Source organism: Rissa tridactyla, chromosome 2 (genome assembly GCF_028500815.1).
Source record: "Rissa tridactyla isolate bRisTri1 chromosome 2, bRisTri1.patW.cur.20221130, whole genome shotgun sequence".
NCBI lineage: Eukaryota > Metazoa > Chordata > Aves > Charadriiformes > Laridae > Rissa > Rissa tridactyla.
Window position 1 is genome coordinate 34395675 of NC_071467.1, and position 144179 is coordinate 34539853.

Sequence of the window (144179 nt, forward strand, 5' to 3'; positions counted from 1 at the left end):
CTCAAAGTATTTAAAATTTCCATGGTAGTGGAGAGAGTTTTAGGGTTCTTTTATAGTAACATAAGGAAGCCATAAGGCTAAAATTCTTATCTACTTAATATTTTTTTTCTATAATAGTAACTGTATCCTTTCTAAAACAGCACTCAGAAACGACATATAAACAAGAATTGTTCTTGCGGTTAGGGACTCCCAGTCTTTTTCCCCACTCACACGGTTTCACCCTATGACATTTTTTAACCATTTCCCCGCTGCTAGAAGGTTACCTCTCAAAACAGTTAGCTATCACGGCCAAGCAAAGTACGAAGCTAACATCAGAAAGTGTTTCAAAAGCAACTAAATTGAAATAAATAGCTACACATCTATTTTTATCTTTTCTGGTTTATTCCTTATTTCTACACGCTCAACTCCAATAATAATACAAGATTCTTGCACCGATGCAAAGCTGAAAAAAACCTGAAGTTTGTTCTCTCTTTTTTTAGCTCTTTAAATGAAATGAATATTCAACACCTAAAAATGTTATGCATTAAAGGAAAAAGTTGGATATTTTTCAGATTTCATTAAATGTTAATGTATCTAAAACAATTTGGCACCAGAGTATTCAACCTTAAATTTGCTCAAGTTAGTACAGTAGAATGAATTATTAATGACCTAATTGGTAAACATTGATTTGTAACGTAATTACTTGTTTAATGCACCATTTTATGTAAATATCAGACCAAGACCTAAAAGTCTGGTACTTTTAATAAATTTTCTTTGATGAAATACACCACTTGTTGTATATATTCACATAAGAAAATATCTCCTAGTTTGCTCCTTTAACAAACTTTCTTTTGGAAACTATAATATGTTTCCTAAACAAATGGTTTGTGACATCAAAAGTTTGCAGGTATATTTTCCCCATCTCTTTTACTACCTAAATTCTGACGTACCTAGACACAAAGGTTATAAGAAAGAAATGTAATAACTTAAAAGAATATTCAAAATGGGTAAAGAGAACAAACAAACAAACAAAAAGGAATATATTAACTCAAGTTTATGAAACCAAAAACCAGCAGGGAATACAATGTAATGTCTAAAATCCAAAAGAGACGGAAGCCACTGATGAATAATTTGTTAGTTTTGTCTCCAAAATACAATTCACACTTGCATTAAATCAGTATTTCCCATAGATAGCCTAAAAATCAGTATAATGTTGGTCTATCCTATATAGGGAGATTAACAGCTAGGCACGTGCATACTGAAGTGGTTGTGCAAATGGTAGTATGCCTCGCATGTTAACATTCGTGTGCTAAAATACACTTTAGTTCAAACAAAGGTACAACTTAAAGCAAGGAATCAATACAGCACAGGTGAAAACCAGTATCCTCCTTAGTTACCTGCTGTAATTGACTACACACCCCATGTTAGAATGTATGTTAAAATGCAAAGATAAGATGGTTATACTTCAACAGCTAACATCATCATTACTTTTATATCTTGGCTTTACTAGATCATTGCTTTAAATGAGCATCACAAAACCAATGGAGCTTTAGTCTCTACATTACATCTTCTTCATAATCATTTTCAATTTATTTTTTTCTTGCATGTCATCATTTTAATGTAAATCTTTCTTTTTCTTTTCAATAAAATGAAATGATTAAGTAATCCTGCTTTTTGCATGATTAAAGATGACGGATAAGCTTGGGTGGATAAAAATCAAGGCTCCTAACAGAATCTGTGCACCTCGCACGTCAGAATCCTTCCAGCTTGTTCTGTGCTAATGACAGGAAAAATTAGCATGCCTGTGAGTTGCCTAAAAAGAATAACAAGCTACCTTTAAGGACCTAACCATATCTCTACACTAAATTTTAAACAGTTGTTTTCCATAATTTTCTGTAATAAGCCCTGATTAATTGTTTTGAAACAGATTAATAGAAAAATCTTTGTTTAGAGCAATAATAAATGTTCATTAAATCTATCAGTGGCTACTGCTGTGCTGTTTAATCACCACCTTTGTATCATCAGTTATATATGGCACATTTAGAAAATAAAATACAAGGAGTACAAGGACTGCTGAATATAGTACAAATCTGGTGAAAAACAATGACATATTTTTAATAGCCAGTCAAATATGACTCGATTTTAAAGAACAGGAAAAACCCTCCAAAGTACTGATATTTACCAGTGTCTCTTTCCTTTCAAGAGCCCTATGCAATATGTGTTCATCCTTTTCTGACTGAGACAAGAAAACTAGAAAGGGGATATTACAATACAGCACATACATACTGCCATCGCCTCTAGACATATGACCCAAAATGATGCTAAGAAGTCTCTCTCTGACCTCCTGCTAACCAGCCTCTTGTGATTAATTCAGCATGTCCTTGAAAGTATCTGCTAGAGATCCTTGTTTTTTTAATTTGAGTTTCTGAAGCCCACCTATAGTTTCACTGATGGATTTTTATTTATTTCCTTTTCTTTTTTTTTTGTGAGAGGAAAAGCACTAATCTATAAGCAGAGGTCTGCAGTAACAGAAAAGCACCACCTGCCTAAGCATTCGCCAAATAGGACCATAAATACCACAACATTTCCTGACCTAAGTTTCGTAGACATCTGTATCATGGTAACACTGCATTTCCCTTCTTTGACAGATGAAATTACTATTCTTTGATTTTTTTTCCCCCCTCTCTCTCTTTTTTCTGATTATGTTCTGGATGGCAAAATTTGGGCCACAAAATGCTAATTTCTAACCTAACACCATGACAGCAATCACAGCCATCACAAGGATGGAATAAAGAGAGCAATCTAACATCCAGGGATATGAATTTCTGATCAGTGGCTGGCAGACTGCCGTGAAAGCTTACAGTAATCCCATTGGACAGCTAGGGTTGATGAAGCCTGGGAACAGGCAGCCACAATGTAGGTAGTTCACAATTGCAAGCATTTGTCCATAATTTAAAGCTATATGAGAAGTGGAGAGTATTCATCTGAACAACAAGCTGTAATTTAACTAGAGTAACATTTACACAGTTTTTAACCCATTAAGTCCACCTCTTCTTACACTGACATTCCCTCTCTTTAATGCCCATTGTAAACAAAAATCCAGCACATTAAATGAACATATATTTTTAGCATTTGCAGAGCTCAGAATAATTTGGTAACATTAACTCTTATTGTATATTTGTCAGAAAATAAAGTATTTATTCTTAAATCTAAAGTCCTGGCCACGTAAAACCTGACTGAAACGAGTGGTCCCCGTGAAGTCAAGGGGGACAGTCATGCCAGCCCAGCTCGCACTGGGTAAAATCTAATTTATAGACTGATCATGCGATTAAGGTCTTTTTCAAAGCGATAATGCCTCAATCATGCAGTGACGTTCCCGTCAGATGAAAACTAGCCCCTGCCGAAGTCGAGAGGCTCTGCAAATGGCAGATATTAACACAGGCTTTGAGCTCTGCCGGACGAAGGGGTTTCTCTAGCGGGCTTTAAACCTGTAGCCTGAATTGTAAAACGTTGCCTCGTGCTCGAAAGCCTCAAAATGCATCTTTCCACGCAACGCAACCATCTTCCTCCTCCCCCTCCCAAATTCAGCCGTCGTTAATTGTCATTCTTCTGTTTTGTCACAAAGCCTTGGCTGTGCGCGTAGCGCTGCTGCCAGGATTTACAAGGCCCAGACACGACGCCGAAGCTGCTCCCGGTGAAGACGTGTCTACCCAGACACGGGAGCACAGTGACAACTAATGACGCGTAAAAGTGGGCAGGTGAAACTGCCACCGCCGCACACAGAGCGCAGCGCAACCACGGGCAAAGATTACCAGAGAAATGATAGAAATACGCGAGAGATGCACTTGCGAAGCTTTTCTGATTTCCTACGGAAGCTCCGCAGCAAAAGAGAAAGAGACTCACGGCTGCAATGCCCCCAGCAGCCACAGAAAGAGGGAAGCTGGACCCTCCTGCAAGCACGGAGAGTCGTGCCAGTGACTGAAATGGGGCAAGTTTCCAGAAACATTTCACACTTGTAAATTACTATTAATATGCACGGAAATAGAAAACCCCCAACCGTGCTAAGAAAACGCCAAGTACAACCGCAAATGTTAACACACAAAGAGCAACAAGCGGAGGATCTGGCGATGAAGGTCAAAGAAAAAGTTATATTCGTTTTGTTTGTTTGCTAAAGAAACACTCTGCTTCAAGTTTAGTGCAGTACAAGGATGGGCCAGTTCCATGTGCCTTGCAGCACTCCGAAAAAGAGGAAAACATCGTTGCAGTGATGTGGATGTTGTGGGACGACTGCGGTGGGTTTAGACACAGAGCTCACTTTTTAAGAGTTTCATCTGTTTTGGAGATTCTACTGATTTGTGAGCTGGTTCTAAAAGGCAAAAGGGGAGGAGAAGTGGGGAAATTACTACTGTAACCACCTGCAAATATTTACAGCCAAAATACAATAACTGCAGAGTGAGCTGGGTTTTGTTCTTTTCTTTGTTCTTTCTTTTGTTCTTCCCTCAGTCCTTTCTCCTGCTCTCCTCCTCCATCCTCCTTCCCTACTAGTTTCATCTTCCTAGCCCCTTTGGCGTTTTTTCCTTCCAAATTAATTTTTCACTCCCATTTGTAAATACTGAATGTCCCTCCATCTGTTCCCATTTTTGCAGTCTTTAAGTATATTCCCTCCTTTCTTATTCCAATTCTTTTTCTTTTATTTTTTAAGCTCTCCTCAGCCTTCCTTGTGACCTTTTCTTTCCCCATTCTTTCATGATTGTCTCCATTTCATGTGTCTGAGACAGACTTTCACCAGTTTTCTTTCCTTTCAGCACAACTCAACAAAATATATGTGCAGTAGCTCTCTGATCTGAAGCTGGGTCCTCTTAGCTTGTTAACAGGAGCACTTAACTGTAATGCAGATATATTAGTCATGAAAGTAGGGGTGGGAGGGAGCGGGAGATGGATGCTAGCAGCAGCCCATGCCTTCTCAGGGTTACCCTATTTAGGAGAAGGGAGAGACTATCTCTCTTGATGGGTGCCATTTGGGTACACATCTGACTATCAAACCTGCTGTGGGCAAAACTCCTTATTGACCCTCTCAAGGTGTGTTCAGAGTCATAAGGCATCGGTTTACATTAGAAACATCCACACACATTTGCACACCCACCCCACCACTTCCTCTACTCGTAATCTACTACTAAACTGGTCCTCAACAAGTTCACAAGGAGAGATGTTTACCAGAAGCCCCTTTGCCAGGACACTGGACTCTTAAGAGGTTAGCTAAGCTACAGGCTATTTTATCCTCGGTACGCTGAGCAGACCTCAGGGGACTAAGGAGGTACAGTCTTGCCATGCAATAACCAGTTGTATTTATAACTATTTTCTATGTTTCTCATTACTTCTAAGAATCAGTTTTGCATGTGATTGTCCAACAGGCTTAACCATGCACTTGCAGGAATGTACCTTGGAAAGCATAAGACATCAAAAGGAAATGTATGAAGGTGTGCTGGATAAATGCATCAATCAGAATGACACTACCTGTTCCAAATAGTCTATCAATGACTCTGCATTGTCCCTTACAGAACATGATCGAAGATTTGAAAATTACTATCAACAAAGTTGCATTTATTTTTTCCCCTCTACTGCACAACTTAGAAACAGTCAAGCTTTGGAGAAGCACTGTAGGCATGAGGGAAAGGGGTAGCTATAGATACTAAGCCCAAGAGTGGACTGCTAAGAGCAGACTCAAAGAATGGTTCAGAGGTTTCTTTTTTTCTCCAAGCTGCTTATCAGTTCCTGAAAGAGTATTTCCATTTTATGTTATCTGCATAATGTTTTAGATTTCTCTAGGTGCAGTTCACCTGCCTTGGGGCATGGCTTCACAAGCTCCTTCCCAATCCCATTGTGACTGGAAGATGTATCTATTAGCTGTTTAAGGAGAAAAAACCCAGACATTTGTTCGAACAGCTTCCACAGTATAACTACAAGTAGCTCCTCAAGTAGCTGGACTATCATCAAATAGAATAGGCAATTTATCACAAAAATGTTTGTATACACATACCTGATAACAATGAATATTTAATGATCACAAGAATAACAAATATGCACATACAGACACACATATGTATAGCTAAAAATCTGAATTACACTATGCACAAAACTGTTGTAATAAAGCTAGGAATCCCAAAACTTTTTCCAAGAGCCAACCTATCATCCCTGGTAACAATCCAAAGGAGCCGCTGGCACAGAAGACTCAGGCATGTTTCTGCACAGACACAAGAAAAAAGGAAAAAAGCCGATAAAGGCTCAGACAGTTCAGCAGCAATATCCAGCAGTGATACCTATTTTCTTTGAAACTTTCAGTAAGTCTTAAAATCTTAGTTCTCTTGTTCTGTTAAATGAGGAAGATAATACTCCCTCTCCATTCCTCGCAGCTATGTTGTCAGCCAAGATTCATTCACACTTGTGTAATGTGGTGATGGAAGAAATATAAATGTTTAGATAAATACATACAGAAGAGACTGCTAGACACACATGTAAAATGTCATCCCCCAAAACAATCTGCATGGCTAGCTTTTGGAATTAATGAGTGGGGACAAGTGGGGTTGAATGGCTGTTTGAACCCAACCTGAGTCACAAGGGTTGCTATTGGCAACCACTGTAACATATGTCTGCTATTAACCTTCCAGATGCCTACAAATCTGAAGAAAGTGTAACATTCAAAGTCCACGCTTGTCCATCAATTACCCAAAGTCCTAACATGAAAAGCAAGTTTTGATCTGATACTTTTCCACTTTTCACCAGCTATTTTTTTTTTTCTATTGATTCCAACTCTAAAAGATTCTGTAAAAGTACATATGCAGAATCGGAAATGAAAAAAAAAGCCATTTCAGAAACAACTGAGCAAGAATATTTAAGTTCCTTGCCATATTTTGGGTTCTCCTATCACTCCATTAAAGGTAAATTTCCCACGTGTTCACAAAAGGCTTCCTCTTGAAAACATTCCCATGAAATAGGGAAGGTAAAAATCAAAGGTATCTTGCCTCACATTACACAACCTCCTTTCTTCTAGCCTGATGGCAAATCAACTCATTGGGAAAAAAAATCAGTTTCATAACATTCTTTTTAATCAGAGTTTCAGATTATCATACAGTCTTCAGGCACATAATGAGACGTTCATTTTGCCTATTTTATTGGAAGAACCACTGCCACAATCTTGTCTGTCTTTTACAACTTCCATTTTCAGTGCTGATATTGTACTTTGCTTCCAATTATTTTAAGCCTGACAAGATTTCTAGCAAACATTATCAAAAGGCAAAAATGCAGGAAATAAAGAACTGTGAACACTCTCGATGCGATTCCCAGGCAGCTTCAGTGGATACAGTTAAACTGAAACGAACAGTGGGCGCTAAGTCAAGCCCACAGTGACTTCCAACATATATTTCTAAGTACAAAATGATCAGTTTCCCTAAGTACACATTTTAGCCTCTTTCCCATATAGGAAGTTTAATTCTTTCACGTGTATTTTTGGTCTGCAATTCAAATGCCACAGCTGCAGACCTTTTTGTCAAAGGCATACTTCTTTAATAAATACAGAGTTGAATTACCAAATAAATGTATACAAGGATACACGACTGCATGTATCCTCATGATGTGTGTACACATATTGTTTATTAAAACATCAGGAAAAAAAAAATCACCTACACACCCACAGCATGAACCCAATTTTTATGATGTCCAAACTCTGTTTTCAAACGCTGCTTTTCTAAGGACCCTAGAAGAGCAGTATATATGCATCCTTTTTAAAAAATTAATTAAACAAATAGTTTCCTTCACATTACTTGTATTTCTTTTAAAATGGTATCTGGCTTGCAAATTCACATAATCATTTAATGCAAATTAACTATCCGTAAGTGACACCCTTACACGTTCATAAAGCCCTACAAACCACAAACATCACACGGAGAAACAGAGGCAGAGAAGAGGAAGCAAGAGGTTTAAACACATCTTAGGAACGGAACATTTTGTTGCACAGCAGAAAATTTGCTGAAGCCCCTGCTAAACCCGAAATGTTAAATCCTTGTGCAGCATGCTTTACATTATAGTTTTTCCAACTACGGTCAAAAAATCTACATAGAAAATTCTGTTATGAACTGTGCTAATATGCAATATCCCACAATCTTACCACCTGTTTTCTCCTTCTGTGCCATTTCTTTGACATCTGGGAAAGTAACATAAGGTTGATAATATTAGCAGAATCAGTTGCATAATTATGCAGTTATCACCCACGTTAGGAAAACACATTTTGTTCCTATTCTAGGTCAAGTCATTATGAAAATTTGTACGCATGACTAGCAGAATAATTTGTAGAATGTTGTTTGCCCTGACATTTTGCTATCATAGTGCCTCTAAAAGGCAGGGTGCTTAAGCCTGTTAAACTTCACAATTACATTTCAGCTCCTGGGTGCCACCGGACAGGTCATGAGAAGCAGAGAGGCGAGTGGTGAGTTTGTATTTCAACACTCGCAAAGGAAGTGTTCCTGAAGCTGTTGTCTCCTTGGTAGGTGTTCAAATGACCTTTCAACAGTGGATTGGCACAAAGTAATGGTCAATAACAGCGGTTTGCTGTAGGGAAGGCTTCCACTCTGTCACCATGGTTTCCAGAGCTGAGAGCCCCTTAAAAGTAATTTTCAGCAAATGGGACAAAATCAGGAATTGGATGTAAATATTCTTTGTCCAGTATGTTAAATCTGTGCGAGACATTCCACAGCTCTACTTTACAGCTGAGACCAACGTGGATATCCTGCCTCGTACTTTAAGTTTAAATAAGCACCATGAAAATGCACATGTTTTTACACTATTAAACGGTATCTAGAATGTTATTGTACATTATTATAAACAAAATACAGGAATGTCACAGTTGACTAAATTTCTATCAATTATGAACTTAATTTTTACACACATTTAATACTTATCTCATTTCAGACTTTTCTATACTGAGAAATTTTCTTTTAAAGAAAAATGGTTTATACAGTTCACTTCCTGCCATAATCAAGGTCTTTCTAACCTGATATCTGAAGGTTATGCTTCAGTGAATAATTCAGTAGGTTAGTGAAACTGTGGCAGCAAAGAAAGTGCTAATCTTAGATGGAAGCTGTGAGGGATATTAAGAAACAATTGCAAAAAGTGACATATTTAATAGAGAAAGATTACTCTGTGCTACATCTATTTAATTTGAATTGAATAAATTTTGCCAGTATTTTATGAGATGCAGTCTGCAAATTATGTGAAACTTCATAGTGTCACTGAAGTCTAGAGGAAAGAATAAAGGGTTTTTTTCCCCCTCAACCATTTTATGAGTATTGTGATTTTTGAGGACTTCTCACTCTTTCAAAAGAAATTTCAAAGGAACTGAAGAATCATTCACTGCGGGACTTTATTAATTTGAATTAAGAAAGAAGAAAGGGTAGTAAAAGGTGATAGTACTGAAAGATAAATAACAAGAGGCAATAGAAGGATCTTGTGTAATGAGACTTCTTGAAATAACTGAATTCCTTCTGGACTGTGACTGAGTGAGGCCGGATATGTTCTCAATCTTTCAGGGAAAATTTAGTTGATCTAGCTGAGACAAGTCTGAAAGTATGAGTAAATGCAAGTGTGAAAAATGATAGGGGGCAGATTTTGCCCTTAATCACTAAACAGATCCTTAATGCAAACCCAGTCCTGACAAAAATAATTTAAGTCTATGTTCATATGATACCTTATATGACTAAGTGGAATAGGAATATGATGCTACTGCTGAAAATATTAACCTAATCCTATGTTATCGTAGAGATAGAGATTATTTTTTAAAAAATCAACAAACTCAAACGTTTATACTTTTTCCTTTATATTACTGATTTTGTACTATAACCTACCACAGTATTAACAAATTATACAACTGGGCTATCCTCTTGTCATATTCCTTGAAAAAATAGAATAATTTGCAACATCTGGTAAAAGACAACTGAAGACTTAATTACATAGCACATTTCTGTGTTTCTGTACACTAAGAAACACACTGAGAAGACAAAAAAGAATCAAAGTACTTTGAAAAAAAAAAGCTTATGAAGCTATATATTTCTGCAGTTTATAAATGGAATAACATATTGGGTCTATATTTTACTAATTATGGTATAAAAATATCTAAGTAGAGACATTGACCAAAATTGTGGTCAAAAAACTCCCTTTCCAGGAATTTTGAATTTTATCCCTGCACCACCACCCTACCCCAAGTTATTCTGCTGCTCAATGCAAATAGCCTGAAAGCTATAGATTTATTATGTTTGTGTTTGGTTTTTTTTTTAATTTGATCATCGCAACTTTTTATTTTTTTGAGTTCTTAAATGATTTTATTTTTAAGTACATCATAGACGAATATCAAATAACTCTTGAATATTCTGGGAAGGTGACAACCACAGAAACTAGCTACACATTTTGTAGTTAAATTTTGCAAGCTGTTTGTCCTGAATGTGGATTGTTTCATATTTTCTTTTTCTCTAAGTGAGCACATTATTCAAAACTGAAAGAAGACAATAACTCCATCCCCCACAGCCCTCTCCCCTTCAAGTGAAAAAATGGTAAAACCATTAGAAGTCCATACTACGGGCAGAATTGTTCTCTCTGATCTGCATGGTGGATCCAATATTCCCAATGGGAATTCTGTGCTATGTGAATAAAGAGACAAATTTCACTAATATTATGAAACACAATAATTTTACTATGCATTCACTGGTACTGTTAACACTATGATTTCTACTTTACCCATTCATAATCCCCTTTGTCTGCTCCAAACAGAGAGAAATGACAAAAACACAGATCTACTGTGCACTTCAGAGAAAAAAACAATTCTCTTGTATGCATGATTAACCTTGTACTGAACAAATTCATATATGAGCAGGAATGGAAATAGGATATGGAGCATTTCACCTCTGCTACAGGTTACCAGATCAAGTCTGGTTCAGGTCACTGGTAACCTAAAGATATTACAGCCTAATGGCCGGTTTGTGACCCACATGAAATGAGCTGGAATTATTTAAATTCATGGAAATACAGTTCTGTATCACAAAAAAAAAAAAAAAGCCCACAAAAACCACAGAGGACAAGCAGCCTTCTTGGTAACATTAACAGCAAATAGTAACTACTGAATCACAGCAGAGATCATACTATCTTCTCACTTCAAATGGTGGTCATATGAGAAAGCCGCAGCAAGAAAGCAGTGGAAGTGTAGGAAAGACAGAGAAAGAGGCAGAGAAGGGATGCTGTGTTTGTCTATGTATCGTCTGATATGTGTACAAAGAGAAGACTTCAGTCTCAAGGCCTGTCAGTTCAGCACCTTTCACAAGTACAAAATGTCATGTACTACATACTGATGAAATAAAAGACAAAGGTGTCAAAGGAACGATTACACTATATTCTAGCAATGATCAGAGGATCAACAGCTTCCCTTCTAGATTGACACTATGTTAAACTATGCCAGCATATTTGGCCTGAACCTCTTCTTACCTGCCCCAGTTTTATAGCATGGGTGGATATCACAGTAGCCTCACACTCTTGTCAAGCGGAACAGAAATTAAATACATATGTATTTCTCTTCTAAGTTATCTTTTGGTTATTTTTCAATAGACAATATGGCTGTATACATTCACATGTATTGGGAAATTTGCTGTTTCTTCTGTTGCCAGAAAGAAAGAGTGTGTATTTACTCACTGTATGGATGCAGTGGGTAATCACAGTAGGTAGAATAACACCTTGCACCGAGGGGGCTGCTCATAGCTGGGAAAGCAATGTGTGAAAATACCACTCTCTCAACTTCTCGTTGTCCTGCATATTTGGCTTACAATGTATTTCTTGCATCAACAAACTCTTCTGTAAGTACAGATAATTATGGAAGAGCTCCACATCTCAGCTATCATGAATTGTGATGGCCTCAGAGATACCAGAATGTATTATCCTCTGGTATATTCCACCCACACGCGCCAATACATTTTGAGAATTCTCTGAAAGACCAAACATTTGAAAGATGCTCCTAGCAGTGCTTCTGATTTGAAATGTCAGAAATGACTTGAAATGACTTTCCAAAATTATATTCCAATTAAAAAACTCTGGTTTGGTTACTGAACTTGAATAATCAGTATGGAAGAAAAAATCTCTTTACAACCATAACCACTGCAGCAGCAGTGTCCATTTTTTGAGTTAGGTTACCGCATCCTGTCAGAATTAAATTAAATGGCTCTAAAAAGTTTAGATACTTGCTTTGCTCACAAATGTTTTTACTAGTTCGCAAACCTGCAACAGCTTTGATTATTCAATGAATGTAGGCTAATTGCCTACAGGTCTCCCTGTACTACACCACTTACATAAATACAGTTACTAGTCTTCAAAGAGTAGCGAGTTAGCTTTTACAGGACCTAAAGTGAAATAATGTGTAGCTTACTCTTTCCCAGACGCACCTTTTTCCTGGCAGGAGATTTCCCCAATCCATTCCAGAAGCACAGCTATAATGCACAGCTATAATGATGGTCGACCGCTGTGTGGAGCCTCCCGCTGCTGACCAGCACACGTTCCTGGTGGAACGGCAGCTTCCCACCCTCCCAAGGGGTTCCTGCTCTTAGGCTTGTGTCTTAAGAAAGACTCCCTAAAAGATTGTTCAATTTTAATTACATCATGTAATGCAAACCTTCTAACAACATGGACAGATGCAATTCCAAGCGCTCTGTAGCCCAAACGGCAGCCTAAAAGAAAAAGAAAGGGAGAAAGAGGGAAAGAGGGAAAGAAAGAAAGAAAGAGGGAAAGAAAGAGGGAAAGAAAGAGGGAAAGAAAGAAAGAAAGAGGGAAAGAAAGAAGGAAAGAAGGAAAGAAGGAAAGAAGGAAAGAAGGAAAGAAGGAAAGAAGGAAAGAAAGAAAGAAAGAAAGAAAGAAAGAAAGAAAGAAAGAAAGAGAGAAAGAAAGAAAGAAAGAAAGAAAGAAAGAAAGAAAGAAAGAAAGAAAGAAAGAAAGAGAAAAAAGAAAGAAAGAAAGAGAGAAAGAGAGAAAGAAAGAAAGAAAGAGAGAAAGAAAAAGAAAGAAAAAGAAAGAGAGAAAGAGAGAAAGAGAGAAAGAGAGAAAGAGAGAAAGAGAGAAAGAAAGAAAGAAAGAAAGAAAGAAAGAAAGAAAGAAAGAAAGAAAGAAAGGAAAATAGAAAAAGAAAGAAAGAAAGAGAGAGAAAGTAAAGGAGCAAGAAAGCAAGAAAGCAAGAAAGAACAAGTTACGTTACAGCTAATCTTTTCCTACCATGTTCATCACCATTACACACTGTAGGAACATCTTGCCCTTCCTACTGTATTGCCTCACCGTGAGGTACATGTCACCGATAACTTTTCACCCTTTATTATGTTTGCATACAGAACATACCTACTGCTTTATCTAAAATTAATAGTCAAATTCAGCATGCACTGTGGAATGAGGGCACAATATCAGGGACAGGCACATCCGAAACCACTCACATGGCCTACTCTAGTCTTTTTAGCAATTTTCTTAGTCACACCATGAGAGTCTCAGTTTCACAGATCTCTTCATGACTGGTCATTTTTGTGGGGGCTCAGGTAGCATTTCCGAAGTTTTTTTCCCATTTTCTGCAGTTCTTTCAGCCATTATCCTGCAGGCAAAAGGCTCTAAAACCCTCTTTCCTTTTCTTAAGCTTACAGGACAGTTTAAAGTAAAAGAAGAAAAGGACGGAGACAGGCACTCTCCTGTTGATAAAATGTCATTTCAGAAGTCCTTCTGTGCTTCCTACTTTAGTCTGACCTACAGCAGTTCAGCAACTTTGCCTGGAGTTTCAAAAAAGTCTAAAAAGAAACATGGAGGTTGAAAAGAATCACTCCGCATTCTTGGAGCCGATCAGCACAAAAATTAAGTGTATTTATTCCATCATAAAATCCACCTGTATAAAAAGGTGACAGCCCAACATCATTTCCCCCCCTGTCCGCCTCCACACCTCTCTGCATCCATAAGACTTAACGAAGTCTAAGATAATAAAAACTTTGGCTTGTACAATGAAAATCAGATTTTAATTACCTCAGACTGAGACCATGCTGTATTGCAGGCTGGAACCACCCATTGATACGCCCTCACCACACATGCACACTGTCATTACCTAAAAGGTGCTACTGGGTCAACAACCCTTCAGTTCTTGATGCTAAAGTACAAAGAAGAGGCAATCCCCGGTATAGAAGAACCTCTGATACCTGACCAGGATTCTTAAAACAGGTTACAGGACTTAAGTACTTTTTCCAATTACTTGTCAAAAATCACCCAGACTCTTCTGGGAATGTCAGATTACCAGTCTCATGCTGGATCCAGCATCAAAAGTGGAATAATCTGATTTACACAGGGTCTAAACTACAGAAGACTTTATTAGTTAGAGATACATCTCACATTTAATCAAGAAACAAATGGGAAGCCAGTGCGATGTCTGGGGAATAGATATCAACCTGCTTCCCCTAACCAGGTACATTACTACTTGCTGAACCCTGAGACACCTTTAGGGGCACATTGCAGCCAAGCAAACCAGAGGTAGCAAAGGTCTAGATGGTGGCAAGAGCTCTTGCACCTGAACGAAGATTTTGCCACAGCTGGGCCTAATAGGGAAGGGAAAGGATATGCTTGGCCAGTTCAAGTGTCCCACCCTCCACAAACAGCCAAGGTCTAAAGGTGCATCCATGGTTGCGATTCTGAGTGACAAAACACAGGGATTTCCCTTCAAATAATGGTAGCCCAGAATCTACAGTCAACCCTAAGGGCAAGCACACTTGTACATCTGCCACACCTGACTTTTCCTTTTTTTTTTCCCTCACCTTTCATTGTTTAGAGGTGTCTGCCATTGGGGGTCTTGACCCTTTAAAAAGAGGATGTGATAACTAGATGCTAAAGACTGGTACAAGGTTGTTGAGCTCCCCCTTGAATATTCTGTCCAAAAGGAACACAAACAGAAAAGGAGCTTTCTGAAAGCTAAGCACTGTCCTGTTCCAGTTTCAGGTACTGAACACTGGACCCACTGAGCTTTGCACCGAAGACAATCAAATCCTTAATCTCTGCTTCTCTCTGAATAATGTATTGGCATTGTGTACATACTAGGCATCGCTCTGTGCTTTACCATTTCATTCATAACAACGGTGAAAACATAGCTTTTTCTTCCTGCCTTTTATATACACACACCCCTACAAATGCAGAAATACACACACAGGCACATGTATAAACAAATAAGCGCAGGTACACAGTCACATAAAAATTCACAGTAAGGCTCACAATCAAACAGAAAATTTGCAAATGCTCTAAATGTAACATGCAGGCTAACTAGACATACAACAAAAGACTTCTGAACCTTTATCAAATACAAATTAACAGGAATACATTTGAATTGTTAAGACGAGCATTGCCTTTCAAATAGGTTCAGAACTAGTTCCTCCTTAGCATAAAGACGGGAAAAATATTGTTGCAGCTCCACCTAGTGGAAATGGGGAGGAAATACAGGGACCGGAGCACGGTCCGCGGGGACGGGGTTGGGGGGGGCGGGACGCGACCCCTCGGGGACCGCGTACCCGGCAGCGAGGGGGGGCAGCGGGACGGCGGCACGCCTTGGTCCATACCGGCAGGGTCAGCCATCAAAAGCAAAGGTAAAGCTGCCAGGAGTGATGTATGTTGCTAAGCAAAAGGAGTCCGAATTTTCCTATACCCTCAGAATTTTCCTATGACCCCTGCCAAATTACAGGTAAGGGGGATTTGCTGTGTACACACTTTGCTGCAGTATTAATTTGTGCTTCTGCAATACATTTAATTGCTTCAAAGTTCTTTCCAAATGTTAACGTGTCAGTACTGTACATGTAGCTAGACATGAGTGAATCCAGGAGATAGTTACTGATATATCTCTGTGCCTCAGTATCTATACCTTTCTCTGACATTCCCAAATTGACAAAATGTGGGAATCATGACGCCACACAAACCCCTCACCTCTTCACGGCAGACACAGACAGTGAGAACTGTAGAAGAACTGTAGGCAGGAAAGAAAAAACAGAACAGAACAAAATCCCCAAACACTTTCAATGTGTTTAGGTGTTATGCTCTATAGCAGTTTTCCTTTCTAAATGGCAGTGGATACAATTGAATGTTCTCAGCTGAAACCCTTGATAATTTTATTTTTATTATTCACTTTTCGAACATTTTCTCATTGTTTCTTTCGCGAGCAGCCTGTGTTTCATTGTGGCCCATTAAAAAGCATCCATCTTTTTAAAAGTCAGAGCGCTCTGTTAAGGCCTACTGGCCTACTGTGTAAGCAACATCTTTTGCTTCTGTATTTTTACCGACTCAGTTTCTCTGCTCGGCGTGTGACAGCCAGAGCTGACCTTACGTTTTGCAGGGCTCTACACCGCTGGCACTAAAGACCAGGGCTTGAATAGCCAGCGCTCCAGCCCTGCTGCCAGCGGGGTGATCTGACACTGAGCTGTTTCCTCCTGCTGGAGGAGGCGATATAAAAGAGAGACCTGCGAACACAAGAGATATTAATGGACAACAGACCGCAGATGAGTCGGGCTATACAGCTTCTGCTGAAGTGTAGCGTACCCAGAGATTAACTTTAATTTAAAGCAGCAGTATAAATAATTTCATCGTAAAAATAATTTCATTCATTCCAAAATATGTAGAATGTGTTCTGCACAGCGAAGAGAATAATTGCAATTTTGTGCACATTCTTACAGAAATGCTTGGTACTGTCTGGGGTAAAAAAAAAAAAAAAAGAAAAGAAAAAAACTTACTGTATGTGGTTTAAATAGTGAAAATATTTAGTCAGATGTTGAAATTGAAGCTTGCAAGTATTCCTGTTGCAGCTAATTTGACAGTTCACAGACCTTAATTCAGCACGTGAATATATATTTGCAGAAGTGTGGCTCCACATAAGCAACAGAAGAAAGAGATCCATCCACAAGAATTATTTACTTCAATATTTGTATCTATTCTGGCTTGATTCTCCTGAGAATGTAAATATTTTTTTCCCAAAGAAGAAACCTGAAAGGTGCATAATGATTTCACTAAATTCACGTTAACTATACAGGGTAAATTAAGCAGAAAACATAAAGGCCAAACACTGTACACAGTAATTAAACTCAATATTACAGGGCTGTACTGTAATAATTACAGCCAGCATTGCATGCACACTCTGATAATTCACTTAAATTGCCTTCAGAACATGCCAAGAAAATCTCCTTTACACAGACAGCAAAAAAAGATTAAAAAAAAAAAAAAAAAGGACAGAAAGAAAGCACGACAAATTTGTACTTTTCATTTTGAAAACTATCATTTTTCCTTTCCCTATCTTGTCTTTTCTGGAAAAAAAAGACCTAAATATAAATAGAGCATTTGCTGTTGTCTTTCTACTAAAGCTTTTAAATTTAAGGAATAATAGATGCCTGTCTAGACAACCCTAAAATTGTTTTAGTTACTGATGTATGGATGACTGATAAATGTCATCTTTTCTGCCTGCAGTGCATTTTGCATCCAGTCTAGTGACATTTGTCTATAGCTGACCTGAGTCTGCATTTTTCATTTGCATTAAGCATTTAAATTTTACAACTCTGGAGCTTCAGGATTCACTGTTTACCGGAAAATACAATACCATTCCCTCCTCCCCCCTCCACCCCAAAGGAGGGATGCTTTCTTTGCTTGTCACATGGCCATTTTTAATTAAACCAGCAGGGAAGATTCTAATCAGACAAAGGCAATGGAATTTGCTTCATACCTTTCCAAGTGAAATAATTATTAATTCCCTAGTTTCACATTTCTCATACAGATAAAATGAAATATGTAGCATGGGCAGTGAAAGGAGGTTTTTATTTAAATATGGACAGGTTTTTTGAAACAATGCAAAAAAACCTTTAAGTATTTCATGGTAAATTACAAATACATAGAGATGTAAGAAATTAATAGTTTTACCACTTGCTTTTAAAATCTGCTTTATGCTATTAACATCTTTAGGCGTGTGATTGCAAGATGGTAGAATTACCTCATATAGGGATTTCCATTGCAAAACAGATCATTGTATTTTTACACACTTCTACCGAGAACTGTTTGTTGCTGCCTACTTTGTAATACAGATGGTTCCAATATTTTACTGTGTGTGAACCATATTCTCCAAGCCGCCATTGCTCAAACAAGGCATGATTTTTGCAGTACGTCACCTCAGAGGACTGAACTCAATCTTCAGGTCTTTGCAACCTATAAGCAGTCCCCCTGATTTTGAGCACAGCTTGTTTTGAAAGACCATGCAAATCAGAGATTGCAGCAAGCTTTTGCTTTCCACAGTTATTGCAGGCTTTTAAGCTTTGAGCTTTTCAAAAAGTCACCAAAAAAAAAGAATTCCACAGAAATTACTGTTTTCTATTAACATTTTTTTGTGACAAAACTAGAACCCTTTTCATTGTAAACATTCAAAAGCATTTTTTCATTGCAGGTTTTTCCTACCAGTACTTTCACAAATGTTACCAAGGTAAAAGCTGGAGGAACTGCTTTGCATTTTTGTTGAACTAACAGAATGGCTTGGGTGGAAGTAACGGAGACCTAAAGCACGTGTCCAACTTTACATACATGAATAGTGCCATTGAGGCCAACGGATTTGCATACTCTCCATTAAGGGTGCACATAAGTAGTCCACAATAGACTTTTTGTTCTACTAATAAAGCTACATCAGGGTATCTGCCCTACTACAAAACCCTTGGGCAAACATTTTGCCCCATTGAGTGGCACCAGCACAGCTCCTCCCAGCTTTGGGAAGGTCTCACTGCTACGTACCATTTTCTTCGGCAGAATTATGAAAAGGTTTCTCTTTGGTGTGAGCCTATCAGGACTGTTCAGCTGTTACAAGGAAAGGCAATTATTTCTCCTATGCCTTCCCTACCTTTGGCAGAAGTGCATCAATGTAAGACAGAAGCAGGGGTTTATACCAACACTCATGTTAGCCAAATCTCACCCTAGCTGGTAGGAGACTCCCTGGAGTTCCCTTGGCCTACCAAATTTTCTCTTGGCAGTTTTTTGTCAAGCTATACCCTATTTGCTCTCCACTCTACAGAGCTGGCTTTAATGTTTTCACCTTTGCAGCACAAACCAGCACAGAAAACCATCAACCATCAAACACCCCCAGCAGTCACAGCTACAGTGGGAACAAAGAGTTTGGGCCATGTATTTTCTCTACTAAACACTGCTGCTAAAAACACAGCTAGATCCTAGCAAACAGAGCAAAGTGGAAATGATTTCTGTACATTTTTAACAAGCACAGAGGGTAGAATTTTAAAATGGGACTTTTCGCCAGGTCTAATCAAACAGCACCCCCTCTAAAAAAGGTTCTTTCGAAATAGTATCATGAAAGCATATGCTGTGAGTGCAGAGTAAGCTGTAGCAAAAGGAAAACAGAAAACAGTTAACCTCCACCTTGTATATAAATCAGTGCAACAGATGTAAAAGCAAGTGTACATTTGGAACCTACTGACCCAGAACACCAGCGCTGAACCTTTGTTTTCTCTCCTCTCCAATACGACTCCATCCTGTGATTTTTGCTCAGAAGGCACAGAAGACAGAGTAGTTTTGTTCTTTCGGAAGATTCACTCAGAGAAACGTTTCTGCCTTGTCTTCTAATGCGTCTCCTTTCCTCAGGAGAGGTGAGGAAAGGTGTCATCGCAGGACAACATCCAGTGTTCAGGCAATCTAAGCCACCTGGTATTCTTAAAAGCAGGGATCAGGTATTGCCAGACCCGAAGAAAAAAAACCACAACAATAACACAAAATCACTGTAGGATTGGCCTAAGTAGTCTCTCATCAACATTCAGCAGTAGTGTGATAGAAAAGAGGAGAAAAAAAACACCCCACAGACACATGAGAAGGAGAAAAGATAAAAGGAGTCCTGAATGAAGAAAAATGTGTTATTTCTTAACTGATCTGTGGATTAGGAGGAGGAAAGGGGCTCTGACATGGCCTGCAGCTCTTTGTTTATAAGAACATCCTTCCAGTGATCTGAACCAACATCAGATGGGAGCACAGAGCTACTCTTCATCTGCTTTCAGCACTCTGGCTCCTGTGCAAACTTAGGGAGATACTAAGTGCAAATTTGTGTGAAAAGTCTTGTTATCAAAGGCTAAGAACAGGTTTTAGTTCAACGCTTCATGCAGAATCTTTAAATCCAATGCTAGGAAACACACTAGGGTTTTGCAGGTTTTCTCAGGAGTGAAACTCTCTTGCGAGAGTTCATATGTACTAAACATCAAGGTCCCAATCCTGCAGTTAAGGGCTATGAGGCAACTTAGAAGGACTCTGTGAGCAGCCCTTCGCCATCCATCCCAACTTCAGGAATGCCGAGACCTATGAAAAGAGGAACAGCACAGCAAGAACAGTTCAGATCTGGTTTCTAAAGCAGGAGGCTAACAGAAAAAATAAAAAGTTGTAAAATTATTTATTTGTTATTATTTATTTGTTATTATTATTTATTATTAAATATTTATATATACATATATTATTTATTTTTATACAGAAGTACTTACAAATACATATACATTGTAGTCAATGGAAAATTGGAAAAGCTCTTACAAGACCTCATTTACTTCCATTCATAAGGAAGGTCCTCTCAAAATCTTATTTCCTTTTTAAAGGACTATGTAGGCATTTTTCTTTGAGAGTCTGATCCACTCTACGTTGCAAACTAAAACTCTTTAATTTGCAAAAAAACATGAAAATTGTCTTCCTGTGACATAAAAATTCTGTCTTCATAAAAGCAGGCCCTTATCAGAAGGCTTAGGTTTTAGGACCCAGCTTGTACATGATGGAGAAAATTTCTTAAAGAACAGTTGTGTAAAAATGAAAGTGAAAGCACCTGTGTTGCTTTAAGGATCTGGATTCATATCACTGACACAGGCTGAAAATCACCCTTCTGAAACAGCTTGTGTTACATCAGTACAAAATGATCCAAATTTGACCATTCACGCTTTTTCAGGAGAAATGGAATGAATGTGTGTCCTCCTACAGAGAGGCAGGTTATTCTTTTTCCTTGGGCTGTTTTCTACTGTTCTGACTGCTGAAGGAGCCAATTATTAGGACTGTCCTCTATAAATCTCTCTCTTTATCATTTTTATTTGTTTATTCATCTATTTTTAAGCCATCCTTCTATCTCATTCGCCTTCATAATAGCAATAGGGTTTACTTGACATCTACAGGGAGATTCTTCATGATTTTCTGCACACCATGCATCCATTTATGTATATAATATGGCATTTAAATACAGAAATAATGCCACGCTGTATTGGAGAAGATTGCATCCACCAAATATTTGCCTGGGAGAGACAGGAGGCTAGAGAGCTGGAAGTTTGGAAATGACATTAAAGGAAGGACAGGTTGCAAATTGTTTGATCAATACAGTGGAGCAATGGAGAGAAGAACTGAAAAAGTCTATATCCTATAGGGATAAGGAGGAATATGGGTCAGTGATGAGAATTCAATTGCCATAATAAAAGAGATGGAAATGAAAAAGCACAACTTTCATGCAGGGGCAATAATTGCCTTTGCATCCAATGGCTAGTGCTCAAAATAAAAAACAAAGCCATAAAAGCAGAAAAATAACATGAAAAATAATAATGAACACTTGGGTCCCACTGTGTGTGACTGCTCTCTCTGTGCCCATTCTGCCTCTGCAAATCTCTGCCTGTGCCCAAACACATTTCTGGAGCCGGTCCACACAGTTTTTATAACCTGCTCCTAACAGCGCTAATATTTGGTAGACACCTGCACTCAACTGTTGGTTATATTCAGGGGTCTCCAAGGGCTGTGGAAATGGCATGGATTAGATGTTCTTCGTTTGCGAATGGGGAAACTGAGACCTACAGAAGGCAGAATTTGCATATGGTCCCATGGGGACTCGGTGGCAGGGATGACAAGCTGCTGCGGGAACCTCCTTAACAGTGACCAATCTCCAAGCCCTCTCTCTAGTGACCAGCCAAGTCCCTACCACCAAGTGTGAAGCCTGTAGAAGGATTTTCTGCCATAAGGCAGAAAGTAGCGTGCAACAGCACTTCCCGGGCGAGGAGCCACAGCGCCCCTTGGCTCCCGTGGGCGAAGGGCTGCCCCTGCAAGCTGCAAGGTTTCGCGCAATCCCTATGTACAGCTGAGTCTCCTCACCCTTCCCTGCCATTTGACCCCACCATTACCTGTGTCCTGTAACATAGGCTCTCACTTCTCTACACCCAAAGCACGAGAGTTCTAGCTAGAAACACGACTTCTCTATATATATTTTAACTCCTAGCTCCAGACACTGTTCTTTTCTCCTAGAGACATTCCTGTTCATCCCCCACACTCAGCTGCATGACTGTAACGCGTCTCTGTCTTCAACAGGGTGTCTTTCCTGCCATCGTGTGAATCAGATGTATAAAACATGAGTCTTCCTTCTCAGCATGGGAGACTGTTGGTACAGACTCCATTACAATACAGCATGTTACAACCTTTTTCATGTTAATCATATCAAATTCAGGCCTTCATAACTTCCTGACATACCTGTTTTGTGGTCTGAAATTACCTGGGTGTAGGTTCTTCCTAAAATGAAATTATTTAAGCTGTAAAAGTCTCCCATCTATTTCCAAGTGTTAGCAGAAAGACATATAAACATTAAAAAAAAAAAAAAGTCCTTTAAATCTAAATGTTGAAGAGGTTCAGAAACAAAATAGTTCTCGATAAAAGCTGAATTTTGGCCTAAGTAAGGAAGAGCAAATAGATTAGTGCCCAAATGGCATATTTAAAAAAAAATTTATTTCAGTTAGCCTTTTAAAATTGTATATTGGTTGTATTTGGCAGAGGGGTAGGTGCATTTGAAAAAAGCCTACAATGCCTAAAATGTTCACACTAATGAATCTTTCATGTTACCTATAACAGATGATAAAGGATGCTTTACCATATAAAAGATGATAAAGATGCTATACTGAATGAGATTCATCAGTATCATGTAAGAGCAATATAGTCATTTTTTTCTTACTATAAGTCTCCTCCTTTCCAAAGGATGCAGTTAAGGTCTTCCACAAAGTTTTAAGACATAATTTTTATGTAAAACTAGTGACTTTGGAGTTCCCAATTTCAAAAATCTTGGAGAGATGAAAGAGGTTAAAGAAATTAAAAGTTTTAAAGATTGTTTGGAAGTTTTGTGCAGGTCGGTCACAGAAAAGATACTAAGTTGCTGTTTTGGGCTAATTCCTATGACTTTATTCTCTGTTGTCTTTCACCTCTTATTGTCAAATGCGCTTCATCATAAAAAGCAAGAGGCTTATAAAGTCCCATCAAGTTGACTTGGAAAATATTTACAGGTAGACCACCTAGAAAGGTGTACATTGAATGAAACTTCCATTTATTTTGGACACACTGTAAAAAGCAAGAACACAGGTCAAGTGTCTCTAGTCAGCCAGAAAATGTGTCTGCCTGTTAAAACTATACTTTTTTGCATTATTGCTGCCACACTCCTTTGTTTCCTATTTGAAACAAGTCAGTAGCATCTGCCTATGGCTTTAATTTGTGCTTGAACTGGTTCTGCCTGCTAGTAGCACATTCCAGTTTGTAGCAGCCCAGAAAACCTAAAAGCCTAATTACAGGTGACTCCACAATCCCTCATGTATTACTTTCATCACCGATACATGCTTAGTTCTGTTGTGTTGGGGAGGCTTCATTTCTGACAGGTTTTTATGGGGTAATATCAGCCTTGTTTCTCTCCCCTCAGTTAAATAGGGTGGTTAAGGAGCTCTACTTTCACCTCCCCAGGACACGGGAAAATCAAGCTGCTTGCTCCCAGCAAAAGAAGATGCGTTAATGCCATGGCAGAAAAGTCAATGGGAAGCTTTACACCGGCTCCAGCGGGGTCTGGATCCCACATCTTAACCAATTTGCATTTTACCTCTGTCTAGATTCTTAAATATCCTTGACAGCATTGCATGGTAACTAGCAAAGCCCTCGGATAGCATTTAAAAGAAGTAAGATTTGATTATATTTTGTTCAGCGAGAACTATGCAGCCTTCTTACAACTCAAATACGAGTTAATGTCACTTCACGGAAAAAGAAGGAAACCAGATCATTCGAATTACAAGATTGTTGATGGATTAATTTGTGACAGAAGAAAGTGAAAGTGAGGTGGTGACAAGGGGATTAGTTAACAAGATGCAGTAAGAATGCTAGGAGAGCTGCTCTTGCTTTACAAATACACTAGACTTTTTGAAGATATTGCTAGCATGACAGATAAAGGGAATGTTGCTGCATTATATATTTAAATTTTCCAAAGGCATTTGAAAAGATACTGCACAAATCGCTTATTTTGAAAATAAAAGCTCATGTGATGAAGAGGAAGCTGCAAAATGAATTAAAATGTAAGAAGAAAGGAGGGGGAGGAAAGGAATAATGAATATAATATACTTAAAATGGAAGGTATTCTCATGAGAAGTATCACAGAGCTCTGCAGGCTTAAACCAGGGCACCCGCACCTTGTTATTTAATCTGTGTAATGCTTTGCTTATCGACTCTTATTTGACTGAATTGATGAAAATACTTTATGGGAATGCTGATGTAAAAATATTTATAATATTTATAGTATATTTAAAGCATGGAGCTTCTTCCTTGGTACCACAGACATGGAAGATGAGATTAGCAATAGCCTTATCATTACAAAGCTCATGTTATGGGCTTAATTGTTACAGAAATCCTTTCCTCCATCAGACATGGAAATTACCTTTCTGTAGTACCTCTGTTATGGCTCATCTTATGCTGAACACCTGGAACCTCCAGAAAAGAAATGCCTACTGAAGTTTGTAATCCAGAGGTGTTTCTTCTTAATTAGTTTCTCATTTTCGCCTTTGTGAATCACCGGCTTACTATCTTCATGCGCTATTGTTATTAGATATCCGTGCACAGAACTTACATGGTCCCATTAACCTTGTTCCTGCAATTTTATAATTACACTTGTAGGATGTGAGAAGCACCGATATCCCATTTTGTGGACAAGGAAAAAGACACAGGGAGAAACTTAAAGGATTACTGGGTCCAGTCCTGTTCAATATATTCATCAATGACCTGGATGAGGGGATAGAGTGCACCCTCAGCAAGTTCGATGATGACACAAAGCTGCAGGGGTGGCTGACACACTGGAAGGCTGTGCCGCCATACAGAGAGACACCTGGACAGGTTGGAGAGCTGGGCAAAGAGGAACCTTATGAAATTCAACAAGGGCAAGTGTAGGGTTCTGCACCTGGGGAGGAATAACCCCATGCACCAGTACAGGTTGGGGGCTGACCTGCTGGAGAGCAGCTCCATGAAAGAGACCTCGGAGTCCTGGTGGACAACAGGATGACCATGAGCCAGTGATGTGCCCTTGTGGCCAAGAAGGCCAATGGCATCCTGGGCTGCATCAAGAAGAGTGTGGCCAGCAGGTTGAGGGAGGTCATCCCCCCCCTCTACTCTGCCTTGGCGAGGCCGCACCTGGAGTACTGTGTCCAGTTCTGGGCTCCCCGGTTCAAGAAGGACGGGGAACTGCTGGAGAGGGTGCAGCAAAAGGCTACCAAGATGATTAGGGGATTGGAACACCTCTCTTATGAAGAAAGGCTGAGGGATTTGGGTCTCTTCAGTCTGGAAAAAAGACGACTGAGGGGGGACCTTATCAACGCTTCTAAATACTTAAAGGGTGGGTGTCAGGAGGATGGGGCCAGGCTCTTTTCAGTGGTGCCCAGCGACAGGACAAGAGGTAATGGGCACAAACTTGAGCATAGGAAGTTCCACCTAAACATGAGGAGGAACTTCTTTACTTTGAGGGTGGCAGAGCACTGGAACAGGCTGCCCAGAGAGGTGGTGGAGTCTCCAACTCTGGAGACATTCAAAACCCGCCTGGAGGCGTTCCTGTGCAACCTGCTCTAAGTGACACCGCTCTGGCAGGGGGGTTGGACTAGATGATCTCCAGAGGTCCCTTTCAACCCTACGATTCTGTGATTCTGTGATTGGCCTCTTAAAAGTAGCAAGATGCAGTATTCAAAATTTAAGCCATCACCTAGTGGAACCCTCAGTTATTAAACCTCTGTGAGACACATGAACCTAAACCTGGTTTGCGCTTTTGCAAAGGAAATGACAGAAAGAGCATAGAGTAAACTCAAATTTAAAGCACTGACACAGAGGTAGGAGATCTGCCTTCAAGTTCTGCCGCTGCTGGAGCTAGACCAAGAATTGTCAGCATAGCTCTGCTGGTTTCCATGTGAGTAGCTTAATTGTAAAATACTTGGCTTTCCAGCGTAGATTTATCTTATTGGAGTTACTCTGTCCTTTATAAACGATTTAGTAAGGAAAAAGGGAGTGTCTCCTTAATCCAGCAATTTTCATCTATCATGTGGAAGGTCTTGTATTAGCTCACTGCCATAAAAAAGCAGAATGGGGATCTGAATCCAGTTTTCCCCGCACCCAAGGGAAGTGATCTTAACAGTTATTCACTGTTGTGTTGGACGGACAAGTCAAAAATATTGTTAAAGAAATATCTATTTCAAATGTGTGCTTCATGAGCTCTTATTCTAATGTGTTTGTTCTGAGGAAGTGTTAGCTCTTGTGCAGCTCTGTCCATATTCTCCTGCACAGCCTTGGGCATTGATATTGAGGATGGTACCTAAGAACTATTTAAAGCCTATTTTGAGGAATCTAAGAACTACCTGGGCCAGGAGATTTGCCAGAAGACACACAAGGGAAAAACATGGAGAAACTGAACCCATCGCTCCTATGTCCATAGCCTAGGTATGAGACCTTCTAAAATGGAAAAAGGGAGAGCATCTTATGGCATCTCCTGTGATTGGTCACAACACAATTTGTCTCATGCCACTTCACAGTCTTGGTGTTCTACCATCTTCTCACTTTTGCTAGGTAAAAGCAAAATCACTTTTGCTTTTGATCTCCTTTGTAGCCATAGTTTTGAAGAAAATACTGTAATTGAGCAACATAGTGAAGTTGTTTTAGCAGTGGTATTTGTAAAGAAGGAGAGTTCAGAGGCCATTGAATCAGGTTCAGCACAGTTTCCTAAGCGGGCTACAGCTTTCTACTTGAAAGCCATACTCTCATTCCAAGCCATGTTACTGCAAGTGGGATCAGCACAGGTGATTAGATTCTCTGGGGTCTGATCCAATAGAAAAACTCCATTGACTTGAACAAAGCTGGGGCAGACATTGCATAAATAAGAAAAACTCCTAGTTCGAGATAAATCATTTTACACATGCTCAAATTTAAACTCATATTTAATTCTTCTCAAGTCAAATATTGCATGCAGATACAAAGAAATTTCTTGCAAGGAAGGTTGTGCCTACAGTAAGTTTTGAATATGTCCGATATTAAGATTTTTGCTTGCTTAGGGCATCTGGACTTCAGTTCTTCTCTAATATGACTCATGTAACCTCTTTTTTGTTGAAATATGTAACCTCTTTTCTGTTGATATGCAGACATCTGCAAAATCCTTTGGAGGACACAAAATTATGGAAGCACTTTGTCTCAGAAATTACAAAGAAAGAATTTGGTATGAAATATTGTGATTTCTAATACATTTTGTATTTGTTTGTATTGTATAATTGGGACAGGATATGCTGTTACTTTGGATTCTTAAAAGTTTCTGAGGGTTAGCTTGAAAATTCAGGAATCAAAGTTCATAGGCCCCATGTAGACATGCTTAAATTCATATTCTACCTCCAAACAAATGTGTCTGTACGTGAGAGAAAGAAAAAACATACATATGGTCCACAGCGAGCAGTTAACATGTCTTCAGATGGCTGTTTACTGTGACTTTTAGTGGTTGGAAGACATGGTTCTAGTCTGCTGCTGACAATTATATGACAACTATATTAAAACCAATAATACTCATTTGGCCTTGAATTAAATAGCAAATTAAACTGTGCAAAACCCCAACAGCAGTTGGAAGGAAAAAAAAAATACATGAGGAAATTAACAGATGTGAAGTCAATTCTAGGGAAAACAGAATCATTCAGGAGACATTTCTGATGTGTTCTGCTCCCCTTGAATTTCCTGATGTGTCTTCCAGGCCACTTAGGTGTAATGTCAAAAGAATTGCGGCTGGCTTAATGAAGTCTATCATGCTCATCAGCATGGTTTGAAGAAGAGTCACAGCCTCACTGCAAACTAAAGATGTAAAACATTGCTGACTATTACTTTTGCTTGGAAATTCTGAAGGAACAAAAACTCCAACAAGACTCAGAATCTAACTAGCAGAAAAAACAAACCTCAAGCTGCGTATCTGCTGGATAGCACAAGTTGTGTTTTAAATCTTTCCTTGACTCCCTCCCCTTTCCAACTCAAGAAAGCCTCAAGGTGGCATGATTTCCGTGAACCTGCTCTACTGTGCACTGAGGTTCAATGTAATGTAGCATGGACTTTGCATAGATCTCCAAAAATCCACCGGGAGAAGACTGAAAATTTATAGGAAGGCAGAGCAAACCCTCAGTGGAAGAACTGGCAGGAAACTACCCACCCTAGGCTTTCCCATTAAAGCTTCATTAATGAAAGAATAAAACAAAAAGCTGGCATTGATTGTGGGGTTTTTTTCCCATTCTGGGCTGCTAGCTCTGCATTTGATGCTCTTGGCTATGGCATGCATTTTAATTGCCTGTTTTAGTCCACTGGCATCTTAGGAAAGAGAACCCAAACATCAGGCGTATCAAAACTCTTTTGTAACAAACTGCAAATGTGACTACAAGACAGAAGGTATAACAGTTTCATCAGCTTTTATTTTGGAAGGTGGGGAGTACACTAGGTACGGAATGGCTTTATTGTTAGGTAGAATGTTAATTACTGAATAACGATAAAATAGGATTGGCTAATTTTCACATCAGTGTGGATGCAAAATTGTTTATGCTGGCTTATCGCTACAGGGAGGTGTTAGCTGTCAGATCCTATTGATTTCAGCTTAGATGTCTTAATTAGTCAATCCTATTGATTTTGATGAGGATGTCATGAAAAGTAATTACTCTACATTCAGCATAGTCATTTTTCTATTTTAACATCTCTTCTCTTTCAAAAAGCAGACTTTTTAAATTGCTAACGGCACTAATGCCAGGAAGGCAGCCAGATTATTTGGTTTAAGAGTCAAACTAGACTCCTAAGACCACTTATCATTGTTTTGACAGTTTTTGAAACAGACCACCAGAGCTACACTCAAAACTGTCAAAAAAAGTTGTGTTTCAATACTGCTTCTTCCCCAAGGCCTGATTACGGTTTGGTATTCTTAACTTACTTATTGAATTTTCCCTCAAGTAGTCTTTGTGCCTGAAAATTGTTGAGCTGTTCCATCATATTAGCAAGAAGTGCTTGTTCTAGTATAGTACAGCAAGGACAACAAAGCTCAACCAGTGTTATGTCACTTCATTCATTTTTCACCTCTTTTCGCTTCTGTATTTCATCTTTGACAAGATCTTCTCTATGTCTTTGTATGATCAAAGTCAAGAAAGTTAGTTTTTGGTGTACTGAATATGGATCAAAGAGTCTTTTTATCTAAAAAGCTTGCGTTTGGTTAAAATCAATATACATATTTTATAAAACATTTCAGTTTAGTCTCAAGTGCTGTTTGGGTCATTCTTTAATTTAAAATTAATCACATTTTACAGACAGAAGAGCCCAAGTAAAAGTATTAATTCATGGAAAAATGCTAACCACACTGGAATGTGGGTATATTTATCCAAACTGTAAGAAAAGTTCTCCAGAACTAGGACAGAAGAAAATATTTCTTCTGCTGGTCTTATTTAAATAATAGGAAAAGGAAGAAATAATAATAATAAAAAAAAGAATAAAGCCAGCAGCTCTTCATGACAGGTATCAAAGATTGCTAGGAAGCCTTTTTAATGTACAGAAGTAGGGCATAAAATTTTGACCACGCAATGGCCCTATCTGTGTGACTCTGACTGCCTTTGCAAGTAAGGTTAACACACCCTTTCAGTTTCTCTCTTTTACTGAGCCTGCCCAAAAGTATTCCAGTTAAGGACAGCTGTCTATCAGTGGCTTTCTGATGTGAATACCAAAAGCAGGCCTGGAGTTTTAGAAGCTGGGTAGATTATTTTAGAGGATAGTTTTGGAAGAAGAAATGCACAGAGATTATGAATATATATTAGACATAAAAAGCAGCAGCCTGATGTCATGAAGTTTGATGACCAAAAATGCAGTCCAGTTTCAGAGGAAATTTCAGACTTAAAAAGTTCCATACTTCCTTGCCCATTCCTAAATTGTTTTTCCTGTCATAATATTGGGATTGGGGAAAGTAAAAGAGACTGTAAAATGGGCATTCAAGAATCACAGAAGTTTTTTTCTGGACAGGTTGGCTCGTTGCAACAGACTCTTCTCTGTGTAGCCAGGAGGCTCCTTGGTTGTTGTCTGATCAGTCCTTGGAGCCTTATTGAAACAAAACCTCATCCCTTCCTATTAGTCCAGACGTAGCACTGGTGAGCTGCAAGGCTGCTTCACGTACTCTTCTTGCAGTGTTACATGCTTGTTTTGAGAAGTGGTGAAACAATCTAAAGAGATTCCCTGTAGCTTATAACCAGGACATAGTGACTTTGTGCACATGCCCTGCTTTCACAGAAAAATAATACTATTTTTCACATAATTTATACAGAATAAGAATGAGTTGATGGTGGTTCATGGGCTGAGTTCCAACACTAGAAGGAACACTATTAAAACCTTCTTCTAGATTCTGCTCCTTTAAGAGGATATTATTTGGTTCACATAGTGGTACTGAATGCATATCAAAGATTCTGGGAATCATGGAGTCTACAATATCTGCCAAGACAATGAACATCCTGTAAAGCATGTTGGACCTGTTTTACATCAGCAGTAATTGTTTGACTATGTAAATCTGTGCCACATCTATTATAATAAATACTGGCTTATCATAGAAGTGAGACTGATTTTCTAAAGTATAAGCTTTTACAAATTTACCATTCAAGCATCATTCATTTCAGTGTTTGAATACGATGTGTTATATAATTGTATTACTATTTCTTTTTATTTTCTAATCACCAATTTCCTGGCATGGCATATTCTGCTTGCTTCAATATATACGTTTCCATCGTGAAATTAGATGGCTTTGGTTTTTCAGACCTTCTGAGCACCTGCTGCTTTCATTGGGGTGGGCAGGACTGGTACAAACTGGTACAAGAAGTACCAGTACCTCAGTATCTCAGACGATAAGGAAGAAACCAACCAAACAAAAAAAAAACCCACCACCAAACCCTCAGAATACCTTTAGAAATTCAGTTCTGACACAAATCTATAGGAACTGCTGTTGTTTGGGATTTTACATTTTGATAATATGTAGGTTCATTTTGTGGCACTTTTTCTGACGGCCATTTTTGTATCTTGACGTATTTGTACTTTATTTCTATATCAGCTTTTTCTTCCTTGAGGTATCAAATCTTCCCCTTTCTCTTTGTGCCTTAAATGTTCAGATTTCTTCACAAAGCCTAGGTGGTGCAAACTGTCCATGAAGTTAAATGATACAGTAAAGCAATTCTCAGTGAGCTTCATGGCTACCATTTTAATACTCTCTATATCTATTCTTTAGTCAGGTGCACAAGTTAATTGTATTTATAGTGTGCAAGATCTAATAAGCAATAGAGGACTACTTGCATTTTAATATAAACCCCCTGAATACCAAGAGTATGTTTTATATCTGTGTTTACAATGAACAGTGTTACAGAAAGGGAAGATCTCTTATTGCAAAATAACTAGGCCAGAAACAGCTTTCTGTGTATTACTTCCTGAGTTGCTTTAGGATCATCCTTATAAATTTGAGTCTAGTTCACTGTGTAAATTAAGGTGATAGTCTATAATGTGATAAACTTTTATGATTATGAGGGAAAATAACAGTGTCTTCAGGTGGTACAGTAAGCTGGAGTTTCCATGGAAGAAAGAAGACAAATTTATCTTATTCTGGATATCAAAATTTGGGTATAGAATCATAGAATGGTTTGGGTTGGAAGGGACCTTAAAGACCATCTAGTTCCAGCCCCCCTGCCACGGGCAGGGACACCTCCCTCTAGATCAGGTTACTCAAAGTCCCATCCAGCCTGGCCTTGAAAGCTTCCAGGGATGGGGCATCCACAACTTCTTTGGGCAACTTGTTCCAGTGTCTCACCACCCTTACAGGAAAGAATTTCTTCTTAATATCTAATCTAAATCTATACATAAGATGTGAAATAATACTACTGGTCCATGCAGTGACCAGTTGCTTCCTGAAGCTGCTGAAACAGTTGCAATAATTTCATGTTCATTGTATAATTGACAGGCAACCAAGAAGTTGAATCTGCTAAGAATTCCTAAAACATTGTTCCAGTCTTTAAGTGCGTATGACAGTTGATCAATGTGATATAAAAATATAGACAAATATAATTCATACGTGTATGCACCATAATACACATACTTTATTTAAATAAACTCACAAATATACACATTTAAAATAAATAAATGTCTAAAAATGTTGCAACAGAACCTTTTCTATCAAAAAATATAATTCTGAAGGGTCCGAACATCAATATACATCACAGTTCAATTCTTTCTAGTAATATGAAGTTGTTTTTATTTCTCTTTTAGATTGCTTTTGTCCCACTAAAATGAATTGGAGCTGTGGGTTATTTTGTGTGCTGATGTGTATGAGGGTTATGTGTTAGAAATATGGCATCTCGATTTCTTATTCATCTCCTATACAAATCTTTGGCCTGTGGAGTTCTTATGAAACATTTGGGTTGTAACCTAAAAAAATTAGGTTATTAATATCCATCTGACATCTTTTCATGAATAAGTCAAAGATCAAAAGCAGCAAATTTAAAAATCTCCAATTTATCTTTGGTCAGAAAGATACTATGAAAAATAGGGACTGTCAAAGTTGTCACTGAGCTAATGAGCAAAGTCAGACAAAATACTGTAGGACTGGAAGCGGGGACTCTAGGTATCCTTCGGGTCCTGGACTTCCCTAATTATTGCAATTGCATGTGATTTTGGGGAATATATTAAGCAAAGTTTCAAGTAGGGAAGACTGTGCCTTACGTTAGGGCTTTCTCTTTCACCAAGAAAAATGAGCAGTGTTTTCTTACTTGTCCTTTTAACTGTGCTGAAATTCACTTGTTCATTCCTATTTCTTTTTTTTTTTTGTCTCTTACTGAGAGAAAGATTGTTTATTACCTTCACCCCTATAACTTTTGAGTCACTTAATAGACTAAAAAAGTTTTTTGGAAGACCAAATATATTTCTACTTTCCTTTTCTTGTATTTTGTTAGTATGCTCAGGAGAACTCTAGTATATAAAGCTCTGATTCGTCAGACCACTTAATCCCAGGTTTCAATCTTTTTGACACACACAATTAGGTGGGTGTTCTACTGAGTCAGTTCTTCAAGATGTGATTTTCTTTTATGAAAGTGATGTGGGTTATAATAAAATGAAGGGACCATCGAACTGGTTCAAAATCGTGCATTTAATTTCTGTGATTTTTTTTTCTTCACTGTGCCTGATAAGATTAATATACCTCTAAGTCTCAATACCATTTTATACAGTTTATTCAGGAGAAAGACATATGTTGTCTCTTTGCCAGTTGTGTAATGCAAAGAACAACAGATTCTCTTGGTTATAGTTCAAGTATCTGCACGGCAGTACGTTAAGCTGATTGACCTCAATGTGTCTGTCTTTCAGTTTGTGTAATAGTTATTTTGCCTTGATCACGTCTCTAAGCAGGACATACAGACTAGGGTTGTGCAGTCTTGTAGCATTTATGGCCAGATGATCTCCTGATCTCTATCCTCTAAAGGAGGCATGAGCGATCTGTGGCCTATGCTGTTCCCAAAGGCATGTCCCGCTCCTGTGGACCCTGGAAGGTCAGATGGACTTTTCCATTGGGAGGGAGAGGGCCAAGATCTGGAGCGCAGTCTCACGTTGAAACCCAGAGGCTCACACTGAAGCTTGTGTTGAAGCTGGCAGAATGCATGAAGCCAAATACGGTATATCACACACATTTAGCTCTGTTGTGCTGGCCCTTCAAGGTCTGGCTGGAAACAAAAATGTTTCTCAGGCATAGAGTAGCTGTCCAAGCCTGTGAGGTTTAGGAGATTAGAGTAAATTAGTTATTGGTACTGAGGTGGTATTGGTTTGTCAGTGTACCAGCCCTGAAGACAAACTGGCTCCAGATAACTCCCTCTCTTGATGCATTTGTATGAACGCACGTGACAGAGTCACAACGATGCTCTGCTCTTGCTCTTTCAGTTTTTTTCACGGACAATTTTGCCTCATATAAGTCTTATTATCTGCCCCAACTACTCTTTATATGATAAATTAAGGAATTAAAAAAACAAAACAAAACAAATCAAAACCCTCATCCAACTCAAAGCTAAATACAGAATTCCTCAGTGTTCATGAAGTCAGGTCTTGAATAGAGTTTCACACATCCAATCAGTCCTTTCTTTAAGGCTAAAATTGACCTTTTCTGAAGAAGGAGTAGGGGGAAATGCCCGACCATTATGGAAATGCATTTCTACTTCTAGTTAGTTCCTTGAGGTCTTCTGTCTAGTTACTTCAACAAGTGTCCCCTTAGTTCTTCTGGACGCCCACTGGATGACACTGTGGCCATCTCCCTGCAATCTGAGGTTTTACAGAAAGCTACTTTAGTTGTACCACACCGTTTGGGGCACCAATGCAAACCTATCTTCTGGGAAAAGATAAATAAGTACTGGAAAGGTAGGGATCTGTGCCAAACATTTTGTGGCACAGATGAATGCTTGTAAAGATGCAGTGACCAAATCTAAAGAAGTGTTTCAAGATGCATTAACTACTACAAACAAAAACAAATGGAAGGCAAGAAAGGATTCTTTCAGTTAATATATACTTATTAGAATCACAGGCCCACCAGTCAACTGAATATTTGTCAGACTGATTCTGGCAGGTACTCTTTAAATCACATTCCTTTTCCTTTGTTACCTCATCTTTAAAGTATCCTGGGATTTAGTAAATAATTATGAAGAAGACCATATACTGTTGTCCGCTATTTTTTCTATTACTAGCATGAGTTAGGGCATTTGAATAAGTAATTCACTGGGGACTCTTGTTCCCAGATTGTCCTACGTTCTGGTTTTTGCCTATGTCATTGGTACCCTGAAGCATTTCATAGTTTTGTTGCTTGAAAAAATCAGCTGTAACACTGTATGTACTTGATCACTCTCACACAGCAAATTCAATCAGCGGAATTCATTCTGCAACCACTTGTTTATTTTTTGGTGGTGGTGGTGAATTACACAATGGCAATTGTCAGGACACTGAAACAAGACCGTGTGTGCGATCAAATGATATTTCAGCTGGTGAGTAGTAGAAGCTCAATTAGTACATGAATCATTTAAAAACAAATTGAACACAGCAGTCAATAACATTCTTCTGGGAGTAATCTTGCACTTGCAGCGGGATCTGTCTACTTAGCAAGGTAGCCTCAGGGCTACTCTAACCTGTGCCTGAGGGCTGGCCCTGCACACAGCAGCCTCAGCATGAGAGGACTTAGGTCAGAGTTCCTTTTCATGTGCATTCCCTCCCTCCCTTTGACACCGTCGCCCACAGCATTCTCCTGGAGAAGCTGGCGAATCATGGCATAGACAAGTGTACTCTTCGCTGGGTTAAAAACTGGCTGGATGGCCGTGCCGAGAGAGTTGTGATTAATGGGGTGAAATCCTCTTGGCAGCTGGTCACCAGTGGTATCCCTCAGGGCTCAGTTTTGGGGCCACTTTTGTTCAATATCTTTATCAATGATCTGGATGAGGGGATTGAGTGCACCCTCAGTAAGTTTGCAGATGACACCAAACTAGGTGGGAGTGTTGATATGCTCGAGGGTAGGAAGGCTCTACAGAGGGACCTGGACAGGCTGGATCGATGGGCCAAGGCCAACTGTATGCGGTTTAATAAGGCCAAGTGCCGGGTCCTGCATTTCGGCCACAACAACCCCAAGCAACGCTACAGGCTTGGGGAAGAGTGGCTGGAAAGCTGCCCAGCAGAAAAGGACCTGGGGGTGCTGGTGGACGGCCAGCTTAACATGAGCCAGCAGCGTGCCCAGGTGGCCAAGACGGCCAACAGCATTCTGGCTTGTATCAGGAATAGCGTGGCCAGCAGGAGCAGGGAAGTGATCGTGCCTCTGTACTGGGCACTGGTGAGGCCTCACCTCGAGTACTGTGCTCAGTTCTGGGCCCCTGTGTACAAGAGGGACATTGAAGTGCTGGAGTGTGTCCAGAGGAGAGCTACCAGGCTGGTGAGGGGTCTGGAGACCAGGTCATATGAGGAGAGGCTGAGGGAGCTGGGCATGTTTAGCTTGGAGAAGAGGAGGCTGAGGGAAGACCTCATTGCCCTCTACAACTACCTGAAAGGAGGTTGGAGAGAGGTGGGTGTTGGCCTCTTCTCCCAGATGAATAACGACAGGACCAGAGGAAATGGTCTGAAGTTGTGGCAGGGGAGGTTTAGATTAGGTATTAGGAAGAATGACTTTACTGAAAGAGTGGTCAGGCACTGGAACAGCCTGCCCAGGGAGGTGGTTGAGTCACCATCCCTAGAGGTATTTAAGAAACATCTAGATGTGGTACTTCAGGGTATGCTCTAGTGGCAGACATAGTAGGGGTTGGGTTTTTTTGGGGTTTTTTTGGTGTGTGTATGGTTGGACTCTATGATCTCAAAGGTCCTTTCCAACCATGAAGATTCTATGAAATTGGACCATGCACTTAGCTACCATACCTGGAGATCTGGCCTAGGTATCAGCACTTTGTTCCTTAGCCACTTCTTCACTATCCAGCTGCTTAAATCGAATGCCAAGGGAACATGAAAATGAAACCATTCATTTTAATGTCATTGCAAAGGTTTCCTTTTTTAGTCTTTCATTCCCCCCACAACTTTTGAACTGGCAGAACAAATGCAATTGAGATGTTAACAGCAAGCTGGGACCAATTGCAGCCATCAGACTTAGGCACCTTCTTCCTACTTCTAAGCATTTAGGATGAAACCCCATCCCCCCTTAAATCTCACAGATTTCACCACACTGTTTCCACGTAAAATTATTGCTGCCATCATGTATTGCATTCTATATCAGCTTGACTATAAGTTTGTATAACAGTTATCACATTCAATTGTATTTAATTTTTAAATTTACTTACTTCCTCTGCTTTGTCTGCATCTGCAGATGTAAACATCTGGATCAATTAAGAAGTCAGACTCAGAGAAGTGGCAAAGAATCCTCTGAAAAAAGCACTGAAAACTAGGTCTACAAAGGGACCTGACAGAAATACAGGTCTGCCCTGCACAGCGCAGCATTGGTGAAGAATATCAAGTTAGCACAAACGTACCTGGGAATGCGAGCTTGGGTCTGAAGGCAGTTTAGCCATATCAGTGCATTATATCTCTGAGCTTAACGTTGTACTGACACAGGTATAATGCTTGCAGTATAACAGCTGGCATGCCAGCTCAGAGGTCGCTCAGAGTGGCTGAGGTCCCAGCTGTCATCCTCAGAATTCTCCTCTGCCTAACTCCAAGGCCCTGTAAAAAAGTTCCAAAGTTTTTACTTGTATACACAGCCAGAAGCATCTTAGCCTCAGTAGCTTTGAACTCGATCAAGTTTCCTCATGGGGATCCACAGCCTGGTCAAGAAAAGGGATGAAGAAGGAGGCAATGACCTGTGCTGCCTTTTAGTTGCTTGCTCAGTGGTTAGCACACATGCGAATTCCCATGTAGAGATATCTGGACTAGGAACATTTAACTTTCCAGCTCACTGCCCACTGGTCAAATTCTCAGTCTTGATTTAGGGGCTCTGTCCTTACCCTGCTTGGAGACATAGTTTAAATGATAACCATGGCAGCTAGTAGCCTAAATGATGACTTCCCTGTGTTATACAGTAGTAAATGAAGACAAGAGGTTTTAGGCTTGTTCCTCAGTGGGTCTTTGCTCAGAGAGACTGAGTGTCTCCACTCAGGATGCACCCCTCCCCAGTACTGGGTGTTTGAGATAGGTCAGCCCCTTGAGCCAGAGAGAGATTTTGTAGATACAAAATTGGGCCAGGGCTTCCACGAGGGAAAATATATCACTGCTACTATAAAGATCTCAGCTTACTCTTTTCAGTGATTTATATACTGCTAGTGTATAAACCTTTTTGTCCCTATATGAACTGTAAATGGTAGCCACATTTTTTTCAGATATGACAGTCTCATGCAGTAGGTTATTTTTTTCCATTAGAGCACATGCCATTAAATCCATTATCCTTTCTAGTTTCTCTGTCAGTGCAATCTATCTCTTTGCTTTGCTACAGTTAATGCCACTATTAATTAATCTTATCCTTAATTCATACCTCGTATATTTTTTAAACTAAATGTAGAGCTTGTAATGAGCTGGACTGACAGATTTTGAGATCAAAGGCACAGATCCTCAGAGATACACGGGCACTTAAATTAGTATTTAGGTACCCAGCTTCCATTGATTTCAGTATTAGTCAGTGCCAAACATCTTTGAAGATTGGTGCCAACGTTTAGATTTACGTATTAGCTATATCACAAAGTTCCCATCACTAGATTCATTTTGAGGGGGACTGTGTCCAAAGGTGTAGAACATAGTGCAGACTCTCATAGTCCACTCAGTCACAGACCTTGCTGCACGGATGTAAGTGTCACTCTACTTGCAAGCATAACTTTGTGGTAGGACAAAAGTTTCTACCCAGCTGATGGCCAAGCAGTCAGTTCCACCAACACTTTGTATGCAGTTGGAAAGAACTACTCGCTCCCTTCAAAATTTAATTAATTGTGTATCCAAACAAATTATTTTTTTTTATTAATTTCGTATCCAAAGTGATGAGGAGCTGGAGGAGCCTTTGCAATTTATACAAGACACTTAGCTCAGTCTGCATCTTCTTACGTTGTTTCCCACAGATAGGAGAGAGCAGCTATTCTCCTGAAAGTGGTTATGATTTTTAAAACACTATGGCTGAAGCAGCAATAACTTGCATGATGGGCTGCAGCACTGCACAATTTTCCATGCCACAGGGTGGCATGCAGCGGCATGCCGCCGGTCCCTGCACAGCACGGCATGCCAGAGTGCGCTCGCCTTTAAGCAGTTGTAAGAAGCTTCAATGAAGTCAGCCATGACTCTGAAGTTAAGCATTGCTTAAGTGCTCTGTTGGACCGGGTCAGAGTGCTAAGCGTTTTCTAAGATTGTATCTCAAATGTCTTAGCAGCCTGAAGAGCTCTACCTCATGCCCAGAGGGCGGCTGCTTACTCCTGTACAGTAGGTTACAACAGGGACGGATAACCAGATACTCCTAATTTCTGTATGAAGAGACGTAATAGGATCCCTGCTATCTTTCCTGAAGTTTTCTTACTTATGCACCAGAGTTTGCTCACACTCCAAGGTAGGCTTGCTACGCTCTTTAGCAAATTTTTTCTTCCAATGATACTGCAATGTTTTGTATTGTGTCATAACATTGCACTATAATATTTTTCGTATAAAAAAGCAAAATGCCTCACGCGCAAATAAAGAATCATTCCAACAGAGCAGCAGCTTTAGTGGAGGCTGAGCTGTCTTTATTCCACCGGAAAAGTAGCAGAAAGTAACTCCCTCCCAGTTACGGGGTGATGCAGCCCTGCAGACGTGCTGGAGCAGGCACTCTGCCGGTCCCTTCTTACATTAGGGGTCATCTGCACCACTTAGCCTCATTACCACCGAGGACACGAGTCACGTGGAACCGACCCAGCACTCTCAGTTGTGTTCCTCATTGTCTGAAATGAAAGAATATTAAAGGAGCTTGACACTCTACTTCAAAGGTCAACAAATAACTCTCAGTGTCTCCATATATAAAGCAAATGACAGTGGACAATGGGCACAGCTTTGTCTCCTGTGCTAGTCGTAGTTTAAAGCGAAGTGACAGGAAATAATGAGCTTTAAATTGGTGAATTGGTCTGTGTGTACTGGGGATTAACCTGTAATACCCATTGCACCCAAATTACAGAACTTCAGAGAAGAGCAGCTTTAAAGCATTGCAGCGCACGCTCTGACTGCAAAGATACCTCATTTACAGAAATACTGGTATTCCTCATTGCCGTCCCACAGTCACATGTCATAAACTTAGATTAAAATTTTAAACTACCTTGCAATAAAATTGAGTGGTATTAGAAAATGAACACTGCTGAAACGTGATTTTAGTATGGTGAGTGGTAGAGAAAGTGAAATGCATCCACTGAGATCTGGTCCAAATGTTACATTTTTACTAATACTTCAGCATCAGTATTTATGAATGAAATAAAGTCCAAAGAGGCAAAGGATGACTCATGCATTTGTGCTTTTCAAACAAAAGAACGGGATGAAATAACTGTGCTGCTTGCATCCTTCCAAACACCCCCCATAACAATCCAGATATGGATTGCACAGAGAAAATGAGTGGCAGCGTATAGACCTTTGTGTCACCATATGTCTCCCTCTGACATGAGGAACTACCGTACAGTTGCTAACATGTTCAGAGGTCATAAGCAGTAGGTAGTGAGTTCAGCAGCAGTGAGTAACAGAAATGACAGGATGCTCTGCATCCTTCTAAATCTGCTGCTGTTTTCTCTTGCCCTTTCTAGTTATTCTAGTGTGTGCTTTTTTTTGCCCCAGGAAACTCAGCCTGAGCTCACGTGAAATGGGGCTAGCAGTGTGACAGCACAAGTGCTGTAAGCTTGATGGGTTCAAGGATTCTCAGGCACAGGATTCAATATAAATTAAACTGTAAATAAATAAGGACTCTCACTCTGGGAAAGATGAGATTCAGGTGAGAGAGAGGACAGAGCAATGCAATTAATAGTTATTACGCTAAAGGACCTTTATCACCAGCAAACAATATTATTAGGGTTGAAGACAGTAATTTGAGCAAATAGTTCCATTCACATGCTTTAGTTGAAGTAGGTCCCATGAGTATATTTAGCATGCTGATGGAGGTGTATTCTTTGGGACTGAGAGTTCCCACTGCTTTGGCTTTTTTTTTTTGGCCTTTTAAGGTCTTCATTCACCGCCCCCACTCCTCCCCACCAGGCAGAACATGAAGATGACATCTGACATAGCATGGTCAATTCTAAGCATTTAAAATCTGAAAAGAACACTCAAAATACCAGAAAGATCGACTTGTATAAAAAATCCATAAGCTGAATTATTTCCATATCAAAATAATATTCCTTCTGATTTTTCTACATGTAAATTTCATTGTTTGAGGAGGTTCTCTGTTGATCATGATGCCTTGAAGCTTGCTCTGACCATGACAAAAGAAAGATTCCTTTTCACATACTCATATAACTCCAGAAGCTGAGGCATTGCAAAATGCAATAGTGCTGTAAAAAAGGCAATACTGCTGTGTGAGTTCCTTGGCTGATTATCCTTCTGTGCTCATCAACCCTTCTTGAATGTAGCCTCTCTAACTGGGTACCCTTGAGACTAACAACACTTTATTTTTTAAGGGATTTTTTCCCACTATTACCCCTATCTTCAAAGTGCAAATTTCTCCTTAAGCAGGTGTTTTCTTCTGTAAGTCAAAAGCTGAAAGCTCCAACAGTGCCTTCCAACCGATCAGGGAGATGTGGATTCCTCTCCTGCCCTCCAGAAGGACTCCATCCCTATTTTCATTTTCAAATTATTTGTTGGTTAATGAGCAGCACCTCAGGCTGTCAATCTCTGAACAGGCACAGTGTCACAGGGATGGAATATCTGCCTCTATGTATTTAATCACACGATGCAATTTTAATCAACCTGGAAAAACCCCCGCATTAAAATAGAGGACAGATCATGCTACAGTTAGATTGTGATTTTGCTGTTGAGATAAAAAATGGATATTAATGCTCATGTTGCAAAAGAAAAGTGTACTTCACAGTACATAAATTAAATATATAAAGTTTGTTATTTTATAATACATCTGTCTGCATATTTTAGAGTATTGTTCCATTTTATTACATTTCTGATCAAGACTAATGCTCATTAAAAAATCTAATATGACAATGAAAAATTTTATACGGAAAATTCTTGTCCTCTATTACAATTGCTATCTGCTCCACTTTTTGGAAACCACAGCAAATTAGTCTTGGGCCATGGTAATCTTAATTATATCTTGGAATAGATGATGTTGGAAACATATTGAATAAACTCTTTTGGTGAGATTGCCTTTGCCTCTTAATGCAAAATCTCTATGTTCATATGCTTGCATTATTTAAATTACAAAAGCCAGGCATCTGAAAAACGGGATGCTTTGTTGGGCAGTCATATTCATGAAAATTCATTCAATTGTGAGGGGGGGGTCAAAAAAACAGGGGGAGGGGGGAAAATGCTTGCTGATCAAAATGTAACATAGCCTGCACCATTTCATTTAGACAGCAAAATGCATAGAGTAAAAAAGGAAGTTTTATATGATCTCAAAACAATGTTTCTATGAATTTGGCATACTTTTAGCTAGATAGCAGTTGTAACCCAATCTATTTTGTTGTTTTATTTCAAAAAGACAGGAAATAGGGGCCATTCTAGTAGGTGACACAAGCACTCTGCAGGTGGAGTGACTGATGTGAAGGTGACAGATGAGAACATCAGCAGTTCCAACATTATTTTATTTTTCTCCAAAGTTGTATCAGTTTGAAATGTTGCCTCTCTACACAACTAAAAACTTGACCAGGTTTTCATCTCATGTCCGGTGGTCTGTGAGAAGTATGAAATAAAGCAGGACTTAGCAAAATGGATCAGCTGCTACCATGATCACTTTGCAAGGCAACTCTTGACTGCTGGCATCGTAGCATCAGCTGGGTGCTCGCTGTCTTGCAGTGTTCCCACAATGGGACTCCAGACCAAGAGAGGTGATTCTCCCCCTTTACTCTGCTCTCGTGAGACCCCACCTGGAGTACTGCATCCAGCCCTGGAACCCTCAGCACAAGAAGGACATGGAGCTCTTGGAGCAGGTCCAGAGGAGGGCCACGAAGATGATCAAAGAGCAGGAGCACCTCTCCTATGAAGACAGGCTGAGAGAGTTGGGGTTGTTCAGCCTGGAGAAGAGAAGGCTCCCAGGAGACCTTATAGTGGCCTCCTAGTACCTGGAGGGGACCTACAGGAAAGCTGGGGAGGGACTGTTTGCAAGGCATGTAGTGATAGGATGAGAGGCAATGGTCTTAAACCAGAGCAGGGTAGGTTTAGATTAGACGTTAGGAAGAAGTTCTTTACAATGAGAATGGTGAGACACTGGCACAGGTTGCCCAGAGAGGTGGTGGAGGCCCCAGCCCTGGAGACATTCAAAGTCAGGCTTGATGAGGCTCTGAGCAACCTGATCTAGTTAAAGATGTCCCTGCTTACTGCAGGGGGGTTGGACTAGGTGACCTTTAAAGATCCCTTCCAACCCAACACATTCTATGATTCTGTGATTCTAACTTGCAGAGCTCATCCAGGAGAAGCGGTCAGGACATGTGCACACGTAGTGCAGGTGATGCAACTGTTCAGCTGTGCCACCTGCAACAAGACACGATGATAAAAGGGGATTGGTGACAGGAAGCACTGCCACAGGCTACATGAAAGGTCGTGTTTAACTCCCATGGTACTACTGCCCATTGATAAGAAATAACATTTAGAGGAATTGTCTTGGCACAATGATGCAGAATGTGCCCAGGCGTCCCTGCACAGCAGCCCAGTGAAGAGCCAACAAGCTGTCTGTGGGGACCTGAGGGCATGCTAAGCTGCTGGGGTACTCTTCATTAACTGCTCTAAAAAACTGCAAATGAATCAGCTGTTTCAACTTGACCTGATGTTTGCATTGTACAGGTGACATACTGGACCATAAACCAAACTATATTGAGCAAAGCTCTTTGATCTTATACCTCCACTGTAGAGGTTCTCATCATCTCTAGTGGAACTGACAGTGTAATCATATTTTTCTGGGTCTTCTTTCCTCCTCCTTTGACTAAATACCCTTGAAAGACTGTAGGACACCTTATTCTATACTCTATTAATTTTTTTTACTAACCAATCACTATCTCCTTTAACTTCTTAAGGTAATTTCGCTCCCAGAGACACATCTCCCTGCACAATCTTTGTTACTACATTTCCTTGAAGACATTCAGGATTCTAAGATTGAAACAGCAACTGCTCTCTGTTTAGTCAACCTACTAACAAACCGGCAGAGGACATTATGTGGGAGGCCAAACCTCATAAAACCACTGAGCCTAATCAGATACAGGAGGTTCTCAACTGTTCAACTCGCTACAATAAGATTCAAAAAGACCTGCCAGTGCTATTCAGATCCAAGTCAAAAAAATTTTAAAAGTGTGGATTTCTAGGCTTTCTTCTCTAATCTCAGGCCACAGTGTCTAAGCTTTAGATGAAACTACCCCTTGATCAAACTGGCTAAAGGAAAATCTTCAACACTTGCTGCTGTTCAGTCAGTGGAGCATACCTTATCATATTAGACATCAGTGACATTCACCCTTTCTGGAGGAAAAAATGGTGGCAGGCCCAAAATCATTGGGTAATTAAGAGCTCTGTGCTGGTGCAAGACCATACCACCACGATGTGACCTGGAGCAGCTGTCACATCAGGCATTGTTAGTGAGGAGGTGACAACCCTCTCAGCCCCACCAGTAAATCTAGTGTTGATGTGGCAACTTGACTGACACTTGACTCAAATGAACTACCAGATAATGTCAGTGGTAATCATAGCTCCACCACAACATTAAGGAATAGAGATCATTATCACAAAAAGATTTTTTAGGCATAAAATTCATGCTCCCCCATCTTGATGAGATTTTACCCATCCTGTTTAGACCCCATTCAGATATGTTGATATTCAAAGAGAATTATTTTCCTCTTTCCATCTTGTGACAAAAAATGGAAGTTCTCTTTCACTGTGTAAGTCTTTGTATTTCATTTCTGTCTTTAAATTTCCTAGCCTTTAATAGAAATATTTATCATTTTTATTAGAACCCAGGCATGCATTTTAATTTTTATGGAAGAAATTTTTGAAAATATATTTCCTGCAGTTCAGCGCCTTTACTCCTTTCTGTAATCAAATTTAGATTTTGACTTTATTTACGAGTAGACTTTCCAATTAATGAAAATATTGGGATTTGCTGCAGAACAATAAGGATCCAGAAGGACGCAGTGATTGATGCCAGCCTTGATGACAACTATGTTCTCTTTCTTTTTATATTACAAAAATTACAGAAGAGAGGGAAACACAATTGCACTGTTAACACAATTACTTTAAATTTGGGGATAAATATTTTTTTTCATATCTTGATTTTTCTTAGGGAGAATGAAAGGAAAGAAGAAAGCTAATGGCTGTACATCAGGGACAATATGAAAAATGTAGACATTTGCAAACCAATACGGAAGATTTATGAAAGACTTACTGTAAGATGTGGTGCTAAACACTGGCTTACTATATACTTTAGCATAAGTAACACAAATATTGGAGGTGCACAACTAGAAATAGTCTGTTGGAAAGACATAAAATATCTAGTCAGTCACAGATTGACAGACATCCTTGAGGTGAAACAGAACTGCCAAATATAGAAATATTAACCAAGAGCTATAATGGATTTTCTTATATTCTGAGAATGTTAAATTTTCTGTCACAGAATGTTCCTGGAACTCAGTAAATACCTTCACTCACATTCAGAATTCCTTAGTTGGAAGGAATTTGGTACAGTGACTAGAACTCAAAGTTAATACATCCATGTCTCTCTGTAAAATATACACTCCTGATTCACCTATTGGAGCTGTTTGTAAAGCTGATTTATGAAAATCCTTAAAGAATTGTCTGTCAGCATGACGCAGAATTGAAGATGTAGGGCTTTTACATGTTTTCTCCATTGTAGGCTGAAAAAATCCTCTTCCCTTCCCCAAAATCATAAACTTCCTTTACCCAAGTCAGCATTTAGAAGTAACAGACAGAGAAATCCTTCATCTAGAGTAATCAGCCACAGACACAGTATCTTCAGAGGGACCTGAAGTTCTCCAGCATTCAGAAGTGGAGCCTCTTCTTCCTCCCATGGCAGCTTTACCCTGCAGCTCCGCGCTCCAGAGCAGAGCATGTGTGAGCAAATGCTAACAGCCCAATTCATTGTGTTATTCCCACCACCCAATCAAAAAAACAAACAACCCACCCCTATTCAAAATCTACTCAAAGGAGGCATACAAATGAACATACTTTCCAAGGTCAAAGAGATACTGGTTATCTAAAAATATATATATATATCTTAAAGAGTCTTTCTAAAGTTTTAAAAGTTTTTATCTACAAAACACATAACTGCTTAGTTGCAATTAAATTAGCCTAAACAACAATGCACTAGAGCAATGAAAGCGAGTGATTTGTTAAGCTATCCCTGTCCAGAAAATAAAAAAGGCTGCTGAACATATGCTTCATTTTAAACACAGATGGAATTAAGCAAGTGCTTCAGTTCTTTTGTGAGTCAGAACTAAAAACTGAAAACCATAGCTATGTAATTCTTTACCATTTTACAGTAGAATCAACTAAAATGTTGCCATCATATTCTTTCATATGATTTCAATATCCTGCTTGAGCAGGTGGGTTGGATAAGATGACCTCCAGAGGTCCCTTCCATCCTCAGCCATTCTGTGATGCTGTGAATACCATAGAGATGAAAGCATGTTTCAGTTTTATACTTATTCATAAGCAATATAAAGCATTGTCATTGTTTATGTAAACAGTAAAAAAATTACCAAAAGGCAAATGTGTCATTTGGATCATTCATTTTTCTTTATTGAGCTTTGATGAAAAACAGTCCATTTGAAATATTTCCAGCAACTATTTCAATTCCATATGCTCAACACAAAAACCTGGTATCAGAGTTCAAACATATAAAGTTACATCTCATTATAATTTAATATTTAACAAAGCTAATCATTTCTGATTTTTCATAATTAAGTTTACAAAAATAATGTTACATTTATAAAATAAATCAGCTTTTCCCAATAAATTACAGTGGTGTTCTTATTCAAAAATGTAATATATCGTACAAAATAGATAACAACTTTTTGTCAGATAAAATACTAAAGTATATTTTTCATCCAGTACATTTTTGGCAGTGTGTGAAAACATTTTATTGTACACTTGATATCTAAAGTACAGTGTGAAAACTAAGCCCATTAAGCTATTATGCACATCACTTACATAAGGCAAGGGTGGCCAACTTGGGGACTACTTTTTATTTCCAGTTAAATGTTTTTAGTCAGACCAATATTGCCATGTTTATGCAACTGACTTATTCAATATTATCCAGTAAATTCATGCAGATCCAACTTGAGTCCAACATTCTTTCTGTGACAAGTATACGAAAGTGACCCACATCAATCAACTTTTGGGCTGCTCAGTATCTCTTATGCATGCATTACTTTTGTGTTTCCCCACAAAGAGTTGGTGGCCAACTTGTAAAAATAGCACCAACTGGATTCCCCTGAAGTTAATGGCAAAATGTCGGTACTTTATTCTGTCATAAAACCTTATACTAAAAGGGACTTGTAAAAAGAGCAATGCATTGACAAAAAAATAAACAGTAACCAGCAAAAAGAAAAACACTCTAAAAAGCAAAAGGTAAACATTAAGAGCTACTGTAAGCAGACTTTACAAAAGCAACTACTTTAAAATAACATAAAGAAACACAGCATCTACCTGGTGGTAAGTGTATTCTCATTGAAGCTCTTTGAATGTTCAGGTCAGCTCAGCATTTACGGTGTTGCATTTCCTGCCTGCAAAGAATGTATCTGAAGAATCCTATCAGTTTGTTTGGGCAACTTTTATAAGCCAGAGATTTAACTACACCATATTTGGATGCTGTGATTAATGCAGGTGTCTGGTTCAGGATGATCAATGTCTCACCTCGCAGAATTTCTCACTCCACTATGTTTTCTCTTTGCAGTAGTTCAGCAAACTGCAGTATTTTACTCTCTCTTTTTTTCTCTGTTTCTCTCTTATATAAATTCTGGGAAAGAAGCCTACTTTAAAGTACCGAAGGAAAATAATTGCTGTCTGGAATAAATAAAATGTGCAAAGTGGTGATTTTCTTATGACGTCACTGTTGTATGAACAACACATCACTTCATATATCGTAATAGATTATTTTCACAAATTGTAACTGAGTGAGTATATGCCCAAGTCAGTATGTGTCACAAGGTCCCCTTTGTGAAAATCCACACAGGGTCCAAATCCAGATGGGTTATTATAAACTCCAGACACAAAACTTAGTCAATGTTGGATTCCCCCAGAATGGAACGGGAGGAAGAGGAGAAGGGGGCTCATCACAATAAACCAATTCATCCCAAGCTTCTGAAACCCCTTTAAAATCCAGAGAATGAGTATTTGGTGTGCTGGCTGTCTTCTGGCTTGGAATATCATGGCTCAGACCAGGAACATCTGGAGCTGAAGTCAGGTATGTTTGCCGCTTCAGTCATCAAGCCATATCTCTTCAGACACAGAGCTACTAAATAAGTACAACTTCTCTGTAGGTGAAGTTCAGAGCGATTGCTGAAACATGCATTCACCAGCCAGTTAGGCAACTAGTAAATCAAACAGTACAAAGTCTATACTTCAGCCCTGAGGTCAAGTGGCATGGTCTGGCCATACTCTTAGTTATACTCTCTCTGGCCCTAAAGAGAGGAGGCTATATCCAAAGCACTGCTGAAAAGTGTCCCTAGACTGGACTAATTCCCTAAGTGTGCCCAGAAATTGTTCGGGAGGAGTACTAGTTAGTCCTGACCAAAAAGCATACCCGTCCTTGTTCTAACTATTTAGCAACATAAATGCTAGCATCCATGCCTTGGCACTGTCCAATTGACTGATATAGACATTACTGTGTAGACAGATTTTAAAAAGTCTTCAAATATATTTGCCCATGGCAGGCCCTCTGATTCATACAATGAGGTAAGTAGGGAGGATTCAACTCTTTTGTTGAAATTTTACTTGAAAGAGATGGTTCTTTCAAATCAAGATTTTTTTTTTTTAAATGCATTGGGTATTTCTGTCCATTTAGTATTCTCTCCTTTTTATTTAATGCTTGTGCTTTGCTTGGTAGCCTACTGTTTTACTACTAATGGAATCTTGGCTTTTGTCTGATTAACCCGCATTTTCATGTCTAGAATTCACAGCTAAACAAGCACTAACCAGTACCGTCACAATGAAAAAATTATATACACATCTAAACCAATAATATTAAGACAACAACTAAAACAGGAAATAAAAAATGAATCTGTGCAGTTAAAAGATCTAAAAATAATATCAACCCCTATACATATTTGTCAGGCTGCAGTGTCCACAGTTACAGTTGTACACAGCAGTCAGAACAGTGAGCGTTACTTTCCAAATCATGAGGTGTTTCAAGAAACACCCACAGTAGTGGCTGCTGAGGAAATAATTTCCTTTATCATCCTGAGATTTTAAATGTGCAAGTGTCCTACCAATTTATCTAGTGCATAAAAAGAAGGGAAGGAAGGGAGGAAGGGAGGAAGGGAGGGAAAGACAGAGACAGAAACTTTATCACAATGGTTTTTGTTTCAAAATAGATTGCTGTGCGATGACTGAAGCCTGATTTGTAGACATTTTGTATTCTTGCCCAGAGCCTTGAGGAGGGGAAGGCAATGGAGTTTCTGGGGTTGCTGAAAAAGAATATAGAAAGAATTACGTATTTTTACATTCTGGCCTACTCTGCATACACATATACATACTACTGCGCTGAAAGGAAGTTCTGTTACATTTGGCATGCTAAGGAAATAGGGTATTTTAATTACCGGAAATTTTAGTTTATTAAAAATTGTGCATATGAAAACAATGGTATATCAGAATGGTGCTGAATTTTTAAAATTAGATTAAATTCAGGTCAAAGTCTCTTACTTAACACTGTTTATACACATACATTTTTAATGCACAATTATTTTAATTTAAGAATGCTGATGAAATAACTCTATGAGCACTGACAGGCCACCATTCTAATTAATATTCTTAAATGTAACAGTGAAATGTTATGACAGAAAGCTAACTCGCAATTACTTACAAATCTGTTCTGCATGTACAGGAGCAGACATGGAACCTATGAGGATAGTTTGGCCAGTTAATGGATCTTGGGCTAAGTGAGGATGTACGGGATGATGCAGATGACTGGCATCATTGGAAGTACCTGCAGAAATAACATGAGCGTATATCAATTCAAAAAAGCATGTTGTTGCCAGCGACTTATACTTCAATAATTACATTTCCGCAGAGCAAATATTTTGATTGGCAATTGCCTCTGGGTATTCATTAAGCAATTTAACCAGACTTCAACCATATTAAGCACTGTGTTTATTTTTAGTGTTTTGACTGCATTAACAGTGGATTTCATGAAATATTTGTAAGGATTCTTCCATCTGTAGTATGATAAATTCAAGATAATACCACATGGTAAATTTAACAAGTTGTTAGCTTACCTCCCAGTAACATTTCCTGAAGCAAACTGTCAATTTTAACAATTCCAAATAGTTTAACCAATTGTATTTGCTCAATCATTTGCCAAGTGATGCTCTGGAGTGTAGGCAGTAGAAGCAGAAGTTCTCCAAATCTTCCTCGGGAGTCATACTGACGGTCATTAATATAATCCTCTAAACTGATTTGGACTTGGAACCGCATGTTCTTAATCTTCATTGGATTACTCAGGCCTTTTGCATCTTAAGAAATGACAAAAATTTAAAGTCAAGGCAGATTATGATTTGGGAGGAGCATCTTACTTTTTTTCATTTTATTGTTTTCCATCCAGCTAGATAACATGAGCAGATGCTACAACAACAAAAATTACTTTCAATATAATGATGTGTAAAATAATTTTGAGAGATATTTTCAAAAAGGTACCTGGATCAAAAAACACAATCGCTTTCAAGCAAGCGTACTCATTGTCGTCTATTTGAATTTCCTGGAAGGGTCGAACTAATTCATCTAGAATCCGATTTGCCACTCGGCTGATCTCTACTTCAGTACTGTTGCGATGGATTATGTAATTGTTGCCTTAGAGAGAAAGAATACCAACATGTGGATGGATATAAAGACTTTGATGTAACATAGTAAATGAAAACCATTTTCAAAAGGACAATTCATTTTGCTTAATCAAATTAATATTTTTTTAAATAATAACTCTCTTTCATTTCATACAAAACTGTTCCTTGCAAACAGAGTGTATGTGCAACATATAGCTGTCACTCAGTAAATAATCTGTGCATGTAAATATGCCAACATGTACAGTTACTTATTAGTCCACAAGACTCAGGTCCATATTTGAATGCACACGTATGGAGCAAGCAGGCCTTTATCTTTACGTAACAGATAAATGTAATAGTAAACTGATCTTAAAATTTCACTTCCCCCATTAAAATAATATATCCCAAGCTGAATGACCAGAATTTGCCAATGGACAAAGAATCCTTCTTCCAGAGGAGACACTAGGAATGTTTGTTTTTCCAACAGATGCCTCTGTTACTCCTAATAAAATTTAGAAGCATCATAAATTTTTCAGTAAAGAAATAATTCTCCCATCTCTTTTAATTTTAAATTTACATTTTGGAGCAGTCTCCATCATGGCATCTTAATGTACATTCTGTCCAGAAATCATCTGATATAAGTGGTGAGAACACTGGGAAAGCCACAGAGTTTCCAGAAGCCACCAAGCAGTTTTTGAAAGAAAAGCTGATGATTATATCACAAGAGATCCATGACAAAATGACTCATAAGCTTTATAGGTATCTACCTCCAAGTATCAGAAATAAACCTTGGAGCCTCAAATTGTTTCTTCTTTTGCTATATATGCTGATGTTGGTGATACTGTCTATAATTTTTTGCTTACTATTTTATCCTTATTTTCCTTATTACCTACTGATCCCAATAAAACTGCCAATATTTCCTTTTTATTTCCGTTAATTTTGTCAGTAAAACTGTATCTAGAGAAAGAACTAGTCATCTGTATAGTTTTTAACTTGAAAGGATTCCTGGTGCGAGTCATATCTCCAGAACAAGCCCTTCTCGTCCTTTTAATATGTGTAAAAATAGATTCAAGCTGATTTAGAGCTATAAAAAAGGCAGGACCAAAGAGGAAGAAGAAATAGTAGAAAACCTCCCTGTACCACACCACCAGTGAAGAAACTAGTTTGAGTCCATACGCCTCGTAGTCTTCCCTCACATCAAAAATCCTGTCCAAGCAGACCTACGCCCTTTCTCACAAAACAGCCCAAGTGCTGCACACGTTAAATGAGATCATTTTTGCCAGGGTGCACTTCAGACTGGCAGGGTGCTGTGTCAAACAATGCTAACAAATGTCTCATCACATCACCATACACACCGGCATGCATCTCATCGTATTACTGTGCCTCTCTTGTATGAACGAAAGGAAGACATGTTTCCACCATGATTCCAACAACGTCCCCCTCCCAAACAGCTATGTCCTCTTTGTATAACCAAGTGAAGGAGCCATTTCAAGTGACCAAGAATATGCTTATGCAGGCATGAGCCCTTCCTGTGCCATGGATGCACCCATCTCCCACACGGCTATCCAATTTCCTAGCCTGCAGGGTCTTCTCTATGTCTGAAGGGCTCTTGAGAAAGCTCCAGATAAATGGTTTTCATGAAGACTGAAATTAGTACATAGAATCATAGAATTGTCTAGTTTGGAAGGGACCTTTCAGATCATCGAGCCCAACCATCAACCTAACACTGACAAAAACCTGGGCCACAGGTTGGCTGCTCCTCTATTAAGCAAAGGGTTTTTGTTTGGTTGGTTCGTTGGTTGGTTGGGGTTTTTTCTGTTGTTGTTGTTTTGTTGTTTTTTTTTACGGGACAACGGTGCAGAAAGGATGATAACGTAAGGAGACAATTTGCCAGGAACTCCCTTAAGTTGTGGTTTCTGGTATCCAATAAACCTTTAGCCATGTAAACTCCCAGGAAACTGTCCACCTGCTTTTGCTGGAACAAAACTGTCCACCTGCTTTTGCTGGCACGTGACAATATGTCATTAATAGCTATTTAGCATTCACAGAATGCATTGCTTTGATTGTGCCAGAACAGTCGTCCCACTTAAGTGATTACATGGTTGCTAATGTACTATAATATCATCATTATTAATTAAAACAAAACCAATATTTACCTAAAAGTAAAATATCCTTATACGCCATGGACCGTTTCGCTGCTCCAAGCAACAAGTGTTCCCCAGCGTGTGCTCTTAGCAGGGCAACCTCAAGAAAAAAAACAGCAGACTTATTAGAAGATAAAGCAGTAAGTTCCAATAAGGGCAAAAGAAATGAGGATGCATATTACCATGAGTGTATTCAGCTATAGGTACGTGTTTAAGACTGTTAAGATTCTAACGTAAAATGTACAGTGAGTGTAAAAACCTTAACACTGTACTAACAGCACACTGTAATTAAATTGTATTGTCATCCTCTGTCTCTTCTAGCATTTGGTCTAGATTTTAAATATCACCTCTGCAAAATACTTCTCCATAAATACAATCCTTGCATTTATTTCCTTGTGCCTATTCCCTTAATAAAGGTTTCTCTGGAATTTTAAGTTGACACTAAAGATTCCAGTGGGCTGGAATGAACCGCTACAGTAAATGCAGCCCTACCAGTGTCTCATTTTTCTCACCTTGAACCAAAAATTTATGTGGCACTTAAAAGAGCTGTTTCCCCAAATATGCTAAAATATCCACTACTGTCAACAAAGAAGAAACCTGATTCATACCAGGAAAGGCACTTAAAAATGTGATCATTAGTTTACTCTTTGTCACATATTTACTTTCCTTTGTTTTTAATGTCAGCTTGAAACTCCAGTGCTGGCCTCTACTTCCTCAAGGAACTCCTGTCTTGGCAAGTAATTCTTTTCTTATGAATCCAAAACAATACTTTATGAGTGATGTAAAAGTACACAGCACCTAGGAATACTTAAGGCGCTAAGACCTTTCAGGTTCTCAGTAGTGTTAACTTATCTGCTCTGGCCTGCTCTATGGTTTGCAAATCAGGCTGATTCCCAGATCAGGAATCGTTTGTTCATAACAAGATGGTTTATTTTATAACTAAATGAACAATGCCCCTTAGAAAGAGGCTATCACAAATGCAAAAGTGGCATTTGTTTTAACTCCCAATACCTTTGTCGCTACTCTTCTAAGATACTTATAGTTCCGGAATATATCCCAACATGGACTCTTCAAGTATTGCAGGGGTGTTTTCAGCCTATCTTTGTAAGCTGATTTTGTTTGTTTATTTATTTCTTTATTTATTTATAATACAGACAGGAACTTTTTAATTAGGTCTGATCTCTTTTTTCCTTCATGCCACCTTAACAATAAAAACAGCAATGTATTTTTTGTTTTTGTTGCCCTTGTGTAACCATTGCACTTAAAATTCTCCTTCTTTCACATGAACGGATTTTTAACTCATTCCAGTATGTTGAGTTTGTGCACACATATAATATTCTGTGGGTCTGCAAAGACATCATTATGCTCCTGTTTTGGGGGGTTCTCCTTGGCTTGAAACATCTCCATGTTCCTGAGGAAGATTATAATAGGGAATGAGCTCAGTTTGAGTCTCAAACCCAAGGATGATCTAACTCTCCTTGCAGGATTTTGTTAAAAACCGAGAGACTGAAGAGCCAAAAAGGAGGAATTACACAATTCAACTTCATGGAGTCATTTTCAAGCTGCATCAGATTTTGGCGGTCTGGAATCAAGAGATCCTGAGCCATGAATTAACCTCCCGCCCAGGAGGACAGTGAGAGAACTGCTTACCCCAATGGGGAGACACTGGTTCCGAGTGTGCCAGCACCACTTTGAAACCCAGTGATGAGTTAGGATATATTACAGATGTGATGATAGATCAGACCTCTGTCATAAAAATCCTTAAGAAGTTTCAAGGTTTGATGCTTTTTTCCCCCCACACTTACTATATACAAAATCATTTTAGTACATTGTATTATATGAAACATTATTTGCTATGGATTGATATCAGTATGTTTGGCATTTGTTTGAGGTTCTAATGGCTGTTATTTTTTGCAGGTAGAGAAGAGCTGCTTCAAATTAAACAACATGCTGTCTTAAACCATATTATAATGAAAGGTGAACATGAAATAAATACTTTGCAAGGTCAGAAAAAAGCATGGCTTTTTTTTACAAGATATTTTTAATTTTTTCATGCAGCTTGGTACCTCCGCTTCCAAAAGAATACAGAAAGCACAAAACACTGAAATATATACTAGTTTCCCTCTTCTTTTTGTTAACGTGCTAGAGTCTTATCAATTTTTTTGTGGTGGTGTGATTTCAAAACTTAAAAAAAATTTAAGATGGTGGGGCTATCACCTAGCTCTGTTTGATCAGACAATACATGAGTGTTTAATCCTAACATTTAAATATCACAGAAATAAAAGGACAATAATTAAAGTTCTCTCTTTGGTCTCCTCTTATACCTGGTCATCCAGTGGTAATTCACAGAATCCTGGAATATATTTAGCCCATTCCACCAGGACCAAAAGTTGTTGCTTCATAGATTCACAGACATCACTAATGCCAGCAATTTTCTTAACATTTATGTCAGTGCTAGCACCGGGACTGGAGATTGAGATCTGGCCATAGTGAGAGAAAAAAATAACAATGTTAAATTTCATATGATTGCATTTTCACTGGTTAACAGCATATTTATGAAAAAAATGGCAGCAGTAATCATGCATACTCTTGAGACATTCCTTGACCATATGGACCGTTAGTCTGCACATAAATTATAAAATTTTATTTCTCATTATTACCAGTGTGTATTACACTATGTTAAAATTACACTATTCATATCATGATGCAATATCTTCTCATTCCAAAATACTATTTTAAAATATACCAGAGCCCTTATTATTTGGGGGGGGGGGGTGGGGATGGTGGGTGATAGTTTATTCTTTTAAAATGATTGACATTCACTTCATTTCAGAGAAAAAAAGAGCTCACAGGGGCATGCAGTAACATTAAGAGCAAAGAAAGAGAGACATAAAGGGGTAGCATGTTCTTCTAGTGAAAAGATAAGTATCATTAACTTTAGAAGGTAAAACAGGGGGGTTTTAGTGCCTGGAGGAGAATGGTTTGTAATGATGAAGCAGCAGTATAGGCAGAGGCCTGAGACGTTTCAGAGCAAATGTAAAGGATATGAGTGTGCATTAGACCACCTGCAGTGAACAGTGTTCTGTGAAATAAGAAGAGAGCAATATCTTTCTGGGCCTGAAGCTGGGGCACTTTCACATAATCACTGAGCCAAATCCTGAAATTCTTAATGACTTTTCAAGGAAAAGGAACAAAACCAGGCTTGCTCTTAAGCCAGGCAGGAAAGACAACTTAAGATAAAACCAAGCCTGAGAACAGAAGGTCAGTTTATAACTGCTATCATACAAGAAAAAAAGAAGAAAAAGGAAAAGGAAAAGAAAAAGGAAAAGGAAAAGAAAAAGGAAAAGAAAAAGGAAAAGAAAAAGGAAAAGAAAAAGAAAAAGAAAAAGAAAAAGAAAAAGAAAAAGAAAAAGAAAAAGAAAAAGAAAAAGAAAAAGAAAAAGAAAAAAAGAAAAAGAAAAAGAAATAAGGGAGAGGGGAAGGGGAAGGAAAAGGAAAAAAGGAAAAGGAAAAGGATAAGGAAAAGGAAAAAAGGAAAAGATCCCATCACAACAACAATAAAACCCCACCACTGTACAAGGCCTATAAAACTGACTTTCACCTTACAGTCAACATACTCAGGATATTCTGTAATTTGATTATCCTCCTCTCCCCCAAAAAAACCCAATTGTTTGATCTTCTAAAACTGCGTACCTACAAATTTCCTACAAAGGATGGTGGATGCTATTTAGGCTGACTCCCACCAGATCCCTTTCATTCCCAGATGCATGTTAAATCCCCCAGTGGGGTCTGTGGTGAAATCCCATTATCCTTGGGTGGTGAAAAGGAGTTGCACTTCTGAACTAAAGCTCAGTGCTTCCTACGTAATTCAGTAGTCTAAAACACTGAAAACAGCCTAGATATTAATGGCAGTTAACCAGCTGAACGTTAGTTCTCAGGGAAATACAGCAGCTAGGCAGGTGAAGAAATCCTCAGACATATAATCAAAGGCTATCACATAGAGAAAGGGTTAGAGGTATTGTCTCTCTGTAGACATAGCATTTGTGAAATCCCTGCTGTAATCATGAGTCCATTTCTGGCACCTGTTCTACAAAAACAAAGTTGAAAACACTGAATATCATTCAGGTGAGAGCTACCAGAATGACTCGGTCTAGAAAACCTTCGGTACAAAAAGAGAGTAAAGAAATTCAATTCAGTATATTTCATTTTGTTCAGAAGAGTAAGAGGAGTCTTGATCATGATTCAAAAGTACCTACACAAAGAAGAGAGTTCTGACAGCAGAAGGCACTCCGATCTACCAGAAAAAGATACCACCATGCACCAACTAGAAGTTAATTCTTCAGACAGATTGTTTAACCATTAGACTTACTGACTCAGGAACTTAATAGATTGTCCTTCCTTTAATATCTTCTAAATAAAGCTATGCATCTTTATAAATTACTTCTTATAGGACAAACTATAGACTCCGTGCTGAAATTACTTGGTAATTCAGCTGGAGATTCATGGGATGACTCCCATGGATTTCATTATGAACTCCTAGGGTTGCATTGCTTCACAAAGATACGAAGTTGTGAACTTTCCTTTCTATTTCTCTATGGCTTTAACATGCCTCTCATTTCTGGGGTGCAGCACAGGAGTTGCTGATCCATAGAATCATAGACTAGCCTAGGTTGGAAGGGACCTCAAAAGATCATCTCATCCAACCTTTCATGGGAAAGGGAGCCTAGATGAGATTATCTAGCACCCTGCCCAATCATATCTTGAAAACCTCCAGTGATGGAGACTCCACCACGTCCCTGGGAGGGTTATTCCAGTGATTGATTGTTCTCACTGTAAAAAACTGCTTTCTTGTACTGAGTTGAAACCTCTCCCCATGTAACTAGTACCCATTGACATCGGACATGACTTGAACATTGAACATTGACTTCAGCATGACAATATAACACTAGATCCCTATTGTCCTGAGAACCATCAGAGACACATGCCTTTACTCTTACGAGAGTCCAGCATCCTAGAAGCCTCTCCTGGGTCTGTGGGAGAAAAATTGTACTTGTACAATTGCCCCCTCTAAGGGATCTTCAGGGAAAAAACAATGCATTTTCCCTATTTTAATATGAAAATTTTAAAAAGGATGGATGCCACCTCCTTCCTTATTTCATAGCTGAAGGACTTGGCCAATGATTTGTGATGCTGCCACCTCCTCCAAGTCTCTCCTCAGGACTGAACTCATCTTACAGACCCATTCAACTGAGGGAAAAACAAGGACCTTTAAGACTTTACTTTCCCATCACATTAAAGTGACATCTTGGTCTTTGACGCCAAGAATGTGTCTTCATATATGCTTGGCATAGTGAGAGCAATTCTCTCCTACTACAACAAACCAGTCACTAAATGTTGTATCTTCTCTTTTTTGGGGGGACTTCTGCCACAGCTTTCTCAGGTGGTGCTTCAACCAATCCTTCTTTTGTAACAGGGTGGGGTTCTTGGGCCTTTCTTCTTTTTATGATACGGAACAATTTCTTTGTCAGAAACTTCAGAATCAGCCTTGGACCTGTTCTGCTTTTTCTCTACATTTTTCCTTTTTCTCTATATTTTTCCTTTTTTGACCTTTCTTGGGTGAAAAGGCCTGGCTTTCCTCAGTCACTGATTCATTAGCATACCTTTCCACCTCACTGACGTTATCTTTGTTCTTCTTTGTGCCTTTTCTGTACTTTAGACTTCTTGCTGTCATCATGCATTACATCAGAGGCATCTCTTTCTTCAGAGTGGTGATGTCTAAGATTTGCCTGAACCCTGGACCAGGAGCATTGTGAAGCATCTGGTTGCTCTCTTTGCTTGTTTTCTGAAGAAACCCTCTCTTTAAACTCTGATGCTTCATGACACTGGGAACTTTCCTTTCTGTCTGATTTTTGCTCTTCTTTCCAGCGACCCAGCCGCTCTTCTTTAATGTGAGAGTGGCTCAGTGACCAGGATTCCTGTGGCTGCACAACCTGGCTCAGAAGTCTGTACTTTTTGTTTTTGTCATCTCCACTGTGGTAAGCATCAGTATCAGGAGAGTCGCTCCTGATAGTGTCACTCACAACGATGTTTGGGTGACCGATGAAGACTTGGACTGCTTTAATTTCTGTGATTCTTCTTGGATTTTCTTTCCTCATCTATATCTCCTGAACTTCTTTCTTCTTGGATGTCTTCTTTCTTATTCCTGTGGTCTTCCCTTCCTTTTTGTTTGTCATCCCAGTCTCTCTGGTGGTCTCTTTCTTTATCCCTGTCTCAACCTCTCTCCCTTTCTCGTTCCCACTTTTGATCTCTTTTGTGCTGGTTGGACTGGATGATCTTAAAGGTCCTTTCCAAATTAAATGATTTTATGATTCTATGATACCAAATAACAAGTAGAATAATTTTGTGTATACTCCAGGTGATGTTTTAGGCCATGAATCTACTGCCTGAAAAGAATTGTGTGGCAGGAAAGGCTGAGGATGTGATTCTGTTTAAGACAGTTCTTATTCCTGAATTGCATATAACAGTTGGAAATGATTAAGGGAGTACCACAAAAAAAAGCACAATAAGCAAGTTCAAAGAATTACTAAGGAGGTAAAAATAGGTATATTTTTTATACTGTATAGGTATGAAAGGTAGGAAGGTCCATTATGTTCATCTAGTCTGCCCAGACATGCAATATGTACCAAAGACTATCACCCAGTAATTCCTGCATCAATTCTTTACAGACAGTTCCACCCTAAGAGAGATGCTGATAAAGGATGAGATTACAAAACATTTGGGGATGTATAAATCAGTCAGCATGAAATCATAAAGGTGGCAGTTAAATTCTAAGTAAGTTAGTAAGAGGTGCAAGAATGCAGAATCAATGACCATGATTTATCTGAGGTGCAGAAAAGGACTGGAGACTGTTCCATTCAGCAATTGATTGGATAGGGGAAAAAAAAAGAAAAAAAGAAAATGAAGTTCAGATGAGACAAAGAAAATTTAAAAGCAAGATGTGAATAGACTGTAGCTGGAACACTTCTGTTTGCCTTATTTATAATGTCTAAGGATATTAAAAATGGGATTTTCAAAAGAATGTAAGGAAATGAGTGTCCACACCCCTTTGAATGTAATGGCTTTGGACAATTTTTTCCCTAATGTTTCATGGGAAAGCCAGCCTCAAGGATAGAGAGATGCCACCATCTGTCTGAGACAGCAACTGATTTAAAAGCAGTAAGAATCATAAAGCTTTATTAAGAAAGGCGCCTAGGACATATTGTCCTGGACAAAGCAGGATTTTTTTTATTGACTTTGCTTTAAGAATGTATTCTATTACTGATTGTTTCACTGGGAAGAGGAAGCTGTGCATTTTGGAAGTAGAAAAAAGTAATCTCAATAATTATATTTAATTCAGTAAGAAACTGAGAAGTATTTAACTTCAGAAAAAATGGTCTTAGTCATCAAATAATTATGTGGTAGACCTCAGTACCTGACGGGAGAGTGTCTCAGCTTGTGACAATGTGCTAATAGACGGAATATTGCAGCCATCGTAAGTGGTTCTTCTTGTACTTATCCTGTCCCGTTCATTTTGTACAGCTGGAAAAGAATAATCATCTCATTTATGGACTTGTAGACATTGCCACACAGTACCATTTCAGAAGTTTATTAGATAACTATAAGAATCAAAAGCTATGACATTTGAAAAAGACCTTATGCTTTTTGCTCTAAGTAATGAGCAACGATGACGATACATTTATCTTCTTTATCGGTATACTGTTTGCCTGTAAAAACTACGTATAAGCAATTGTAAATAGATTCTGAATTATCAGCACTTTTGTGACTAGCTTTATTACAGTAAAATCTCCTCCTTCCTTTGAATTTGGACACATGCTGTCATTTTCTTATTTTAACCAATTTAATAAGTACGGCTTTATGACAATGGTAGAAATAGACACCTCCAGACTGCTGAACAGGTCAAGAGATACAGCACCACCGCTGACAAAATGTCTCAGTCAGAGGAAGCGTGAAAGCCCTACTACTGCTCTCCTGTGCCAAACCCTGAAACAGGAATGAATCATGAACTTAATCCACTAGTAAGATAATTTTGAAACTTAAATCTCATGCTCCTCCTCAGTGACGCTGCATTCCTAGCCAGTTTACAGAACATTAACTAAGTAAAAAAAAAAAAATGATTAAAAAGCACCAAAAAAGTTTCAGACTGGTAAATTTTGTTTCATGGGAACCAAAAAAAGGCAGTTGAACAGGCTTTGGATAAGGAATCCTTAATCAGCACATGCAAGGCTTATGAAGCAACAAGGTTTACTTTTGAATTGAAGGAAGAGGAAAAAATAAAACTATCAATCAGACTTTTCTAAAACCTAGATCATGTCCAAGGTTAGGCCAAGGAGAAAAGAAAAGAAAAAAAAAAAAAAAGAATTGTGCTGATCAAAATCTTTTTATTGCACAAGGAATCTCATCATCTTTTAAGAGCAGCTGCTTTATTTCCAAAGATATGTTTGCTATTTTGTGGGAAACAATCTGCATTACAGAATTTAGGACTAGTACCAAAGGCTTCAATAAAAAAAATAAAATATTCTATACACTGAATAGTTTTCAGGGTTTATCTGAACAATGCACAGAGTTTATTCCAGAGGTGTACTAACTTTTTGCCAAGGACACTCACTGATGGGCCTTTTATTAAGGTCACAGTAAGAAATGTGCAGTGATAAACACAAAGTGCTAAATGTTCATGTGGACAGGAAACAAAAAATATAACCTTTTTAAAAAGAACGGAGAAAAAAACATTCACTGAATCTCTGCAGCTTAAGTGCTACATAGAAAATTAAAATAAGGTCAGTGCTGATTAGTATTAGAAAAATAGTAAGCTATTCGGACAATCACTAGTGAAAGTCACTGGTGGAGCACTTTGAGAATCATAGGGAAATTCTTCAGTTTTCTCCTGTGTATGCATAATTTTTGATTATTAGAATGGATTGTCTGTTATCCTAAAGCCTTTTTGTCAGTTCAGGCTAAAACTGCCTTAAACAGAGGCTCTGTGAGGAAGGGGGAATATTTGCTCCGCGGGCTTGTATAGCTTTCACCAGCTGAAGCCTTTCTCACCTTCACCCTGAAGAAAATAAAGCGATTTGCTAGAAAAAAGCTAAGAAACTATCATATAGACTATGCTACATTTATGCTATGAGACATCCCCTGACAGTGTAGAGAGGTACAAAACAACACACAAGCAGTGAAATTTACAGTTCAGCATTTTGAATTACTTTAGCACTGGGAAGCCTTGAATAAACATGGCTAGGACGCTATGAAAAATTAAAGCTTTATAGCTAGTGGGACCAGAGGAGGCAGAGAGGTGTAAATTAGGTTAAAAGTTTTGTGCAGGATACATCTTCACTTCATAAACATGAGTCAGCAGCGTGCCTCATGGCAATGTCAGGTAGCCATGCACCGGGCTGCATTAGCATCTTGAGGGCAGTGATTATTTCTCTGTTTTGGGCTCCCCAGTACACGAAAGATGCTGGAAAACTGGGCAGTGTCCAGCGGAGGGCTATGGAGTCGTAACCCACAAGATGCACAAGGTGAAGCAGAGAGAGACGCCTTTGTTTATGTGGAAAACAGAGGACCAAGGCGGAGGTGGGGGTCTGATTTCTGTAGTTTACAGAAAATGGAGCCAGATTCTTCTCAGATGCACAGTGAAAGGACAAGAGACAATGGACACTACCCTAACTGCAGTAAGACACATTCCAATTTGATATATGGAAAAAACTCTCCCCCACGAGGGTGGTCAAGCACAGGCAGAAGTTGCTGAGAGAGGTTGTGGAATCGTCCCTCTCAGGGACTGTATAAATCTGGCTGGACAGGGTCCCAAGCAACCTGACTGAACCTAGACGTTAGCCTTGCTTTACATGGGGGCCTGGACTAGATGACTTCCAGATGTCTCTTCTGAGCTAGACTATTCTTTAATTCTAGGTTTTGAAAGTTTGTGAAGCTTTGGGTTTTGGCAAAACTTTTAAGGCTGCTGTGGACACACACCTTTTCTCCAAGTCACATTGCTAATATATATACAGTATGCTACTGATTTTAATGGCTCAAATTCCAAAAGGATAATCTGTATTCAAGGAGATCCACAAGAATTAGCAAACCCATTTCACACATACACAGTGTAACGCTGTTTAGAATATCCCCATCCAGCTGCAAGGAGAAAATCCATTTTACCTCATACTAAAACTTGATCACTAGCAAAACAATACTATAGTATAGATATATAAGAACATAAAGAAACAGCTTCCTTTTTCTTAGGAAAGCTATGTATAGACTAAAAATATAACAGCCTAGTTGCAGTACAGAACTGCACGCTCACATTGCAGACTGGCCTTCAGGCAGAAACACCGTGCTTCAAACAAAACAGGTAGCAAAGTTTGTGATGAACCATTTTTGAGTGCTTATTTAAACCAGATCAGGACATCTTTTGCCTCTACATCATAACTGCCAGTAAAGCAATAGCCCCAATAGCCTGCTACAAAAATCCTCTGATATTCCCACTGCCTTTCTTTCCCTACTGTTCTGCTCTTCTGGTCATCTGGTGCTTCCACTTTGACAGAAGGATCCCTGTGACACCCATGTTTCTCCATGTCTGTTGGTGAGATGCACAATTAACAATCCCATATTAAGCCCTACTGTTCTCACCACTTTTTCACTCAACTTCACACTCCTTCCTCTGGTTTAAATGCTTCAAACATTCAAATTTAAGGGAAGAACCAGTAAATTGGCACTGCCATAACTTCAGTAAGGGAGAAACAAAATCCCAGATAGAGATTTTATCACTCAAATTTGGTAAAAATTAAAAACTCGCACTGAACTTTTCCAGGATATGCCTCAACACTTAGAAACCAATGAATTTTGGTGCCAGGATTCATGGATTAAACAGTTGCAAATTTACTTTAAACTCATATATTTGCTAATGCTCAAGGTGTTAGAACTGTTTACCCACCTGAAAATTAGACAATGCATATTTCACCTCAATATGCAAGCATTTCTCTATCATGAAGGCTCTATAGCAGACTTTCCATTGAATTACTCTGCTGGAGTTTTTTAGAATGTTTATTACGTTTTAAAACTAATTCAGATTATTTCTCTCTGTATATAAAATAATAAATTACTCCATTACCTTCTTTTTTCATTCCTGCTCGAAAACACTTTTTTAAGCGACAATATCTGCATTGATTCCTCTTGTCCTTGTCAACAATACATTGCCGGTTGAATCTATCAGAGACAAGAAAAGGTAAATGTATAAAGCATTAAAAAAGCAGCACCCTGATTGCAAAGAAGAAAACCAACTAATCTGGCGTGTCAGAATAACGTCTGTAACAACAGACTTGCTTCTTCTGTTGTTTTGGTGGTTTTTTTTTTTAAATTTTTATTAATCGGTTTTGAGACGTTTCGTATGTGCTTAATTTGCAGGAATATATGTGCGTGTATAGATACATGTATGCACTCGAATGGGCAGGTGGGGAAAATTTTAGAGTTATGTGCATCATTTCCACCTCAGTTTACTCGTGAGATATGTCTGTAAATGGCTGCATTGAATAGTGGTGGATGGCGGAAAAAAAAAGAAGAAAAGCTACAAATAGAAAAAGGAAAGGACAATCAAGGGAAACGCCAAGGGTCACTGGCACGGAGGAGACCTCAGCTGTGAAATCAGTACCTTTGGCTGGCAAAGTTTACTCCTTCTGGGAAAGACCAATGAACAAGCTACAAGTTGTATCATTACAGATGACAATCTAAACAGGAAATGGGAAGAAAATTTTCTAACACCACAATGAAATAAAGACATGAGGAAACACACAGAGCATGAAGCTGCAAGAAGGCTTTCCCAAGCTCTCATGCATACCTACATGTGTACCTAAGGGGAACGTATATGAGGCATCTCCTCCTTTCTGCCTTTTTGTTGTGCATGTGTTTGTTAGATAAATAGGTCTATGTTTTGCAGAGCTCTTCTTAGAATCACTTATATCAGCTTTTGTCACACCAGTTTCGGAATATGTCTATGCTATATCACCGTGATATGTCTATAAGGTAAAGATTTCCTTATAAGAGTATTAAACAACCAATGAAGAGTGTAGCAAACATTTCCAGTAACAAGCATTTCTTAGAAAAAGTTTTCTCTGATTTGTCTAAATTCACAGAGGTGACATATATTCTGCAGACAGCTTAAAACTGACATTTTATGTACTCATGCATGCACAGGGCAATTCGCCAAACATGGTGCACAGACCTGCAGTATGATAATTTGGGCAGCTAGACATCCAGAAATTAGCAACTGCCATTCAGTCTGACGGGGCAAAACAGTCACTCAAAAGAGCAGTGCGTCACCCAAAGTGATGTACTTGTACACTCTATAAAACAAGACTCATTAATCTTAGACTTTCTATTCAAAAATGGCCTTCATAAGAAAAAAAAAATGAAAGGAATTCTTAGAAAACAGCTAAGAACTACAGTTTTCACATTGCCAGTGAAAATCTGAGGATTTTTCTTTTTTTTTTTTTTTTTTCCAGGAGATGACCTTTCTAATTCTAAATAAAAGAATGAAACAGCTCTTGAGTGTTGTAATGATATCAACAATATCAAAAGACATCTGGAATGCAGAATGTGTAGTGTCAAGTAGTCTTTAAAAGACATTTTTTCCAAACCATGAGAATATACCATGAATCACATGCTCATTAAAAGCGCTGATTAGAATTCCTTAAGAAAAAGCTGAAAACACCCCTACATAATTCTGAAAAGCCTGAAAAGGTGCGATAGCAATTTTTGCTTGGATTCATTAATTTAGCGCCTCTAGATTAACTTTTTAAATACCTGCATGTATAGACATGGTTTTTCCGTATACTGCGTCTAAAGAATCCCTTGCATCCATCACAGCTGGAAGCACCATAGTGTTTTCCAGTCGCTCGGTCTCCACATATTGCACAGACACTGCTGACCCCGTTGTCAGCAGCATTCATGTTGACAGCTTCTCCTGCACTGTCTGAGAAGAGGCAAAAACAACATACATAGTTACGGACAAGCCTTTCAACAACCACCCCACGAACAGTTTGCACTTAAATAGAGGCCTCTTCTGGCCTCTTCCCTTCTAATTGCCACTTACTATTTATGTAGCGTGGCATATCTAATTACATCTGGTTCTCACTCAGGTGAACACTTGCAAAGTTATAAAGAGGTCAGCAGAATTTATGAAGTTTGCAACACAAAATAATTTTACTCTGAACTCTTGCCGACTACAAGGGGTTAAAAATTCAAGTGTAACTCTGCATGTATAATTCCGTATACATTCTTGCTAACACGAAGAGCAACTTTGGCACAAAGCAGTGTTGCCTAGTAAGCTGGCAAAGATCTCATATATCAGTTCACGTAGGAGCTGGCAATAACTGGCAACTATCATACAAATACACAATTGCATACGTGACCAAAAAAAAAAAAACAAAACCCCACACAATTTTTGCATAATACTTAATGGAAAAATGCATGCTAAGAGGACTGTCTAAGTGTTATTTCCTTGAACTAGTTTTCCAAAGGAACATTGGTGCAGACTTTACTTGCACAAGAGAATATTAGCTACGTGATTAACAATTAGTCACTGAATATTGTAAGCCATACGGAAGGAATTCACCTGAAATCAAAACAGACATATTTATTCTTCTTTGAGTCACAATGCTTAACAGATGCGTTCAAAGAAATAATTGCAAAATATCTTTTTCTGTTATGCTTCTGGTTTTATGAAAGGAAAGCTGTTTGCAGTATGCCCTAAACATTCACAGTTCAGGCAGGGAGAGGAAAGAGTGCCACGTTAATTAGTTATTCAAACATGCATTCAAACGTCAAGTACATGAGTTCATGAAGAGCAGACAGGTCAAAAAGTAAAACTGTTGATATTGATACATATTGTTATTCATTCAGATCCAACTGGAATGCATTACACAAATACACTATAAAATTTTCATTCTGTCCTGAAGAGCTTACAAATTAAACAGAGTTCTTTAGACAAATGGAGAAGAAGTAACATTTTTTTTTCAGTTTTACAGACACATAATTGATAGGAATTATATTAAAAAACTATTCATAAAAATGAAATTTTAGAGGTAAGAATCCAGTTCTGTAAAGATTTTATTTTAAAAATAGGTTTGTCATGATTGGAAAATTATTTTTAGAAATGGGTTACAGAATTACTTTAGCTAGAAAAATATAAAACCTTTCTTTTGGAGTTTTGTAATTTTGCACCATAATAATACAGCAGAATAATTAAAAATACAATATTTAAATTTAGTAATGAAATAATTCATAGCAATGTAAGTTGTGTATATACAGAAGGATATACTTGTTTTCCTTAGTATTCCTTGTCTGGGAAATAGACCTGATTTTGCAAAATTCCTTGATTTCAACAGAACTGCATAATCTGCCTGAATGTGGCTTGTTAAACTTCTCTGAGTGTTTCTGATTAATTTAGACAGCTAGGAAAGACACACAGAAGAGGCAGCTTTCAGTTCCAGACTAGCACTGTGGCTACAAGACAATGCTTTTATAAATTCTATAAGAAAAGACTCAGGCTAAACCCAAAGCAAGCTCTAAACAGAAAAGGGCTACACCTAATAATTATCAAACTAATCACTTACAGTGAATAGTTTAATTAGCTCTATCACCAGCATGTAACGCAACACAGCATAACCTCCTTAATCTGCTTTCCCATTTTATGTAACATTAACAGATCTGAAAGGGTGTTATTCAGCAAAAAAACAAATGACCAATGAAATCATTCATATTAGAACAAAAAGCAGAGAAATCATCTAAAAGTTGCATAATCATTGTTGATAGCTTCCAAATCACTTAGGGCATAAAAGTTTGTTTTTTCTTCCTAAACCAACAATCAAATCTACCTTTCTGTTTACTAAGCTTGCTGTAATGTAACATCAGAAATTCAGATAAAACTTCAAGCTCAGCAAAAGAAAGCAACTTAGGCTGTATATGGCAGGAATATGCGGAAATGCATGTGCTAAGTATTTTTCCTGAAAATCATTAAATATTTGTTCTGCCTTTTAAAAATACATACTACCATAGGTCTATGAATTATACTTTATGATGCTATAAAACGATTTTTAAGTATATTAGAAGATTTGGAAAGTCATTTTAGAGTGGTTTCATTTGTCTGATGCTTTTTTTCACTTTAACAGACTGGCTTTTCCTTTTTTTTTTTTGGTAGGTACTCAAGATGGCAGAATGAAATGGTGTGCTTCCTATTTCAAGCATAACATTGATGCAATTTCTCAAAAATTTTTTGCATTAAAAATTCCACCTCAAGTTAAAGTGCTACATTAGACAAACACAAATAGTTTTTCTCAGCTAAACATTACCCTCTAGAAAGCCAATGTAATTTCTAAAAAAAAAATCACTCTAGTTCATATATACACATACCTAGAAAGGCTATATTAATATTTAAATAAATAAAATATTAGAAACTAGGCATCAGGAAACAGTAGCTAATTTTTTTTCATAAGCTTCTGGATAACTTCTTCCCGTCCTTCTGAATGTTATATATGAAATATAGTTTCATGTCGAAACTGTCAATACTAGTTATTCAGTTGTCTTACAGTAAATAAAACAACTGCTGAATAGACCATTTTCTTCCTTTGATTAACTGACTGGTGACAGTACAGTTCAGTTACTTTATTACATATAACTTCTCTTTTGTTTTCCTTAATGTTAAAGAATTATAATGTTATTAACTTAGAGTTAGTGATGAAGTGTAAAAGAGCCGATTTGTAGTTTGAAAACAACCCCCAAATGCTCCCTTAATAAAACATTGAGCTAACACCTTATAGCTTTGCTAAACTCCACTTTTTCTGTTAACTGGCTTGATTTTGCATCATGGAGCAGAACTCACCATTGCCATTATACAGAATCTGCATAGTTTCGAACTCCAGTGCCGTATACGTCGGATCTAAAACTTCACTGTAGTTTGCCATTTCCATGTCTAGTATCGGTTCCGAGAGCCTCATCATTGAATGCAAAACCAGTGAAAAAGCTGCTCAAATGCACAACCTTCCCATTCTGTTTCACAGTGATTGATAATCCAAAGTTAACTATAACTGTGTGTCACTTACGTGCTGCAATGGGAGGAGCTGGAAAACTGCTTCTGCATGCTATATTCTACCTGGTGTTTTTTTTCTTTTATGATACAGTGCAACCCTTCTGATAATCTTGGAATGCTTTATGGAATGACCTTATCAGGAGTTGTACTGGTTCCAGTTCTTGAGTGAACCCAAGGACATGCAGGAAGCTTCCTATCTCCCATGCCCTGCTACACGTGCTGTTTTCAATGTGCGGTAGAAACGGTCCTAACAAACCTCTCTGGTTGTTCTGTGTAGAGAGACTGTATGTTCATATGTCATTTTGCTCTCCCTCTTCAGAACAATAAAGAAGTGTGATACGATGATGGACTATCCTCATACCCAAAACATCCACCATCATATTTTAAAGGGCAGCTGCAAAACCTCCCGTTTTCACGACTGTTAGCCTGCTTTAACTGTGGCGATGAGCATGTAGGCATGCTGAACCAAGACCTCAAGCCACACGGACTCTGCAGCAAGGCCAGTTTATAGATCCCCCCCATCACACACTGTGTCGCTCCGATGGCTCTAGGCACTGGGACCTTGAACGCGCTCAGAAGGTGGCTTCCTGCTCTAACCCTTCTTCATACAAGATGCGATGGCAGCATGTTGCTTTCAAGCACCATTCAGGTGTACAGGGAAAAATAATATCATTCACCTTCTCTGAAAAGAAGAATGTCTGGGTAGGTCCCCTGCTCAGCAGTTGGTACACGTGCCACGTACAGACCCAGTTAAAAACCCTCCTGTAAAGCTGCTTGAATCTGTGCAAGAGAGCTGAATTTCACTTGCTCATCAGGTGCTTTTAAATGTTGGATAGCAGAATCTCAAATGTTATTACTTCTCCATAAATTCTTTACAGAAAACTACCATTTACACTGCTGAACAACAGATTAATTAATTAAAGTTTACACATATAGGAAAACTGCCCAGTTTACATTTAATTAATAAGAGCCAGTAATTGGATACACAGCACTGAAATCCGTATTTGCATGGAAAAAATGCCTGCAGTTGCTGTTTGGTAAAACTAGCTGCAAAATGACACCAAAAAATAACTCCTTGACTAAAAAAAAAAAAAAAAAAGAAGAAGCAAAATTTACAGGAAAAGACCTAGATAAAAAGCCTTTTGAAATTCACCCTTCTTATTTCCAAGTCCCCAGGGTTACCTGAGGCAGAAATCATCCTGTCTCCTTGTGGACACACAGATGCAGTCTCAGGCCAGTTCTCCTCCTGACTCCAGCAGAGTCCAGTGACGTAATTATGACAACAGGATTCTTGTATAAGTCACAGAGCTATCCCCAAACTGAAGAGCACTGCACAAATTCTCTGCAGATTTGGGAGGGTCAACCTACTGCTATTCCTTTTCCTTTATACCACTCATCCATTACTATATTCAATGAGATATCAAAAAACTGCAAAAGTTACTACTTTTAAAAGGGCAAACTTATAATGTTCTGCCTTCATATGAATAGCATGTTTATTAATGACCAATGTAGCTACAAATACTTCCTATACACTACAAGGAGACAAATAAAATAAGGGAATTTTATAAGATATTTAAGTTTATGACTGAAATGTTAGAATATTTCATGCCTACAATCATGGAAGAAATTCTACTCAGAAAGCATCGTTTCACAGTACTGGAAGTGTACAAAGTTTCACTGTCTTTAACCATAGCTAGTATTTTTTAATTTTTCTTAAAGAAGCATATTAAATTAAGATTGATGAAAAGCTATTTGTTGACAGCCCTTATTTGTTTAGGAAATCACAGTAGTTTCATCATGAGATGGAATAATTTTATGCTACCCGATGGCTCAGTTTAAAGTTTCTTCAGTAGCAGAATTTGTTGTATTGCTACAATTTGTTGTATTTGTACAGCATTTGCTACAAAACCAGTTACTAGTTACATGACAAATGATTCACTGCATTAATATGCTACTTAAAATAATATGCAAAGGTTTGCATGTTAACCAGAATTATCTTTTGCATAAGTTTTGATAAGATTTTCTATAAATAATCTCCGGCTTTTTCATATCAAAATAGTATGCTGCACAAATACAAACATATCTAAGACTAGCTTAGTTTTATTTCAAAACTCCAGTCCCAAAAACATTCTGGCATATGAGTAAATTTGAAATAAAGGCACGAATGTAAGATGGGAGAAATCATGTATGACATGATCAAATCCTGCTATTCCCTCCGCTGTTAGCAGAACTTCTTCAGTGCTGCCAAAACAGGTCCCTCAGTGACTACTAAAGAGAGGGAATGAATTGACCCTTCACACTTCTGTCATATAAAAACTCATTTCAATTGATTTTTTAATATGGAAAAATGTGCACTACAGGAAAGACGTTCTTTATACTATTTTTTCCCCTGTATTGCTAAGGAAACTTCTTACAATCAAATCTTGCATTTGTAAAAATCTGGTTTCTGGGGGATTTTCGGCATCATGAAGTAAATCATGAACAATTAATGTATACTAAATGACTACTGTAAAATATTAATATGCTTTCTTTCTGCCTTAGGTGGATCAGAATGCAGCCCCGGAATTAGAGAAGATGAGGAAAGAAGATACTGATGAACAGCTTTTTGGTCCTATGTCAGTCCAAGCTTTATAATGTTCACTAGTATTCAGACCACCACACCGAGGTTTCTTTTCAGATTGGACACCTACGCTGTTTTTCAAATTCTGAACGACCTTGCAGCTTGTTGTGTGAGATGTTCTCTCAAATTCTAAGTCAAGTCATCTACTACTGACAGCAAAGAAATATTAGCCTTAGGTAAGCAGAAGTTTCAGCAGAAAGTCAAACTGTGAACCACTCCTCTGAGAAAACTGATACTGTAAACTTGAGTGAGAAATGATTTTTCAAAATAAATTTCACAGCAATTGCGAAGAAAGAGAAAGCTACACAATAATGGTTTTCTTCATGTGGTTTTGTTGGGATTTTTTCTTTAAATCTGATGACCTTACAATCACATACAGAAAGCATTCCTATCTTATCTTTAAGACTATTAACTCTGTTAATTGTTCAGCTCTCCATATTAAATGTAATCATTCTTTCTGATTGTGGTATAAAACAGAACACAAGCTAATAAAATCAAGGTTATTTCCATACAAGCCTTCCTGAAAATAAAAATAAATCTCAAACTACTATCACTACTGAAAACAGTTTTGGTTTTCTGATTTTTTTAATAGGTAGTAATATGTCCTTTCATCATTCCAGCTTAGTAAGAAATGCAGGTCCCTAGAAGAAAGTCTTAATTTAAACGGTTTGGGTTTTTTTTGTTTCCCATGTCTTCTGAGTAAGGAACACAGCTTCACAGTGTTGCTTGTTTTGCAAGTACATTGAGTTATGGTGGACATACCCAGAAGGCATCCTACTTCTGTCAATAAGCTGGCATATTTATCCAGTATGTTGATAAAACACACATTTTGATGCGTCTCCCCTCCTACTTGCTGGTACACACGTGAGACAGGGTACGCAGGGAGTCTGTACTAACCAGCCCTAACGAATCCATACAAGCTGAGCCAGAATGTCTCCTTACTACCGTAAACTCAAAGATCTCCGAGTTAGGGAGTTTATTTGCCAAAAGCCTGCTACGCAGGAAAGGGTGTGCAAACTTCTGCACGCCAGTGAGGAATCTCATCTTTGGCTTGCAAAGACACACACCCATGTAATACCAGAGACTGGTGTCCCCCTCCTGTAACACACCCTCAGCGCCGGGGGAACACTGCTGGTCACCATCACATCATCTCTGCTGCTACACACCCCCATGGATTTCATAAATGGTCCATGAGTAATGACTGGGAAATGTTTACTCTTATTCTAAAACATATAAAATTGTGACGTGTTTGAGATTAAAAGATTTGTAACACTGTGGTATTACTTTATTTGCTAGAGATAGGTGGCTTTTTATTAAAAAAAAAGTCAGAGCTGAATCACATCTAAAAATCAGTGATAAAATCTAAACGTGTATTACCAAACTTCTTAGACTTCTTGTAAAATAAATAGCCTTTTGTGCTCAAGACCTAGATACCATGATGGAAACATGGCTAGAGTCCTCTACAACTCCAAAACATTACAGCAAGTCTCTCAATACCGTCATGCCCCCACCCCCGCAAAAAAAAAAAGTTGAGAGCCAAACAAGGAAAAAGTTGCCTTTGAGCTGGTTAAAGCATTTTTCAGAACAATTTGTGAATCATGAGAGTAAATGTACAGCACAACAACTGCTTCCAGTAAGATGATCAAAGGCACCGTCTCATATGCACTTCTCAAACCCAGCATCAGCCATCAGCTTCACCAAGTAAATTTATGGCACTTAGATGCTTCTGTGCCTTTTCATTTTACATCTTCCTTTTGACTTTGTCCTAAAAATATAGTGGCTATATCAAACACTAGAAAAGTTGCTAAAGCAACCAGAATTGAATAACAGGGTTTCACGGCACACTTATTAGGCAAGGTGGTAAGATTAGCTGCAACAAATCATGCCAGGTACAAATCATAAGTACAAATCTTTGTGGGAAATCTAGGCTAAGCCTCTTTCCATTACACACATTTTTAGACACTTAGACCACCCCAGGCATTCTATAAAAATGAGATTCTTGCACATATTGAATCTGCCTCTTTTTTCATTTGAATCGGTGATTCATTATGTTGAGTTCCACTGTATCATACAGCAAAAAGACATAGCTTTCTTTTATAAGTTATGATGAGGGTTGTTTTTTCTTTTTTTCATTTTGGAGTAACAGGGAAAGGACCGTTACTGCAAGGTCTGAATTGTCTTTATATTTACACTTTTGGCTTCATAAAGTATCCGTCTTTTGGAACACCCAGCTACAACTTCAGCAGCCATGAATATGAATAAACACAGAAAACAAAGAGCTTGCCTGGCTTCTGACTTGTCAAACACTGTGGACCCACCCTATTTAGCATGTTTTTCAAGACTGAAGTAGTCCCAAAATAGTTATGAAGATGTCAATGAACAGTCTACATCAGAGTTTCAAAGCAGAGCAAGAGACTTTATACTCCAAATTCTATGAAGTGAAATTTACAATTTTAATCTTGCATCCAGTAGGGTCTTTGCCCTGTCTGTAACTTGAGGGGAAATATCAAAGGAATATGAAAGCTCTAAAGTATTTTGAGCCTGAAGAACAGTTGCTGCAGGATAATTTTGAAGATAATTTAAACTGGCTCAGGATATAGCTCGCTTTCAGATCCTCCCTCCCTATTCCAAATATCATTCTCTGCAGCTTATTCTAAAAGGATAAATGATTTATTCGCTTTATATGCCACACTGTCATTGAGGGGATATGCTACTAGCATAGCAGCAGCAATATAATGGTGTCATATGCAAAGGGAAGATGTTATATCTGCTACTTCAGGTCAAGGTAAACAAAGCTATCATCTGGTTTATCTGATTTTATTTATCACTTACACACGCGCACATATATCAGTGAGTGCCTTGGGTAGCATCTCACAAAGTACAAGACACATTCCAGTTCGCAAACCCTTAGTTGCGCTCTCTCTAACAGAAAGGTATGTTTTGAGGATGATTCTCGTATTCATTGCATTCAACCACAATCTGCACAGATCAAAATTATTGACATTTCTTCTGTATTTTCCAGATGTTCTGTGCTTCTTTCTGTCAATGGCTTAGTGAAACCAGTGGTCCCCCTGTGTGTGGTGGTCTTGCAGCTGCACTCTCTAGCCCTTGATTACCAACCAGATTCAGGAAGATTTTTGCTATTCTTATTATTTCACTTTTTTATTATCCTCATGTTGCAGCGAATTTCTTCAACTAAGGAGAGCTGGATTACACCTATAACTCCTCTGTGTCAGCAGCTAATACCCTTAAAACTTTCCTCTGAGATTTCTGTCGTCAATTTAGCATAAGACAGCCTTTCACCAAGTAATACCACTGCTGAAGAGCAGGAAATAGTCCAGGAAAAGCCATCTCATAGCCGAGACATCATACATGGACCACTGTATACAGGCCACCACAAAATGCCAACAAGTAGCCGTGCAACTGCACTTACGGTGAGCAGTGTGTCTGGCTGATGGAAGAGGCAAGGCCATGATGGTGCCTGTTGAAGAAAGACATTTCTATGGGAATATTTAGAGGGATAGCTAATGGCGAAATGGAAGCCTGATGACAGTCAGCCGAAAAGGAGGCTGAGGGGTGGCATTGCTGTCTACAGCTTCCTGAGGAGGGGAAGTGGAGGCGGAGGTGCTGAGCTCTTCTCCCTGGTATCCAGTGATTGTATATGCGGGAATGGTTCAAAGCTGTGCCAAGGGAGGTTCAGACTGGATATTAGGAAGAATTTCTTTACCAAGAGGGTGGTCAATCACGGAACAGGCTTCCTAGAGAGGTGGTCGATGCCCAAAGCCTGTCAGTGTTTGAGAGGACATTTGGACAATGCCCTTAACAGCATGTTTTAACTTTTGGTCAGTGCTGAACTGGTCAGGCAGTTGGACTACAGGATCATTGCAGGTCCCTTCCAACTGAAACAGTCTAGTCTAGTCTAGTCTAGTCAGTCAGAACACAGTATGCCAGGTACAGGGGTTAGGAGGTAAAGACTGAGGACACAGAGTAGTCATATTCCTTTACCTAGCTGTTCCAGGAGGCTGCCCATAGTAGACTGCAACATATATAGATACCAAATGTTATGCAGATTTAAAATCTTGGGTAATATATACATATGTAAAAGTATGGGTATATGTATAGATGTACACACAGGAATTCATTTGCGGTGTTTTTGTGACAGCTGGATTTGCCTCCTGAATTATCCATTATACCTACAAAAATGGATTTGAGAGGGGAAGCTCTCCTTCCTCCAAACTGGACCCTAATAATTTTTGACACTGTATTGCTCATGTGCAGATTCTCTCCATGAGCTAGTAGTAAATCTGTATTTTGCAACTTCAATCCATTCCTGTGCTGGCTTTGTGTCCAGATTAACAGTAAATTTGCTAACCCTATCTGGGGTTAGCAGGCACTATCAAAAACTTGTGCATTTTCATGGGGAGAAAGGACAAAATATAGGATAATTTTGCTTTTTACATAGCAACAGATAAGGTTTACGGTTAGGTATGCGAATTACTACTAGGTAGACTTTAGTATTTAATATTTCTATTTTAACTTAACATTCTTTAGTTCATTTTATTCTTGAAAACTCACAATAGCCATGAAGTGTTGCCAGTTTAGAGGGCTTAAAGGATTTTTGTAGCACAGATTTTTGTGGTGAGATTTGCTGAGTTACAGTTAAATAACTGGAGTCACTTGTTAATTATTTGCTTAAATCAGGTAACTTATTTTCTGGTACACACAGAAAAATTAATCAGAGACTTGTTCCGGAGAGCAGAATGAAATGAGAAGAAAAGAGGAAAGAGTTCAGGTGTAAGATAAAACCAACCCATCGTGATATTGATAAGCAAGACTAAACACTTGTTCAGTCATCCCCGGGTGATTAGTAATGTCTTAACAAGACTCCTTGGCAGGTTTTTATGCAAACTTGCTCATAAACAATGTTTTATATAGCCAGTTAGATAAACTCGACTTACAATTTATCCACATTTATCTTGAAAAATACCATATAATGAGATTTTTTTTTTCACAGATAAACACCCTTGCCTTTGTCATACGCAATAAAAGAGTTCAAAAAAAGGTTAACCAGTATCAAGGCAAGGTTTGTTTGGGTTTTTTTTTCGGCCTGCCTAGAATCTCTCTTTTCTGGGTGATGAATTAATCGCAGCAAGTCTTCTGATTTCTATATTGTATCCCCTGATGAATTGAGTTATATATTCTACGTAATGTTTCAAAACAAACTCGGTACACTTCTGCCCATACTAGTGACTATATAACTCTTGGTCCTACGTAAAAGGCTAATTAAATAACTGAATAGTCACACAAGTCCCATTATTTTCAGTTACTCTGTCTAAAATTAAAATTTTTAACTAGAGTCTAAACTGACTCATCACATTCCTGCAGAAAGAACGTTGTGTCAACACACTTGATTTAACTCTTCCAAGACACTAGCATGGTTATGCTTAACTTGACAACTTCTCTCATTTTCATTGTTACAAAAATCAGTTAATGAGAAGTTCAGAGCATGTTAAAGCCTATGTGTTTAAATTGAAAATATGAAAAAGTGAGAGAAAATTCAAAATACTACCCGATTAAAGGAACAACACGAAAGCATAAAGGCATATCTTCTGTTTCAATGATATTTTGGCTCAGCTCTTTAAAGTATCAAAATAACTTGATTTTATCCATCAAATACATATGAAGATTTTTAGACCAACTCACCTCCTGGGGAAGCATGCATGTAAAATACCCTGATTTTCAAAGGGATGCTTTTCCCTCTGAGAACAATAATACATGACGAGATTGAGTACTGCTGAAAATATAGCTCATAAAGTATATCAAAAACAACAACCCAAAGCTTCTAAAAATACTAAATTGGGACAAGGAAACCATTGCATTAGGTCATAAACCAAGAAATTTCACATTAAAATTATTAAATTATTTTCCTTAAGAGAACAAAGTCATTCTTGGTTTCAGCAAACATGAAATAACAGTATCTCCTTGAAAATACAAACAACAGGGCTGTCCTAAGGATTGGGGAGGCCATGAACACTTGATATCTTTATGGGCAGAGGCATCTACATTGTAGGTGCAGTAAATTCAGACCCCAGTGCACATAAAACACAATCTTCTGGAAAAGGAGCTTCAGTCTATTCTTTGCTGTATACACACAGATCCACTCTGCAATTGGCCAGTGGTTATCTCTTAATTTAACACACGCTAGGTGTGTTTCAGGTAGGAATAAAACATTAACTTCTGTGACTTCCAAGAAATGCAGATATATCTTCTCCCAACAGATTTTTTTAACAGTGATTTTAATAAGCTCAAAACCAGTAAAAGTCCCTTTTAAAAGCTGATGATAAATATTAGAAAAATTAGATGGGCTGCATCTCTGATTAATAAAACCAGAACACCGATCAAGCTGAGCAGGAAAAAAAATTCCCTGGCATGGAAACTATGAAAGAAGCAGTCCTGAAATGTTGTGCTTAGTCTCTATCTTAAGAGCAGGTAAGAGGAAACTTTGAGAAATGGTCACAGCTGCAGTTATGAGAAAAAACACAATGCAAATCATCAAGATACAATCTGAAAAGTTATGTGTGGCTGCAGTAATGTAAGCTATGTGATCAGGCCTACTTTAAGTATGATAGATAATAGCTGTGTCTGGGTGGGTTTTCTGCACATATTCAGGTGGCTGTATTCCTTGTTTTTAATGTATTCATGTAGGTAGGCTCCATCACTTTATCTGAGAACCTTGCAGTCACTAACATTATCTCCATACCTTTGAGAGAGGCACAAACTACATTCCCCTTTTTATGAACAGAGAACTGAGGCAAAGGACAACTAAAGATAGTGTTTATAACACTTGAGTCCACGTGTCTACAATATAGTCATCTGCATGTAAACTAAATGCCTAACTCCCTTTCTATATCGTAAACAGGCACATCTAAACAGATTCATCAAACTTATCTTTAACAGTAGGTTGAACTGAATCACCTCTTGAATTGAAACACCCATTTCTTCCCGCTGGTTGTCTAACTAAAGTGCTCACACAAACGCAACAGACATCTAGAGTTAGGTGAGGTGAATCTACGCAAATGACTCCCCAAAATCTGACCAGAGAGGTGAAGGTGGAGACCTTGGGTGGAGACCCACCTCCTGCACTATCCACCTGAGCACTTTCTCAAAAATGAAAATATATCTTATAGCCCACCTGCTACAGGTTATGAATGCCAGAAAAAAAAACCCTTTATCACATTTTAAAACAAATTCAAATATCGTTACACTCCTAGTTCACATAATGAATGTTTTCTCCAACTTAAGTTATGCTTCAGAGGGCCCGAGTTTCAATAAGAGGGTCAGCCAACTTAAAACGAATGGCGACGCGTGCAGTCACAAAATGATGGACACTATACCAAGTGAGGATTAACAGAATCAGACCCAGGTATCTCTGCATTTGATAAAAATAGAATGATATGTAATATAACAACAAAAAAAAAAAAGCTAGGTGAAGATCATCCCTCATAACAGAAAGCAACAAAGCAAATGTTACGATACCATTCCTAACTGTGGGACAGCTATCCTGCATGGTCTTGCCTGCACTCCTGGCTTCTGAATGTGTACCCAAAAATCCCTGTGACTGGAGGACAGGCCTCTCTGCTTTCCTTTGGAAGTACACCAAGCACACAAAGTCAGAGCCTAGCTGATACCCCCTCTGGCCCAGGGAACCAGAAATACAAGGCATGCGGAGAACACAGGTCACTTCCCCACCTTGCAGAGACATTACTCAGGTGCACCTCCTGGGAGCAGGACTGTGATGCACTTACCCCAGAGTGTAGATACAGCCACAGGAACGGCCTTCCACTGGAAGTTAAGCTTCCTTACCAAAGCTACACTCTACGTCAAAAAGAAAAAGGAGAAATCACAACTAATCTGTTAAATTTATCTCAGGAGACACACAAAAGTTGTTGCACTCCAAGGTTTTGGTGATTTTTCAAAAACATGCAGTAAAGATATCCCTCTTTTCATCTGATTAAGGAGAAAAAGCAGCTGTAAACTGTACTCTTTACTGATTAAATGCCCTGACAACACTTAAAACTGATTCATCTTCCAGATAACAGTGCTTTAATTAGACATGTGAGAAAATATCTAAGGTGACAGTCCACTTTTGATCAGTAAGTTCTGTAAATACGTCAGCATTTGAAACACATTAGTATTTAAATATCCCTAGCTGATTTGTGAGAATGGCAAAAGTAACTTCCTATGAAAACTTAAGTCTTTCAACTTCCAAAAAGAAGCAAAATCACAGTAGAAAAGAATGTCCTAATCAGAAGGAGCTGCAGAACATATTTGTTTAGGAATCAGGAAGGCTGAGTCGGTAGCAGTGGTGTGCAAGCAAGGAAACAAAGATGACTTCATTTAGTCAGGTGATGAAAAGGTCACTGCTGGGTGTATCCTAACCTTTATGTTAAGGTTTTATTACAAATACCATGAAGAAGTATTTTGAAAACTTTCAGAATCTGCAGGTGAGTGGAAAAAATAGGCGTAACAGTATTTTCTTTTTCAGGTGATATAAGGTCTAACTGTACAGACTGACTGCCATAACAGCAATAACCCAATCGCTGTACCAAAGAGAATGTCAACACTGGCTGTTTGAAGTGGATGTCCTGCTTGGTCTAATGAAGATGCAACTTCTTGCTAAAACTTGGCCTTGCCTGGGCATTTGAATAAGTGCAACTAAAACACTGCAACTTCTTTTTTACGCTTTTTTTTTTTTTTACATATAATAAATGTCGGGGATAGAAGACACGATAAATACTTTCTAATCAAAGATTGATGTGATTTGCCTTGTTTGATCTGCATAGTGTTCTTGGGGAAAAAAATGAAAGAAAACTACAGCACTGTTGTCTACTGCTGTCTTGGAAAGAACAGTTAAAAAAAAAATAATCTGAAATCAAACCATTCCTAGGAAGTGTGGCAGAAACAATTACTTTGGGACCCCCAAGTCTTCAGAATCATTGTTGTAAGCAGTTTTATTTTACATAAGTGAAGTCACTTTTTTCATTTGTTTTAGAAAGAAAAAGAAAAAAGAAAAAAAAAAAGGAAAAGGAAAAGGAAAAGGGAAAGGGAAAGGGAAAGGGAAAGGGAAAGGGAAAGGGAAAGGGAAAAGGAAGAAAAGGAAGAAAAGGAAGAAGAAAAAAGAGAAAGAGGAAAAGGAAAAGGAAAAGGAAAAGGAAAAGGAAAAGGAAAAGGAAAAGGAAAAGGAAAAGGAAAAGGAAAAGAAGGAAAAGGAAAAAAGAAAAAGAAGAAAAAAGAAAAAGAAAAAGAAAAAGAAAAAGAAAAAGAAAAAGAAAAAGAAAAAGAAAGAAAAAGAAAAAGAAAAAGAAAAAGAAAAAGAAAAAGAAAAAGAAAAAGAAAAAGAAAAAGAAAAAGAAGGAAAAGAAAAAAATTATGAAAAAAGAATTATTAAAAATATTACTGTCTTGATGTTATTTGCTGAAGGGGATCTTAATATAAAATTCAGTCAAGAAAGCAGAGCTACAGAAGTGAACTGAAAGGCTGGGCATTTTTATGACACATGATAATCAGTTTCATGAGTGCAAAAGGAGAAACTATATGAAATACCATAATAGACATGAGGAATCCTGAATACATTCCTACTCCTTAACTTCAAGGAGCTCAGGAGATCATAGAGTTCAACTTTCTCCTCAATGCAGGTCAGACCAGGCTGCTACGGGCTTTATCCACTCATATCTTGAAATACGGTGAAGGATGGAGACTGCCCAACCTCTCTGGGCGTCCTGTTCCTCTGCTGGACCTGGTCCCCCTGGTCCTCAGATGGGGGAAATTTTCTCCTTACATACAGCCTGAAATTCTCCTGTTTCAACTTGTGTCCATAGCCTCTGTCCTCCCACCTGCACCACAAGGAAAAGCCTGGCTCCATATTTTCACAAACTGCCCTGAGGTACCAGACGCTGTTGTGAGGCCCCCTCTCCCAAAGCCATCTCATCTCCAGGCTGAAACAGTTCTGGTCCATTAGCTACTCCTCAACTGGGCAGGTTGTTCCAGCCCCTGGCCATCTCGGTGGCCCTCTGCTGAATTTCCTCCAGTTTATCCAAGTCTTTCCTGGAAGAAAGAAGGGTGCGGGTGGGCGGGGAGGGGGTAAAACTGGGTGCACCTTTTTAAATGCTACCCAACGAGTGCTGAGTAAAAGGGAATAATCACTTCCCTTGATCCTGCTGATACCGCCTGGGATGCTGTTGACCCTCTGCTCACAGGACACACTGCTGGCTCATGCTCTCCTCACTGCCTACCAAGACCCCTTGGTTCTTCTCAGCAGAGTTCTCTCCAGCCAGTGCCCTAATTTGTTTCTCAATTGTCACCCAGTTTCTCAAGTCTTGATTGAATTTTTATTCTCTAAGAATCACAATACCTTTCTAGCCTCCCCTGGCTAAATTACTATGGCATTCCCTATTTTTCAGATGTATACATAAATTAAGCTACTATGATGGACTTGGTTTGAAAAGATTGACTTAGCTGTCTCAAACAGTTTTCATTAAAATACTGCCATATCTGTTCACTTAGCCAGAATAAGAAGTCAGCCAGATGCTTCCACCAGTACTTCTGGGCACATTTTGTAGAGCCAGCAGAACTCATCTACACCTCCTGCTATCTGTCATTCGTCTGACAGTGAATGGCATTTCTACTTCCATCTGCACGAGGCAGGGGAGTTAAAAGCTGCCATTACAGCTGGAATTAAGGAGCACTAATGGCTTGCCAGCCATGTTCAGGGCATGAGAATGTAGATCTTATAGAAGGAGACTAAAAGGACTTGGTTTGCCCATCTCCGGGAAGTGAGAAGTGAGAGAGTATTCTACAAATAAATCATGCATGGTAACATCATAGGGGGAAAAATTATTTAGACAGTAAAACAATGCTGCCAAAAGAACAAAGACATAAATTTGAGGCTGGCAAGTGGAAAGCATCTAAACATGGCAGGGTCACGACACTGTAACAAACCTCCATTTAAGTAGCAGAGGTGAGGAATCTAACTGGTTTTAAGACACAGAGAGAAATTTATGAAAGATATTACGTGGGTTGATGACATCAGCAAAGTTGATAATTCAGGAGATCTCTTCTAGTCTTATGTTGCTGAACATTTGCATCATTAATGTTTTTTTTTTAAAAGTGGACAGCAAACAATATCAAGTGTGTTATTCTAATTATGAATTAAACAAATATAAATGACAGAAAGTTAACCTTAGCGCGATAAGCAATTAGCAGAATTATGCTGTGACTGCAGCTGATACATAATTAACAACTGCTGCAAATGATGTTATCCATCTAATTTGCCCAGATTGGAGTAGCATTATTCTTAGACATGTTTAGCAAGTTCGGCGGTAATGTGCACTTGAGTGAAGTGCTCTTTACTAACGTGTTCAAATTCACAAAGCCGCTATTAGAATTGCAAATGAGATACACACCGGCATCATTTCCTTTGCCCATCATTTGCTCTTCTTTGGAACTATCCTTGACAGAAAATCAAATTGTAACAAGTCCAAAGGATGTTTGCACAAATTGAGCAAATGTGGCGTTATATAATTAAACAGGGAAAATGTGCAAAAAATCATCCTGATGAACAAGTGGGACTGAATTCAAAACACACGAGTTGCTGCTGAGTAGGAAGGAACAAGAATCATGGAGTTCACTGGGGGACAGAGGGAAACGTTCACAGTAGAATTCACTTAAGAAAGTGGAAAAAATACTTTTTGAAGTCTTGTATGTTTAGGGCCCAGAACTGAAGAATATCTGATCATGCAAAATTTAATGAAATCAATAGAAAAAAATAATCACCTTTCAAGGACTGGGTCTTCAAGGTCAATACATGTTGGAGTTGCAAAGTCCTTAATTAACTGACTAAAGTATACGAATTAAAAAAAGGAAGAAGAAACTAGCGGTTCACAGGTCTTCTGTTCATCTTTCCCAGAGGATATTGAAAAATCTGGACAACTGAGGAAAGTAATAAGATACGATGAGGAAGCAATTGCCTGATAAAGAGCACACACGGCTTTGGGTGAGCAACATAACTATCATTTAGCAAAAATGTTTGGGGTGTGCATACCTTCCACCAGCCTACCACCAATTTCTCCGATTTCATAGGTATTTATGTGGCTTTCAGGAGCACATGATCTTTCCAACAGCTGCGTCTTCAAATGGCCATCATTTTCTGAGAGCGGCGTGTCGAAATAGGACTGCTAATGATAGAGTCTCTAGCAAGCAAGGAGGTTAGTGAAGCATGCAGCAAAATTTTACTTACATTCAAAAACGAAAACAACAGAGTACAGAAGCTTCAGCTCTCCATACACAGATGAGGGAAGGCTGATTTCCTAGGCTGTGTTTCCATCCTCACCTCTAGGTAATACCTGCAGCCAATAAGAGTAAAATAAATGCTAAGCTACCTGCAATGCAAACCAACTATGCTCCTACAAAAAATTCTTATTTGGATTATAAAGGTTGAGAATACAGTGCTTTCACTCAAGGTACAAAGGCATTTCTGAAGATTAAAGAAACTTCAAGAAAATGCTTAAGTCATCAGACAATGTTGATGCCAGATTTTCTTCTGCTTGTAGAATAAAAAAGCATAGAATTTATACAATGTCTTGAAATACTATCTGGAAGGATTACATATAGGGAATAAAAGACAAAATGTTTTTTAAGACTGCAGAACTGTTGACATGGAAGTGTATGAATAAAAGATTCCCTGTTCTTCGGATGACTCTAATGTTTAGGTACTGGGTAAACTACATAGTAAAACAGGATTTGTAGTAGGAAGGACTGAAAGAGAAATAAGTTTAATTTGACTATGTGGAGAGGGTTTCAAGAACGATGAAGGCATGAAGGAAACAAAGGGACATTTTGTAGTAACCTTGAGAACTACTTTACAACTCTTGCAGGTTTGCTGACTTTTCTTGGGTGAACTGCACTTTTAAATGCTAAGCTTTAGCTGGGCTGTCACTATCTTTTTTTGTTTGTTTTATGTATATTCATGTCAATGCTACCTATCAATTCTGATCATTCTTATATGTGTGTAATCTATGCATTTATGAGCAATTCTTAAATACAAATAAAATATACCCTGACCACTCACAAAGTTCTGAAAGACATTTTTTTTTCTGCATCACAAATGTAACTCCATGCTATTAAGATCCAAATAAAAGCATGTCATTTTTAGGTTCTCCTATTAAAAAAAAAAATATATATATATCCACTGGCTTCAGCTAAGACAGCATTTTTTGCTTGGCTTTTTACTTTCCCAGAAACCTTATGCGTCATACATCGTTCTTTCCCTTGGAAGAAACTGCCAACGTAGAATATCACTTCTAGACACCAGGGATGAAACTAGCTCCCCTTATGTAGCTGCAACAGGACTTTAGTCAAGAACAGAGATTCTTGGAGTCTAAATTGTAGGTCTGCTGAGGCACTACATTCTTTATTGATCTTCTAAACTGCAGTGCATGCAAAATAGCAAGCAGTAAAATTATTAGCCCATCAGTACTTTCTGTCCTCAGAAGTGATACAGCTACACCAGCATACCAGATTGATTTTGGCAATATCAGAAATCAGACTGTTTTATTTAATAGTTAAATATATATAAAATTAATTCTTATCTGCATATTGTCACATGTAGACCCTGGATCAGAAACATAGCATTTGCCTAATTGTGGAGGAAAAAAGCACTACTTGTAATGACACAGCCTCTCCCACTGGGGCCACTATAAAGGCACATAAAAATCATCAGGTGTACTAAAGTGAGGATGAAGCCTAGAAATGGATATGTTCTTTAAGTCCCTCTGTGCCTCTCTCCCTACCCTCGTTTATCTATGCAAGGTAAATTAGCCTCTCCATCATCCATGATGAGGAAAAGTTGGAATCTCTATGGGAAGCGCACACTTTTTTATGTACCTCTTTTAGTTCTCCATTTTCAGCACTCCCTTATACACCTAATCCTATAGCCATTAGTAAGGCAATAAAATGACATAAAATGAGCAAAGAGCAATAAAGCAATCATATCGCAGCATGTTTATTTAGTCGTGGTCCTTAATGACGGAGACCTTCGTACCCACTGATACCCGGAGCTGCTTCTAATTCTCCTCCATCTCAAATCCCTGGTTATCATAACTCTCAGACTTATGCCCAGTGTTTTAAAGCCTGCTTCACACAAACCATGCAAAAAAAAAAAACCAACAAACCAAAAAACCCCTCACAGAAAGAAGGATTAGTTTGGTGGGGGGGGGGGGGGAGGGACGGGGAGGAGGCTTTGCAAATTCAGCCCAAATCCATTTGCTTTTAGAGCAATACCGAAGGAGTTGACTCAGGGGTGGCAGAATGGTGGTGGAAGCGGCCATCGGGTCTGCCTCACCAGACGGGTACTGGCTGCACTTCTGCTGCCCATACTGAGACCCAGCTGGAGGTGAGTTAGATGCAGCGCAAAATTTGTATAGCTGCACCGAGGTTGTGTTAAAATGTGTTAATGTGTGTCTTAGCCTTTGAGTGTACTGTCCAAATTAGGTACATTAAATGGCTGAAACATCAGAGATTGGTGGCTGTTGTTATTAGACTGTAGACGTATCCTTAGTGGTAAGAAAGGTATTTAAAATCTAACTATGTACTTGTGAATTTGATGGCAAATCAGACTTTCTTCTCCTCAAAATACTTGACAAGCAGTCAAATTTAAGCTGTACTAACTATAGCATATTGTGATTATTTTTACAATCATTTCTCTGTCGATCTAAAATCCGTTCCTTTAAAATACCACATCTTTTCCATTTAAAGAGCTATAGTTATCTACTGAGTGTTTAAGCAGAGTTTCCTCTGTCTTTACTTCACCATTTATATTATTTTCTAAGAAGCTTTAAGCAACATAATTCCCATAAGGGGACACTCTGATAATCTACAGTGACTTCTAAATAACACAAAAAAGTGAAACTTGATCCAGTTATTCCTAATGGGGACCAAGAACATGTAGTTGTCCTTTAGAAGAACGCATTTTGATTTAAAAATGGCAAATAACAATCTACCAAAAAAATCTAGGGACCAATCACAGCACAGTGACTGGTGACAGTCACAATTACAGTGACAGCCAAAATACAGTCATTTACTTCCAGTCTGGATACTTCTAGTTTCACCTTTGGACCATCCCCGGTTGGTTGGTTGGGTTTTCCTATTTGCAAAAAATAATCCATTTTATTTTTTTCGGGTTGCCTCTTTATGTCATGTAAAATGTCTACAGAGTCACCTTACTTTCACTTCACCCATGTGGCATGAATGTTCCAGTCTTTCCTTCCAAACGTTTTTCTCTCTTTTCTTTCGCTGTCCCACTTGCCCCTTTTCAGTCAATCTCTTCTCTCTTTGTTTTTTTCTTTTTGTTTAGTTAATTCCCTACATACAAAAATCACTTCAAAATAATTTATATATCATGAAGCCAACATGGCTTTAGAGTACTGTTGAAATTAGAGAAATTCTTTCACAGAACTATTTTTCAGGATCAAAAAATCATAGTATTTCTGAACCTGGAAGAGGCAACTGTTGGATTTCTTACTACGTTGTATTAAAATGACAGTAGATTTTACTTTGTCTTCTTTAAAACCTTCATAACACATGTTTATAAAATGTCTGTTTGTGCAGTTATGCATTTCCTGTGGCAATGTGAATGGGACTGGTCTTTGAATCCCTTCCTTTTTAGTCTGAAAAAAAAAAATCTGGATTTTTTTAAAAATAATTCAGTGGGGGTTAAACTGCATTTCCCCTGCTATATGACACACCTGTTGCATTGCTTGTTCTTCTTTGGCTCTCTCCATCTTCTCTACACTTTTCCAGATATCTTCCCTCTTTTGGTTAGCCTTTTTTGTCAGAGAGATTGTTTTTACAACAGATTTCAGCAGTGGTTTGTTCTTCTACTGTAAGCTTTAGGAACCTGTCCTCTTTCAAATTGGGATGAGTTGCACAAATGTGGAAGCCCAGCCATAAACTAGCAATTGCTCAGAACAACTAAATTACGTGACCCAGATAACATGTGATATGTGCATTAATATTGTAAGCAAAACATACAACAGGTTGTGTTTGCGCAAACAAGTGCACACGATATATAGAAAATGCATGTAGCTTGGCAACATTCTTCAAATAGCATGCTCTAAACAGAAAAGTTGGTCAAAAACTACTCCGAGGAAAAAATTCCCCGTTTCATTTGAATTTTCAAGTGTCCAAACAGCACGCTATTGTGCAAAAAATGGATTGCTGAAATAAAAACAATAAAAAAGAGCTATGTGTTGAATTATTTCATTGAGCTAGGATCCAAAGTAAAGCACTGTGATAAATCACATCATTTTGCTTAAAAGCAGGGGAGAACAAAACATGGACAGATAGAGGAAAAAAAAAAAAAGAAAATAATGGGAGAAAACCAAAACAAAGCAGTGCCCCTTTCAGGATGATTGAATTTTGTTTAATCCGTATTTTACTCTCTGCTACATGATTTTACACACTCTTGACAAAGTGTCAGGCAACTGGAAGAGAGTTGGAAAAACATATGCAGCTTTTTGTCAACTTTATGCCTCCCTAAATTTAGAAGACTTTTCTGAATAAAGAAACTAAAAATAAATCAGGAAACAATGTCAGTAACGGGGTCTGAATTATCCAGCAATAAAAAACCTGAAAATATTTGTAATTTATTTAAAGAGAACTTTCATAACATAAATAGTGGCAACGAGACTTGACTGGCAATGAAAAAAAAGTGATTTGCAGCTGACTTACACAGATGACCTTTAAAAAAAAAAAATTACACTGCCTATTTATACCGTGCCTTGTTTACTTACATGTTTAAACTATTGTAAGAACTCAGAGTTAAAATGTGGCCAACATGTACTTTACCTAATCTTAATAGCTAAAGCTGGCACTGAAGTCTTGGATAAGCAAATATTTTCACATTAATAGTTACAATTTTAGTTTCCAGAATGAAAATCAATGTCAATTTACCTGGATACTGTAAATAAATTAACAAAATATACTGAAAAATTAATGTCTACAGATTCATATAGCAATTTTATTTTTATCACACATATATAGGGTGCTTTTGTGTACATACAGAGATAGAAGTGTTATGCAGTTTGGCTTAGGGACAATTTTATGACAGTCATGTTTAAAAGCAATAAAATTATCTTTAAGGAAATGTGCTAAATTAAAAAGTTGGAAAATGCACATTTATATAAATATAATAGAATTAAGTCTGGATTTTCTAAGCAGCAAACTTCCAAAATTCTGTAAACATTCACCATACTAAATCTTTGGCTATTAAAGTAACATCATTAGAGAAACCTGACAAGAATGATAACTTCTAGGCTAAGTCAAAAATTTGGTTAATATATACAAATTTTTTGAAAAAGCATCCACAAAATAATGGCAGTGAAAAATGAAAAACGGAGGGAGCAATCTGGTTCTCAAAATCAAGAAAACGTTAGTTAATCCAAATATGAAAAATTATTAATCAAAGTTTAAAAAAAGTCCTTTAAAACATTAGCAAATGAAGCGTTTTTCTAACTAGCTCTAACAATAGTTGATGCAACACTGAGCCCAGGTGCATATTTACTTCCACTTCTACCAATTCTTTACCTCTTCTCTGCAAAATAATAGAGATACAACAAAGTTGCAGCACAGTGAAGTCCACCTGCCCAGCTAGCCAACAAGACTAATCTTTATTCTCTTTAGGAACTTGAGACCAATGAGGAGCAGAATGATCAGCCAGCTTTTTTACAACCTCTGGATGAAATTAATCATGTCGCAACTTACGAGTCACTCAAGTCCCTGGAATTTTTCATTCTGTTACCCTTTCATGTCAGTCCTCTTGTTCCTTATCCTTTTCAATCTCATTAGGCTTTTATTTTCCTATGTTAATGAACACAGACTTTTACCACTCACTCTGACAAGTTCATGGGTGCAACCATTGCTCATCAGAGGTACGTAAAAGCAAACGGTATTACTTCTATCAGAAGTGTTAGCAGACTGGTGCGTTACCAAGCCACTGTTCTTGATTTTCCAACATGTCTGCATTAAGCTAATAACAAATAAACTAATAAACAAATAAGATCACACAATAAACTTCCAATATTTAACTGAACGTAGTCATAAAGTATACCACTCAGTAACCACATACACACAGAAAACGTGGAAATTATTACAAAGGAGCGCTATAACTGAAACAATAGCAACATGCACTATCTCCTAGACAGTACTAAGGGACAAAGGATACAATCCCTTTCAATCTTAAAAAAAGGTGTAACATTCAGGTTACTTCCTTAAAACAAGCCTATGGGGAAAGCTATCTAAAACTCTTAGTAAAAAGTAGAATTAGAAAAGACAAATTTGAGTCTAGTAATAGAAGTAAATCTAGAAATAGAAACTCATGTGATGATGGCTTGATGGCAAGTCTGATAAAAGATAATCAAATTTTAGTCAGACCAAGAAGAGAAATTTTGCAGTTGTTTTATGCCATAAAAGGGAAACTCTGCTACTGTTTTATGCCACAAAAATATCTATTAATGTGTTTGTAGGCTGCCATTGATTTTAATTGAAACAGTCCATTAATTATTGGAAGACATGGTATAGAAAACATTGTGCAAAGCAGTAGCTAGTCTCCAGAAAATTAAATAAAATGATGAGATGAGATGAGATGAGATGACGAGATGCAACGAACAGAAACAAGAAGAAACAGTGAGATATACCAGCCTACCGATGTTCTTTTCATAGAGAACGTTCTGTCCCCACCAGTTCTAAACACTGAAGGTGATGAGCAAAGAGATCTTAGACCTGTTTACAACTTATCTTCTCAACAAAAAATCAGTGGACAAACTGAAATGAGAAGCACATACAAACCACAAGCCAGCAGAAGGTCAAGTACCCCTATAAAAGGACCTGCAGAGACTTTTCAAAAGTATTCAGGCACCTGAAGATGCAAATACACACTGTAAGAGACTCCATGACTCTTGGTAATGGTTGGACTCATCCTGTTGGGAACCAGCACGCTGAAAATCATGATTCCCAACTGAATCTCAACTGAAAGAGTAAAAGAGGGAAGGACAGGATCGCTGGCATTCAGAAAAGGCTGAATAAGAGCAGATATCTTGTACAGTGACTTCTCCAAACCAAAGAGGATTCCCTCTTACACACACACACACACACACACACACACACAGAGGTAGCCACAGTATTCACTGTATCACCATTCTCAACGTGAGAACCAGCAACCACAACTATTTATGATGGTTTTGATCACTCTGTTCCTTTTTGCTGGCAGACAGGATGATGAGTTTCCAGACACCATGTAGGATAGGTAGACTGTATTTCACTAGATATCCACTTGCATCTTTTGATGCATGAGCCCCTTTAAAAATCTGACCCCAGCCCTAAGTATCCCCTACAGAAACGTGATGGTAAGACTTTGCATTTGCTAGACCTTTTCTTTTTAGTCTTGAGCTAATCAGTTGGCAATTAACTGTAAATGATTAAGGCAATAATAAATGCTAGCAGGCAATTCTTAGACTTCAGTTCCAAGTGAAAATGCAATCTGTTTAATGAAACAAAGTCTCGGAAAGTACAGGCATCAACCGAATAATCTGAAAATGCCTTTTTTTGGAGTAGACATACCCTGAAAAAAGAGCTCAAGTTTGTTTTTCTGTTTTTTTTTTTCTTCTGCATGGATATGAATGTCATGGGCATTGTATGCAGCTAACAAGTCTAAAATAAATACATGATAAATTTTAATTTAAATGCCTCTGAATTAATTGAAATAACTGAAATGATTTTAAATATTTGCAATTATTAACGAAACCCTTTTTTCCCCCAAATTGGTTTCCATGTATCTGAACTGCATGTGACTCTACTATCAGCCACATTCTGCTATACTAAGACAATACAGCCAGTAGTGATTGAGAAAACACATTATACATAGCACTTAGTTCGCCATGAAATTCTAGATGAGTTAATGATAGATAATGGCCTACAATTCATGTGTGACTTATTTTAGCAAATCTCACTGATACAGCAATTCAAGCACACCGCATCAAGGCTGCACTAAGTATAATCAAATGGGCTTGCAGAAAAATCAGCAGAAATTACAAAACACTTAATAGAAAAGGAAGTGACATGCGTAGAAGTCCCATGAACTCAGTGCTGTTCATCTGCTTTAACTCATCTGTTTTATTAGGATTTTCAGTGCAGAATTTGTGAGTGTCAGTGCTCATTAGCACCCTGCTCCTTACCCAGAGCTAGTGAAATAGTTGCAAAAACCTGTCCAGTATCACTGTGATGGCTGCCATCTTGACTGACGCTAAAATGATGTGTAAAGAGATCTTTGCAAGCTCTCTCTCAACTTTTTCAGTGAGTTCACAGGTCCACATCCAGTACTTAAGATGTGGATGCACACTAGATGTACCCTGTGGCAGTAGGTCTGCAGCAACGACAAACTTTGCAACCTCATGAATCAACCTCTTTCAAGAAGCCTTGATGAATATAATGACCAACAGAAGTCCCAGGAATATCTGTTTATCTGGACAAGTGTATGTGTGACTTCGTTAGCAATTTCCTTTCATTATGAAAGCTAACCTTAAACCCAATCCTAGACCCACCCTTTGTTTTCTATCTATTAAACAATCATTAATCCAGGAAAAATCCTTCCATCTTAACCCATGATAGCTCTGTTTATTTAAGCGCCTTTTTGAGGAAATTTGCCAAAGGCTTTTTGGAAAATTAACTATACTGTGATAATGTCTAAAATCACAACTAGAAAGCACTGCAAAGCTCCTGAGCCTGACATACCCCCAGATTTTCTACTTATTGTATTGGGATGAGATCTGGAAGGGCACCAGGCCCCTCACTTCCCTCTCACTACCCTTGTTGGCAGGAGAGGAGCTATGGCATTTGATTTCTCTCTCAAGACAGGACAATCAGAGACCAGGACACAGGGAGCACACAACACCAGAAGATCCACTGAGGCACACCTATGTCAAAAACATATCCTTCTCCCTATACCTAGCAACTCCTTGAAAGACCTGCAAGCTTATGCAGTGTGCGCTCCTGCTGCAAAAATTCTTGTTATTACAGATTTAAACTTTTTTTTTTTGCAGCAAGCTCACACTGTACTTCCACAGATTTCATCTGCAACCCTTTTTAGAAAAAAAAAAAAAAGAAAGAAAAATTAAAAAGAATTGCATGCCATTTGCCATTTTCCATGACATTCTGGTCCTTTGATACAGGGGTACAGGGTGACATAACAGGCACAGACCAGTGAGACAGATTAGTAAATATGAATTGATCTGTAACAAGATAGTTGAAATGATAATACCTTCAAATACCTTCCTACTTGGGAATAATGCCTGTTCTAGCAGTACTATATGCAAGAACATAATGTGGAAAAGTTGAAGAGGTGAGACAGAAAACATTTAAAGTAGAGCAAGAAGAATCCTGGTTCCCCATCTCCTGCCCCCCTGCTGATGGTCCCCACACCAGCACAGGAAACCATCTCATTGCGGGTCACCCCAAATGCAGCCCAGCCACCTCGGGCTCCAGATGGCAGCTCTCTCTCTGCAGCCACTGCCAAACAGAGCAGTGATAATCATAGAATCATAGAATTGTTAGGGTTGGAAAGGACCTTAAAGATCATCTAGTTCCACCCCCCTGCCATGGGCAGGGACACCTCCCACTAGACCAGGTTGCTCAGAGCCCCATCCAGCCTGGCCTAAAAACTTCCAGGGATGGGGCTTCCATCACCTCTCTGGGCAACCTGACGGACTCACCTAAATACAAAAAATCCACTCTGTGATCAAAAAGCCACTGAAGTTCACAAATAATAGATGCTGGAGCACAGTCAGTAGAAACGTAGCTGATCATGGAAAAACGTCTGCATTCATCTGTGGTGGAAGGTCCACTTTTAATATAGTGCATATTATTTAATTTTTGTTGTTTGGGGTGGTTTGGGAAATACTAAAACATGAAGTAAAAATACACATGCAAAAGCCCAGACCGACACTACCGAACTTGAAACACCTTTTGCTATGAAAAATATTAATAAAAATTCAGGAAACACATAATCAGGCAGAAAAGACACTGAAATAAGATTTGTCTTAAGACATCTGGCAAAACTAACCTATTTCCACAATAAAATATAGCCCGAAGCATAAACTTTACCATTATTTAGTTGTCTTAACTATCTTCATTCACCTAATAGCAATATGAAACTGTCTAACTGCGTAGATACAGAGATCTCTTGTGTAATCATATTGCCTAAGTACATGCTTTTAATTAATAAACAGCAGACATAATAATTATCTAAAGCTGAATTACTGGTTTTACTTGATATTACCTGTCCATTCTCTTGAACAAAAATAAACAGCAGCAGGATTAATGTCTTTACCCTTCTGCTACTGTTTTAGTGGAAATCTAAAGATTCTGGGCTTTTTAGACTCACTTTTTATAAATTACATGGAGTTTGATATGATGTAGTTAATTAACGCACATAAAGATGAGCCCTCTACAGAAATGTCAGCGTTGGTAGCAATGGCCACTTCTCAATAGGAAAAATGTACTTTATCTGGATAAAGAGACTAAACCAGTTCAAACTACCTGTTTAGCAACGTCTCCCTTAAGAAAAGCGTGCATGAAAATCTAACACCAACACCCCATTTCTTCCAAGATCAGACATTTTTTCACCAAAAGAAAATTATCTGTAAGAGTATGTGTAACAGTGCCCTCTGGTGAGTATGTGCCCAAGAAATGCACTGTCATTAGAAGGGTAAAGAGAGAGATTTTTTTTTTTTTTGGCAGGGCTGGTAAGTAATTTGGGCAATTTTGCAAACTGAATTATGGCATCACTTTTCAAAACCAGCAATGAAGAAGTTAGGTGTTTTGAGATTATAATTACTTCACGCAATTGGTTTATGCTCATTTTTTTAAACGCAAACGTGCATGAAGAAAGAGACAGTAGCCTTGACTAGGTGAAGATTTATGAGTGCTATAGACAACATAGCTACTTTTATGGCTGAGAATGTAATAGATCCTAAGCAAACACTGATAAGTCCTCTATTCTTCTGAGAAGTATCCGCCCACCAAGTGTCCTGGCATTGGAAAGCCCCACAGTTTTGATAAGAATAAAGACAAGCTAACTGTAGAAAACAACTTTATTTCTTAAGTCAGTTGAAAACATTCATCAAATGGGCTGCGTCTTCCTCCTTTATCGGACAATGACCGCTGCATTTTCAGTCCTGCTGAAATGTGTAAATCCTACTGAAATATGTGAAATACATAGATATACACACCCATAAAATACATGTCTATGTATATGATACATATATGTGTGTATATATATAAAAAAAATTAAGTTAAAATATATAAAATTAAGATAAAATATTGGCCAAGGAGTAAAATTATATTTTCAAAAGGTGTAATTGTCAAACACAATAGAAGGTACTTCATAAGAAAACAGCTGATATGAAGTTGTGGTGGTGGTTGAGGCCTGAAAATACCATTCTGGTCCAATTTATTACTTGCTATCTGGGGTCAAACCAAGAGTAGCTTTAGCAGGAATATCGTGCTCCTTCGTCGGTACCTCACAGGGATCACATCTGCTCTGCCTCTGAAAGCACCGTGGCCGTTACCTGTAGCCTCCCCAGCACAACCTGAACTGCAGCCACGCTCTTGTAAGGGCAGGAAGACTTAGGGATGTTACCAGAGCTGTTTGCGTCTATGATGTTTGTACTGCATAAGAATGAGAAAGTGAATTTAATGAAAATATCACCCTGGTCAACTTAACTATCTCTTATGACAATCGTTCTTCTCACTCACATTAAATATGCCTCATCACCCTCTTGCTCTAACTGTGGTGACTAATTAACCTCACGGTTTTTAAGGAAGGAACTTGGCAGTCCCACTCGGTTGTTTAACAAATAACCAGCTGTCCCCAGAGGACTCAAAGGAGTCACTTCCAGCCAAGTTCCTTTGGGCCAGGTATAAACATCAAACAAAAACCCACCTCAGCAGGTGGCAGCAAAAGTGGGGGGGGACAGGATTGGTAAAATGTCATCAGTAATTGAAAAAATCTAACTTTTACATTATTTTGCAATGTTTGGTCAATTTATTATAGAGACCGTGATGGCTACAACCAACATTGCATGTTTCTTCAAATTTACACATTAGCCTCCTCCATTTACTTAACAGCTCCAAACATCCAGCTATCAGCTTTCCTAAAACACAGGCACTGGCACTTTCAAAGAAGGACAAGCTAATTAATTTTACACCAAGAAAATTAGTGTGGTATGTTGTAAACAACTACAACAACAAATTAGAATACTTTCAAAAAGTTAAAAGTTCTCCGCCCGTTGCAAATTGTCAGCCTGGCCAACAAGTGGATCGAGTTAACTCTGTTTCTCAAAATCTAACCCAGTTTGGCCAGAAAACTCCACATGTGGAAAACGAAGCCGATTTGATTTATTTTGGCAAATAAAGAAGGGAAGGGGCTGTAAAGTCAGGTCTGCAGTAGAAATATTAACTTTCCTGATAATACTTTAGCAAGCACTAAAGATCCTAGAGCAAAGGCTACCTTTTTATTATGGCAGCAAAAGGCATTCAGCCTCATGAGGCCACCAAGCATCACTGTAATATAGGAAAAACACAGTAATGGTTCAGATCAGTTTAGGGTCTGCTCTGAACCTCAGATGTAGGGTAAATTAGAAGTCAGCAAATTAAATTACTGGCTTTTAAACTTTCCCCATCATAGATTTTTGTACAGCTCCATAGATACTTCTAAATTAAGGCAGCTGTCAACATCAGACTTTAACCAGCAGCAAAACGGAGAGTGAAACTATAGTGTAAGACATCCCCCTTTGCTTATGCGAGAGAAGTAGGAGCTCACTACAGTCACATTACGTTAAACCTTCCTCACTGGGGAAGTAATTGGGAGCTGAAAGTGCTAGGATGAGACTGTGATTACTTTGTGCCAGATTGATAATTTTGGTGGAGTGAAAAAAAATTATCCAGGGTAGTTGTGGGTACTGCGTGGGAATCTAGTGGAAGTAACACGGAAATTGAAAAGCAAACAAACAAATAAAAAAAAGCACATTTCTGCAGAAAACCTTAGCAAATTGACAAAACCTGACAAATTTGTTACAGTCCTCTTAAGTTCAAAGTCAATGAGATTTGACTGCAATGGACATTTTTTTCAGGCACTAAAAGCAAGAACATAAAAAAGCTGGAAATACCGCCCTGCTTGGGGGTTCAGCCCAGGCTTGTTCCGCCTGCTACGAAGCTCCACATTCCCTAGGGCGCAGCGCACTCCCTTGTGTGCCACCAAGGCCACTGCCAGACGCTTTCTCCCCGAGCCTTTGTAAAAGAGCTAAAGCAAGCTTTACCGAAATTAACTCCTTATTAATCAAAAGCAAAATAATTCTCTCTCTTCCAGCCACATGAGAGAGGAGGGGACAGTTATTTGTAAATTGGAGAGCCCTGGCAGCACCCCTGGCTTTTTTAGCTCAAAACTGTGCATCTCCGACAGTGCTGCGGCACGATTGCATCAAGCCGACTTTATTCTTCTGTTCACAAAGGGGTACTTCGCATGTCTTAGATCAGCCACAACTTGCCCCAGTGACTCCAAAGGAAAAAGGAAGAAAATAAATATACTATTATTCTAGATTTAAAAAAAATAATACACAAACCAACTGGCAGAACACACAGGTTTCTTTGAGTACTACCGGCATTCCTGTGCACCAATATCTCAAGGTGCTCTGACAGCGATGTTGCATAGTAAATAAAGTAAAAAGAAATCCACTCTAATCAAATCTATTTATTATTCCTTTAGCTGTGTTACACTGACAAAAAAATGGACTCTGGTTTGCTTTCATTGGGCTGCCGGATCACACCATTACAGATCCTTCAACACAAAGTTACAAGAAAAAGCGGGACGAATATTTTTTTGTTTGTTTTTATCCAGTTTTTATAGTGTCTAGGTTTTCCATCTCAACTGTTCTTGTTCAAACTAAATCTAGTTCAGGAAAGAAATCCCCACCTCATTTCCCTGAGAACCTAGTTATTTTATCTACCTCAACAACCAAGCTACTCTACCTTGTCATTTCAATTTTCACATATTTTCTCTTTGTGTATTAGTTCTATGATTCAATGAAATCTCATCTCTTCAGCCCACTGCCATAAACTACTGTCTGGAACAAAGCTCTCTCTCAAATTCAATCTCAAACAAAATGAAAAAGAGAAAATCACAAATGAGAAAGTGGACCACAACCAATCCTATGGGTCCCATGCTCACAAGGTCTGCAAGTTATTTTGCTTCATCAAGTAAACCTGAACTACGGGAAGGTGCTATCACCTCTCTCGTTGCCGAAGGAGAAAGCATTAATAAAAACAAGACCTCCTTCCAGGGACATTGGAGTGTCAATGTTAATCACTGATTTAGCCGAAATACAGTTCTTGATCTTGAAAGCGATTTCAAAATGAAATACAAACAGCTGAAATTTTATTGTTTAAATAAAGGCGGACGCAGACTCTCACACATCTGCTGGAATTACTGCTGCTAAACTATGATTACTACAAACAGTAATTATTTACTGCAATGGTAACACCTAGAAATCCTTTGTGCTCGTCTCAGCTTTCTCTCATTTAACAGCCCTAGTAACCAGGAAGGCAAGAAAAACCTTTACGTTTATGTTGTCTATTCCTCTGCACAAAGCACTGAGCTGCAGGGGATCCCACAGTTGAAAGAACTTTTAGATAGGGACGAATTAATTTTTGTTTCAAAATTTAGGACATTTATTGCACTTTCTTATACTGCCTGTTAAAAGCTTTGCAATTTCTGTCTTCAACTCTCTGCACGCGTTTTTTCTCCTCTTCATATGCCTTTAATAGCGTCGTGCAGAGCCTCACCTGCTAAAGCCTCCCCAAGAAAGCCGTAATAGCTGTAACTCATAGGACTGGATTAGGAAGCTTTTCCTTCACCTGAAAATCTGAAAAACGCCAAAAATAAAGCACTTCTTTAGCAAACATTGACAAATGCTGGAATTGAGACACTATACGTGAACCTGCGAGTTAAAAGGACTCAGCAAAGAATCAATTAAAGTTCTCTACAGTTAGAAAATACTTTGTCGTATAATGGCTGTAAGTACTTTTTGCAATCAAGAACAAGCAATTGTCTGTATCCATACTGTGCCATTGTTGAGGTACAAGCTAGGCAAGCCCATACAATTACTTCAATTGAACTATATGCAAAGGGAGTTAGCACTGAATTAAAAAATTAGTTTCACACAATGGAAGTGTGTTTTAATGAAAATGGTGGAATTCATCTTTCCTTCTATCACAGTGATTTTTAAATTGGTGCAACTCAATTAATTGAAATTCGGTCAGAAGAGAAATCAGCAACAGTGGGTGCAGGACTGGAGCGAATATTCCTACATGCCACGTGACAGCTGTGACAATACTAATAATAGCATATTGATACTGATGTTCCTGGAGTCTCCATGACTATTAAAAGTTTCATTTTGTTGAAAAGCTGTACTTAGAATTCTTTATCCAGCTGCAAATAGGAAATGTTATTAATAAACCTATTTTTCACTTCTTCATCTGAGCTTTTAAAAAGTTAGGTTGCAGTGAAAAAATGCTAGCATTTTTCCATGACTTTTCAGGGTAGTACTTCTTTCTTATCAGGTTTACCCTGATGTGATTCCATAAGTGTGCATATGGTATAGAATGAGACATTAATGAACTCGACAAGCTGTAACACACTAAAATTAAGCCTCTAACATGCATACGGATACACACCTTGTAATACACACACGTTTCTCTAATTCCTTCAACTTTCCCACTGCTGTATTGTAACATAAATCTATTGCTACTGCTTTTTCTGGGAAACGCTCATTTTTCATGTCTCAACATTTTGTTTTCTTCTAAGCAGAGAATCCTTCCTTTGTGGACTCCTGCAAGGCTCTGTTCTGAGCCCTCCGTTCTGTTCTCTCCCAGGTCATCACCCTACTGCTTCCTAAGCACTGAACCTGAGGTCATCGGTCACCTGTGATCTTCACCACCACATCAGCTTCAGTGATGCTTATTTGTAGACACTTTAACATCTCTTAACATACCTCCTCCTTTGCCCCTGCTGTTCAACTAAGTTCTAGGCTTCCTCTTGGCTTACGACACCAAAGCTCGAGATGTGCCCAAACAAAGCATTTCTTTCATTATTTACCTCCTCTCTCTGCTCTTTCTCAACTGCTTCCATATTTCATAATTTCAGCATCAATCTGGTTCTTCTCCTCCTGCATCTCATCTGCTTGCAAACTGACTGCTGATTCCTGAAATATTCTCTGTATATAAATATTGCCTTGGCACACAGCCGAAGTGTGCTTTTTTTTCCCCAAAAACTCTGAGGGCAACAGCTTACTCAGAATCCCAGACCTAGCAACGGAAAGTTTTGCAGACTTTGTCCCTTTCTGGAGATAACTCTACCTAGAACTCCAACCCTCTTCAGTAGTTGCTATGGCTGATGTCTGAACTGTGATCTTCCTGGCCATAGCGACTCCAGGTGCTGGAGATCAGCCACTTCATTTCATCCCTTCCAAACATGAGGTGGGAGAGCATAGCCTTTGGAAATACGCCCTACACACATCTTCACCAAATTCCTCATCTTGACTTTCATCTGTTTTCAATTCAGCTACATCTCTTTTTGCCCTAAAGCCAAGCTCTCCAGTCCTACAGATGTACAGACTGTAATCCATCCTCTAACACACAGAATGATGCTCCTGCTCCTCTCCCACGAGTAAGTTACGAAAAAGAATAAATTTCCTCTAACGTTAACCCTCTCCCTCTCCAAAGAATTTGCTTGCAAGAAATCTACAGCGATGCAAGAAGAACGTGGTATGCCACATTTTTTCATGCTGTGACTGCCCACCAGCTACATTTAATACACAGCCAGCTGTTCTCCTTCTGTCTTTCGCAAAAGTTGGTGGGCCACTCGAAAGACAAACAAAACAAACCGGGGGGAAAAGAAAAAAAAGCCAAACAAACTCCTAAACACATACACAAAAAAAAAAAAACCCAAAGCATATATGATCAGCCTTTGTACAGCAAAAGATACCTCTGCACGCTATTCTTATGTATTAATTCTAATGTCTGTAAATAACTTGCACACGCTTATCTTGATTCAGCTAGGGCAAGGAAATTTGGATGGAATTAGACAGATATACTAAAAATGGGAGAAAATATATATAACAGGAAAAGTCAAGTTTTACCTTCCTACAGGTTAAACATTTTACAATTTTGCTTAAATAAAAAATGTGCATAGCTGTTCTCCTTTAGAGACACACACAGAAAGTCTGAAATGAGCTGTTTGGACAAACACAGGCATCAAGAAACTGCTCAGGGAATTTAAAATGTGTGGGATTCTTTCCTTCATTACAACCAACTCCATTTCTTAACATAACTTACTAAACCTTAAGTTTTTATTTAGTAACAGTCTAGAGTAAGGTTCTTACATCATTCCAAGGTGTTCTAAGTGAAGTTCCTAGAAACTGAAAAATTTGTTGGTCAAGACCTAGATTAGTCAATCATTTAGTCCAATTTTATTTTAAAATTTATATTTTAATTTTAAATATTATTTTAAGGATCTATTAAAAAAAACAACACTGAAATATTTATTGCTTTTGGATTTATTTTGGCGGAGATTATTCTTAAAAAATAAATTTAAATAAGCAAAGAATTTACTTAATTTTATATTCCTAAACACTGATTGCATTTTAAAATAAAAATAAAAATAAAAATAATAAAAATAATATATAAAGTATATATACTTTATTAAAAGTAAGAATTATTTAATAAAGCAGCTGTTAAAGGCTTTGTTTTTTCTTACAACTATGTCTAGTATAGCTGCATCTGCTTTGGTATTACTGCACATTTTACTACACAAAAAAGTAGGTGTCACTGTACTTATAAGCATAGCAAATCTTGTTTCTTCACACATTCATTACAGATGACATTCAATATTTTTCAAACTCAAATAATGCCTATCTTCAGTTTTTTCTGTAGGTCATCATCTACCCTGTCCCATTTATTTCATTTGGCATAATTCCCACAGGGTTACTGCAAGGAATCTCAAAGATTCAGTACCATGAAAGGTTACCAACTATGCATATAAGTAAGTGACCCTTTCGCTCACTATAATCTGCTCAAAGAATTTCCAAAATGCTCACTGGAAGTTTTCTATAAAAATCAACAATATTCTTCTATGTCGTATGGTGTCTTTGCTTTCAGGGACTTAATACCTTTTGCTTTAAGTGTCAACTGTGCTGAAGTATAGGGCCTGTCTTTAAAACAATTTCTATATTTATTCACATTGACCATCCACTTTCTAATGGGCGACCGCACGAAATCTTTAGGAATGTACTTAATCTGGTACATTTCATTTCCATGAAAGCAATGTAGCAGATGAAAGAAAGAAGAAAGGTAGCAGTGGCATCATAGTACCTAGAGCACACTGTGTATCGTCACTAAGTGTCTGACCGTCCGCAGTTTGAGAACCTCTGCTCTGTTCAACTATAAACACAGGTATTTATAGACTAGCAGATATATTTAGTGTCATAAACATCCCCTTTGGCTGGAAAAATTAAATTACATACACTGTTTAATATTAGGTGGCTGGTTTGTTTTCTTTTTCTTTTATTCTTTCTTAAATTACAAGGCTAATGAGGCATACAAAATGATTCTAAATGAATTTAGGAAAGGATGTAAGGCTTGCTTTATGGGAAGGTTATTGATTTTCAACAGGAATCTAACTATGTCACATACTAATAACAGCATTAAATGTTTTCTATCAGGGCAAGAAGACAAGCAACTTGCAGACTTGTATAATTCACAGATACAGAAAATATATATGTATCCAAATGCTCTATCTAAAGCTTGAGATACGGTATAATTAGCTCCCAGTGTTCCCAGCAAGAAGACATCCCTGTACGTACACAAGCTCCTCTTACAGTTCTAATGTAATTACACCAATTCTAGGACCACGGTCATCTGAAATAGCCAACATCGGGTCTGACCCAAAATGGGTTTGGATTTTGAATTCAGTGCTATTAGGATCAGGACACAGAGAAAGCGGCAAAGATGAGGATGTTTGTGTTCTTTGGCACACAAAATCCAAAGTGTATATGGAAAGCATCTCAGCTGAAAGAAAGGTATCCCTGCAAACAGCAGCCACTAGCAAGCCACAGATTTTTCTTGATATCTGAAAAAATATATCTTGACTTATCAAGGATTACAGAACACGTTGAATTCTTTATCTAGCTAAGAGCAATGGAGCATCTTTAATTTTCAAGGATCACAAGTTGCATTTGTGGTGGGCAGACGTATCCTTTGCGGAGAAGTGCACCACACAATCTGTTTTCAAGAATTCTGACCCGTTAGTGGGTTGATGCCAGGGCTCCCGAATGTTTCTGCTTGCAGTCCTACTGGTCTGAGGTAGAACAGAGGTTTTAAACTGAAAAATAGAAATCTATTACTTTGACCACCTAAAATTACCAGACAAGGCAGACAGGGAAGCTGTTTTCACACTGACTTCCTAGAGCACATTGTCTTTCTGGGTTTGATAACGTGTTTAGTTCTAAACAGCAGCTTCCCTACAACTATTTAACTGCGTTACTTTGCTCAACTAAGGAAATACTTCTCTACCCGGAGAGTTTTTCCTTCATGACCGTCCTTATACAGCTGAGGTTTACCAAGTTGGCTTGAACTGCTCTACAATGATGATTTTGATCCTCTTACGGACAGCAAGAGCTCTGCCTTGCAAATTCAAGGCAAAAGGAGACCATAAAGGGTTAAAAAGTTTGCTGCAATCTCATAGATATGTTCTTCAGGCCATTTGAAGCTGTGCTCGTTTTCTGCCTGCCAAGGTTTTTGCAATTCATACATGCATCTTAATTTCAGAACGCTCATTTACGCTCTCTGGTACCATAGAAACTTGGGAATGATCTTTGGGAATGTTTTTCATTTTCTACACTCTTTCAGCTTCAAAAACATCTTGGGAGAAAAAATTACTTGACCTATTGGATTAAAATAAGATAAAAACTCTACTATTAAGTCCTGTACTAACAAAATTCATGGTAAAACTTCTCTTAAAATTTGAATCCCTTTCTCAGCGAGAACCTGCAAACTGCTTAACATTTCCCTGCCCTTGAAATGTAAGCCTATTAGTTGAAAGTTTCCCAGTTTTGCTCCATTATTAAAAAGGTCTTTATAGACTTGCTATTGTAAAGATTACTATAGTGGAGTCACTTGTTCTTCTACTTACCATTAATCAACGTGATGTTAAAAATGAGAAATGAGTTGCCCTCAGTTGATTTCTGAGCAGGCAAATACCCCGACCAATATATATCCACCAGTCAGCTTACTCGTTTTGACAAGAAAAGAAACGACTGATTTTGTTGACAGAACAATTTGTTGAGGTCTGGCTGCAACACCCTAAAACTTCAGCCTTGGCTTTCCTCAGAACTGACCGTTCCTTTCAACGGGGCGAGCAGAGGCGGGCACGCGCCCGGACCTCAGCCGTGGAAGTTCAACACCCGGTAGATCAATGCAAGCGTCCCCGTATTCGGCAATTTAAGCCACTATCTCAGCTGCAGACAAGGATATGTATTAAAACTGGCGCCTTTGTTATGAGGACAATGACCTTCAGGAGAAGTGGGAGATGAAGTCAACAAGCAAGAGGTGCTAATGCCTTAAACTGCCTCAGTTGTTTCGGCTGAGCCTGAAAATGGAAGTGAAATGCATCAGCCCGCGCCAGGGAACTTGCGCCGTTTCTTCTCCGCTCTTACCTGCAAGCAAGGCCATCTGAATGAAGCATGAAAAATCTGGCTGAGGAGATGGGCCCCAAGTTAACCCAAAAGCTCAAACCAGACTTCTGAAGTACAGAATGCACCTAGATTTTTAAATGTAGTACGGATTGTAAATTCCTGGGAGCTGGGGCTCTGGTTCATCCCATTTATGCTTTACTCTCAATGCTAAATAACAGTAGTTAAGGAGATACAGACCCTGTAAAGTACATTTTATTTGAGATAAGCTCTTTTCATCTTGACTCACTTTAAACCAAAAAAAAAAAGCCGTAACCAACAAACAAACAAGCAAAAACCACTCACAAAGTCAGCCTAATACAACTGCAATTAGCTTAATGCATTTTACTTTCTTACGACTAAAACTTCTTCCCCCTAATCCTGAGGCTGCTTTTTGCTCTTTGGGGAAATTCCAGTGGAGGCTTCCTTTTATTTTTTTATTTTTGCAGATAGTGTTTTGTCTTTGATATAATGATCTGGTTTTCCATGCAAGCATGGATGTCGACACCGAACTCTTAAAGGGACTAGTTTGCATCCCTGTAATTTATCTAGAAGACTCTGAAATTAAACATAGCAAGATAAATCTCATATTAAAACTGAGTGCCTACCTTTGCATTTTTTTTCCTGTCTTACTATCATGGTCAAAGTTATTCATATTGCTATGATCAAATCTAAAGTTTTGCCTTAAACGTACGTCAGAGCAAGTTTTGGCACTTCAAAACTGAAGAAAATTAAAAAGCATTGTCTCTAAGTCTCCCTACACCACTTGTTGAAATTACGTGGTTAATATTAATATAAAAAGTCACTGAAGCTCAGAAAGTCAGACAAAAAGAAAAAAAAAAGAAAGTTAAAAGCAATAATATAGGGTAAGACACTGTAAAACATGAACTGAGACAAGAGGCTCGGAAGACATTAAAGCCTCTTTAAAAATGTAAATCTTTTTGAAATGTTTTGGATTTGGACATTAAAGCCTGGAATATCACTGTTCTCCCAAAAGGCAAGAAGGATATTAAATAAGGATAATACATACCTATTATGTAGATAGCGTCTACCACCAAAACCAGAACTAGCAGTAAAAGCTATGCGTTATTTTCACCTTCCATACGTAAAAAGCCTAATTCCATATTTTGTGAGGACAAAAAAAGAAACACGGATCGAGGGGTAACTGCCCAGAAACACACGCAGCCAACAACGTACGGGATCTCTCTCCCGCCTAACAGGGTCACGGTGTGGCTACCAAACGGTCCAGCAGAAAAGGCTGTTTTCAACTTGTTTAGCAGTTGGGAGCAGGGAAGGAATAAACAGGTGACGTATTCAGCAATTTGGTGAACAAAATCCTACCCATTTACAAAATCATAATTTTACACTTGGAACTACAACAGCAGGTACAAGCCAGCACCTGACTATCCCTATCAGGTGCAGAGAGAGGACAGTGAGTGTGTGTTAATGTGCAGTCACAGCGTGGTCACCATCTCACTTCTCTGAGTAGTGTCTAGACCTCTACTAAGGGATTTTCATCTGCTAATGTAATGTCAGTCTGACATTTCCTTGGAAAAAGGAATAGATATTATTATCCTGAAGGGCATAGGAAAAGACACTGTCTGCAAGACACTTTGGAGTGTGATTCTTGAACACATAGTATCAATAAGAATCATCTTTCTCATCATAGTCATCAATTCAGAAAAAAAAGAAAAAGAAAAAAGAAACAAGAAAAAGAAAAAGAAAAAAAGAAAAAGAAAAATAAAAAGAAAAAAAGAAAAAGAAAAAGAAAAAGAAAAAGAAAAAGAAAAAGAAAAAGAAAAAGAAAAAGAAAAAGAAAAAGAAAAAAAGAAACGGTGCGGCTGCAGGAGGCACGAAAAGTGCCTGAGATACACGAGGAAACATGGTCGTTGCAGTGAGCAGTCTTCAAGTATCTGGACCAGCTCTGAGAGTATGAACTGGTCCCACGCAGTGCCCAGTGCTGATACTTTACATGTCAGCAGTTAATGAAAAAATGTCTTCTTTAACGAAGAAAAAGGAAAATTCAATCTGCATAACTTTCTGCCAGCGAGGCCTATTTTGGTTAGCAAGTAGCGGGTTATTGATGGACATCGCTACTCTCTCAGACAAGTACAAACCAGGCTGGTGTAGCCTAGCAACCCCATACAAAAATGATTCTCAAAAAGGGGATTCTCGGTGCGATATTGCCATAGACGCACTATCAATTGCAAGCTGTGCCGTATTTGTCATTCCACGGAGGCTCAATCCTCCTCTCCCACCTGAGCTGAACCCCTGTGTTTGGGCAGGTACTGTCATACATGCACATCAAGAAATCCTCTTCCATCAGAGAACTAAATACAAATGAAAAAGCAGAAGGCTAGGGGCAAAGTTTAGCATGCTAGAAATACATAGTGGAAACAGCGTTATTTGTATACGTCTATTGCAGTTGGATTCCCAGATAACAGGAGGCAAGGAAAATTCACACAGCACCTCGTATACTGCTGACTGTAATGTATGTCCTTGTTGCCTGGATACCTCTAGTGAATTACCGAGCAAGGGTGCGAGTCTTCTTCCTAGTCAGTATTAAATAAAAAAATCCCAACCTCCTACTCCATAAGAGGCAGAAGATGCACATGGAGGCTTCCTGCACCCGTGCCAGCCGAGTGCCAGAAGAGACAGATCGAGCCTGGAGAATTTTAAATCTTGCGGCTTGCCGTGCCACGTTATGAACTAGATCTCATACAATTCATCACCCAAGTTGCAGAAAAATAGTTCAAGAACTCAAAATAATGAATTCTGTCATTTCCAATAGAAGTGTGAAGGGAGAATTATGAATGAACCTTTTAAAAACACGTATGTGGAGGGAGATTGCCCTTCTACAAAATGAAAGCAGCAGGCTTCTATTTAAATGGCCCAATCCTGAAAGCGAGACCTTTCATTTTCAATTAACTTAAATTGACAATTGAGAAAGGTTTGAAAATGTTGTTGGAGCCTTTCAGTTTGATAGATCTCAGCTCTGACATTACATACAGCATTCTGACCTGATTTTTAGGGTGTGCTGTTTTAAAATTGAAAATTTGAAATGAAAAATACTTGATTCAATCAAAGCTGTTGCAAGACATTCAAACATCTTAATCTGTTAGAAATGCCTTTTCTGTATTTTCTCATCATGATATGTTATATAATGCATCATTCATTAAGATACATTAAAACCGAAGAGCCGTACCTTCCTGCAACCTTATGTTATTTTATGTTGCAGCAATGCTTTCATTGAGAAATTAAATTCTATCCCAGAACATATTACCTGTTGTACATGGTAATTTACCACAGAAATAAAACCTTTCTTTACCTTTCTTCACCTTTCTTCTAAAGCAGTCTACGTTATCACTCTACATTACCAGAATAATGCAATTATCTAATATTACATATCATCATCACAGAACATAGACAAATCAAACTAATTTTCAGGCTTAATATTCATTTTTAAACACAGAAATGGAAGACTTCTGAACAGCCAAACCACTTCATTAAATAAAAAATGAAAATAAATAAGTCAGAGAATATTTCAAAGCTCACTGGCAAGAGACGGAACTTTGAAATCACTGTGGCGGAGATCCCCTCATTGAAAGAGTCCGTTTATCAATTAGTAAATGGAGTACATTGCCCCTGATAATTGACAGATGTAAAAGCACAATCTGCTTAGCTCAGAACCACATTATACTAACGATGCAGTCTTAAACCCGTTGTGAGTTATTATTGTTTTGTTATAATAGACTCAGTTCCCAAATAAACAAAAACAAGCAAGAAGCTGAAGATTTTTCCATCACGTGGATTACCACATTACTAGTTTTGAATCTTTTTAAGGAAGTCTCTTTCTACTGATGGATGACCTGCTAAAAAGAATTCTTATTGTTCAAAGTAATGGTTTGTTTCCTGTAGACAGTAGAAACTGATGCACATGATGCAGGTTTGCAAGTAACACTGATGATACGTGCTGGACGCCATTTTTCCACCCCAGTCCTAAAGAGCTTGAAGAGACAACAGGGACCCCTTTCTTGTAATGCTGAGCCCCTATGCACCTGATATAAATTCTGCCGGAAAGTTTTAAACTGAAAACATGTCAAGCACAAGGACCAAGTTCTGTTCTTGCACTACTATAATTGTTTGGTAAACTCATTGGGATCAAATAGGATTTGATTCGGAGACTCAAATTTGGCCAAGCAACACACTAGGCCATATTTTAAGGAATGGGGGCAGCAAAGATGTGTTTATACTACAATGCCTTTGTTAGGGAGCTGGCCTGGAGATGATTTAATGATGTGTGCAAATTAGCAGTAAACATCACTTGGTCATCCAAGGAACTGGCCATTATGGCCAGGCTACAGGAACCCCATTTTCCTCACTGTACCTCCTGCATTCTTCCACGGTGGGAGGCAGGAGAGAGGGCAGTGGTATCTCAATGCCACCTGAAGCTACTCCCAATGCACTGCCTAAGGGTACTTAATGCAAACTGAACCTCTGCGTAGCTCTGATTTTAGACTACTGCTACTAAGCACAAAATTTTGGAATAGAGATATTCCTCTATTTATGTGAGATGAGGTGCAGAGAAAGTTATGCTTTGTGGTAAGGAAACACAAACTTTGTGCTCTGGAAAATGAGTCCAAATGCGTGAGCTGCTAAAATCAAAAGTAACATCATGAACAAGATAACAGCATCCTCATCTTGTCCTACACCTGATTTATTTATTTTTTTTTAAATATATGTATGGAGTGAGCCTTAGGCAGCCTCGTGCACTTCAATAAGGGAGAGAGGGACAGCGAGCTGAGTACTGGGCAATGGAAATAGCACTTTTAAAATTCTTATTTCCTCTCAACGCTTCAGAGCCTAAAGGATAATGAGAAGTGTGAACTGAGTTACAACAGAGCATTTTAAGCATTTTGCCCCTTTTTCCCTTAGCCTATGACTATGAAAGGAAAGGGGAAAAGAATGAAATGACCAAAATAGTGTTCATATTTGAAAATCACCGGCATGTATATAAATGTTTCATATGCCTCCTATATAAGTTGTAAGAACTTCTGTTCTTAAGGAATATGGGGAATTACATAGCACTTTGTAGTTTTCTCAGCTCATAAGAGACTCGGGGACTTTGAAAGCTGTGTGTAGCATAATAAGTCTTATTCACTAACTCAGTTTTAACAAACTCAGCACCAATAACAAAGGAGATGTCACTTTAAACTACTCTACTGTCTTTGAAATATAGATGAGAAACCACATTAAATCAAAGTATGTGCAGAATCATACCAGAAAAGGCCTACACAAAGGCACGTCCAATTTAACATAACCATAATTTACTATGGAGTAGTATTCACTGTTGCAAATGTGAAAAGTGTCTCTGAAGTACTGTCTGCTTCACAAAATGCTTGACTATACCTCCCATTTCAGTGTACAGGAACAGATGTTTGACTCACAGGTGTGACATCTGAAAGTTGACTTTCATCAAAGGTACCCTGTAAACACTGCACCTGCAACACTGTAAAAGCACTGCAAACACTGCCGGGTCCGCCTACAAAACTCATCCTTGGCTTGCTTTGCCCGTTTCATGTTTGAATTTTTCTCTTTTATAACTGTTTTTCCCCTAAGAGACGTTATTTCAGGATTCTCTACCAAGGCGTCCAGCACTGGCCAAGTGCTTTTACTAGGAGCAGCCCTACAATAACAAATCCATCTGCTGCACAGGTGACCATGAGGGCGGGGGCGGAGAAATAAGTAAGGGAGGCAAAACCGAAAAAAAAAAAATAATAGAAAATCGTCCTCAACCCGGTGCAAAGCCGTGACTCCGACTACTAAGGAGTCACGAATGCCAGCACAGCCCCCGGCAAGCAGCGCGACCGGCCGCCGGGGCAGGGGCGTCCCGCGGGGGCGCGAAACGGGTCCGCGCTGAGCCGGGCTCCCGCGGCCTCGTCCCGCCGCCGGGACAGTCGCACACCCCGCCCCGGGACACCGAGGCTGCGCCTTTCCCCGCAGCGCCCGGGGCGCCGACAACGGGGACACGTGACCAGGCGTATAAAAAAAATAAAATAAAATTTAAAAAAAAAAAATAAAAAAAAATTATAAAAGGAAATACCCCCCCCCCAGACCGGCTGCTGTCGAGCCGGGTCAACTTTCCCCACGTTGCACGTTCGCCTCCTCCGGCGCGGCGGGTTGCGCGGGGCTGTGTCACTCGGTGGCCGCCGGCGCCGCCGGCCCCCGGGAACTTACCGGCGGGGCCGCCCCGTCCCTCGGCCTCCGGCGGCGCGGTCGCAGCTCAGCACAGCGGCATCCCCCGGGGCCTCCTGCCTCCCCCGCACCCCCCGGCTCCCCGCGGGCGTCCCGGCGCTGGGCTGCCTGACTTGTTTGGTGTGGCTGGCACCGTCTCTACCATATGCTGTCGCGGGAAGGAGGAGGAGGAGGAGAGTGTGTGTGGAAGGGGGGGGGGGGAATTAACTTTGCTCAATGGCGACAGGGCAGCAGCCTCAGCCCAAGCATCAGATCGATTTACTAAACAAACTGAAACGTGGGTGGGGATGTTAAACAGTAACCAGCAGCCTCAATGAAAACCGAAAGCTGCTGCTGCCACCGCCGACAGCCGCTGGCCCTTGCGCGCAGCCCGCGCCCCGCCAGCGGGCGGGCCCGGCGCTCCCGGCCCGGCCCGGCCCCGCTGGGCTGAGGCGGGCGGCAGCCGCGCTGTCGCGGCGGGGCTTTGTCCGTCCCCCCCCCAACCTCCTCCCCGAACCCCGCTGCCCTCCGTCTGGCTTCGCGGCAGCGCCCCCCGGCCGCCCGGCCAGGGAGCGGCCGGTCCCTCGCTCCCTCGGCCGCACCGCCCCGGCCGCCCCACGCCGGGCTGACACCGCTCCTGTGCGGCGGGCGAGGACATAACCCTCCCGCCCGCCCTGTTCTGCCCCCGGGGGACGAGCCCAGCCGCCTCGCAGGGCCCGAGCGAACGGCGAACCGCCGGGCCGCCCCCGCTGCCTTCCCCCGGACCGCGGTCCTCAGCTCTGCCCGGTGTTTGGTAGCCACAGATTTGCGGGCGCCCAAACCTCAAGGGTTCCCCACCGGGCAACGTTTGCACCACTGAAGTTGTCACAGGAGGGGAAAAAAGCCCCCTTCTTTTTAGTCAGGTGCCTGGTCATGTAAGGAAACGGGGTCAAGTGCGGGGATCCACTGCAAACCCTGGATTCCCTGCGCTAGAGACACTTCGTCGGCCTCTTACCATCGGGAAGGTAGTGACACAAGGAAGTATTTATAAAATAATAATTGTCATTGTCCTCCGACATTGAACATTCACAGACTCGAAACAATAATTAACGCCTTGCCTATGATATCACCAGCTCACACCCACAGAAGCATCAGGAAGAATGGAAATAATTCAAGGCAGTGAAGGTGGTGTCTTGTCACTCCAAAAATCATCGGGGGGGGGGGGGGAGGGGAGGGGGGCGCTCCTTGGCGGCGTGAGAGGAGGATATTCTGCAGAAGTTCCCATGCAAGAATAAAGAAAGTCCCCGTAGAAAGGGACTGTCTCGCCGTGGAGGCGTGAACATGCCTGACTCCCATAACTGCACACCCGTGTCAGTGATTTAACGACACTCTCGCAGGAGAGGGACTACGCGGGCTCTACAAAGGAAGGAGATTGGAAAAAAAATAATATGAAAAATGTTCTCTTCCTCCAGCCTCTGAAAGCGGCCGGTGATGGATTGGTTTCCCCAGTGAGGAGATCAGCGAGTTTCCTCTACTTTCTTACCGATGGTACCTTGCCATGCTGTTGTATCTCGTTAAGATGGCCAATTCCTCATTTCCAGAGTTTGCCCGTGGAAACTCTGGATGCAATTTCTAGGGGCTTTCGATTGTCCCTTGGTGGGAGCAAAGGGAAATTTGCTTGACAATTCCCCCCCATTACGAAACATTAATAATCACTGGAAATAACTGCCCAGATAGCCACAAGGAAGGTGTAAATACATCCAAAGTCCTCCGGTGTTATTTCAAAGGTGGTTTTTAAAAGGCCAATAAAAGTCGCCGAGGAAGACTTGTTCCTGAGGAGTTCTTGCCCATCTCCTGCCGCAGATAAAATACTGCAGGCAAGAGCAGCACTGACAATGAAATAAACGTTACTGCTGCTGGCTACAGCGCGCCTCGGAGCGATCCGCAGGCGCAAATAGCCGATTTAAACAGTGACTGTCACTTACGTGAGGGTTGTTTTTTATCCTCCTTCTGAGAATCTCCGCCACATGCCGTGGGCTAATAACCAGTTTTCTTACATGAATAAAGAGGATTGATCGGAATTTCTTTGCTGTCTTAATTAGACTAAAGTTAAGATACTAAAGCCATGTGGTCATCTGTAGCAACTGTATTTCCACACTAGCATCTCGGTGCGGGCAGATTTGATGGGGGGGGGGGGGGAGGGCAGGGGCTCAGGACGTTTTGATTCCAGTCACTTCAGCGTATACAAACGTTATTATTATTCTTTCTGCGGGAAAGGTACTGCTTCGTGCCAAAAGCAAATAGCTTGCAGAATAGTAAATGGAATTTCTTTCCTGTGCGGGGAATATTTGTGCGTGCGTATTTCTCATCACATAAGGCCACGTTTGATTTAACCTTAATGTAACTAGTGGTTTTCATTTCGACTTCAGCGTTTCCTTAAATGGTTTTTATGAAGTGGTTGCCTCTTTTAGTTATCAACAACGTTTTTGAGGAAGAGTGGGGGGCAGCATAGAGTCCCTTGACGGTCACCTCGCCGCCAGTGCTACCTCTGAAGCAGCATTTTCACGTGTCACCTCCACGATGAAATCATGCGACTGCCCAAAGAGCCGCAGTAGCTGTGAATTGTCCCGGCGCCCGTGGCCGGGGCCCTTTCCAGCTTTCCCCCCAAAGTGTGGTTGCTCCCGCCACCTGCAGTCCTGCTCCCCCTCTCTTAAGGATGGAGCACCAAGGGCACTTGGGCAGCGGCGGGGACGCCCTCCCCGGGATCCCTGAAAGCACCAGCTGTCCCCTTTTGCTCAGCCTGTCTCTCCCGAACTACACCCCAGCAGGCAGGACTGGGAGACGGTACCGAGGTTAGGGAGGGGAGGAAATCCACGTAGCCTTTTGCAGCGGAGACAACGAATATTTCCAGGCGTTGACCTCAAGGGGGAAGACCCAGACAGTATAGCTTCTGCGCCAATTTGGAGAAGACCCTCTAAGCACTGGGCTGCCCCTGGCTGTGGCCGCGGACACCTGCCAGGCGGCTGCTCGCCGGGCTGCGGTCGCCGGCTCAGCCCCCTCGTACCCGCCGGGCGAGCGACCCGCGCCCCGGGCGCGCAGCCCGCTACACCCCCGCAGGGCAGCTACCGGCCACCTCTGCGAGGGTCTGCCCTTCCCCGACCCGCTCCGGGCAGCGTTTGTCAGCCCCTCGCCAGGCAGACCCCCCCGGCAGTTTATTTGGGGAGAAAACAGGGGGAGCTGTGGGGGCTGCCTCTGCAGGCGGCGGGGCAGGGGCTGGGGCTGCAGCCAGGCTCGGGGGCGGGCGGTCCCCCATCGCGGCGACCCGCCCGGCCTCCGCTGGCTTCATTCCGGTATCATTAACCTGCGGGTGAAGCAACTGTTTGTGTGCCCTCTCTCCCTCCCCTGGGCGGCTTTTTGCCTGTTACTGATCCATCCCTTGTAAATCATTTATGGGGAACTGGGCACTTCTCGCAGGAGCTTCGCTTGAAAAACTTTCCCATCTTCAGGCAAGCACCTTTTCTTTGTTAACAAGAATAATTGATAAAGGACCCCAACGTGCCTTCAAAAACCATCTAAACGGCTGCCGGGAACTATAGTCACTTAGGGTCACGGGGTGCTCCTGGCTTTAAAAGCGCAATACAGGAAACGATCAGGAGCAAACCGGTTTAAAGAAACAGCTAGTTTTATGTGGTTACCTGAAACTATAAATGGGAAACGCGATCTAATTTTACAGGTTCTTGTATGGAGCGTTCAAGCTGACTTCTGCAGAGCCCTTTCCCCCTCCCCCCGATCAGAGAGCACCTGGCATTCTGGTACGAACTAATGTTTCTGTGTTTTCTTGCCTCGAAAAACAGAGTGAGAGAGAAAGTGCATTGTTCAAAAGAAAAAGAAAAGCTGTAAACCTCTTAAAACTCTGAATTGTGAGATTACGCCGGCACCACGCGGCTGTGAACCGATTTCAAGGGCTGCCTTAGAGACTCTGTTTTCTTTAAAGGTTCCCTGGCTAAACTATTAATTGCCAGGGTTTCATGAAAGATTTGCAGACTTTACAATCATTTATGATCCGTGCAATAAAAACTCGGTGATATGGGCAGACTGGTTCAAGGTGTAATGCAAAGATGTATTAGGTGCCCTTGGCAACTATCTGTGGGTGCTGTTTGTATTCTCCGAACACGCCCTTCGCTGCAATGAACATTTCTGCAAACCGCGGGTTGGGTTGTTCATTTCCAGAGCTCTGAAGGTTCACACAAAAGAGCTATAGATTTCAGGCAGGGGAATCAAATGATTGGAAACTCATTCTAGTCCCCCGAAGAGTTCAAATGCAAGTGAGATAATTACCCTTGACGAAAAAGTAAACTTCGAGGGAAAATATATGCCTTTCCCCCTCGTAAATTAAAAGCCCGCGAGAGAGCAGATTTGAGTATTCAGAGCCGCAGTGCTCTCCTGACCCCCATCAAGGCGGAGATTACATTATTGTCCGCCACAGCAGAAGGCAGAGAGGAACCCCTCGAATCCGAAGAAAGACACCTCAAAGGGTATTGACGGTCCTCCAGTGATATCCTATTTAGGCGCCTCACAAGCGAGCACCCTAGGCGTTTTAAAGATCATCCCCCTAAAGATCTTTGAAGATTATGCTAATGACCGCAGATTACAAGAGTTTACTGCGAGAGAGGAGAAACAAAACCAGCCTCGTGGCGGTTGCCCATGGTAATTCTCTGCCTCTCCTTTTAAGATGATTTGCTCCCTCGTCCCCCCCGCCCCCCCCCCCCCCCCCGGGCCGTTCCGTTCATTAGCAGCGGAGTGAGGAGGGAAGCGGGGGTTCTTGCTGGCCCCCTCTCTACCTAACGGGGAGGGGAGTGGGCTGTGGCAGTGCGGGGGCGGCGGGGTGCGCCGGGAAGGGCCGGGCAGAGCCGCAGGTAGCGCGGAGACGGCGGCGGGCGCCGTGCGAGACCCAGCCGTGCCACCTAGCGGTGCCGGGCCGTCCGCTGCCCACCGCTGCCCGCTGCTGCCCACCGCTGCCCACCGCTGCCGTCGCTCCCCTGCTCCCCCGGCCCCCGGCACAGCAGAACCGCAGGGTGCCCGCAGCTGTAGCGGGGGCGGGGGGGGGGAAGGGGGTGTGGTTGCTGCCGCCCCAGCCGGTAGCGACCGCCTTTTTAAGTGAGAAAAATCCTGCCCAAGTGTGAGAGGCGAGGGGTCCCACGCGTCGCCAGGGGGAAAGGGAAGGATGGGCAGCCGAAAGGTTTCAGGCTGGCTGAATGCTTCGTTCACTTCCCCCACCCCGCCCCATCTTGACCCTTTCACCCCACAAATATTCGTCATGTAGATAGATTGCAAAATAGGGTATAAGAGCCAGGGGCTCCGTCCTGTTTGTTCCGCCTGACCCACGTCGGTGATCCTATCAATCCCGCCTCTGGAAAAAGCACATCCCCTGATCATGCAAATAGAGGGTGGGGGGCACATTATCATCTAGGACACTGTCATTAACATATGTGGAAGTACAAATCATGTTCACCATGTTTGTTTTTCTGATTAAAAATCCTGCCAGGCTAAAGCAGGAATAAGGGCTCAGAAGCACAAAAGCTGTTACCGATGTAATGAGAACAAATATAATGAAAATGATTCCCCGGATGAAGACAGTAACTGCGTATTTGGATATATTATTTTGATCTTGTTGCTTAATCCAGGCCATGTTCATGGTATGCTTTATGCAAATAGCAATTAATTTCTTTTCCTCCCAAAATATAGTCGATACATGCATGAACAAAAGATGAAATGAAAAATATATCATAGTTATGGTAAGTACTTCAACATACCATATCTAAAAGCACTGGTCATAGCAGATCAGCTTTCTAAGGGTTTGTTGCTTGGTCTACACTTGTGAAGCGTATTGTTCTATCATTATCTGATGCCTTTAACATGATTTAGAATATACCTCATCTATAAAAACAATCAAAAAGGTTTATATGAATGGAAATTTCATCTTGGGTACATATCTGATGGTCTACATGCTCTGTCCGATATGGGCTACTCTGAAATGATCCTTACTCAAGTGGAGACTTCTCCCTCTATGTTTGAATACGCAGTGGTCGTCTTAGACTGCCTCTCAGGAGATACAGGTCTTGGGAGATACCTTGGAAACTGTAAAATAGGTAAGCGGTTGACATTGCCATTGAAAGAGATTTAAACAGTACCAATGTTGAGAACACAGCAAAACTGAAATAGGCTAGAACAGAGATTAACAGGATGAGCATGCATCTGATACATAATTTGTACACAGAGTAGTTCCACCTCATTGATTCAGTTAGGGATGATTGAATTCAAAATGTAGTCAGGGCAAAAGCAAATGATCTTTTACCGATAAGTGAGTATAATTCATACTGCGTATACTAATAAACAGTGTGTATACATCGATATTGACAGTGTAGACATGCCATATGAAAATCATCTTTTGCTGAGAGTTGGGAATAATTCAATCTCCATGACACCAACTGATGAAAACTTCTGCAATGACTTCAGTTGGACTCTGCAGGTAAAAAGCACTCTAGAAGGCTCGTCAACCATTTAAAAAAATTCCATCAGTCTGGGTTAATAACAAGGCTAAAACTAAGTGGTCTGTCTGGGCTGTTTTTACACTCATATGGATGCAGAGAAGATGACACAATTCAATTTTGCCTAAATCTTAAAAGTTTAGCAGCTATTTTTATAGCAACCCAGAATTCATTGTGACTGGGACTGGATTTAAAGAATTACAGAATAGCTTTGGAGCCCATTTTGGGTGTTAAGTTGTTTAAAAGAATGTTTTTTAACTTATTCCATTCATAGAGCACCACCTTTTCTTTTCAGTGGGGGTACAGACTCATGGCAATACTCGTGTTTTTATTTACTTTTCTTAGTTACCCCTCACATTCTCCTTAATCTACGCAATCCACAGTGATTCACAGATCACCAGCTGAAAAGCTCTGCTTTAGGAAAACACAAGCCAACTCCTTCCTGCTGGTTTCAGTTGAACTGGTTGCACTTTAACAGCTTCAACACAGTTGGCTCAGGTCTTTAGCTCAGAAGAAGACCTGAGCGTTGGCCACAGCAGCGGAGGCTGAAGGGAATGAGCCAGGTGAGTGCCGAAGAGCCCTGCCAGTCCCACCCTTTCTCCAGGCACTTCTTCCTTGGTTGTCCACCCTCTAGCTGAAAGCTGCCAGTTACTGAGATCTGCCACCAACCATGTCAACATGATCCAGCTTAACTTAAAAATTATGTCAACTTTTTTGCTTTTTAATCCGATGATTCTAACAGTACTGGGCACGCCTGCAGTTAGGATACGAGAAGCGAAGGGGGGATATAATGTTCAAAGTACAGATCAAAAGAGGACAGGCAGCTTCCAGAAGAAGATGAGTGGCTGTATTCTGGGTTAACCACAGTATTGGAGATTTTGAAGGGATGATTTTAGTCATCTGTGAGGGGGTGAACCTCTCTGTATCTTCAAGTTCTGAAGTCACCAGATCGAGAAGGGGTAGTCCGTTTTATACGTACCTCAGCCTTGCATGTGCTGATATAATTACCAAAGTTTTTAAGAACCCAGCTACAGCTGTGATTATCGTATATTGCTCGTGCTCTGTACAGAGCACAGCAACATTCAGAACACATGATCAAGCCCTCCTATGTTAATATTTATGTTAATAATAGAAACCAATTTTATTTCTAAGGTAACAAAAAATGGAGAAGAATGGCATTTCGATAAATTTGTCTCAACACTGCTATTTAGCATAACTATAGATCTAAACCTCCACATTTACATTTGATTTAAACCTCCACATTTACATTTGATTTAAAACTCCACATTTACATTTTTCAGTAAGAACCATGTGATACAAGGCACTCTCACTTCAGTCTAACCTAAAGCCTAATTACAGTATGGGCATTCTTATATTCTAGAGGATGAACCTAAAGTTGTCATTTGTTTAAAAATTTTACATAAAACTAAAAGCTTAATAGAAAAAGTGTAAAAGCAAACATCACTTAAGATTGCTAAGAGACAATATATTTACCTATTAAATCATTTGTAAAATTCAGTCACTAACCCCAGGAAATATGTTGAGGTCACCGTAAAAATAACCACACTCCATAAATCATATCACACTATATAAATTAATACTTCCTAACTTTCAGTGTATTTTCTCATACTGATTTGTACAAACAAGCATTTTCTTTCAAGGAATGGGAGAGATCGATGCATGTTTTTGCCAGCCTGACAGTAGTATGTTTTAGTGAAATACTCAGATTGTTTTTTCCCAGGAAGTTTGTATGTGTAGTTTGATAGCATGCTAACATGAGTAAATTTGAGCGTGTCCACCTTTCCCTGAGAAAAGGAAACTAAAAGACCATTTAAGTCAAGATGATGTGTTAGTTAGAAGAAATGGAATGCATCAAACTCATTACAAAATAGCAGTTTTAAGAGTTATTGGTTTGCCTCTGTAATACAAAAGATGTAAACCAAAACAGGCTTGCTGGAAAAGAGTATATTGAAAGGAAATTCTCTCCCCAGTGCGGAATACATTGGATCCTCCGAGAAAGATGTCCTTGGGGAACAGCTGCTGCTGTTTTGTCTATGCTACCATCATTCCAGAACAGCTGATTTGTCTTTGAGACATGATCCATATATATATATATATATATATATTTTTATACATTTGTATGGATGTACTACTTCCCCTGCTTTCTCAATAGACTTACTGTGTGATATTTTGTCAAGTTTCTTAGGCTCTCTGTGTTCCAGTTCCTGATTCATGTATCTGGTATAATGGGATTTTCCTCATGTTGGGACAAATAGAAGTTCTGGAGAGAAGGCCAGACTCACACAATAAAGGAAAATGTGATGAAACAGGGAAGGGGATTCAGAAATGTGAATCTTAAATGAGCCCTTTGACTGAAGAAAATTTCGGATGAAGCTTCTCGAGAAACCTTGCTTTCAAAAAGTCTCTCATCCTGACTTGCAAATGAACAAGTGTGACCAAATTGAGTTATCAGACTGAATAAGCTGCTGAAAGAAACTTTTTCAAGGGAAGAACAACTATGTGCATGCTTTAGAGCTACTGTCAATCTTCAAACAGGTAAAATTACACCAATTCAGTTATATTCATGTTTCGCCTTTTTTTTTGACACTTGAATATATGTAGAGTAAAATGTATAGCTGAAATACATTTATGCAGCCCTCTTGTGAGCCTTAATTATGACAATTGTGCTAATCACAGAGTCAGAACATTTCTATATGCACATAGATATTGGAAGAGTAAACTTTTTTCAGTAGAAGAATCTCCTTTTCCTGTTTTCATTCAAAACCCTTAATTATAGTTTTAATCCTTCACAAACGGAAACTTAAAGAAGAAATCATGTCTTTTCTTAATTTCATTCCTTTGCATGTTAACAGTTTTAACAAATTGAAGTCCAACTCTCTGCAGTAGTTTCTGTGGCTTATATTTTGTGAGAGTGTGTAAAATGTAAACTCTGTTTTATTTCTCTGTAAATGTCAGGAGAGTATAAATCAATAATAGAGTGGTAACTGTGCAATTAACTCATGTCACCCCTGTACCTTCACATTAGCATCACTGAGAATGGTATTACCCTTTCAGTGACCTTAGTAAAAGCAATAACATCCTTTTCTGCTAAAGTTAATTTTTTTAAGTGAACTTAATGCTCCTGAAAAGTGATAGATTGACAGTCCTGTAAAGTGAAGTTCCTTATTTGGTGATTGACTAGGTACTGTATGGGTAGTATGTAATTCCACAAATTATCTAGTGATCCAACCCTGTCCCAGAAGGATAAGAATGGAGTCTGGTACTTCTTCTTTCACCCATTTCATTGAGGCATCACAACTTAGATGTCAGTTGTCAGGGTAGTTTCTGATGTAGTTGCTGTCAATTAGCAAGCAGAGTTGGAATTCCAATTCATTTTCGGCAAGCAACCACACATTACTGTAATCGGTATTGACAGAAGGTAGATGGCCACCACAGACCTGCAAGCGAAGGCCGTGTATCCTGTTACCAATCCCCTAAGCTGTTTCATTTGCAAAATGGCATCAAATGGCAGTTCAAAAGGCATCATGAAATCCTTGAAACAACTAAGGAAGTTAAATGCAATATAATAACCTTCTGTTGAGCTGGTGGTAAGATATTGAAAACTTTATGCTTCCTGGGGAAAATGGAGAAAATTCAGCAAACGAGCAAGTGAAAGATAATCTCTCACAAGTATATTTTCATGTTGGAATTTTACACCATAGTATAGTACTAATCGAGTCTGTGTCTATTTACCAGAAGGTAGTGGCACTCTGGGCCTTGTGACTGCAAAGATTTTTACTCAGTTGTTCCCTCTGCCACGGGTCTCAACCAGAGAGAGGAATGTCTCTGTGCCTTTCTCTCCTGTCTACCAGGAAAATATGCAAATACTTTCCTGTCTCAGGGTAGTATAGAATACAGACAAATATAGAGAGATTATGAACTGTTCTGATACAGTGGCAATAAGGGAGTCAGATATGAAGCTGAGATAAGACCATGCAAAGATTCACCCTTTAATGGCTGAAGGGTCCTTCCTTAAACGTGGCTGCAGGGAAACATTTCAAGAGCAATTAAAGTGGCATCTGTCTCTGATTGATCTCTTTATAGGTGTACTTCTGTATTTTCATGTGAACACGAAGCTGTTCTCATCAAAGTGCAGAGGAGGAGAATAGAACCAGAGCTACATCTACAGTGGTGATCTGGTGTGTTGGAGGGTTCTTCTCTGGGTAAGAACTTGCCTTCTCTCTGTACTTGGATTCATATGTACACACTCTGGTGCTGTGAGGATGAATTCAAAACAGTTTTCTTCTCAGTGTCCTGCTAGGCCACCATCCCCTGCGCCCCACTTGCAGCATGGACACGAGGAACCCCAGGAGATTGCATTTGACGTGCAGGGAATTTTGGTAGGAGCAGCAAGGCACTTTGGGCTGTTGGTACAGGAATCTGCATTGCATTGCCTTTCAAGTTTAGGTGTATGAACACACGCAGGACTGGCAACTAGCGTGAGCTTGACTGCCACTACACATGTGATGTGTCCATATGGTCATAGAACCACAGCAGACTGCACTAAAGAAACTCCCTTTTTGTCCTCCTTTAGTCAGTGATGTAGTTGCAACCAGCAAAGGGTTTGTCCGCTGCTTTCTGGCCTAAGCAAAGAGTTTTGCCGTGAACACTGTCCTCTACTTTTTACAGGGAAGGTGAGGATTTTGTCTCTCATTTCAATCTTTTCTGAAAAAAAAAAGAAGTACAACCAATGCAGTTTTTAGCAGGAGAAAATTTAGACCCTTGGATTATGTCTATACTAAGAGACCTAGGTAAGACAGGAGTCAACAGTCCTACCTCTTTTCCTGTGGTTTTATGGGAAGAAAACCTGAGAGGTTAAGATGGAAATGAGCTACAGTGCTATCTATGGTTTCTACACCATCCCTTATCTAGACACTGAAGTGACAAGAGCTAGAGGGCATGTTGGACATACTGCACATAATCACAAGTGCTTGTAGTATTCCCATCATATTCAAGTCCTACTATTTTCTTTACAGTGAACTGTTCTTTGCAGCTCTCTTAGGACTGAATCTGGTCTCTTGAAATGTGGCAGCAGTAAATATTTGGATGATAGGATGATCGGATTTTTAAAAATGTTGCAGGGACTTAGACGTATCTTTCACTAAATGTGTTGGAGCGTGTGTTTCCAACACCTGAGATGATAGTTTTTAAAAGATTTCCCCTTTGGCTTAGTGTAATATTCTCTTATGTGGGGTCAATCCAGTTACCTAGATTGCAGAAGGCTGTTGTGCCAGGTTACACTGAGGTTTTTCCTGTGGAATGCCCGCCTGGGCTTCCTTCAGGACATTTGCATATGTGGCATCTCTTCTTACATTTAAATCCAACCACTCCTCAGTGTGCTATCTCATTAATTGTACACTGGAAAAAAGAAAAGGAGAACACTGTGACCTGTGTATGTGTAGTACTTAGTGGGAACCTAGGGAATTATTTAATGAATTAAATCACCTCAGATGTTTCTTCTACATTCTTGAATAGCCCACCAGATCCCATATGCCTGTAGAAATTGCTATAGGGCTCAGGTGGTCCCTCATTAGCTGTAGTGTCATTTAATTTCTTCCTTCTTTATGCTGGAAGTACCTTCAAATAAAGCTTGATGGCGAAATTCTCGGTGGCCATAATTAACAAACGAGGCAGAGGTAGGACAAGAACCCACATTTATGAGTGCAGAAGAGATCCATGTCGGTGGGAGACATCGCAGTGTTTACCCAGTGGCAGCAAGCTAGTGAACTCAGCTGTCGTTGGCAGTACCCCCTGCAGGGACAAAGGTAGTGCTAATTAAAAATCACTATGCACAAAAGGGCCATTCCTAATGAACATGTACTGATGAGACGTTTAGCTGTGTCTCTTGCATCTTCAGATGCATTAAAAGTAGCTTTCATGAGGGATTTCTCTTCTCAGGAAGGGTTGTCAATTTTCCTGAAGGATTTCGGTCAGTACCGTTGCTTTCTATGTGGAACCATGCAGTGACAGGCAGAGCGTGCTGAAGTATAAAGTGTCTATTAAAAATGTAATTTTGCAAAAAAAGGTTCAGCCTCTGAGTTTCTGAGTGATGTTGTCAGGAAGTACTCTGGAGGCAGGAGAAGAGCTCCTCTCCAGCTGGTCATGGGGGCTGGAGGTCATGGACCTCTCTTCCAACCTAATGTACTCTATGAGCCTATGATAATTTCTGCATTTCTGTGAAAGATAACTAATACGATAAATCCGTATGAGCACAAATGAGTTAATTTCATAAGAAATGTAATGCTGCCAAAGTCAAATGGTAAAATTCCTCTTGTCTTCAAAGGGAACAAAATGACTTCTGTTTGTGGCGGCATGTGAATTTTTTGCACTGAATACATTATACAATGTACAGGCAAACATTACCATACAATCATAACAATTGTTTATCATAACTCCACCCTGACACGTACTGACAGACATAAGCATGCTTTGACTTATGGATCTTCTGTAAATACTTGCTCTGGTTCAGCACCAGGTCATATTGCAGCCGAAGCATCCTGTTACATCTGTCTTGATCTTTTTTTGCTATGGGTTTGAATCTGTCCTCAGAGCAAGACCAGACCTGAGACTTGCAGCACGTCCTCGGACCCCGCATGGCAGGACGCGCCTGGTGTGTTTGCGTGGCGGAGAGCTGCCAGGCTGCTCAGCACAACCCTTTTTCCGAGCAGGGTGGAGGTAGTCGTCGGCTTCAGAGAGCCTGTGCATGTGAGAATACAAGAAATTGTTTTTTGGCTTTGAATAGTGATTTGGGGTATCAGCATACCAGCTGGTGTTATTTCCATAACCAATGGAGATAGGCACTTGACTGCTACCAAAATTCAACCTATTCGCTCAATGCCCAAGTGAGCCTTGGAAAATCCCAGCTGCGTGCCCCAGTATCTCCGCTCCGCACTGATGAGTGTCCCGCGAAAGTCTGGACGCAAGGATAGAGTTAACAGGAATAACTGAAGCTGCGAAATGAGTCCGTTTACTACGGCTTTTAGGTTACAGCCAGAATTTCAGGTTTCAGCTTTGCAGAAATAGTGTGCGCCCCAAAAACCTTCTCGCTGGTAAAGGAGATCTGCGAAGTCATTGTCAAATGGGGAGTAATGTTTTGAAGTTGATCACTTGCATTTCTCACAGTAAACACTAGATGGCCATGTGGCCTTTTTCTTCTTGCCATGTTAAAACTTAATTACGAAAAAGCCCCTGTGGTGTTCTTGATGACTATAAATAATATCACATTAGGAAATTTCTCTAGAAAAATTAGTCCGTGTTAGAATGATTGCATCAGGGTCAGAATGACACAATTATACACAGTGCCTGATAACTACACGCAGTGTGTCCTATATGAGATGTAGTAAAAAATTATTTTTCAAAATATCTTTTTACAAAGAGAAGAAAAGAACTTCTGATAACAGTTCCAAAGTAACCTTTCCAGGTACATTCTGGTGTTGTAAAATAGCTTATTTTCATGGAGGAAGATCGCTTCATGTTATGGGAGAATGTTCACATATCTCTATACTGCTAAATATCTATTTATTATTGTAATGCTAAAGAGGCATTATAGCTATGAGTCTACAACGTGATCTGAACACTATGGATAATTTGCATTCCCAAAGCATTCAATTCATCTTTGAGAACAAAAGTTACATTAAACAAAAGAGTTCAGCATCCTCACACGCGTTGCTCTAGGATGAGGTTTGCTTTATCCTTTTTGTAATGCATATCATTTTTTCTGCAACCGCAACTTCTTAAGATTTATTTGTAAACCTTGAATCATTAAAAAGGATTTTATGGAAATTGTTATCTTCCTCACATTTCTGCAGAAGTATTAAGGTATTCTTTCATTGAAAAAACCAATATTGTTCCAAAATTAGTAATAACAAAATAGAACACTAGTCCTTCTGGTTTTAACTTTTTAACAGGGCCTTTGACTTCCACAGATTGAACACAGTTCTTACAGTTTCTTTTTTCTTCCCATGCTTTCATTATCTCTGATAGAAAGGATAGAAATTCTCCATCATCTGTTTTTGGTTCATTGTATAGTAAGAGGAAACTTTTGTGGAAATGGCAGATACATTGCCCACAGAACTCCTAGTACTTAAGTGCAGCAGTGATAAAAAAATGCCACATATATAAAAATTGTAAATACCTAATAAGTTATAAAATAACATTTATCTATAGACTTATGCATTAACATTATCTGTCTCTCTTACATAGGCATTCAAAAAAGCAACAACACACTATATATTCACAGAAACCCTACCGTAGACTCTGGGACAGCCTGATTAATTTCTTTCATGTTCCCTACATCACTGCACATTCCAGAGTTGTTTAATAATGTAAATTATTAAGTTCTCTGAAATTCTCTTCAAAAAGTTATCCCTGCTTATGCAGAAGATGTGTATACGTTCCATGACTTCTTTGGCTGCAAATTAGTTTAGATAAAACTTTATTGCCAAAGCGAGGTAAATCCTGGCATTACTATCTGGGGTTAAAAATGCTTTTCTTACTTAGGATACTACTGGATACCTATATTAAATGTCATTAAGATGCTAGATCTTTCTGTTCTGCCCAAAGATTTAAGGCATACATTTAAAGCAGTTTTCTGGATTTTAGGCAGATGGCTTGCTCTTCATTTATGTTAGCCTCAAGTGGCAGATCTTTATTGACCATAAATTTCTGGCACTGGTATAGTGCAGCTGCTTCACGTTTAATATTTGGATGGCAGAATGCTCAATAGTATTGAAAGCCAAGGAATTGGATTTGAGTTTAATGCACTGCTTATTACTCTCAAAGAGCTATTTATTTCAGGGGGGATCAACTATGTATGAAGGCTGTTATATCAAACAGATGAGCAGTCGTCTGCTGTAGATAGGATGAATCCTTGTTTTAAAATCTTCAGGGCACATACATTGTTACCCCAGGTAGTTCCCATTACCTGCTAATGGGTAGATCTGGGCTTTTGTATTTAGCTTGTTCTCAAAATGTGTTTGGCAGCTGTGAGCAGCTTTCAGTCAGATTCCAACACGCTTCAGCAGACAGCCCTAAGCTGGTCCATATTCAGTGCTGACCCTGCTTACAGCAGGAGGCTGGCCTTGATGGTCTCCTGAAGTCCCTTCTAACCTGAATTATTCTCCGATTCAGGAATTTAATTTGTATTTCTGAACAAACCTTTTGAGACTTTTTATGACTTCCTACCAGTTCCTACATTTTTAACTATCTATGATTTTCTGCCTGTTCTGGGAGAAAGCAGAAGTTATGGTGGATTTAGTTTCCAAACTATGAAGTTGGTCTCTAAGCCTACATTTATGTTCTGGAATAAAACAGGGCTGGAGCATGGAGTTGAGCACTGGATCACAACTGCTTTTGCTATTTAACTTTTAGTATACTCATTGGCACAGCTTAGCCCCTCCCAGCTAGGGATTTGCCCACCAGATAACAGACAAATGCCTGGATATTCTTGCACAAAGGGACTATTTCCAACAGGCCATTCCCAAAAGGTAGTATAGATGTAGCCATCCTGTCCCTGCAGGGGAAGAGGATTTTCCATGGAGATGTGAGCTGGACAATGTGACTTCTCTTCAGGGTTGAGCTTCCCCTGGTCTAATTTGTCAATTAGGATAGATACATTCTCGTGCTCTGAGGATCATTGTGAAATGTCTGCTGACCTCAGAGCAGCCACCAGCCTTGATTGCACGTGCTAAGTCATTTGCAGAAGTAACCTTGTAGTAACTGGTAGGTAGAGTATCACTGATTGAAAAGTAGCAGGTCTTGGGGGAGGCCTTCATTCAGAAATTTGATTAAGTATGCAGATTTCCGACTGTTGGGCACTTTGTTCAACAGTGAGCTGCGTGGAAGTTAAGCATGTCTGATAACATAGAAATAAGCTGAACTGTTAGACATTTCTCCCTGCAAAGGCTGGCAATCAAACATAACAAATGCAACTGTTCCTTAATTTTCTTTCATTAGCTGACTTCAGTAAAGGTGGACTATGCTAGAACCTTACCAGAGCTATTGTTAGTAAATCCAGTCTTTACTTGCTCTATTAGGACAGCTGTTTCCAAGCCTGGTTTATGTTGCTTGAGGAGGAAGCCCTCTACCAAGCTGTGACAAGCACTATGCAGTCAAACCTATTGACTGCTAGATGGTAGAATAGACTCCTTGCTTGCTTATAAGATCATAACCTTTCCAACTTTATATTCTTTGGGTGGCTTGTCAGACAGATGAGTATTTGTAAAGAAATTTGCCAGATCCTTCCTTTTGGTCCAAAGTTCTTAAGGACCTTTGGAAAGGCACCAGCATGTCCAGCAGCCTTCTGTGGGGCAATATCAGCAAGTCCTTGTTTATCTCCTATATTGGAAAGGGTACTGAAAATATAAAGGACGTCTGACAGTTTGACACGTTTTAACAAGTTGTTTATAGACTTGACTTTGACAGGAATTATTTACTGGAACCTTCATGTTCCTGATATTTATAGGATTTGGATTTACTTGCAGCAGTTTGCGAGTCTCTTGATTTGCAGAATCAATAGGTGGAAGGTTATGCTGACTTTGCAGAGTTGATGACCTTTGCAATGTCTTGCTACCATGTTTACCAGCAAGTTTTGCTATGGACAGGTTACTGTTCAGTTCAGACTGCTCTTTTTGGTGACCCACAGAAAGGAAATGAAGCCTGACAAAAGTCTTCAGAAGAAACAGGAGTCAAAATACGGGTTTTGGTGATATCCTTAAAATGTTCTCAGTCTGCGTTTTCCACTTACCTAGTACTCAGAAAGTGTAAGCTGACAGAAATGTCAGGTTTTGGCACTGGCTTTGTAGTAAATCATTAAATAGAGCCTCTTCTAAGCACAGTCAGGCTGGGTGTAAAATGGAAGACTAAAGACTATCTAGTTCCATGGGCTAGAAGTTGGATCAGGGGAGAGTAGAAAACAGATCATGCATAGAGCAACACACAACATAAAGTAAAATTATAGCACACTTTCCAGGCGCTAACCTAAAGTATTACTTGGTTGGCATCAAAATAACTAGGTATTGTTTTTCTGGAGAGGCCCGTAAACATATTTTTTCTTCAGCATGGCTGATATTTCCATGTTTTGTGTAGCATGGCGTTTTTTCAAGCCTCTGACATTGTAGTAGGATGGTTTAATAAACTCACAGTGTTATAGCCATTGATTCCACGTGGAACATCATGCAGGTGCTCCCCGCATGGAGGTCACAGGTTACAAGCACAATCATACTTAATTTCATAAAACGGATTACTTGGGCAGATTTCCTGAGCTTGCAATTTGCTTGTGTAAGTACTCTGCAGTGCAGGTGGAATTTGGTGGTAGTAGAATGTGCGCATCCTGAAGTGACAGCCTTCTATCCCAGTTAAGTTTCTGAAACACCATGAAATCAATGTTTTCATGATCCTTGACACCTCACATTTGCAATTTTTTGCACTTTTTTTTAGTATCTCACCATATGGTCCATATTCCACCTCAGGATCAATTGTGACAGATTTATTATCCTGTCCCAGATGACAGACTCCAAGTTGTTCCACTATTATCAGTGATCTACGTTATAACCACGTAGCTCAAAATCGCTGGGCACACCAACCATCTTAGGGATATTTCTAATAAACATTATACCACTTCAGTACTAATGATGCCAGATAAAAATTCAAAGTTGATAGGTTAAAAACTGAGATATAACTAAGCAAACATCATCTTCCATTTCAAAAATAGAAGGCCAGACTTCCACACTGCTGTGTGAAGGTAGGAAAATAAATCTTTTGCTTCAGAAATCCATCCCAGTTTGTTTTACAAACAGTTTCTTGTACAAAAAAGTATTTTAAATGGTAAATCATCCTGAGGAAATCAAGTTTCACTTAAATAGGAAAAATCAGCTGCCTCAGTGTTGCCTGAACTGATGGTGACAGGTTTGAACAAACCAGTGTGGCAAGCCCGTGTTTATGTGATTATGCAACCTGAGAGGATCCAGCCATAAGTATCATATTAGTAAAGAGGTTGGGAAACTTCTTTTTGCTTAACATGTGTCCAAACTTTTATATAAATTCATGTAATTCTTGACATTCTGAATTGTTTGAGGTATGATTTGACTTGGCTTTCCCAGTTAAATATTCAATCTTTATCAAATTAACTCTCAAACTACTTCAGAGATCTTACTATACTGTCTTCTTTCCTCTATTGATTACTATCTATGTGCTTTAAAAATCTTAGCAGTTAATAAGAGTTTCCTGCTGCACTGTCCAAAAGTCACCTGAGGATATGCGCCGTGGTATGTATCGTTGTCCCAGAGGAGTACCCTCTGGGCAAAGCTGGCATACTACTACTTGTTTTTTAATTGCACATTACCAGCTAGTTACTAAAAACATAGAATGACAATATGTTGCAATCTTTTATACACCCAAAGACTATAAAATACCATAAACAATAAAAAATAGGTTTTTCTTCTATGTACTGAGTCATATTTTATCATATCATTATGGAAAACCTCTGCATCAAGATTATATTTCCTTGTCAATGTTTAACGAAATTAGCCAGTTACTTTTATGGTCTATTGCTGTTTGTAGTGTTCAGCTTCAAAAATATAGAAGTTTACTCTGTTATTTGTTTAGAGGTCATGATTATTGTCAGTTATAGGCATTAAAAAGCTATAAACTTCAGCTTTTCTCAATGAAAAAAAGCAACTCTTCTTAGCCATGTCTGTGGCAAACTACGGTCCAACAGGCTGTAATCATGTATCAGTGTAAGCGCATACCTAGCCATTTCTGGTAGGAAGTATACAGATACAAAATTAGGAACGAAGCAGCACTGGAACAGAATGTTGGTATGGAAGTTACCAGTTATTCAAACATTTGCAATAAAATTTCCATCTCCCTCCTGTCAGACTAAAATAACCCTGGTTTTTGGAGCGTGATTTTTAATCTAAATAATTTTCTTGATCCACTTCACAAAGCAGCCTCGTGAAGAATTCTGAGGGCATAAAGAATACGAAACACGGAGATGCAGGGTAGAAAAAAGTAGCCAAAGACAAAGGAAAAGGAGATGAGAGCTTTTGAAGTATCCATCTCCTGTAATATCCCGTATTGGAGTACTCAAACATACTTTGTTCAAGTACCTTATAAAATATGCAGAGTATTATAGGTTAAGGAAATAATGAAGGAAATAATGTGAAGGAAATAATGTGAAGGAAATAATGAATATTTGTGAAGAAAATAATGCTCTTTAAGTAAAAGAGCTTGTACTAAGAAACACGAGCACCACTATCCCCAGACCATAGGTACATAGACCATGGTGTTGTAACCTCTCTGTAACAGACGGAAAACACTGACGCAGACCTTCCACTGCTTGCAAGGACTCTGGTATGTCAAAGCAGCTCTTTTACATTCAAGCAGGAGGTGTCTCAGACAACGCTGAGCTGCCAGCTTCCTAGCAGGATCTCCTTAGAACATGCAAGCTGTTCTCAGTGACAATTTCCACTGTAGCTATTGAGAAGATTTTAACACAAAATTCCTTTACAGTCCCTAAGACTGGAGGAAAAGTACTGCAGTAGCATCACACTCTGTCTCTTGTCTTACTAGTTTTGCTGTTTCCTCCTCAGTTATTTATTTTTTCCATCCTTTACCTCCTGGAAACCATCTACCACTGAAAAAAATCCCTGAGCCACCTAGTCATTCTGAAGTATGCCCAATAAGCAATATACTATCTCAGAATATTTAAACTGTGTGTTGGTTTTAAATCTTGTGTGCTTCCTGCCTTTATTACTTTAATTGTTATGGATTATGAGTGTGGACCGAATTAATGAGAGTGCCAAATACAGGATCCAAGGAAGTTCAAGCTGGAAGGAACCTCAGGTTTCTAGTCCAGTCTCCAGCTCAAAGCAGGGTCAGTTGTGGGATCAGGTCAGCTTTAACCAGTCGGGTCTTGAAACTCCCCAGAGATGGAGGTTACACAACCTCACTGAGCAACCTGCTTCTCAGTTGGACTGTACCACACAGTGATTTTTTTTCCTTATGCCCAGTCTGAGCAACTCCTTTTTCAGCTTGTGCCCCTTATCTCTCATGCTCCAGTCATTCACTGCCACAAAGGGCCTTGCTCCATCTTCCTGATGATCTCCTTGTACATGTTGGAAGGATGCTATTAGGCCTACCTGAAGTGAAGAATCTGTTCTGCTAGGGCATGTTTTCCATCCCCCAACCATGCTATATGTTCGTGTTGTCAAAGAAAATCACATGGCAAAAAAGCTCTGCCATAAGGAAAATGAAACATTTGCTGTTGGCCGGGACTGAAGAACTGAGTAAGAAGGATTTGCTGGCGTGTCAGCTCACCAGAAGGGAAAGGGCTACACGCCTATGGGCTTCAGGCAGACAGAGACTGTGAGTTCTGTTGTGGACAAGGAAGAGACTTTTACAGAAAGGCATGGCTGTTTTGAGCATTTCTGAAAATGTCATAAAGAACAGGTTTGAAGAAAGCAAGTGGGAAAGATCTTAAGTTGGAGTGGATGTTGTCTGCATATTTAATTTTTTTTGTTGTAACATTTCCTTTGCTGTCTCTCATATCACTGTCGCACTTTGCAGGAATACATCCATGAGTAGCAGGATATGACTGCATTTCTGTTGCCTTGGATCCTCATGTTCTTAACTGCCTTTATAGGTCAGTGGGCACTGTTTGAGCCTTTGATATTGCCATACGGTATCCCGATTTTGTATTTGTGACCTCAACTGACCTGTTTTTCCATGCATTGCTTCTTCAGTCTTTCTAAAATGGTCCCTCACTTACCGTTGTTTCTCAGCTCCTGGCATTCAGTTTTTTAAAGACATCCTGTGTCAGAGGGTGGGCATAGACCATCAAACTTAATATTTACCAACGGGCCTATCCTTCATGAAAGTCGTCTGGTCCTTTTTTGAAGGCATTTACAATTTTGGCCTCCACAACATCCTGTGCTATTGAGTTCCATGGTTTAATTCTCTCCTTTATGCAAGCATTTCCTTTTGTTTGTAAAATAATTTCTTTGCATGCTGCTTCCTCTTTGCCTGTAAAAGTTTTATTCATCATTCATTTTTATGGATCTCTATCACAGCCTTCCTCAACTGTCTTTTGCCAGCTGAAGAGTCCTAGTTTACATCTTTTCTGTTCAGCTGATCCACAGTACTGATTATCTTTTCTTTCTAGTTTTTCTAGTTCTGCTGAAACCTGTTCACATTGGACGTGCTGTTCAAGGTCTTAGTCCAATGCAGACCTAAACAGCAGTATAAGAATATTCTTTGTTATATTTCTGGTTTTAAGAGTTGATGAAGAGTTCAATTGCACATCTTTGCTGATAAGAGCCTTAATACTCTCACCAGCTGAAGAACGCTCAAATCTATTTTTCCCTTTGAGTAGTTTTTCAGGTTTATTCCTGTGAAAACTGCCTTGATTAATTCTACTGTCTTTTCTCAAATGGACCTTTTTGTGCCTTTTCCAAAACTCGCTTTCAGTTTGATAAGCCAAACTGCTTAGCCATGATGGATGATTCCATGGGAATTGGTCAATCTATCCTATTATTTTAAAACCCTTCTTTTAAATTTATTTTTATTATTTCAGTTATTTCAGCAAATCAGTATGGCAGATTTTTCATAGGATTTTGTCTTTTAATTTTTCTCATGTTACCCAAAATGACTTTCAAGCAACCTCGGTATTTTTTTCATACTGCAAAACAAATCAGCTTTTTGGTAGTTTTGCTGTATTTTATTCCAGAAATGCCCAGAGCTACAGATATCTCTCAGAAAGTTGCCAAAACTAAAACTAAGATAAAGGTTTTTTTGCCTCAATATGAAGACCCTCTAACTCTTAGACACGCTACTTCCAGGCAAACAAATCTTGCCTAGCAGCCCAGGCTGCAGTGATCTATGGTAGTTTTTAGGTAGGTGTGCCTCTCAAACATTGAAGCATTACAATTGAACCTCCCCTACATGCTTTGCAAAATGTTACGCTCTCAGGCATGGGGGATGTTTAAAGCAGAACTTTCATTACCCTTGATATCTAAGAATAAACACAGTCTGGATAACCACCATTGCATCTAATCACACTCCAAGAAAAGCAAACTCTAGAGCTGAGGGGAACTCTGGGGCAGGTAACGAGGCCCTTGACCTTCTCACAAAAATATTAATCCTTAAAGACAGACAATTTTGACCTTGCACTCATTCAAAACTGCTGCAGATGCTCTGTGGCTGTTTTAATTGATGGGCTTACCGGGTCTTATCACGTGAAATGACAAGCAGAATGTAATCTATTGTGTCTAAAAACTGAAGGTAGTTTCACCTCATTTTTTTTGGAAAGAGTAAATCTAGTTTAATCTAGTATATTTTTTCAAAAATGTCAACTATTTCCTTCAATCATGTATTATTTTGGGACGGTTTAGATACAGTTTTCACAGTCGGTCAACTAGATCTGAATTTATTTTACCTAAAGATTTGCAATCACTCAGCATAATATCCAGCTGGGAGCAGCAAGTATTATTAAAAATATCCAGTAAAACAAAAGCTCCCATTCCTTCAAGGACAGAGCAAGAAAGACACTTAAGCTGACATTTGACCCACTTGCACTTAACTAATAAAATTAAATGCAAAAACACTCCAAATAAAAATGGAGTTAAAAATAAGGATATGCGTATGTAGGAAAAGGAAATTAATGAAACGCATTTTTAAAATTTCTAGCACCATGAGAATAAACAAAGAAAAATCACCAGGAGCTAAGCTCCACAGGTTTTAAACAAGTCCTCAAGACGTTAAGAAAGCGTACTCAGTGTTACAGTTTCTGGTTTATTTTTTCATAGTGTAACTGACCTATAGGGAATTCCCAGGGGATGAAATAGATTCTGCTGCACTTGTTGTTTCTTTTATAATCAGGAAAAGAAGCATCATAAAATGCCATAACTCTGGCCTCAGACTGCTCAGAAGTTTGCTGCTCTAATTAAAAAGTGAATGTTCCCAATGTTTTGCCAAATAAAGCTCTTTTATAACAAATAACCTTTTGATGGGGAAACCACACTGTTTGGACACCAAAAAGTAATTTTAAGGCTTATCTTGAGTCCGTGCCATGGTAAATACAGGCCAGAGCTTCTTGCCTTTCCTCTCTTTACTGAGGAATCAAAACAGACGTATTTCAGCAAACAGCTTGTACAAATATTCTACTGTAAATGTAACTACAGTTTGGAGTGACAAATTCTCTTCTAATGACATTTTTAGAAGGATTACACACACTCTTACATTAGGGCAATGGTTCTATAGGATAAGATTGTGTCACTTTTTCTATTGTTAACGTAAATTTGCACTGCTTTTGTTTAACTGACACAGAAAAGCTCCTTTTTGTCTGACTTTTTTGGCCTTACTCTTATGTCTTTTTTTTCTTACTTTTTTTTTGTTAAGTTTGAGGCTATTCAAGCAAGTTACATTTGAACTGAGGAGCTCAGAAAACTCCATAACTATAAGGCATTTTGAAGACACACAAAATTTAGATGTTGATAATTATGGGCTCAGTCCCACTCTTACTAACATTAATTCAACACACTTTCAAGTAAATGTAGTGTCAGTCCATAAACAGAACTGTCTATGCTAGAACACCAACGGCAATACACTTAAGGTGAGAGAAGCCATAGCACCCTAAATTGCAAGCCTTGGTAAGGTACACTTACCGATAGACAACCAATCATTGAATCACTGAATAATTGAATCATAGAATGGTTTGGGTTGGAAGGGACCTCTAAAGGCCATCTAGTCCAACCCCCCTGCAATGAGCACGGACATCTTTAACTAGATCAGGTTACTCAGAGTCCCATCCAACCTGGCCTTGACTATTTCCAGGGATGGGGCATCTACCACCTCTCTGGGCAACCCGTTCCAGTGTTTCACCACTCTTATTATATAAAAAAATATTTTTTATTTCTAGCCTTAATCTATCTTCTTTTAGTTTAAAACCATTACCCCTTGTTCTATTGCCACAGACCCTACTATCCTCATCTTTCTTATAAGTCTCCTTTAAGAACTGAAAGGCCACAAAACAGGTCTCCCTGGAGACCTTCTCTTCTAGAGGCAAAACAACCACAACTCTCTCAGCCCTTTCTCATTGGAGAGGTATTCCATCCCTCTGATCATTTTTGTGGCCTTCCTCTGGACATGTTCCAAGAGGTTCATGTCTTTCTAGGTATATGGCTTTCCGACACAGCCACTTAACTTCTTGGCTTAAAAGCCCTCTGGTCCCTTCCATCAGCTTTGAAGTACCTGTTAAGGTATGGCCAATTAAGTCTAAATCCATATGACTTGTAATGGTGCGGCATCTCTCTGGAGCATTTTTAGTTCATATCCTCAAATTAATTGGTTTCATTGGGTTCAGTCCTGAATACTGAACTTCTGTTAGTAAATTAGCCGAATACAAAGTCATCCTGCCAGGATGCTAAGGGTCTCCTTGCGGTCACCAGAAACCAGGAACTGACAGCCCATTGCAAGAGACACTCAGCAGCTTGCAGATTTTCCTCTCGAGTTAAAAAAGGTGAAGGCAGCTAGTCCATTAATACAAAAATATATCACCAAAATCAGCTAGGTAACGCCAGGTCTGGGGGTTGCCAGCAATCCAAAATGCTTATCACCTTCTAAGGGGCTTTTTTTATGTGTCAAGGTCCATGCGTCTGTGATACTTGCAAGCATGTAACGTTATTCCCGGAAACTAGAAAACTGTAGGCAGCACCACAAGTGATGCTGATTTGTCAACCTGGTAAATACACAGTAAAAGGGAAGAGGTTAAGGCAGCAAATATTTTGATATCCACACATCTTTATATACTATTGTATTTAACAGGATATATTAAACATTAAACTTCTGATGTCTTATTACCATGACAAGAATTGCAAACAGCACAGAACTGCAGGTAATCCATTTTTCTGACAAGTTTTCAGTGTGAATGAGGAATAGCAAACGTAAGACATTCTCATTACTGTATTCTCGTTGTCCTCCATAGATGTCATACCCAGGGCAATCTGTTCAGTTATTTTTTTAAAAGAATTATATTTCATATTAGTACATGTCCTTGAGCAGACCAGTTATCTGTGCTGGCCACTTCCAAAAATAAATGTAAATTATCATTGCTCAGACAGTTCAAGAAATGCATGTCAACAGTGAATAATAGTTACGAGTATTTATGAAACATCTAAATGCTTCAGAAAAATTAAAGCCATTCTGTAAATTCTGGTTATTCAGATTCTATTTTGATGTGTATGCAAATTACTATACAGTAAGGCTGTTATAATGCATGTTTTTTTAATGAATTGCAGAATATACATATGAGCTATAATTAGAGCTCTTGGGAACAGCATTACCTAAATCTAATTTGCTGACATGCCATCATAAGGTCAAGTAAGTCTTTAAAGAAAAGAACTCTAGTAACCTGAGATCAGAGACTTCCAGATTTTTCTTCAGCTTTGTACCACTGCATATTCATGCACATGTTCATCAGAAAAGCTAACCCTTTTTGATAATAATTCACAAGGCTGTAAGCCCTGTTGTTACCATTGGCTGAAACCATTAAGCAATACATTATAAATTAATATGCATTTCTTATAGTATGACCCTGGTTTTATCTTTGTCTTTGTCCTTCACAGAAAAAGAATTTTGAGGCTTTCAGTAAGACGAAGAAAAGAAATTCTAGAAACTATTAGGTCTTCCTTATGATTGCACTTCTTTACTGCCATCTCTCTATAAAATTATTCATAAAGGTCAATTCATTTATCAATAGCTTCCTCATTTCCTTTAGCTGCAATCGCTGTTTATTTGAGTTCATGTGTTACTTTTATATCAATAGGATACTGGCACCTATCACCTTACAGATGGCAGTTCTGTACAGTGGCAATGTTGGCAGAACTGAATTTTCCTCTGTATTATGAGATCTTTAACTTCAGAAAACAAAGCAGTGAAATCTATTTTTCTTATTTCCTGTGTTTTTTTCCCTAACAAGTCTCTTGGTAAAGTCTGGGAAGTTCTTGTTTGGAAAACATTAAGGAATCTAGGTCAAAAGTCCTAAAAAGCATATGGAATTTTCCATAAACAATACCGCAGAGGTTTGTAGTTCCATTTAGAAGTTGAAAAGTGAGCTCTGAGGTATAGATTGCGATTATATAGATATACTGCATGTTAAAATACCAATCTCACAACTCATAATTATGTTGAAAATATGCTGAGGTGGCTAACATCTAAAAATATGACAATAATAAAAGTTTACAATTTGGGATTAGGAATGATTCCAGACAATGACAGTGAAGAAAAATAATGGATCCTTATGTCTTGCCCATTCGCAGCAGCAGGTTTTTTTAGTCCTAATGTCACATAGCACAATGGGTTTATTCTGATTTATCTGGAATACACTGAGTAAATATTTGCCATTCGCAGCCCTTTTGAATATGGCATTTGTGGACAGCTTTGAACATCAACTTCATGGTTTTCTTTTCAATAATTTTTATTTATTTTAGAAGCTCCAGGTGAGGCTAAATTCTCACTCTGCTTGGCGCTCCACAGACAAATAGCAAAATAGACTCCCTTCCTCAAGGATCTTGCAATTTGAGTAGCAGAGATAGAGGAAAGAGGCCAAAATAATCTAGTCTTACTTTACAGAAGGGGAAAGTATGACAGAAGTCTGTGACAGTGATAATTTTTTGTTTTGGTGCCCACAAGTTACGTTCTGACCATGGTGAAATATATTCCCATTTTTAAAACTGTAGACAAACACTTGGTTTTCCTGAATTATAAAAACCATTTCAAATTAATCATGTGAGCTATTAGCTTATGGAATATTCTTAAAACTAGCAATATGAGTAACTCATATTTCCCTTACATTTATAAACACATAAAGAAGAGACTTCTTTCTTTAAGTTGGTTGGTTTTTTAAAGGAAAACTTTCTTAGAATAAGAATTCACTGTAATTAGAGATTTTTTTCATTTTCTAAAGTTACAAAATAGTTGCTGGTTTCTGGGTTTATTATTTTGTGAACTCCCTCTTTGATAAAATCCTTAATTTTTGGAGATCTCTTCTAATTCCTGAAACACCTCTTGCTTGGACAACATTCATTTTTATTTGTACGTTGTAAAGCATGGAAATAGTCTACTTAAGCAACCTTGAGAGAAATATTGTGAGAGGAATTAGTTTTGTGATATGTTCAGTTTTTGTAGAACAGTCCTTCTCGCTAAATATCTGAGAAAAAAATGCATATTTTATGCAAAATTTTGAGCTACATTTTGGATCTTTAAATTTCTAAATAATCTCTCCCTTACGTTTCCTTTTTATCTACATCTCTGTATTTGCCTCTTCCTTTTATGCATGCCATTTTCCTATAAATCATTTTCACTGCATTGGATGCCCACCTTCTCTGCTTGGGAGGACGTCTACTTGGCTCCTTATACAAAGAGTTCAAGCCATGACAGTCACGCTTCCATCCCTTCTTTCTGTTACTCCCCTTTATTTATGATTTGTGTTCTGTTGTTTAGCCATTAGCCTTCTCATATTACCCTCAGCTTATGCTGCCTCCTACTAATCAGAGGTCATTTTTCCTTTTGGGAGTCATTCAACCTTCTACAACATCAGGTGTCTTCTCAAAACTCCTTTTTATCAGTCCTTTGTCCACTTTTAACCTGTTCTTATTGAATACAAACATTTTTTAAAATAGTGCTTTGCAAAAGATGCTCTTCCGAAGGTAGCTTTCTCCACTAGTTTTGTTTTCTGTGGTCTTTTCTTTCTGCTGTCTCCATTCATTTGCTGATGGCATTTCTCATTATTTCATCCATCTAATTCCAGGTCTTATCTAACTCCACATATATAAGATTCTCTTTGAAACTAATAATGCTTGCAAAAATAAAATATTTCCACCTGGGAGCTCTTGCTTTTCTCTGTATAAACCCTGTCCCCTCTTTGAAGTGTTCAGGCACAGGACAGTACAGTTTCAGTTTTAAAAATGTTTATGTAATTTGAGGACAGACAGATCAGAAGGTTGGCCGGTGCAGTCTGTGCATGACAGCCCAAATAATTTTATCCCTTGCCCCCGTTTTGGGTTCTTGAGTTGGATGTCAGAAGTTTTTGGGTAATCAGTGGTTTGGTGAAACAGAGAAACCAGCTGATGTTCCCAGAGCATCAGTCACAAAGGATGCTCTCGGGAATTTCTGTGTAATTTGTATTTCCAGCAAAAAAGGGATCTGCAGGGACTGCTATGGAGAAGCCCAAGTTGACCAGGGCCTGGAGCAGGGGGAAGCATGCTCTACAGTTTTACATGTTTGCTTGCTTTCTTTACAAACACCCATCACGGACACTTGCTGTCCTTTCCAGTTGGAACACTTCACAGGCTCCTTTTGCGCCATCTGCCCTTGAAGAAGTCAGAAAAGCTTATCTGCAACCCCGTTATCTATGAAAGAGTTGCAACTGCAGGTAGAACTTTGAGTACGCCACTGTAATGTGGATGTTTTCTGGGCAGGAATTCAGCATATTAATATATGAAATTGTAATTAATTGTAATTTCAGTTGATGTGTGTAACTAAAAAAAGATCGGCTGCATGTGCAGGACTGCTCCAACTATTGATTTGGCTTTTGGGCCTGATCCAAAATCCATTGGATGAACTTAATATTCATAATCAGATCCTGAAATTGAAATGTATTGGGAGAGATATACAATTCTGGATATAAATAGAAAAAATGATCACAGCTTAGCAATGTTTAATAAACCACTCTGAATAATTTTCTCTCCTGACTTCTCACATCTCGATCTATAAATTCGGAGCAAAACTTAAGGTATGGTTAGCACCATAATCATTTCGTTACGGGTCTAAGGACAACGTGCTTGAATAGTTAGAAGCCTTGTGAAAAGCACACTAAAAAATGAATGGAGGATTTTTCATTGCCTTCAGTAAGCTTCACATAAGTTCCAAGATCAGGGTCACCCTTCACATATTTGTGAGTGAGCCCAGGCTCACCTCCTTGAGTGGTTTATTTAATACTTCACAGCGCCTGGTATAAAATGTGTGCCTTCCTCAATGTGCAGAAATATTCCTCAGACTATGTTTAAAATCTATAATATATATACACATACATACATATGTATGAAAGCTAAAATATATACAAATAGTTAGCTGTATAAAAAAATCCTTTCATGATGAAGGAACAGTTTGTATGTGGATGGGAAGCGTTACCTGAAAACATATGTCTGGCCAACGCTTTCCTTAAAAATACTTCTGATAGACGTGGTTTTATTAAATCGGTCATTGTGGAACTAGCTGAAATGCTGAGATGATAATGGTGGTTGGTAGCTCTAGGCTTTCTATGATTATTGTTATCTTCTGAAGCAATAATATAAAATATTTAGAAAGGTATTTTTAACATGCTGTTTCACTCACACAGCATTTTTTAAAAAGCAAAAGTAAAACTGTTGTCTTGACAGTCCCCCATGTCTTTATTCTTAAAGTATTTGCCTGACACCGATTTACGTGCAGGAGCTGTGTGCAAATGAACATGCCAATGGGAGCTACCACTAGCTGCCTACAAACAGTACAAAAGCCATTGCAACTGATAAGAAGGTTGACAAAATCCTTGGCGAAATAAAGTGGCTTTTGAGTTTTCCCCTGCTTTTGCTACCGTGTAACCAGCGGAAACCAGCAAAGTCTCATTCTCAAAAGGAAAGCAAGAACGCTCAACGAGCGCCTTTCCTCAGGTATTGTCTGGCTCCAGCACTGATATGTGGGATTTTTTTCAGGGCAAACTTTATAAAGTTTGGGTTATATCATATATTAGTACTGAATTAGGGAAACAATTAATACCCTTTAACATTCGCATACATATAAAGAGTTTGGGTTCTGGAGAGGAAAAAGATGCCTCAACACTGGAAAAAACCCACCATGCACTGTAAAACACAACATAAAATTAGGCCTAAGTTTTCCAGATACTTATGGATGTACTTAACTTTATTACCTTGAACAGTCCCAGCAGTCAAAGGGTGCAAAGCCTGAGAATCAAGAAGGAAGAATTGTACTATTATTATAATGATATAATTATCGCTATTTTAACTTTAAGCTCTGAATTCCTTGTGTTTAGAGCTCATTTGTGTCCTTTTTAATGGTCTAATTTACCTTCAAATGTGAGCAGCAATCCATGTGAGATTTTTCTGGAACACTTTGAAGTCCCAGATTTGAAAGTGCCTTTTTTGCCAGTTATCTGAGGTGAGAATCAGGTCAGCTGTATTGTTTAAACAGCTTTAGTCTGAAAAAGAACAGTTTGGTTAAACAAAAAAAAAAAGAGATCACAGTTTTACAATTTAAAATGTGAATACTTCTTAGAAACCATCTTCATTCAGGAAAAAAGTACCTGGTGTCTCTGATACTTGCCACATAACCTTAGTAAGGACACCATTAGGTCATGCCTGACAAAACACAGCTTATTATTCTTATTACAAATTATTTGCTAGGTGCCAGCATTGTCTGCTTCGCAGAATCAGGAAAAGATGGAGACAAAACTCCTGCCATGAGGATTTTACAGTCTAAATATGCAGATCAGATAAATCCATCCCAAAATGCATAGGTTTTTATTTGAGTAGATAACAACTTTATTGAAATTAATTAGCATAATGGACAGAACAGGTTAATTTAAAAAAGTGATTTTAACTAACTTAAATAGTACACGGGGCTGATTCCAGGACAGACAGATACATAGAAGCTACGCAAAAGTAACCCAGAGGTTGTGACAGGCTGTGTCGGGATGACAAAGAAGAAGAAGTTGAAGGCCAAGGACAGAAGTTCAGGCCTGATGCGAAAGACAAAGAAGCCAAGGAAGAGAATCAGAGAGCAGAGCGATACAGACCTTGTGCAAATAAAAGATCTGCACAGACTGAGGTACAACATTTTAAATTAAGTGCTAGCAAAACTTCCAATACATTTCGATTGTCTCTTGAAAATACCAGCTTACCTAAGGAAGCATAACAGCAGAACAGCATGTAGTTGTAGATATGTTAGTAGGTGAAATGTGCTTTCAACAAAGTAGGAATATATTTGCAGAATGTATCTGGGGAAACATGCCAGGAATTCCAACTTCCAACCACAATCTTGCTTAAACAATACTAAAAAAAATTGGAAGAAATTTTGTCTTGTTTTGTTCATTTCTTCATGTGGGCTTCCATTACATAAAGTTTTGCTGGTCTGTGATGTCTTCTGCCCCCAAATGCCTTGAAGAGTTGTGGCTTAATCTAGTTTAAATTAATTTCTCACTTTGGTACATGGGATAAAAGCTACTCTTCCAATTAAAAAATCTGTTCCACTGACTTACACTAATGAGTAATTAGCTATTATCAGATATCTCGAGCTTAAATAATTAATATAGCCTGTGAAAGACTATGGGTGAATGGTCAAATAAAGCAAATTAAATTAAGACAATGATCAATAACTCTCACTGTTACAAACTGTATGCCTTGATTCTATAACAACTGTCATGTATTACATTTCTGTGGTATAACTTAAGCATCTGTTTCAGAAAACAGAATATTCCCTGGCTATTAATAAAGCTGGGGCCCCTTTAATTGTTTTTGAATGTCAGTATTGTGTTACCCAATGCCTGCTGTGTTACATTCAATTCATTTTTAGGCACAAGATCACAAAAACAATTTCGCTGAAACCCACAGGGAAAATGGATGTTCAGGTTGAACCTTTGTCCTTAAACTATAATGTTTTCATCTTTAAAATTCAATCGTCAGGAAAAAAAAAGGATAGCCTAAAGTGAAATAACAAATCTCTCGGTGGTCGCTTGGGACCACATGGAGTAACACCACCACATGTTTTCCTAAGGGTGATCTTAAGAGCATTTTGCCAAATTTAAAATCCAAAGCAGCTCACCTTCCGTCTCTCAATTCTTTTGTCAGGGCTGTGATTTGTCAAAGGACTAATTCTAAGAATACATCTCAGTTGGATGAAGGCATAAATTTTAAAAGTAATGGAGAGTGACATTAGTTCTAAAACTCTACAGTTCCATCCATACACAAGATCTGTAACCCCAATTTTAGAAGATACTTTCTAGTTCTTGGTCAACTTCAATGGCAGGACAGCCTTAAATTTTCAGACTAAGTAAATTATCTGAGTTATATCAGGATGAAACAGGCATGTTTTCCAGGCTGAGTAACATTGGAGGAGTTATACCAGGTTTGCTGAATTTTTTATATGAACATCACAGCCTGGCTTTGCGTATTTTGCATATAGGTATAAATGCATGCATGCACATATTTGAAATGTCCATATTCTTTCAAAGAGGATTGAACTACAGGATGATAGGATAGTTGTAGTATCTTCCTATGATTAGCCAATTTTCATTTTTCTGATTGACAGTTGTTAAGATTTGAGACAGCTAATTCTCCTTTGTTAGCTCTGAGAAACCATTTCACCAGTAGTCTGTTCCTCCTGTTTCTGGAGGCTGAATGCTTCTATCATACATCTTTGTTGCCATAAAACAGCTTCCTTGATGTGATCTGTGGTCACTGATGCTAGTTAAAAAGCTGCACTTAGC

The 144179-nt window shown here is 39.1% G+C and overlaps 1 protein-coding gene across 6 annotated transcripts; it reads right to left on the reverse strand.

The window, feature by feature from the left end:
• Nucleotides 1-46786: 46786 nt before the first annotated feature.
• HNF4G (hepatocyte nuclear factor 4 gamma) lies at nt 46787-111191 on the reverse strand. 6 transcript variants are annotated; one of them, XM_054192335.1, is made up of 12 exons: nt 111063-111128; nt 84233-84338; nt 79743-79812; nt 66035-66203; nt 64347-64441; nt 60654-60760; nt 55507-55662; nt 53195-53282; nt 50917-51069; nt 50499-50735; nt 50087-50209; nt 46787-49691 (listed from the first exon to the last, which is right to left on the reverse strand). In XM_054192335.1, the coding sequence occupies exons 4-12, from the start codon at nt 66178-66180 to the stop codon at nt 49573-49575; spliced, it is 1224 nt and encodes a 407-aa protein (XP_054048310.1). In that variant the 5' UTR covers nt 66181-66203; nt 79743-79812; nt 84233-84338; nt 111063-111128; the 3' UTR covers nt 46787-49572. The 6 variants fall into 6 exon arrangements, with proteins under 6 accessions (XP_054048310.1, XP_054048307.1, XP_054048309.1 ...); XM_054192332.1 differs by lacking the exon at nt 79743-79812; XM_054192334.1 differs by lacking the exons at nt 79743-79812; nt 84233-84338 and having other exon boundaries at nt 111063-111191.
• Nucleotides 111192-144179: the final 32988 nt, after the last annotated feature.

Coding starts and splice junctions, on each gene's coding strand:
- HNF4G (XM_054192331.1), bottom strand. CDS start 69,228: ATGATGAGGCTCTCGGAACCGATACTAGACATGGAAATGGCAAACTAC. Junction 60,761..64,346: donor AGCAGGAATGAAAAAAGAAG/GTAATGGAGTAA, acceptor ATTCTTTTCCAG/CTGTACAAAATGAACGGGAC. Junction 55,663..60,653: donor CTGAGACACTCTCCCGTCAG/GTACTGAGGTCT, acceptor CACTATGGCCAG/ATCTCAATCTCCAGTCCCGG.